This window comes from Sarcophilus harrisii, chromosome X, assembly GCF_902635505.1.
Source record: "Sarcophilus harrisii chromosome X, mSarHar1.11, whole genome shotgun sequence".
NCBI classification, from domain to species: domain Eukaryota; kingdom Metazoa; phylum Chordata; class Mammalia; order Dasyuromorphia; family Dasyuridae; genus Sarcophilus; species Sarcophilus harrisii.
In genome coordinates, this window is record NC_045432.1 from 18,172,239 (window position 1) to 18,316,417 (window position 144,179).

Below are 144,179 nucleotides of genomic sequence, written 5' to 3' on the forward strand. Positions count from 1 at the left end.
GTTTTCTTATTTACAAGATGATGTTTTTGTTTATTAATTGACTCAGTGACGCAATTAGGATAATTTTTCCTATTTAAAACTGGCACACGAGCATAAAAGATTTCTGTGACAAACCTTTTTTGGGGACTTCTGTGTTTTAGATACTAGCTCTCATATAGATTTTGACTATGAAAAATATCACTCTGGGAAGGAGGGGAAGGGAAAAGACTTCTATAGTTAAGTCTTCATAAGAACGTCAACCCTGAAGGCAGAATTCAGGGCAAAATGTAAATACCTGAATCTGATATGCATTGTTCCCTAGCCAAACAAATTCAATTACATAAGTATATGTCTGTGTGTATGTGTATATATGTGTGTGTGTGTGTGTGTGTGTGTGGGTCTGTGTGTATATATACACACAGACCCACACACACACATACCCACACACACATACACATACATACACACGTGTATATGTGTGTCTGTGTATATATATATATGTGTATATATATAAATGTAAAAGAATCACAAAAATTTAAATGCTTCCTTCCATCCACAGTAGAAAACAAAAACAAGCTTTGATACAATAAAGAAGAATTTGATATGATATAGAAAAAGAAAAAAAGATTATATATGCTGCAAAAAAAAGTCCATAACTAAAAGAATAAAAATATTTCATGGGATGAACTTTAGAAATGTATTTTTCCCACCCGTTACCATAATGAGTTTGACCAATTAAGGAAGTCTCACTATGGCAACGGAAACTATCATCATAAAATGGTACAGTAATAGAGATAGCTAGACCAAGAAGGGGGAGGGTCTCCTGGAAAGAGGTCTGCAGAGAGGTCCAGGGACTGGTCATGTGGCTCAGTGTCAGGAGTAATGGTTGTAAGGTGGCAGAGGGTGCCCGATGCCATTCTGGAAATGATGATGCTGACGGTGGGCAATATACTCCGAGTAGCTCATGGTCATCTTCTCGCTGCGGTACCTGGAAGAAAAAGAGTGAAAAGATTTACCCAAAGAAGCCCTGACACAGAAGCAGAAGAGATATTGGGGACTGCTTAATTGGACTCAATGTTACACCTTATTTGGGAAATGTGACTTGTCTGCTGAAGATCACAGCGCCAGTTGCTAACACGAACCTACACTACTTATCAACCAAGTGTTTTTCCTACTCTCCCACTCCTTTACAGGAAGAGCAATCAATCAATCAACATTTATTAAGCACCTACTAAGTGCCAGGTACTGGGCTAAACTCTGGGAATAAAAAAGGAAGTAAAGAACAGAACCTGCCCTCAAGGAACTCCTAATTAAATAAGCTAGAAAAGGTGAATTCTCTTCCCCAAAATTTTCATGTTTATTTTTTTCCCCTCCAGAGGATAGGTGTTGGTGTGGGTGTCTTGATGTAGAAACTCCCTCTAATGAAGGAAACAGGCAATTCATATTTTCAGGGCAGTTGAGAAATTTAGTGACTTTCTCACAATCATAGGATTTGTTTTTTTGTTTTTTGAAGTGGCTCTTCCAGATTGAGGCTGGCTCTCCATTCACTAAACCATGTTGGCTTTTAAAAGAAACATCTTATCTGATTTTTCTTGTGCAGCATGATGAATATGGAAATATGTTTAGAAGAATTGCACATGTTTAACCTTGGATTGCGGGTGGAGGGGAAGGAAAGAGAAAAATTTGGAACACAAGGTTTTGCAAAGGTGAATGTTGAAAACTACCTTTGTGTGTATTTGGAAAAATAAAAAGGTATTAAGTTCAAAAAAAAAGAAAAAGAAAAAATAATAAAATTCATTCTGGAGCTTTAAAAAAAAGAAGCACCTTAAAAAAAACTAACATGTGTGTGTTCATTTGAAGACACTACTTTCTACCAGCTATCAGTTAGCCCTCCAGTAGCAGATGCCACAATATGGTGGTCACAGCTGGAGTTGAAGTCCTTTCTTCTAACATTCAAACCTGGTCCGAAAACACTCCTTGTGTCTCAGGTCGGGATTCAGTAGGAGCAGCTATTAGGGTCAGGACAGGACGGAGTGAATCTATCCTCTTAAAAGAACCTAGATCTCTTATGAAGACACCGCCCCCTCTCTCAACAAGAAAGCTTCCCTGGACAACAAAGAGGCTCTTATCCGCACAGCCAAGAAATCTCATAGAATGGGAGGAGACTCACTGGACACAAGAAAGAAGGTGTGTGTGTGTGTGTGTGTGTGTGTGTGTGTGTGTGTGTGTATATTAAAAAATAAAATCACTGCCCTTGAGGAATTTATAAACTGCAATTGACTTTCAAGGAAGTCCTTAGAGAAGCTTCATTCTCATAAGAAATTTATAGAAGTAAGGAGCAGCTGTGGGTTCAGTCCCTGTTAATATGAGAGTAAACACCAGTTGGAGCTTGTATCTTCATGCTGTATAAATGTAATTTATTTAATACCAGGTCTTGGTCCTTCTCTTCCATACTCAAGTTTTTGAATTTAGTTTTTAAGTCATGGTAGTATTCCTTCAAAGATCAGTTTTAACACTATTCTAAGTTATTCCTTTTAAGTTGGGTTAAATTCAGCCAAGACTCGGAATTTTGAACTAAAGTCCATTCTGGTCTGGGGATACAGTACAATTAAAAAAGCTTGGATCCAGAATCCTAATTTTACAAAAAAAAAATGTTAAAAATAATCAATTTGAATATCAACTACTAGATACTTCCTTAAGATCTTGTAATTCATTCCCTCTCTCACTGGGAACAAAAAAGCAGAGAGCATTAAAGAACAAATTACGGACTAATACTTCAGACACAAAAACAATCAAACCTCATCTCTCTAGTACCAAGCCACAGGGCTCTTATTTCTTATGCAGGTACCTGGTCAGTTTGATGCTTTTCCTGAATTCGTTTGTAATTGTAGCTTTGTAGCCCCCTTTTCTCAGTAAGGAATCTATGGTCTGAATGTGGTCCCATCCTGTTGAAAATGAATCAGATAATAAATCAAACAAACACATTTGTACATATAAATACACCTAAAAAATGACCAAGGACTATAGGGGATGTCATCCTGAGGAAACAAAAATGTCCCTGTATTCCTCAACCTCTACTCAGTTATGGACCAAGCATAACTGTCACGAGAGATGCCAGTGTCATGGGAATAGGCAGAAACTGGGCATATAAAAGTCTAGGCAACTCAGAGTACTTTCCTCTCCTCCCTCTATATTTAGAAATGGGGAAGGGGAGAATCTCATATTCCAGAAAGTTAACTTAATGACAACTAGATCCACGGAAGGTCAAACACAGATTATGCAAAAGGGGGGAGGCATTTTTATTGATATTTGAGTGCTATACTGGTCTGAATATAGGCTGCATTCTAAAAAAGGATCTCTCTGAAAGGGAGAACGTATGTATACCTAGCATGCTCTCTCTCTGTCTCTGTCTGTCTCCCCCTACCACTGAAAAATAATGAACACTATATTTAAAAGTTGATGAAATCTGGGAAAAATCAATGCTTTTCCTAAACGATATGAGCTCATGCCATATTTGAATCTAGGCACAAAGGCCAGTTAAAGAGAGCTGGGCCCGGATAGCAGAGTAGTCTGAACAGCAAATCCAAGAAGTCAGACTTCTGGCATGGGAGGATGACAGACAACTGGAAAAGGTGGCTTGTTCTCTCTCAGCTGCCCAATCTCCCCAATGCTTGGGCGGCCCCACACTCAAACGTGAGACTATTTACCCCTCATACAATCTAGGGTATGGGTTGGTTCTCCCTGAACTTCTTCACTCCTGACACTGAACACAGTTTCATCGCTCTATGGGGAGGAAACAGCATCCAAGCAATGGCAGCTCACAAGAGTTCCTTTTCTTCCCTGTTACTGAGGCATAAGAAGGCTTGGGGTCTTCGTATAGTGGGATCCACTTCCCTAAGCACTCTGGGGCAGGGGTGCCCACAGGCCATAGCAGTGGGCTGGGTGGAGTGAGGAACATGCAAGTAAAAAGGAGCCAGCCTCTCAGACATTGTGACAGCAACCACAAGGACATCTGGCTCAGCATCTAGCAGGGCCCCTGGTAAAGCTACAGCTAGTGAGACTTACATTATGTCTCTATACTTGGGCTTTGTGCAAGATAAAGGGGGGGGGGGGGGGGGGAGATATAGCCTATACTCAAACCAAAGACGCAAGGGTTTTTTCATGACTTTTCAACTAGTTTTTATATTAAACTTGCAAAGTTGGAGGCTCAAATGAACTTTCTCTCTTAACCCTCCAGTGCATATTGAGGACTGCTCTCTAGTAACAAAAACTGGGCATACTGGGAAGTCATCTTATGCTAGCTGGGTTAAAGATTTTACAATTTAAAGCTCTAAAATTGGCAGTTCTTGCCTCGACTTTGTCTTTACAAAACAAAGAAGGAAAAAACAATTTATCTGGGGATCGTAAAAAGCCTCAATAACTTTGGTAAACGTTTCCTAACTTGCTAAACTCCAAAGTAAACTTATAGTAAACATGGCCAGTACATAACCGTTATTTGGGAAAGAGAAACATTAGCATGCTAGCAAGCTAGGGTAGTTGCTTTGCAGAAGCTAGAATTATATGGTGCAAAGCTCGTTCACATGGGCCTTTTTGTCGATTAAGAATTACAAAACCCTCATCCTCTCGCTGTCTATATATTTGCAGTGGCTTGACATAATAGAAAGTCAATATTCTTAACAGAGCTAGAATCACAGAGGCAATATTTTGATATTATGGTTTGCTGCAAGTAAACTAATTTGGATGTTTCAGGAACCATCTGGTGGAATGGGATATATTTGTACATACATAGATGCAAAAATATACACCCAATGCTTTTTCTGTGAACTAAAATTTTTGCATATCAAAAAATACCCCCAAACCAAAAGAAAATGGCATTTCTATGAGCAGCAAGTTATAATTGGTTTTATGATGTAAAATTAATTTTTTTGCATTGTCTATTAAGAGTTTTTTAGTTTACTGATACAACTTCTGTGCCATTCAGCACAATTCACTCATCTGATATCAAAAAATCAAGTGGCATCAAGAGATAAGAGCCATTCCTTACAATTTCATATTGATTCATCATCAGACATCAGTGCAAGGTCAAATACTGCATTTTATAGGGATATATTTCTCTATATTCTTCACTAGATCATATGAAATAAAGTACAACAATGACCTTGCTCCTTTGCGACCTCTGGTAGGTAGGTAGCCGTGCGTTTTGATCCTTTTTCATTGATGAACTCTATTCTAATGCCATGTACACCCACCTGAAAGAAATGGGCAGTTTCATTAATACATTCTTTTTCAAATAGACAAAACAGCAAAGTTGAACAGTTAAGCAGCAAGAGTTTGCATTGCTCACTCTCGCCTCCTTCAAGAAGTCACTTTTCCTTTTTTCCTGTCTTCATGGCTTGGCATTTGTTTCTGGGAGAGCCAGAATGATGGTTTTGGAAATGAAAATGTTGTTCAGCTAAGATCCAAAGTGTGGTGCTTCCAGTGCATCATCTTCTCAGCTGCATTTACCCTGAACCATTAATGGACCACATAAGACCAACTATCCTACGAAACCTCTTAAACTCAACAAAGGGAAATGAGCAAACTTTTGTCACTGGTGTGAATAATGTCTCATCAATTAACATGAAAGTATTTAGTAAGGGCTGACTGTGAGCCAGGCACTGTCTTACACAAATATAACCTGTGGCCCAGAACCCCATGCTTATAGGACTAAGATTTATTTGATCAGGGAAAGGGGAGCCTCAAAAAATATCACTCTTTTGTACTCGGTTTTATCCTATGAACCTAAGACATTTTCTTGTGCTCAGGTCTCCACAGATATTGGAAAAGAGGATCCTTCGGTTCTTTTTGAAGATCTGTCAAATGGGTATTTCAGACATAGAAAAACATTTCACCTTTTGGGAGGAATCCCAATAATCCATTAATCAAGACAGTTCTTCCCTTCTTCATTCCCAAAGTAAAGTTCTCTAGACTCAATCCCTCTGAAAAGAAGCAGACTTGGGACTGCTGTAGAGTCAATCCCTCACTCTTAGTAAATTTACCAACTCCTCCAGGAAGTTCAACAGAATGCCACTCTAATAGTGCCACGCAAAGGGTCTCCCCTGAAAGGAATCCGATATTTGAAGGCAACATCCTTTCCAGAAGAATCTGTGGTCTGACTGAACCTGTGCCTTTACCCTTTTGTTCTGGCTACACATGCTGCTATCTTTTCTCTCTGGAAGGAGGGGGTTCCCCAACTCTTGACATTTCTCTAGAAACCCAGGGGTCAGGAAATCTTGCCATTGTACTTCTGCCCCGACTACTTGCACCTCTCAGCCTCCCCACATGTATTCTGCTCTCCACGCCTGCTTCTCCATTACATTGTTGACCTTGGTTGTGTGTGTGTGTGGGGGGGGGGGGGTGAGGGGGGTGGTACACTGTACTCTCAGGGAAGAAAGTCGGCTCTGTTGTTTCTGGTTTTACCTGACTATTAATAGGCCTCCTCACCTGTCCCTTTTAATAGGCTTATACAGCTCATACATACAAATCACCTCTACCTCCCTAGACAGGACATTCAAATCCCAACTTTTATCTTTTAACCTCATTAAGTTGCACAGGAATAATCCCAGTTACCCACATGTAAAGTAAATGATTTGTGGATTTGTCCCCAGTTCAAATCTTCCATAAAACACTTCATTCCAGAATACTCACCGTTCTGTTCCGTGCTTTTGATTTACTTAGCAGAAATTTTAAAATCTTATTTGGGTATGGACAAAATCTTCCCCAGACTTGCAGATTATCTAAGCCAGCTGAGGGCCTTGTCTGAGGTGTCTCCTCGACTCTCAGGCCAGGTCTCTATCATGTCTCTATCATGTGGCCCAGGGGCAAATGTGGGGAGGAGTCTGTCCAGACTTGGCCATCCCGCCAGCAGTCTATCATTGGGCCTATATTCAGAGTTTATGTCCCAAGAGCCTACATTCTGCTGACAAAGCTTTCAAGAACTCGGTTGTTTCCATCACAAAATGAGGTATCAGTGGATATTGATGAAAAAAAACGGGCCAATTTCACAGACCATTAATACCGACATAAGTGATTGAACATTTTGTCTTTATAAACAATTAGGAAGTTTTGAAGATCTACTAGGAGAAATGTTTTGTAGTATTGTAAAAGACAAATAAACAACCAACAGTTGCCCTCCTCCAAAAACCCAACCATTTCACCCTCCCCCCCCCCCCCCCCCCCCCCCCCCCCCCCGGGCACCTTGGGATTTTCCAGTTGCCTAAAGGGTCACACAGGGAGTGCATCAGAATGAACATTAACAATTAGACGTCTTTTCAAAATATGGTAACAGTTCCACAGATTTTTTCTTTTTGTATCAAGAAAGGCATGGAGGCTGGGGGAGAAGTGGAGACAGAGATGAGAGGATGAAAAAAATTTCCCATGGAAATTCTGGTTTTTAGAAGCAAAAACAAAGAAGGCCTCAGAAAACCCATTTATTTTCCCCAGGGTCTTCAGATACAGTCCCTTCCAACTTGATAATTCAATAAAATGATCTCTTTTAAGTTTAAATTATTTATTTTTTTACTCTAGGACTGCTTATTCTGAGCCTCAGCATTCCTGACACGATTCCTCTGGGATTGTCCTGCTTTTTATTCATCTTCTTTCACCTTCCCTCACATTTATCTTATTGCGCACAAACTTTGTAAAACTTAAATTGGTTGAATAGGTGGCAGACGGCCAGCTAGGTGGCACAGTGGACAGAACATTGGGCTTGAAGTCAGGAAGACTCAATCCCCCAAGTTCAAATGTGGCCTCAGGCACTTACTAACTGGATAGCCCCGGGCAAGTCACTTCAGTCTGTTTGCCTCAGTTTCCTCATCTGTAAAAATGAGCTGGAGAAGGAAATGGCAAGCCACTCCAATGTTTTTGCCAAGGAAACTCCAAGTGGGGTCATAAAGAGTCAGACATTACTAAAAAATGACTAAACAAAAGAGGGTGGCAGAGTAGATAGAAGTTTAAGGCCTGGAGTTAGAATGGCTTGAAATCCAATCCAGGCTCAGACACTTCCTTGCTGTATGACCCTGGACAAGCCACTCCTCCTGCCCAGACCTTAATTTCAGCTGGGGTAAGCAGACATTCTGACAGCATAGCTCTTTGGTTTGCCTTCTTTACTGATTTTGAAAAAGGCAATTTCTTTTGTATGAAGCTACCAGAAAGAGTTTGCCAGTTGCACTTTGATAAATCACAGCCCTAGGTCCCTGTCCTCTCCCGGAGACATTTTTGCTCCGATTCCAAAGCCTATGAACACATCTGGAGAAAGTCGTGCAGCTGTGTCGACTGGGTTCGCCACAAAGGTATGCTGCCCGATCTCAAGCAGGCCCTCACTGCTGCACAACGGGCCTTTTATTTTTTCCTCACTGACTCTCTTGACTTCAACTCTCCACAGTGACTATTTCAAACCTCCGATTCCCCTCCTTCCCCTCCTACCGCCCCACCAGCAGAAGACTGAGCCTCCTTCTTCACCGAGCAAACAGAGGTCATTCATAAAGTGCTGTCTCTTCTTCACATGTCCAAAGTGCTCCTCGTTCCCCACCCCCATATTCTCTTTTGCTCCTGTCTCTGAGGAAAAGGTGGTCTCTCTCCCCGACAAGCTCAACCTCTCCACTTATGTTCTTTCTTCCATTCCTCTCCTTTTCTCCGGATGACCTTCTTTCCCTCACCCTTAATCTTCCCTTCTCCCATGACCTGAATCACGTCCAGGCCACCCCCTCCTCCTGCTGCTGTCTTCTCTCTTAGCTAGGAAGGATCACCTAGATGTGGCGAGTCGCCAGCCCCTTGCATTCAGGCCTTCACTGCCATCATATCACTGATACTGCTCTTTCCCATGTCAACAGCACTGCCTCATCTGCCGTCTCTAAAGGGCATTTCTTGGCACTCATTCCAACTCAGACCCATTGGGGGGAGGGAGTGGCACAGGCTCTATAGTCAAAGGAGCTGGGTTCAATCCTACCTCTGATGTTAACTTATTAGCTGTGTGACCTTTGAAAAATTGCTTCCTTTTGCCTCAGTTTCCTTCTCTGTCAAATGCCATGTAGAATTTCTTTCAAAGTACAATTCAGGTGTCACTTCCCATAAGGAATTTCCCTGACCTGGTGCACCAGCCCTGAAGTCAGGAGGACCCGAGTTCAAATCTGGCCTCCATCACTTAACACTTCCTGGCTGTGTGACCCTGAGCAAGTCACTTCACCCCCATTACCTCAGGAAAAAAACAAAAACCAAAAAAAAAAAAAAAAATACATTTTTTATTTACTTATTTTAAAAAAATGTTGAGTTCCAAATTCTCTCCCCCTTCCTATTCTTCCCCTGCTCATTATGAAGGCAAAGCAATATGATGTCAATTAAACATGCGAAATAAAAAACTGCATTCATTTTCAAGATTCTCTTTCAAAAGTTACTTGACTGACCTCCAAGGCTTCTCTTACACTAACCAGTTCCCTCCACATCTATTATTTCCAGGCCACCTGGAAGCAGGATGCCTTCCTTTCTCCCCCCTTCCCCTCCCCGAGTTTCAGAGTGCTCACACGCAAGTATTTTAAGTAGAGTGTCAAGACAAATACTTTATTCTGGAGTCAAGAGCAAACAAAGCCTTTGTTACAAATCTCCAGCTCCACAAAAAATGCCACAAAAAACTAGACTTCTCTAGCAAAGCTCCTAGACTCTGTACCAACAACACAAAACAAAAGGAATTTGTGTTTAGAAGAAAGAGGAAGTTTGGATCCACATTACAATTGGGGAAAAAGAGTGTGTGTGTGTGTGTGTGTGTGTGTGTGTGTGGACCCTGAGCCAAGTACTACAGAGCCAAGGTAACCATGTGTACATGAAAAGGAACCTTTTTAGTGAGGTTGCTTAAGAATCAGAAAAAGATCTTTCAACTTCAAAGGAGAGTATGAAAATATTAATATATGGGAAATAATGCCAGCCAAATTATTCATCTTATTGGTTTATTTTTGTCACTGAAGGAGGAAGGGACCTATTGGGAGCTCTTTTCCAGGGCAATGCTGCTCCTCTGACACCTACGGGTCCCTGGAGGCTACGAGTTCTAGCATTTGGATGCTTCAATTTGTATCTTAGTTAATACCAGGCCTGGGGCTTAGGCTCTCGAATCCAGGGATAGGTTTGTTAGCAGCCCATATCTATCATATGTTAAACAGGCTGAGAATTGATTGCATTCAGGTGCTTCCTGGCAAAGAGCACCATTGTCTTGGGGGCGGCAGAGCATACTGCAGGGGCCAGATACCGGTAACACATTGGGAGAGATATACCCCAAACCTTGGGTTTTGTCATATATTATTCACAAATTGAACATGGATCCATTATTCTTGCAGTAGTATTTTTAAATGACCTTATCCCTCAATTACAGAAATAAAAGCTTTTTGTATTTCTGATACTTCTGCCAGGATATTTCTGTATTTGGTGACATGTTGATTACACAAATTCATCTATGAAGAGGACAGCTCTTTATCCCTAGCCTTAGAATGGCCTGTCACGTCATGTCCCACCCATCTTCTTTCCAGTCTTGTATAATTCCAGGCTCCTCAAAAGAAAAATGGATGGCAAACAATTTTCATGGTCAAGGTTATAGTCAAGATCTTATTTTCTAGGGTTCCAATGTACTTCTTTTCCAAAACAGCAAATTTGGTCAATATTTGTTTAAAAAATAGAAAAAGGAAATATTTTCCAGATGTTCTTCTTTACATCACTGTCGTACCACCGACATTCCACCGGCTCTCCTTTCTAACAAACAAATCTCCCCATCAGCCATATCTGCAAGCAAATGTCTCGTTCTGTACCTCACGTACCACTTCTTTGCCAAGAGGTGGGAGACGTACTTCCCCATCCATCTTTTGATGTGTTTGTCTGTCTGCTAGCCATCTATAACTGCAACAATGCTGCCAACTGCAAAATGTGGAGCTGTGGTTCAACCACAAAGAAAATGATTAAACCCCAGTCTCCAGTCTTTTGCATGTGGAAGAGACCTTCAATATCATCTAGTTCAGCGTTTCCCAAATGTATTTGGCCAGAGAACACTCTTGGGTTTGAATGGAACCAATACACATGAATCTGGGAGGAAAATATAGAATATTCCTGGGATTAAAAGGGAAGACGGGTGTTTATGAGAAAAATTTGGAGCTAAGTAGAGAAAATTAAGTATAGTTTCATATTTAAAAATCCTACATGTATTCCACATGTCAATTTCCACCACTGGTTCCACTAACCATCCCTGTAACTTTCCAAACCAAAATGCCCCTCCCTAGCCACGATTCCCCTATAATGTTGCCTTTCTCTATAAGAATGTAAGATCCTTAGAATCAGGGACTATTTTCACATTTGTATTTGGATCTCCAGCACTTAGTATGATGTTTAACACATAGTAAGTATAAGACTTATTAAACGAATAAAGGCTTATTCGTTCATTCTTTCATTCATTCAGACATAGTTTTGACAATTATTTCATATTATGAGCACAGGTATATGATCAATGGTATGGGTTTTCTCATAGAATGTCCAGTTGTAACATGTGAAGGAAGATGACCAATGACAGAATTTGAACCTGTGTCCTCTGACTGGAGGACACTATTTTTGGCTTCCAAGTAACTTAAAGTTTAATTATTTTATTAAGTTCTTATTTTAAAATTTAAATTATTTTTAAATTTAAATTTATTAAATTTAAATTTAAAATTATTTAAAATTATTTTATCAGTTCTTAGAACTATTTCATTTCAGGGTATGTTTAAACTCTTACTTGAGCAAGATGTTTTTTCCTTATAAAAAAATAATTCCTATAGGACACAATTATATACACAAGCGTTTTAAATAATTTAGACAATCTTTCATATAGAAACTACTGAAAATACACTTTTAGAATTTTTAATCCCATTTATGTAAATCAGCCCTTTGTATGAAAGGGATTTCCAAATATTACTGGGACTTCAATAGTAGAGAAAGAGCCAGTTTGACAGTCTTACTTCGACACAGATGGGCTGTGTGACCTTGGGCACTCACTTGGATAGTCATCAACATTTATAGAGGGAGGTTTTATTTTTTGTTTTTTAAACAGGAGCTCCCTACACAGATGAAATCACAGGTCCAGACCAAAACAAAACTGCTTACTTTACAGAATGTATTCCAGTAAAGCCTGGAAATTAATCCTATTCTCTCAATGGACTTCCATTATAGAGATTTGTTCCCATGGAAAAGTTTCCAACATAGACCAAATCAAAAAATTTGGAAAAGAAATTGCCGTCTGAAGCCCACTGTGTGGGATGCTGTGCAGCCCAGCCCAGCACCTGCACGAGGGCCTTCCAGGAGGACCCAGTCCCACTGTGCAAAAGTGTGTGGGCCAATCTGGCAGGATGCTGCCGACTCTAGGATCATCCCCAGCTCTCCCCACATTAGGGCCCGACTCGTTCCATCTTCAAAGCTGCCAGAAGTTGATTCTCTTGGTTTTCTGATCTAGGAACTTCCCAAATCTCATTCTATAAGGTTACAATAACATACACCGCCAGTAGGTGTCACCTACTGGTGTCATAATGTCCCGCAGTTGACAAAGTCCTCCAGGTTTATGCCCCAAAGTCATCAGAAGAATGAGTTTAGACGCCACTAACCGTTTGCTACTTTTTCATCTTGTCTGCTGCCTTTTGTTTTCGTTGGCATCTGTGACTTCAGCAGTGTCAGAGAATTCTCTGCTATAAAAGAACTCTCTCCATGCGTACACAGGCAATTCAATGACCATTGGGGTCTCAGGGAAAAGATCCTTGAGAGCACTGAATAAGAATGGGCCAGAATTACCCAGGATTCATACCAAATAATGCCAAAGCTGGCTCCATCTGCTAAAACTCACCATTTCGCTTTTTAATGGGCCTGCAATTTCACTGGTGTAGACAGAGAACTCCCTCTGTCAGTGCGGATCTGTATCTGCTCTAGCTTAGGCAAGTGTCTGGGGTGTAGAGAGTGACTATCCCCGAGGCCCTGACTCCAAGGTTAGCCCTCTCTCCACAATGTTCTAGCAAGAGCTCAGGTGGAGGTAGCACGTTATGGCTGTACACTGCTTTATGCATACTGCAAAGTGGGCAGCTGTCGCTAGATGTATTGGAAGAAAAAAGCCCACTAAAATACCCCCAGTGGGGACAGCTGGATGGCAGAGTAGATAGAGCACCGGCCCTGAAGTCAACAGAACCGAAGTTCAAATCTGGCCTTGAATACTTACTAGCTGTGTGACCCTGAATTAATCACTTATTCTCATTGCCTTTCCCCTCTCCCTCTCCCCCAAAACAATAACAAAACACCTAGTGGCAGTTCCACGTCTTCTTGAAGTCCTTTAATGAGATAAGCACCCCACCCCATCACATTTCCCCTTGGGCCCTTTATCCATATGATACTTACCATGACTCCGAATCTTTTCTTCTCCAGACTCAGCAACCTTAGTTTCTTTGTCAAGCCAATAAGCATTTATTAAGCACCTACTATAGACCAGGCACCGGGCTAAGTTCTGCCCGATCCCTGTGTGTTCATTTCCGTCTTCATTTCCACTTCATACTACTGACTCCGAGTTTTCAGGCCACTAAGACCCCAGGATTGTTTTTAGATTAGCTATTTCTGACGAGCCCTCTCCTCTAGCCTACTCTTGTGTTTGAGACTTTCAGTATCCCTCTGTACTCTGTGTCTATGCCACAGGTCATTGTGAGTGCTCATGGGGGACCCCCCAAAGTGACACTAACTCACTCCTGGACCTGTGAGTTGAAGCCATGATTCCCATTTGAGCTGATTGGGGCCTCACCACACCTCGCTCACAGCACAGGGAGGGACAAACATTTCCACCTGTCTTTTCCAAGACAAGTGCTCAATTCCATGTGCCCTAAAAACAGTTGACTTTCAGTTGCTGCGTGTGCTACCTACCTGTGTTCATCCTCACGTGTTCAGTTGAGGCCCTGAAGTTCTAGTATTTAACCAATGGGATTGGTACAATTACTCTGGGTAACATCCATCTCACAGTATGTGCTTTTTACAATAAGCTTGGGATAAAGGAAGGCTATTTCCTCCCCCATAGCCATTCTAAACCTCCATTCAATTCAATTCAAAGTGTGCATATGAAATTCCTTCAAATATGGCATGTTTTTTGCACAAGTGGGTAAGGATTATGGGAGGAATATTAATAGAGGCTCTGAAATAACATTTACATGGCACTGTGCCAGGCACTGCACGAAGCATTTTAAAATTATTACAGTATCTGAACCTTATGTATATTATTATACATTTTAGAGTTGAGGAACCTGAAGTAAACAGAGGTTAAGTGACTCACTCAGGGTCACACAGCTACTAAGTGTCCAAGGGTAGATTCAAACTTGGGTCTTCCTGACTTCAAGCCTGATACTCTATCCATTGCAACACCCAGCTGCCCCAGATTCAAAGTTCCAATAATGCACAACCATACCAACTTAAGGGGCCCAATGCAATAGGATAGTAGTGCTCAAGGCAAGAAACTAACAGCTGAGATCCAGAGAAGCCCCCCTTCATGACTGTCAAACATTTGAAGAGCCGCCGCCCCTGAAGGCTCCCTCTACCACCAAGAACCAAGTCTAGGTTCAAATCTCTAAAAATTCAATAGCCAAAAGGAGATGGATTAAAGAAAGTGACAGGGTGACAGGGTGATTTGGGGCTTACCAACATCCCTTTCTCCCTGGTGCTGTTCTCCCCTGGCCCTCCCCAGTCTGGCCACAACTGCAGTTCAAGCTCAGAGACAAGTGAAGGAGGGAGAAATGTTTATTGTCAGTGTTGTCCACCAGCCCCGAGTCACCCCCTTCCACCAGGAAAATGAAATGTGACTCGGGAAGCTTGGTCCCAGAACTGCTGAAAGCCCATTCCAGGGAGCCGAGACAGCCACTACTGCTGCTTGGTGGAAGATCTAGGGCCACTCAAAATACAATTACTGAGATGGCCTCTTTCATTCCACCTTGTTTCAAGAAGCTTCTTAGGGTACACTAATGATCTAGTCCAACTATTTGGTTTTATTTTCCCTTATGAAAAGCCTCCAGAAGCTGCTCTGCTAATACTCTCCCCTCCTAAAAGCCCACAAAAGCCTGTATTTCATCCTATACTGTCTAGGTTGTCTTTTCACAAAGAAAAAGATGTTATTTGTGCTCTTTCCTGGCAGATCCCAAAATTATGGAATGTTAGAAGGTTCCAAAATTGCTTGGGCTTAACAATTTTTTATCACAGACATTTTCAAATCAAGACTAGGAACTTTATAAATGCCTTTTTCTGTATGTGGAAAAAACATGAAATACAGCAGAGTGAACTGCCCAAGCCAATCAGTAGCTGAGCCAAAATAAAACCCCAGGCCGGTCTGCTGCCAAGGCAGTGCTCTGCCCACAAGGCTCCGACAGTCAGTGGTCTCCCTAAGATGAACCTATTCTCTTACTACTTTTTTCAAGAGAACTACTGAAATCTTAAAGACATGATCACTATCCAAATGATGCGAGAGGACAGCTGGGATGCCAAACCAGCCACCTGAGCACCACTGCAACTCACAGAGACTATACAAGCCCACAAGCTACCAAGAAAGAGAAGGAAAAACCCCACAACTCTAACCACAGCCTTACTTGCTAGCTGTATACATTATATAAGTTAACATCGCCAAGAAGGAGAAGCAGATTTGTTCTATTCAGCCATCACTCCATCCCCAGGGGCAAAATTACCTGCCTGACCTATTATTCTTCTAGCTCTTTCTTCCCAAATCTTCCTTTTTTGATCACATCATCACTCCCTGGCAACTACAAACTGTCTGAGAAGGGAAAAAAGAGAAAGAAACCTCTATATGAAAAGTTCTGGTAAGAAGTTCTAACTGGGGATAAAGTTCAAACAAATTAGGTTTTTCGGTTTTAATTATACATGTTACATTCAATCCCATTAGTATGAGAGAGAGACACACAGAGAAAGAGCCAGAGACAGAGAGAGAGAGAGAGAGAGTGCTTGCAGGGGACTTTAGAATCATGATGACTTATTTTTCTCTAAGTGATTTTCATAATCTTACCTCCCAGTCCAAATAATCACAGACATCTTCAAAGTTAGTGAGCAGAGACACTGAGCAGGTTAGCCGAGGCAATTCCTCCCTTGTCATTGGGGGGAAACGGCTATCTTTAAGGGCACTGTTGAAAAAAAAAAACACATTTTAAAAGAAAAATGGAGTAGATCATTTTAAAAACTACCTATACAGCAATGAGACAATAAAAACTTTAAGATGCTGAAGCTGACACCAATCATCCTCAAATGTATTCTGAGGCCCTAAAAAAATAAAAAGATTATGTAAGTCACTATTTCCCATACTTAATATTGCTTGTACACAGATATCTTAGATAGCCAACTCTGTAGCCGCTGCAATGACCAAAAAATCGATCCATTACATTTCCTATGCAGTCACTTCCTGAGGGGTTTCCTTAACACTGTAATAAATTGATAATGCAAGATTTCACATTAAATAATTCATTTTAAGGGGATGGGGGAAGACTATTGGAAGCTTGGGGGAAGATTTTTGGGCTAAGTACTAGAAAATATCATGTTGGGAGAAAAAGAAGACTAAAGTTTTAGTTTTCTCTTAACTATGATTGCGTTTGCTTAAAGGAAATCAATCTTGTCAAGTATAGATCATTCAATGTGTGACTCAGAAAGCGTGAAGCTCCAGGAAATGGGCCACTGTCAGTGATTTGGGAAGAATTGCAGACACTCTGAATCCCAGACATCGGAAGGCACCTCAGAGACTAGTCATCTGGTCCAACCCACGCCTGACCAAGAATGCAGTCCACATCATCTTCAACAAGCGATTATCCAGCCTTTGTTTGAAGACCTTAAATGAGGAGGGGCCTACTCCCTTCCCACATAGCCCAGTCCACTTTTGAAGAGTTTCAATTCTTAAGAAGTTTTTCCTTCCACAAACTTTTAGAAAGCACGTCTAAGTCCTGCTTTTTGGAAATAAACAGGAAAAACCCAAGTCCTCTTCAATTTGGCAGTCTTTTGAATACTTGAAAAGAGTTATCATTTTTCCCATTAAGTCTTTTAAAAAAATGTATGTGTATATATATATATATATATATATATATATATATATATATATATATATATATATATATAATCTTTCCCATTAAGTCTTTTCTTTTTCCAGGATAAACATTTTAAATTCTTTTAAGCAATCCATGTATAGGTCTTCTTCAATCTTGTTGTTCAATTCCTCAATATCCTTTCTAAACTGGTACCCAAACTTCTAGATGGCATGTGAGCTAGGGAGAGGAGAGTGAATTTATTAAGGGCAACAAATTTTTCTTTCCTGACTTCTTTACTTTTATTTCTGTTATGGACACCGTGACCTTCTTAATAAAAGCTAAGATCACGTGAGCGTTTTTGAGGGCCATATCACACTCTTGTCTCCCTCATATGGTCTTAGTTAAACCCCAGATCTAACTGCTAACACTACATTTTCCCTATCTTATATTGGTGATGTGAATATATACATTTTAAAGGATCATGCATAAAAGGATGAGAGAGAGAAAAATCTCTTTCCTCAAGGAGCTTACATTCTAATTGGGAGAGACAACCCTGGCTAGGGAGGAGGATTTTAGTTTGAAAGGTTCCGGGAATAGTGATTGGAGGAAGTGGGCAGTTGATTACCAAGTCCTTTCCCGTAGCAATGGCAGTATTGATTTGATTATTGTGCCCAGAACATAGGGTGGGAGGCAGGCTTTGTAGATGGATGAATGAGATATGAAGGTCAACAGTCTAGGACCAATGAATAGATAAAGAAAGCCAAGTGTATTAACTTGTTCTCATTCAATCACCAATCAAAAGGGCTGAGCCTCATGGTGGGAGCTCCAAAGGTGAGTAAATTAATTTCCCCAGGGATTGGAGGCACAGGTTCCACTAGTTTAGGTGAAGAGAAGTTGGGCAGCAGTGACAGGTGAAATAATTATAATACTTACAAAGCTCATAATACTTAACTTTCAAAAAATTTCAATAATTTTTCATCTTAGTAGATTTTAGCTCAATGTCTGTCTCAGCCTGGACAAATTTTGCTGGATTCTGATTCTGTCACCCACCATCTTAGCTGAAAATCTGATAAGCATGCCATCGGTGACTTCATGTAAGTTGTAGATAAAGATAGTGCAAAATAAAGTAAGAAGAACTAGCGGAACAATACTACAACAATACTAAGGGAGAAGAGGACAAAAAAAAAAATCAATTGAAACTGAAGGATGTGAAATCGTAATGGCCAAGCCCGTCTCCAAAGAGGAAATAGGAGAAAGCACTGCCTGCCTCTCCTCCACCCCTTTGCAGAGGTAGGGGCTTAGGCAAGGCACATAATATCCAATTTATGCTGTGAGTTGATTAATTTTGCTGAAAGTTACCTAGGAGGGGAAGGAATGATGAATCTATTAGGAAACAGGTGGGGTAAAAACAAAAGTTATGTATTAATCATTTAAAATGACACACAGCACAGGTTGAAAGATGGATGGGTTCTTGGCGCCCCGTTGTAGAAACCAGACTTCCCTTTGCCTCTAGTCATCCCTGAAATTCACAATGGATTTCACTGCGCTGCCTTGTATTTTGCATTGCTCTATAAAATGAGACCATATCTATAAAATGCTTAGCAGAGCGCCAGTGCAAAGAGGGCTTTGTTCGCTTCCCCGATTTCCCTATCAGGTCCCCGAGAAAAAACAAGGAGATTGGTAAATGCTTGGCTCAAGTCTAAAGAGCGTTTGACTGATCTCTTTTACTATGATATCTATCACTAGCCATTTAGCATTAATATGTTCTGGGACCATACCAGAAATAAAGCCTCCACTCTCTTGGTTTTTTAAAAAACTGCAAGTCTCAGATAGAAGGTGTGATTTTTGTTTGTATCACACGCCCGGTTAAGGACATTCCCAAATAGACAACCTGCAGGCAACTCAAATGCAACAGGTCCCAAGCTGAACTCATGGCCTTCCCATTTCCATCCCTTTTCTGAGTTAGCTACAGGTGCCAATCTCTTCTCAGTCACCCAGGTAAACAACTCTGGTGTCAGCGTAACTAATTAGTTGACAAGTCTTATTATTTCTACATCTACACCGCCTTTCACATCACAGTAAGATCTCATTGGTCTCCACTCACAAGCTGGCACCCTGACCTCACAGCTGCCAAAGTGATTTTCCTAAAGCATGATCATGTGATCACATCCCACATGCCTGCTCAACAGCCTCCAATGATTTAGAACCATACGATGACTCCTCTGTTTGACATTTTAAATTTTTTATGACCTGGTTTCCATCTAGTTCTGTTCTAGATTACTCTGCTCCTTTCTGTGGCCCAGCCATACCAGTCACAGCTCTGCATCTCCCTTCTCTATGCTTGTGTACTAGGTGTCCCTCATACCTGGACTGAGCTTCCTTCTCACCTCCACCTCTTCAAGACAGCTCAGATACCACCTTCAATATGAAGACTTTCCTTATCTCCCCAGTGCTAGTGCTCTCCTGTCCTTTTATTTTTATGTACATATTTATAGATATACATATTGTTCCCTTCATTCATAAGAGTCTAAGGCTTTTAAGAGGAAGGCAGGGGGGGCAGTTAATTGGTGTAGTGGATATAGCACCAGCCCTGAAGTCAGGAGCACCTGAGTTCAAATCTGGACTCAGACACTTAACACTTCCTGGCTGTGTGACCCTGGGCAAGTCACTTAACCCCAAGTGCCTTGGCGGCAAAAAAAAAAAAAAAAAAAGGGACTATTTTACTTTTGTCTTTTTAATGCACATTAAGCGTGCATGAAATAGTTAATGGAACCTGATAATTTATGGGGATGCAGATACAGGGATAGCAAACACAGTTGTCCCTTCAACATTGAATAAGAAATTAAAAAGGGATTTTGGGGGGGAGTTTTGCAGAAGCTATAGATGATATGCAAAGGCCAGCAGACAACACAAAAAAGTTTAGGAACTTAAAAATGTATAAAATATATGTATATATTTAACACATTTAACATGGACTGCTTGCCATGTGGGGGAGGGGGTGGAAGGAGAGAGGGGAAAAATCAGAATAGAAGTGAGTGCAAGGGATAACGTTGTAAAAAATTGCCCTGCATGGGTTCTGTCAATAATTGTTTTTTAAAAAAATAGAAAAAATAAAATATATATAGTATCATATAATATCAACATATTCTCTCTCTTAATATCATAATAATTCAGATTTCTTCTCTTGTATGAAGAGAGGGCCAAAAAATTTTATGCCAATTTTCCAGATGGCAGGGGTGCCATACCCCTCTTGTGATGTTGAAGAAATAACTACTTTGTGGGCTAGTTGTAAAGTACTGGGTGGTAAATCCAGTAGATGTGAAGAGATCCACTAAATCACTGTCCTACTTAAAGTACAAATAATTCACATCATGTTGGATTTTCACCATACCTTGACAAAGATAGTAATGTCAAAAGAAAATGTTCGGACAAATATAGAAATGTCAAGGCCAAAGCTAAACAAACTCAATTAACAACTCTTGCCATTCTCTGGACCTGTGTTACCACTCTTCTACAAGTGTGTTCAAAGAGAATGGACGGTAGTATGGTCATTTCATCCACCAGCTCTTTCAGTACACAAAGGTTAGGTTGGGATATGACCTTTGACTTCATTAAGGATAACTAATTGTTCTCCCTTATTTTGTCTGGGTTTTGGTTTCTTATCGGGCATTCTTTTATCCTTTCCAGCCCAGAAATCATTTTCCCTTGGAAGAAAAAACTGAAGCCAAAGAGTGGAATAGTGATGTTTTCATTCCCTTACCTCCTTTTAGCAGTCATTCTCTCCTTTCATGGTTCCTCTCCTTTCCCTCAAATTGGCTTTAAAAGCCTCCTCCTTAGCCATTATCTGCATCCTACGCTTTAGCATTCCTGACCGTATTCAAACTGGGCCAGCTGCAAGATTGCAGCTTTTATTATCTTCTTCCATTACTTATCAGTGTTTCTATACTATATCTTTTAAAATTCTAAACTGGTTTCTATAGATCCACATCTGTCTTTAAACAATTCTCTTTTCTCCTGGCCAGAAATGTTTCTATCTTTTCAGAACTTCATGTTTGAGAACTGCACACCCTATCCTGAACCAACTTCCTTTGCAGAATTTTAAAACATGGAATGTTATCAATGTTGGGTTTTTTTTTTTTGAACTTTGAATTTTATATTTTTCAAATGTAAGATACATGTCAGATTGTGTTTGGCTTTAATTGTTTTCTCTATCGTGAATTGTATGATGGAGAGATCATTTTTCATTCTCCCCACCCTCTAAGCTACCATTTTTTTTTCCTTTGACAAACCAGTCTTTTTTGCTGATCAGAATCAGTTCCACAACGCTACTTCCTATATTCTTCAATTCTGACAGGATCATAGAATTTTAGTCAGAAAGGCCCTTAGTAGTCATCTAGTCCATTCAGGTTTCACAAATGGAGAAATTGAGGATCAGAGAAGTTTTGAGTCCTGACAAAGATCACATAGATTTTCACTAGCAGACCTGGGACCTGAACACAGCTTTCTTCTTTTAAAAAAAATTATTATTATATTTTTTTTTGTTTACAGAGCATATACATGGGTAATTTTTCCAACAATGACCCTTGCAATACCTTTTGTTCCAAATTTTCCCCTCCTTCCCTCACCCCCTCCCTCCCCTAGCTGGCAGGTAAAATATGTTGAAATACATGTTAAATCCATTATATGTATACATATTTATAGTTATCTTCCTGCACAAAAAAATAAGATCAAGAAGGAAGGAAAAGAAAAACTGAGAAAGAAAACAAACTGCAAGCAAATAATAACAGAGAGAGTGAGAATCTATGTTGTGATCCATACTCTGTTCCCACAGTCCTCTCTGGGTGTAGATGGCTCTTTTCATCACTGCACAAATGGAACTGGTTTGAATCCTCTCACTGTGGAAGAGAGCCATGTCCATCAGAATTGTTCATCATATAATCTTGTTGGTGCCATGTATAATGATCTCCTGGTTCTGCTCGTTTCACTCAGTCTCAGTTTATGTAAGTCTCTCCAAGCCTCTCTGAAATCATCCTGCTGGTCATTTCTTACAGAACAATAATATTCCATAACATTCATATACTACAATTTATTCAGCCATTCTCCAATTGATGGGCATCCATTCATTTTCCAGTTTCTAGCCACTATCAAAAGGGCTGCCACAAACATTGTTTCCCTCTTTAAGATCTCTTTGGGATACACTGCTGGATCAAAGGGTATGCACAGTTTGATAACTTTTTGAGCATAGTTCCAAATTGCTCTCCAGAATGGTTGAATCCATTCACAATTCCACCAACAATGCAGTAGTGTCCCAGTTTTCCCGCATCCCCTCCAACATTCATCATTATTTTTTCTTGTCATCTTAGCCAATCTGACAGGTGTGTACTGGTATCTCAGAGTTGTCTTAATTTGCATTTCTCTGATCAATAGTGACTTGGAGCACCTTCTCCTGTGGCTACAAATAGTTTCAATTTCTTTATCTGAAAATTGTTTGACTGGTAGAGGACTAAATTATGAACACAGGCTTTTGACAGCAGAGCCTGTCAAGCACTCTACTTCTAATTTAGCATTAAGGAAGGCAAACTAATTGTGCACTAGTTGTTCTGCTTTTGGTAAAGAGAAAGAACACTAACAATTGTCTAAGTGAAGCCCCCATCCCCAATTTCTAATGTACTAGGCTTTCATGCCAAGCTCATCCCGTGTTTCCTCAGATCTTCAATTCTTTCTTCTTCTTGCCTCAATGATCTGTAATCCAGTCCAATGACAATATTATTACTACTCATTCCATAATTGTCCAACTGCTCTCCACTGAACTTTCCCCCTCAGGGACCTAGATTTCCTTACTTTAATATATTCTATTAATATGTAATATCACTTTGTAGGCCCTTTGAATTCTAGTGTCTTTCTCAAGCATATTCTAACTCAACCTACTGGTTCTCCTTTCACAGGGGGCTCCCTAGGCCACTCCATTTTGTGCATTTGTACAAAGATAGCAGAGGCCATGTATTTTACTGCTAGCTTCTTTCTCACACTCCATGTCCTATGAATTTTTGGGTATCCATACAGTTCTTCTTTCTATACTATATTCTCTATGATGTACAGATTAGCAGAGATTGACAGATTTACATAGGCAATCTTCTCCTTCCCTTTTCCTCTCTTTTTAGCTTAAGATTTGCAGGACTCAATCAACAGAGCTGGGTCTCAGGACTGTATAAATATGGAAACAATACCTACTCTCAAGGAGGATACCTGCTAATGGGGAAGACCAGTACAGCTCTAAGTATATACAGATGAAATGGAAAATGAATAAATGTGGACACACAAAATACTTAGATCCTCGGTCATTTGGGAGGGAGAGTACTAGCAATCAGGAGTGAAAAGGGCTCCATATAGTCATGCCTCCTTTGGATCAGACCCCATGAGGCCTATATTGAAGCCATGGCCAAAACTCCCATTTTCAGACACCATCATCATCTTTTTTAATTAAAACTTTTTATTTCAAAACATATGCAAAGACAATTTCAACATTCAGCCTTTCAAAACCTTGTTTCGAATTTTATTCCCTCCTTTCCCTCCTCCCCATTCCTAGATGGCAAGCAATCTAATATATGTTAAACATGTGCGATTCCTCTCTATATATTTCTACAATTATCATGCTACACAAGAAAAATCAGCTCAAAATGGAAAAAAATAAGAAAGAAAACAAAAAGCAAGCAAACAACAACAAAAATGTGAAAATATCATTCTTTGATCCACACTCACTCCCTACAGTTCTCTCTCTGGGTGCAGATGGCTCTCTCCATCACAACATCATTGGAACTGGCCTGAATCACCTCGCCATGTCCATCCCAACTGATCATTATATAATCTTGCTGTTGCTCTCAGACATAATCTCTTAACCAACTGCCCATGTCCCAGATTTTCTTTTCTTTTTCAAAATCCCTTGATGAAAATGCCACTGGGGCTTCCAAGATCCTCAGGTTCTGGTTGGATGACTTCTAGCATCACCACAGGAATCACTAGAAGTTGGTCGTGGTCTTCGGGTTGGATGGGGCTTTGCAGGATTTGGCCTGGATGATTTGAGAAGCAGGGCCTTGACCAGGCCATTCTGTATTTGTGTGACATTTCCCTCATGCCTCAGGAAAATAGCAGTCCTTTATTATTAATGTCAGGTCAATAAATAAATGTCCTGTCCCTTTGGCAAGGAGTTACTGACCGTTACTACTCATTTCTTCTTCCTCTAGACACTTAGTGGATGTCCTTTCCTCTTGGTGACACCTGTGGCTTCACATCATCATCCCTGGCACATACTCAGATGCTCGTCCTCAGAGGGTCCAGCCCCTCCCTTTACGGGAAGAGTCTATAGTTATATTTAGAGTCATATCTATAATTAGATAGTCTTTTGTGATTTGCACCAAAGTGAAGTTGTAGTCAGAAAGCTTTTGGAAGTTGCAGAACCTTTCTTCATTGGCTTCTATGCCATGAAATCCCAATATCTGATTTGGGACTGGGATTAAGGATGAAGGTAAAGACTCATCCTATCCATTTTCAAATATAAATTTTAAAATGCCCTCAACAGTCAGATACATTATTTATGATAATCTACTCTTTGGGATTTTTCAAGTACAACAATTCTCAAAGACAATAAAAAGTTAAGATTAATTTCTTTGACATAATGTTTCCTAAAATTTTTCTGTTTGAATGTAATCACAAAAGCTGAAGGTTTTTAAAAATTCATCAAAGATTTTAGTTCTGGAAGGGACTCTAGAGATCATCTAATGCAACCTCTTTATTTGATGGAGAGGGAAACTGAAGCTTAGGAAGGGGAAATGACTTTCTCAACTTCATAGTCAGTAATAAAAACCTAGGTCTCCTAATTCTCAGTCCAGCACAATGTCTCCTCCATCAAATTTTTACTTAAGTGTTATTTTAGAATTCAACTATAGTCTACATACTGATCATATGCTGAAATGAATCAAAAAGCATCTTGCTGCCTGCAAAAGAAAGCACCAATGAGACTGATTTTATGTGAATTTGCTTTTGATTTTAGAGATCATTAAAAACAGTTAAGTCCCCAGAATTTAGTTACATGTCTTCTTCAGAGTTTTAAGGGTATCACTGAGGGGTCAGGGGATGATTAAGGCCATTGATTTGTGCTATGTTTTCCCTGCAAGAATCAATTTACTCAACCTCCCCTTAAATAATCTTTTAGAATGAGTGCTTACTATATGATACGTTAAGCACAGTTGGGACAAAATATGCACCCAAAAGCCTGGATTGCACATGTAGTTCATGGTTGCTGCAAGTGCTCTTTCTTTTTCAAGGTGCTCAAGAAGTTCTCCTTAAACGTCATGATCTGTAACCATCTGTCTTAAAAACCACTACTTTTAGTTAGACATGCCATTAGGACACCCATGGCAAAATGGAAGGTACAGCATTTTTTGGCCAAAAAGGATGAAGGAAAGGAGATCTGGTCAAGCCCAAAGCAAAGCCTCTCCATTCCCTTCCCCAAGATGATCCTTTTTAAGAGTTACTAGAAGGTCACCCATCCTCTAATGTGTCAATCTTCTCGACTCACTGGATACTTTATGGGCTTTCTTGGCCTGTATGAACACAATTCAAAGTTACCACAGTTTCAAGGACTTAGGGCTTACTGATCGCCTAAGTGGGCATTTTATCACTTACTTTAAGTGGAATGTGGTTGAGCAAATCACCTTCCGCATACTTTACTTTCCAAATTGTACAATCAGCATATTTTATTTTGCTTTAGAAATGCTCGTCATCCAATATTACCTAAACTAATCTATTTATTTAGCGCTATACCAATCAGACTCCCAAAAAACTATTTTAATGACCTAGAAAAAATAACAACAAAGTTCATATGGAAAAACAAAAGGTCAAGAATTTCAAGGGAATTAATGAAAAAAAAATCAAATGAAGGTGGCTTAGCTGTACCAGATCTAAAATTATATTATAGAGCAGCAGTTACCAAAACTATTTGGTATTGGCTAAGGAATAGATTAGTTGATCAGTGGAATAGATTAGGTTCAAGGGATAAAACAGTCAACAAATATAGCAACCTAGTCTTTGACAAACCCAAAGATCCCAGCTTTTGGGATAAGAACTTACTGTTTGATAAAAATTGCTGGGAAAATTGGAAACTAATATGGCAGAAACTAGGCATTGATCCATACTTAACGCCGTACACCAAGATAAGGTCAAAATGGGTTCATGACCTAGGCATAAAGAATGAAATCATTAATAAATTAGAGGAACATAGGATAGTTTACATCTCAGACCTGTGGAAGGGGAAGGTCTTTATGACCAAAGCAGAACTAGAGATCATTACTGATCACAAAATAGAAAATTTCGATTATACCAAACTGAAAAGTTTTTGTACAAACAAAACTAATGCAGACAAGATTAGAAGGGAAGCAATAAACTGGGAAAATATTTTTACAGTCAAAGGTTCTGATAAAGGCCTCATTTCCAAAATATATAGAGAATTAACTCTAATTTATAAAAAATCAAGCCATTCTCCAATTGAAAAATGGTCAAAGGATATGAACAGACAATTCTCAGATGAAGAAATTGAAACTATTTCTAGTCATATGAAAAGATGCTCCAAGTCATTATTAATCAGAGAAATGCAAATTAAGACAACTCTAAGATACCACTACACACCTGTCAGATTGGCTAAGATGACAGGAAAAAATAATGATGATTGTTGGAGGGGATGTGGGAAAACTGGGACATTGATTCATTGTTGGTGGAGTTGTGAACGAATCCAACCATTTTGGAGAGTAGTTTGGAACTATGCTCAAAAAGTTATCAAACTGTGCATACCCTTTGATCCAGCAGTGTTACTACTGGGATTATATCCCAAAGAGATTATAAAGAAGGGAAAGGGACCTGTATGTGCACGAATGTTTGTGGCAGCCCTTTTTGTAGTGGCTAGAAACTGGAAACTGAATGGATGTCCATCAGTTGGAGAATGGCTGAATAAATTGTGGTATATGAAAATTATGGAATATTACTGTTCTGTAAGAAATGACCAACAGGATGATTTCAGAAAGGCCTGGAGAGACTTACACGAACTGATGCTGAGTGAAATGAGCAGGACCAGGAGATCATTATATACTTCAACAACAATACTAGATGATGACCAGTTCTGATGGATCAGGCCATCCTCAGCAACAAGATCAACCAAATCATTTCTAATGGAGCAGTAATGAACTGAACCAGCTATACCCAGAAAAAGAACTCTGGGAGATGACTAAAACCATTACATTGAATTCCCAATCCCTATATTTATGCACACCTGCATTTTTGATTTCCTTCACAAGCTAATTGTACAATAATTCAGAGTCTGATTCTTTTTGTACAGCAAAATAATGTTTTGGTCATGTATACTTATTATGTATCTAAGTTATATTTTAATATATTTAACATCTACTGGTAAAAAAAAAAAAAAAAAGAAATGCTCGTCATCATCCTTTTCCATTTGTTAACTAAGTCTATCTATGCACTGAAAACAGAGCAGAGCAGGGAGTTCAAATCTCAGTTTTGCTAATTACTTTGTTACTTCATTTTTCTCTTCTGTAAAATGATGTAGTTTTGACTGCTGACCTCAAAAAGCCCTTCCTGCTCTAAATACATAACCTCTACCATCTCCAATTTCATCGAATGCTATGCAAATATATTATTGGCTTTGATAGGTTCAGAAACTTCAGTAGAGCCTTGGAACACCAAGAATTCATCAAAGCTATGACTGTTGGTGAGATATTGTGAAGTCTGGTTAATAAATCTAGTATCAAAAAATGCAATTAAGAAATGAACCTTAACACTTAAACATTATTCAAAGGATAAGGGACCTCTCTGGAAATAACTTACATCAAAGTATCTGATATAGTTGCTATCCACTGATCCCTATCCCTTATTACGATTCATGGTAGCCTCTAAGATTTCACTGAGGTAGTTGGTAAAATGGCCACTTTCACCAATTTTCCCCCTTACTTAAGCTTTTCTTGGGAAGGGAGGGAGGCGTGTATGTGTGGACAGTTGGGGTTAAGTGACTTGCCCAGGGCCTCATCACCCCACTTGTTTGTCTTTACCACAGCTCCATGATTATTCTTGCTTTCCCCCCACTGTTTTACAGATACACGTGAAGATAGAGAGCAGTCTTGTCTGCTCTGGAGATCATTTTCATCAGTGGGGCCTACCCTACAGAAGTATACAGACAAATGAACCAAGGTTATTGCTCTTCCATGAAATATAAGTGGCAAATACTGTTTCTCAAACACAGAACCCAGTAGAAGCAGATGCCAAAGAAATATCATTAACTCAAACGAACAGGAAGATAAACTTGACAATAGTGTCAACTCAGAAAGATGAGAGTATTCATTAGAGAAAGGTGGTTAATAGGGTCAAAGTTTTCAGAGAGGTCAAAAAGAACACAAAAAGAAGGCAATGGTAACTTTGGAAAGAGCAGTTTCAATTGAATGATGAGGTTGGAAGCACATATCTGGTATAGAGGAAATGCTTAATAAATGCTTCTAGATTGAAATTACAATGCTTTGAGAAGTGAATAAGAAAAGAAGAGGCTTCGAGTATCGACAACATTTTCTAGGAGTTTGGCTAAGAAGGATAAAAGACAGCATGATAACTTGAGAGAGAGAGAGAAAGAGAGAGAGTGTATGTGTGTGGCGGGGGAGTCAAGTGAGGGTCTGATTAGACTGGGGTGGAGTTAGGTAAAGTGTCTTTAGGGAAAGTGCTCTTTGGAACAAATAGTCAGCAATAGAAGGTATATGATTTTAATAAGCTCAGATCTGACTCGATGACAGCTAAATTACAGCATTTCAATTTAAGCTCAATTTTCTAGAAACCCCCCTGTAGTATAAAGTGAGGGACCACAACCATTGTGGTAAGACATTCCCAGAAAGAACTATATGATATGCAGGGAGCAGCCATTTTCATTATCCCAAAAATAAGGGATGCTTATCAACAAGCTGGAGGAGAATAATGGTTTTCGTTGCTGTTGCTGTTCATCTGTGTCCAACTCTGTGACCCGTGGACCATAGTGGGCCAAGACTGTCCATGCAGTTTTCTTGGCAGAGATACTGGAGGGCTCGCCATTTCCTTCTCCAGTAGATTAAGCCAAACAGAGGTGAAGTGACTTGGTCAGAGTCACACAGCTAATATCTGATGTGAGATTTGAATTCGGGTCTTACTGACCCCCAGGCCTAGTGCTCTAATCACTGAAGTGCCACTTAGCTACCTAACTGCTTTAATTAATTAATGGTCTTAATTACTTTTTAATATCCTTGAAAATTATACCATGAATTTCCTTAAATTAGAGTAGGCTAAGTGAACCTAAAGTCAGAAAGATCCAGATCCAGATTCCACCTCTGACAGCAATTACCACCTGTATGACTGAACAAGTCACTTCATGTCTCTCAGTGAAGGCTCCAAGCCATATCACAGGCTGCAATCTGCGTCAGAGAAGGGAATTCTTCCAACTCTACAGGTCCATGACAATGTTTTTACATATTAAGGAAAACAGATACACACTTATCAGCTTGAAGCTGCTTTGTTAGGAGTCAATGCTTCAATGCTTAGCTAAATGTTTTAAGCACGGCTATAAGTCGATTATAAGAAAAAAGCCCCTCCAACTTTGCAGAGATGAGACTGTGAATATGGAACACTGCCTTTAATATCAGACTTTTATGGTACATTGGCTCATTCTGCTGCCTGCCTCATCCCCTCCCCCCAATTCTTTCTTATGGATTACCCTTTTGGATGGGGTAGGTAGAGGGATACATAAAAACAAAATCTATGAATAAAATTGATTTTTTTCTTACAGAAAGGTAAAGAGCATATTTTGCTGATTTTTGCTCTCTCCTATTTCCCTGGTTTGATATTGGTGATCCAGAGTTGTTGTAATTTAAAAACATCTGTCTCATCTTAATTTAATAACTCTTATTAGATGGTTATTGTTTTCTTTTATTCTCAAGTCTTTTCACAATATGAAACTTAATATGTGGGACTTATGATATCATATGCAAAAAGACCACCCTGAAGATCATAAGATGTAACAAAATCTGGTGCAGAGGATGAGGAGGTAGATAACATCATCCATTTTAATACTTCATGACTGATGAAGATTGGGAAGGATGGTGAAAAATATTAGAAAACATGACTCAGGATCAAGAAAGAAGAGGCCAAATGTTCAAAGGCTACACATAAGTCTCCTGTCTATGTCTCATAAATCTTAAAAAGTAAAAAGGCGCTCAAATGTTAACTAATACTACAAAAGGAGGTACAGACAGTATCTCAAGAAACAGAGAGCAGTCAGCTTTGAATCAGCTGTTGGTATATAGTCAGGCCACTGACCTATTAGATCAAAGAAAAATTAATATCATATTAAAAGAAAGGATAAAGATTGATTATTAAAGCAGTGCCAATGTGATTTATTTATAACAAAATACTGACATTCCAAAAATTGGAAATGGATAAAGGAACAATGCCACATTTCTAAGAGGTAATGTTACACATTGGAAAGTGTGGTATATTCACTTCACAGAGTTAGAGAACCTGATTTCAAATCCTAGCCTGCCAAGCATTATCTGTATGATCTTGGGCAAGTCACTTCACCTCCCTGGACCTCAATTTCTTTATCTGTAAAATGGGGGAAGAGGAATGGGAAGGAGTTGGAATAGATTACTTTTAAGACTGCTTCCACCTCTAAAATGATGCTATTATGATACTATGAAAGTTTACTTGGTATGAAGAAATGGTCACAAGGAAGTGCAAAGAGCCAAGAAAACTGTCCTGCTTAGCAATGTAATCTTGACAAGAAGAAAGATGGCATCATCAGTTTGGAATATGAATTTGTTTATAAAATCTTACCATGGAGAATGATTGTGTGAGATTATGAACAATATTCATAAAACAACAAGATGAAAAATAAGTGTGCCTCATCCTGAGAGCAATGCATGACAAAACTGAAAGAAAAATAGGCAGAAAATAGAAAAGATATGTCACCATCTCTACACCGAAGCATTTTATTCAACAATGACAATGGCGCTACCAAATTCGAACTCTCCCACAATGGTCTGTCCAAGGAACTAAAAATGAAAGTCAAGACAACAAATGTCAGAAGTAACTGGACCAGACCAAATAGTCATAGTTAAAGAAGTCTATGCCTGGAGTAAAACTGTTAGAGCTTTGAAGGATCAAGGGTCAAGATATTTATAAATTGGTAAGTAATTGAATGATTAGAAAAAAAATCATGGATGAGGTTTTGCCCATGTGGGCAACTCCTAATGCAGAAATTTCTTCCATCAATACAGGATGGCAACCTTTTTACAACTTTCAGTCTAGGAGCATTAAGAATTTAAGTGAGCTGCCCTTGGTCACCAAGCTAGAATACAGCGAAATTCCTGAATGAAGGCAAGTCCTCATGACTCTAAAGATAATCCTTTCTTTATGAACAAACACTTGAAAAGACATCGGTAATCCTCAGCTCCACAAAATCTATATAAGAATAATACTAAATATATTCTTGATGAAAATATGAGGAAGGAACATATAAGCTTTCACAAATTATATTTTATAACAGATTTTATCTTATGGTCACACTGTTCACTGAAAGAACACAACATTCCATAGTATTTATAATAGAAAAAGCATTTTATGTCATAACAAACTAGAATCCTAATGGTTCTTCTCCTTAGAGTATCTTCACTGCATATGTTCATTTCATGCAAGATTTCTCAAAAGACACAAAAGAGATAACTTTGTCCAGCAATCAGGGTAAAAAAGGGCAGGATTTTTGAATTTCAAGGGTGTTTGCCAATATCAGGAAAGATGAACAGTACAGAGTCTCCCACTTCTGGGAGGAAAAGAAGGGAAAGTACCTTGAGAAGTCCCTGTCTATTTTCCAAGTTACCAGGGAGAAGGAAGTTTTATTTATTTATTTATTTTATAAAAAGGGAAGATGGGTTTCAATGAGAAAATGAAGAAAAAGGATATGAAGGATCAGAGGAAAATTCTATCCTATGACAAGGAGTTGGAGAAAAGCAAAAGAAAAATTCTGAATACTTGGAGTAAGAAATAAAAAGAAACTCTTCCTGAAGAGGAGGACGAGTGTCTGAAGAAATCATTCCAAGGAATAATGATATAGAACTTCAGGTGCTGTCATGCAAGAACCATCCAGTAGGGGGATTAGAGAAAGAGCCAAACAGTAATGGTTGGTGATTCCCTGATGACAGGTACTGAGGTAGCAGAGTAGGGTTGTCTTTGAGAAGAATGTATCCAAGACAAGATTCTTCTAAGATTAATTCAAACTGGATAACAACTCTCTATTTTTCCGCCTGCATGACTTCCTCAGGTCTCTATGAATCTCACAGAGAGGAATAAACCTAATAGGAAGCTTTCCCTAGTTCTTTTGACATAGAATAATTACCAATAAAACATATGGGTTGTTCACCAGTTATCCCCCATTCTCATCACATGACTAACCTACTATTTTTCCCTACACATAGGATCATCGACATCAGCTGAAAGGGACCTTAGAGCAAGTCTAACCCTCTCATTTCACAAGTGAGACAACTGAGGCCTATAGATATGAAGTAGTTTGCCCAGGGTCACAACGCTAATAGAACTTGAATCCAGGTCTTCCTGGCTCCAAGTTGAGTATCTTATTCATTATACCATTATGTCTTTCTAATGACATCCTTTATGTTGACATTTGTTTTGCATAAATACTTAATTGGCAACATGTTGTTACAGTTTACTAGATTCCTTTTAATTCTTCATAAACAGTGGTATTCTATTGTTCATGGCTGTACAATATCACCAGAAAAACACTGTTGTTAAAAACTGGGATATTTGTTTCAAGAAGAAGCATGGAATCATAAAAAACCATTGCTTAATATCCCAAAGGCAATCCAGTCTGCTCTCCTCCATTTTCCAGTCAGTTCATTGTCTAAACACCATGTCTATTCCAAATATATGTAATGATGGGTGAATTAATGATGGGTGAAACTATATGGGTCATCCAACCAACTGCAAAGCATAGTCTGGACAGATGCATTCTTCATCCCCTTGTTATGAGTGTTATTTAGGAGACTCTGCCGTGTTTCTGGCCTTAATGTCATCGGCACAGTTTCAACGACAACAAAGAACAATGGAAGGATCCCGCCATTTGACATCCCTGGCTTCCCTGGAAGGAGACTGGGAGGAAGAGGAAAAGAGAAAACTTGAGCTGAATAAGAAGGAAATTGTGGAGGTGATTTGGAGACCTTTGGACTTGTGAAGAAGTTTAGAGAATGAGTCTGGAGAAAGAAAATGTGAGAGAAATTAAGGGAAATGGGAAGGAGGATGGATTTTGAAGACGGGATCAAATTAAAGGAAGAAAAGGCTCCAGGGAGATGGCTTAAAATGAAGTACTCATGGAGAAGAAAAAGGTAGTTGGTAAGGCAAGGAAAGAATACTTCAATCACTTTGCTAAGGACTATAAGTACAGAGGGAAAAAAATCTATTCCCCGAGTTTAAAAAAAAAAAAGGTAAGAACAGGAAATGGGTAAGTATAACAATATGTTAAGCAGAATGGTAAAAAGGAGTTAACTTCAGAGTCAGGTAGTTCTGCATTCCAGATGCCCCTCTTATACAGATTAGACTGCCTGTTTGACCTTGGGCCAGTCACATCTAACCAGTGCCCGTCCAATACAAAATTTCCCAATCTTGTCAAAATGGGTGACTGCCGCTGATCATTCACAGAAGCATAGATGATATTAACAGGAGCTTAGAGAACACCACCAAAGATTACGAAGTTTGTCCAAGGAGCTGAAGACAAGTAGGAGCACAAATGGTGCTTTCCTAATGGGGTAACCAAATTGTAGATCGGAGAATGCAATAGATAAAAAAACCTAGATTTTAGTAAGTGTGTTATCAAATATCTTATGCCATCGTTGTGGCAGAGATAGAAGGAGGTGGTTGTAAGATAGTATAATTAGGGATCTGGAACTTGCTATCACAAATAATAGCTGGATCCAAAAAATAGCTATTTGGTGTTAACTTAGGAAGTCTCTGGTGGTTGGCCCAATGTACTTATGTACTTAGATATGTACTTAGCCCTGAGCCTCTTAACATTTTTATCAGACTTGGATAAAGGCAAAGACAGAATACTTATCAAATTTGCAGCTGGTTATAAAGCTGAAAGGGACAACTAACACAATGGATGACAGAGTGAGGACCACAAAAGATTTCAACACATTAAAACATGAAATTTAATAAATTTAATAAAAGATGAAAGAAACTTAATAGGGCACACTGAGTTAAAAAAAAAAAACAACAACTTCACAACTACAAGGTTAGGGAGGTTTGGTTAGACAGCAGTGGATCTGGTACAATTAAGTTTCATTATTTTAGGAAACATTTTACTGATGCTTTTTGTTTATTGTTTATCCTACAGGGGTGAGGGTTGAGTTCCCTAAAGAGGAGAGCTATTCCTAACTTTTGCCCCAGTCTACTCTTTCATTTATTTTACACAATGGATAGAGACTGGTTTTGACATCAGATGTTCTAACACATACCAGCTTCGTGATCCTGGACAAGTCATTTAATCTTAGTGTCTTGGAGCAACTGCCTAAAAACTATAAATTACAGATCTGCATTGGTAGATATAGGTTCTCACTGGTAGTTCACCATACTAATGAAATTAGAGGTCTGGATTCCATTGCCTTTTCCCTTATTCTCCCCCACCCCAACAACAACAACAACAACAACAACAACAACAACAACAAACCCCAAAAACTACCACCATATTCTTTTACTTAAAATTATTTTTAAAAATATCTTTCCAGAACTCTGGGAGATGACTATGAAGCACTACACAGAATTCCCAATCCCTCTATTTTTGTCTGCCTGCATTTTTGATTTCCTTCACAGGCTAATTGGACACTATTTCAAAGTCTGATTCTTTTTATACAGCAAAATAACTGTTTGGACATGTATACATATTGGTCAACCTGCCATCTGGGGGAGAGGGTAGGGGGAAGGAGGGAAAAGTTAGAACAAAAGGATTTGCAAGGGTCAATGCTGAAAAATTACCCATGCATATATCTTGTAAATAAAAAGCTATAATAATAATAAAAAAAACCATCAAAAAATCTTTCCAGATTAAAGACAGGTTTGTGATATTTTCACCACCACTCTCTCCCCCCATCTAAGTAACTTGTATCAAGAAAGACCATCATGATTTCAGTCAAGGAATCAATAAAAATATATTCATTAGAGACATACAGGAAAACTACACTGTGCTTAAGATAATACAAAATTAAATAAATAAAGTTTTTCTCTAGCCACCAAATGCTATGAATGGTAAATTAATTGCAAAAAATATTTAGAGACTTCCTGTTGAACATAAAAACCAATATTACTACCACACCATGAAAGTTCATGAATGTAGCCATATACAATTTTATTGTTTTTCAGGAAACGTTGGGTAAAAACAATATGTACCAATAATTTTTTTAAGATTATAGAAAGATTTTGCAAAGAAAATTGATAGGATAAGAAAAAGTATGGATTGAGGAAACAAATTTTGCATTAATCTCTGATATCTAGATAATAAAGGTAGAATGACTCTCATTCTGGAAGGGCTGTAGGAAGACAGTGGTACTAAATAATTTGTGATGAACTGTTAGCTGGATCAGCACTTCCAGAAAATAATTAGAAGGTATACAAAAAAAAAAGTTACTAAGATACTCATAATCTTTTACTCAAATATTCATAGTAGAATTATTTGTGATAGCAAAAAGCTAGAAATAAAATACTATGTAATAATTGGGAAAGGGATAAACCAACATTAGTATATGAGTGTAATGGAATATTCCTTTGCTGTAAAAAATGATGAATACAAAGAAGACAGAAATATGGAAAGATCTGCATGAAGTAACACAGAAAGTAGAACCAAAAGAAAAAAAAATACACAGCCACAGCAATGTAAAAAAAGGTTAATGGTGAGAGTCAGAAAAACTCTGCTTAAATATAATGACCAATATGAGTGATACTATCAAAATACTATCAAAGTGAAAGGTCATTTCTTTCCAATTTGTTAAGAACTGATCGTTTCTTTTCCTGGAATTAACCTGGTGGTGGTGGTGGTGGTGGTGGTGGTAGTAGGGGCACTGCTGGGATGTTTATTAGGAAGTGCTTATTTCATTAAGCAAATGTATCAATAACATTTTAAAAATAAATAAAATGTACCAACAGATGTAAGAACAAAAGAGAAGATTATATCCTGAGAGAAGGAAGTAACAATGGGCCAGCCTATGTGCAACACTGGGAGCTGCTGCCACAGAACGTCAAAAGACCCAGAATAAGGCTCTCAATGGGATGGTTGGGCTTCCTTGGGGACCATGAATGGGTTGTGGTTTGTGCCTTGTCACTTAGTACTACCTAAGGGTCTATATAAGATGTATCTCTGAGGAAATCATAGAGCCAATGGACTAGAGAAGGCCTGTTACTGGTTGTGAACTTCTGTCTTTCCAGCCCAAATAAATTTTCACAATTACTATTTTTCTGAATTTTTGATAATTCCATCCACAACTGAATTCTGTAAACTACATGTCTAATTTATGAGTTATGTTAGAGTTATCAGTCTTTCTCACCAATCATAAAAGTTGTCATTGAAGTTAAGAGAATGGGTAAGATTACTGAGAGAAAGGGGCCAAGAAGACAAGAACTTTGGGGGAATACTCATTTATGAAAAAAATTGAAAAGCAGGCAAGAGACAAAGAAGTGATCAGAGCAAAAGAAAGGAAAACCATGAGAATGAAGTATCTCAGAAGTCAAGGAGAAAATTGAGAAGTAAGTGGTAATCCAAAGTGTCATGTGTTACATAAGCCATCAAAAAGGATAAAGACAGAAAAGAGGTCATGGGATTTAGTGATAAGGAGGCTGGCAATGACCTTGGAGAGAGCCATTTCAATAGGGTGTGTGTGCATGTGTGTGTGTAAAAACTAGATATTTAGAGCCTGAAAAATGAACTAGTGATAACGAAGTAGAGAAAGCTAAGAGCAAATTGTTTTTTCCAGAGATCTAGCAGGGAAGGGATAGGAAGATAATCTGAAGGGGTGGCAGGTAAAGGGAAGAGTTATTTTTAAGAATTGAGGAGCCCTAAATACGTTTGTGAAATGATGGGGAAAGAGACACTCAAGGAGAGATTGAAGATGCAGAGAAAAGAGAAAGAAGAGATTATCTAGAAATACATGGAGGAGAGGAAAGGGGAGGAGATTGAAGGAAGAAGAAAAGGATACCACCTTTGGTAAGGGTGAGGTGATCTCATCCTGTGAAAATGAAGTTTAGAAACGGAGAATGGGTAAAGGCAAAGAGGTTAAAAGGAATAAAGCAGAATTTTCCTGCATCTTCTTACAAATCTTCCATAGAAGATCCATCATTATTCTTTTAACAGTGTGCAATAAAATGCCCTAATTCTCTCCTACTGCCATTAGAGGTAGGTATAAGCTCCCTTTCCATCAGGGATTAGCTTTTTCCTAAAAAAAGAAAAAGTTGTTGATGAGACCTGAATTAATGTAAATCAAATGATAACATCAGTTAGAGCAAAATAATCTAAAAATCTTATTGACCAAGCAAGAGATGATAACCAAGAATAATGCCTGTTTTGAGTATAAACTCATTTGTAAAACCTGTAGAAACATAGTAAAATATTATGATTAGTGCTGGCTTTTAAGACAGCAAGAATCAGTGAAGGAAAAAGTAGTTTAAAGAAAGTTTGGCAAGAAACTCAACTAAAAGTCATCCCTAAGGTTTTAAGAAACTAGAACAACAACAGACTACAGATGGAAAATTCTGCGACAATTTTTCTAACAAACCCTCTTTACTCTCAAAGACAATGGAGTCACCACAGTCCCAGATGTGCTTCTAGAAAAGGTGGAAACAGCACTGAAGAAAACAAAGCTGGAAAAAGCAGCTAGGATAGACCAACTATACAAAGAAGAGGAGCATTTTAGAGGCAACACAATTCTGAGGTTGTTAAGGAATTGATTCTGAAGGCATCTAAAGATGGGTAAAATACTAAGGGTAAGGAAACATATCAGATATTCTTACCAAGAATGAAGATCAAGAGAACATTTACAACTACCAATTTGTAGTTCTACATTCTTATTTACATAAAAATTATATGAAAATAATCCATACATGGACTGAGGACATCGCTGGTGAGGGTATTAGAAGAACAAGTAGGTCTTCATAAGTGATATTCTTTAGTAGAAGACATCTTTATCATCACATAATTCAGAGATGTAGAGAGAATACAAGATGCCTGTTAACTATAAAAAGGTGTGACTGAGGAAAGTAAAACATTGTCTTAAAGGCTTTCCAAGAAGGAAGAAAAGCCATGTTTCTCACATGTAGGTCAAAATCATACAAGATTCCTAGAAAGACAAAATAAAAGAGATAACCTTGTTTGATGACCCTCTGATCATTACTATCAAGATATAAATAGGGAGACATGCTCACCAAAAGTGCTCACTACTGTCATCAATCAACAAATACATATAAGCAACTATGTTCTGGGGAAGTGTTGGGAATATAAAGGCAAAAATGAAACATTCCCGGCCACTGAAGGACTTATATAATCCTGAGGGAGATCTAATGCAGAGTACAAGTTGAAGAGGATTTCCTACCAACATAAGATGTTCCAGATGCTCCTATTTGTAAATAACATTATGCTGATTACATCCAACCTCAGATCATTGTAGAGACTCTTCCTAATGAAACATTAGAAGCAATCCACAGAGTTTGGCTTGACTTTCTATTCAGGAAAAACTAAGAGGATGAAAACTGCCTACTGTTCAAATAATGATACATGGTTGGTAGGCAACCCTATAGAGCTCATCTAGCAATATTATCTGTCAGTATATGTACCTTGGGCAGACAGAGGGAGGATTGGGAGGAAGAGAGCTAGTTGAACTGATTTTAGGATACTGTAGTTAGTTCTTTTAACAAACTCAAGCTTCTTCTTGAAAACAAAATTAAAAATACTAGCACTCTCTTTCAGTGTTGTATTGTTCAAAGTCATGGAACACTGACTTGGAAGAATTGAAACTAAGGATCACTGAAAGGGAAAGGCACATGGTGGGCATGAACAAGCTACAAAACAGCACAAATAATGGAATGATGAAGAAAAAACAGGAAACCATAAAAATGCAGGCCTTCTTGGTCAACTATTATTATTATCATTATTTTTGTGAACTTTTCCAATTTTTTGACATCTGACTTTAGAGTGCTTATAAAACTGTACAAGAAGAGAGCTTGGGTTTGAATTCCAGCGAAATGGCTAGTCTTAGGGACTGTGGGGCATCTTCACTGGAGATCCTCAAACAGAGGCAAAATGACTATTTGGAGAAGAGATTGTGGCTGAGCTTTTTTTTTTTAACTTTAATTTTGTCTATTTTAAGTTCAATTTTTAATGTTATTTTTAATAATAACATTTTTGAAAATACATGCAAAGATAGTTTTCAATATTTACCATTGCAAAATCTTGCGTTTCAAATTTTTCTCCCTCCCTCACATAGACAGCAAGCAGTAGGTTAAAAATGTGCAATTCTTCTAAATGTATTTCTATATTCATCATGACGCACAAGAAAAATCAGATCAAAAGGGAATAAAACATGAGGGGAAAAAAAACAACCAAACAAACAACAAATGATTGTTACTATGAATCGATTCACATTCAGTCTCCCTAGTTCTCTCTCTGGATGGGAATGGCTCTTTCCATCACAAGTCTATTAGAATTGCCTTGAATCACCTCTTTGTTGAAAAGAGCCAAGTCCAACACAGTTGATCATCACATAATCTTCTTATTGAAGTGTACAATGTTCTCTTGGTTCTATACACTTCATTTAGAATCAGTTCATGTAAGCATCTTCAGGCCTCTCTGAAATCATTCTGCTGATCCTTTCTTATAGAATAATAATATTCCATAATATGAGTGTTATGGAATATTATTCTATAAGAACACTCATATACCATAACTTACTCAGCCATTCTCCAATTGATGGGCATCCATCAGTTTTCTAGTTCCTTGTCACTACAAAAAGAGCTGCTACAAACATTTTTGCACATGTGGCTCCTTTTTTCTTTTTTGGGATCGCTTTGGGATACAGGCCCATTAGAGACACTGCTGGGTCAAAGGGTATGCACAGTTTGATAGCCCTTTGGGCATAGTTCCAAATTGTTCTCCAGAATGGTTGGATCAATTCATAACTCCACTAACAATGTATCAGTGTTCCAGTTTTCCCAAGTCCCCTCCAATATTTATCATTATCTTTTTCTGTCATCTTAGCCAATCTGAGAAGCATGAAGTGATACCTCAGAGTTGTCTTAATTTGCATTTCTTTAATCAATAGAGATTTAGAGCAGTTTTTTCATATGACTAGAAATGGCTTTAATTTTGTCTAAAAATTCTACATGCCATCTAGGGGAGGGGGTGTGTGTGGGAGAATGGATTTTCTTATTATTTTTTCTAGTTCTATAAAGTAATTTCTTGGCAGTTTGATATGGCATTGAATGAATTTAATATACACTGTTTTATGAATCATGTTGGGAGACAAAAATCAGAGCAAAAAGGAAAAATCATGGGAGAGATAAAAAACAAAACCCAGAAAAAAAGAAATGAACATAGCATTTATTTATATTTAGTCTCCTTATTTCTTTTTCTAGATGCAGATGGAATTTTCTGCCCAAAGTCTAGTGGGCCTGGAGTTCCAATAACTCTACTTGTGCTCCTATTTCCAATGATACTTCTCTTTTTTGTCATGGGATTAAGGTCTGTTTCTTACTTTTGACAGGAAGCATTGCTACATGAGCTGTAGTGAGCACAAACACAGTCTGATTTTCAATTTCAGTATACAATTCCAATTAAGTAACATTGTAAAAATCTAATGTTTCTTTGGTAACAGTTACAGTCTCCCACTGTAACAATTACAGTCTATGAACGCATATTTCCTTCCCCGACAGGTTTTAGTGTAGAACTGGTATTCAAGTCTTGTGCCATTTGTCCAAAGAACCAGGGCCCAATTCTTGAGTAACAAGTATATGTCCATGGAGGCTTGTGAGGGGCCAACCTAATGATCCATTATGTAGACACACCGCTGCAACCCTCCTGCGAATGAGGGTGGCACTACGACAGGGGGTCGCCTGCATGCCCAGCATGTGTCACATGATACCCCCCACCGTGAGACAAACCTTGGCCATGGTGGGTCCAGCCCACCTTTTGGTCTCTGTTGCCAATCCTGATTGTGTGCAACACAAACTCATATATACAGAAAGCATTTTGTTGTTGGTCTTGGGGGAACATCTCCTCCTGTTGAATGGTCATCTCTTTTTCCTTCTTTACTTCGTCAGCTCTACGGACAACTTTGAGATGTCTGGTGGGAATCCACTGCCGAAGGTTTTTTCTCTTGGAGATACAAGCATATCCTGGCCCACTTATTAGAACCCTATAGGGTCCCTCCCATCCTTCAGGACCCTTTTTCATTATCATGGTCTCATTCTTAGGGGGCTTTCTTAATGAAGATGGGGTGTTATCTTTGAGTGATTCTCTGTCATATGAAATTGTACTCAATTTCTCAATACTCAATACTCAACAAAGAGTATTTCATAGCTGGACTTAAAACATTTGAATCAAATTTTAATTAATTTATTGTGTACACTGCTTTATATCTTTCTGAGTGATCCTATCTCCATCTCCCTGTTTTTTTGTTTTTGATAAATCTCTTGAGGGTTTGATTAGTCCTTTCTACAATAGCCTGTCCTGTAGGGTTATAAGGAATCCCAAAAATATGATGTATGGAGAATTCCTGCAAGAATTGTTTTAATATTTTTGAGGTATATGAGATGAGGGTCCATTATCAATCTTAATGGTGTGTGGGATACCCATAGAGGCAAAACAGTGAAATAAGAGATTACATGTGAAGCAGCTTCCCCTTGTTGAGAGGATGCAGATACAAAGCCTGAATAAGTGTCAACTGTAACATGAATGCATGTTTTTCCCATGTATAACATCCATTTGCCATATATCATTTGGCCTGTCACCTCTGGGGTTAGTCCCCAGCCCTACAGGTCTTTGGGAATTATATGCTGGTACTGAGAAAGCAAATTTATCCTTATCCTCGGGGTGAAGAGGGATAGAGTAAAAGCAACCTTTAATATCTATTATCCATAAGGGCCATTCCCTGAGGATCATGTTTGGAGATGGCAAAACTGCCTAAGCCTAACCCATGTCTTTCAAGATTGAATTTACTTATCTCAAATCTGTTAACATTCTCCATTTACCAGATTTTTTTCTTTACAACAAATACAGGGAAGTTCCATGGGCTATTTGTTTCCCCAATATGTCCTAATTCCAATTGTTCTTGTATTAATTGATGTAAAGCAGCCATTTTCTTTTTGGACAGGGTCCATTGCTCCACCCATACTGGTATGTTGGTGCAAGCCTTAACAGCAATGACCCCTCCTAAAAATCTGTGGTAATATTTCATCCCTAAATTAATATATTCCTACCCCATAAATTAATATGCAAACCATCTATTATTAAAGGAAAAATGGTTCCTGTCTTTCCATCTTTTTTGCCAATTTACCGGCTCAGCAGACATCAAAGCCTCCTTACTGCCTCCTACCTCTGCCAAGGGAGCCATTGAAAAGCAGCCACCATAGTTCTGTCAGCTCCAAACTGTTGGTTATTCAAAGTAAGGGTTAGTATTGGCTGAGTGAGTGTGAGAGCCTTTATAAAATATATGTATACAATGGCATCTGAATTTTGATCCATCTATGGGGCTAATTCACAATTATTCTTATCAGTGATGAAGAGAGCCATCTACACCCAGAGAGAGGACTGTGGGAACTGAGTGTGGACCACAACATAGCATTTTCACACTTTCTGTTGATGTTTGTTTGCATTTTGTTTTCCTTCTCAGGTTTTTTTCTTTCTAGATACAATTATTCTTGTGCAGCAAGATAACTGTATAAATCTGTATGCATATATTGGATTTCACATATACTTTTATATATTTAATATATATTAGACTACCTAGCATCTAGGAGAGGAGGTGGAAGAAGGAGGGGAAAATTTGGAACAAAAGGTTTTATAAGGGTCAATGTTGAAAAATTACCCATGTATAAATTTTGTAAATAAAAAGCTTTAATAATATATATGAAATATAAAAAATTCATCATCTATAGTTATTTTAAATGGGATTTATCTTTCTATCTCTTGCATCTGGACTTTGTTGGTAATATAAAGAAAAGCTGATGTAGGTTTATTTTATATCCTGGAACTATACTAAAGTTAATTGTAGTAGATTTTAATCGATTTTCTAGAATTTTCTTAGTATGCCATCATATCAGTGATAATTTTGTTTCCCCAATGCATACTCCAATTCCTTTCCTTTCTTTTCTTATTGTTAAAAGTAATATTTCAAATACAATATTGAACAGTAGTGATGATAATGGGGAATTTTATTTCACCCCTGGTCTTACTGGGAATGCTTCTTGTTTATCCCCATTACATATAATGCTTGCTGGTAGTTTTAAATAGATGCTACTTATTATTTTAAGGAAAATTCTATTTATTCATATGCTATTTTTAATAGGAATGTTTTTAATAGGAAATAGTTTATTTATTTAGTGAAATACTTTTTTTGCACCTACTGATATGATTTGTTAGTTTGGTTATTGATATGGTCAATTATGATGATAGTTTTCCTGATGTTGAACCAGCCCTGCATTCCTGGTATAAATCCCATTTGGTCATAGTGTGTTATCCTGCTGATAAGTTGCTGTAATTTCTTTGCTAATATTTTATTTAAGATTTTTGCATCAATATTCATTAGGGAAATTGGTCTTTAATGGATGAGATTCTTTTTTTTTTTTTTTTAATTTAATAGCCTTTTATTTACAGGATATATAAATGGGTAACTTTACAGCATTAACAATTGCCAAACCTCTTGTTCCAATTTTTCACCTCTTACCCCCCCACCCCCTCCCCTAAATGGCAGGATGACCAGTAGATGTTAAATATATTAAAATATAACTTAGATACACAATAAGTATACATGACCAAAACATTATTTTGCTGTACAAAAAGAATCAGACTCTGAATTATTGTACAATTAGCTTGTGAAGGAAATCAAAAATGCAGGTGTGCATAAATATAGGGATTGGGAATTCAATGTAATGGTTTTTAGTCATCTCCCAGAGTTCTTTTTCTGGGTATAGCTAGTTCAGTTCATTACTGCTCCATTAGAAATGATTTGGTTGATCTCGTTGCTGAGGATGGCCTGATCCATCAGAACTGGTCATCATCTAGTATTGTTGTTGAAGTATATAATGATCTCCTGGTCCTGCTCATTTCACTCAGCATCAGTTCGTGTAAGTCTCTCCAGGCCTTTCTGAAATCATCCTGTTGGTCATTTCTTACAGAACAGTAATATTCCATAATTTTCATATACCACAATTTATTCAGCCATTCTCCAACTGATGGACATCCATTCAGTTTCCAGTTTCTAGCCACTACAAAAAGGGCTGCCACAAACATTCGTGCACATACAGGTCCCTTTCCCTTCTTTATAATCTCTTTGGGATATAATCCCAGTAGTAACACTGCTGGATCAAAGGGTATGCACAGTTTGATAACTTTTTGAGCATAGTTCCAAACTACTCTCCAAAATGGTTGGATTCGTTCACAACTCCACCAACAATGCATCAATGTCCCAGTTTTCCCGCATCCCCTCCAACAATCATCATTATTTTTTCCTGTCATCTTAGCCAATCTGACAGGTGTGTAGTGGTATCTTAGAGTTGTCTTAATTTGCATTTCTCTGATTAATAATGACTTGGAGCATCTTTTCATATGACTAGAAATAGTTTCAATTTCTTCATCTGAGAATTGTCTGTTCATATCCTTTGACCATTTTTCAATTGGAGAATGGCTTGATTTTTTATAAATTAGAGTTAATTCTCTATATATTTTGGAAATGAGGCCTTTATCAGAACCTTTGACTGTAAAAATATTTTCCCAGTTTATTGCTTCCCTTCTAATCTTGTCTGCATTAGTTTTGTTTGTACAAAAACTTTTCAGTTTGGTATAATCAAAATTTTCTATTTTGTGATCGGTAATGATCTCTAGTTAGTGGATGAGATTCTTAAGGATGTGAATGACTAGATGGATTCTGAAGTCTCTTTTAACTTTAAATTCAATGATTCAGTAAAAATTTGATTAATCACAATAAAGTATCTGCAGTATACTGCAAAAGGGAGAAATGACAAAAAGTTTTTCTTAAAGGACACTATTCTATTCTATTTTTTTATTTTTATTTTTACTGAGGCAACTGGGGTTAAGTGACTTGCCCAGGATCATACACAGCTAGGAAGTGTTAAGTGTCTGAGACCAGATTTGAACTCAGGTCCTCCTGAGTGCAGGACTGGTGCTCTATCCACTGTACCAACAGCTGCCCTGACACTATTTTGCAAATATATTAAATCCCTTAAAAATTCTGCCAGGGTTTTAATGTCCCATAGGATCATAGCTCTAAGGTGAGAAAGCCCCTTAGAAGGAATCTGGTCAAATCTCTTCATTTTAGAAATGAAGAAACTGAGGGTCAGTTTGCCCACAGTTATATAGTCCCGCAGATGGGACTAAAACCCAATTCTCTGACTCCCAAATCATCACTCTGGTCATTCAGTTAATAAACATTTATTAAACACCCACTATGTTTCAGGCACTGTGCTAAGCACTGGGGATTACAAAGAAGATAAGAGACAGTCCTGCATATAACACCTTCTTGTAGATGGGATTTTAGCTACGACTTAAAGGAAACTAGGGAAGCCATGAGACAGAGATGAGGAGAGAGTCTTCCAGGCAAGGGACACAATCAGTGAAAATGCACCATCTCAAGAGACAGAATGTCTTGTATAAGGAACAGAGAAGAGGCTGGTGATGCTGGTTTATGGGGTATACAAAGGGGAATAAGTGTAAGAAGACTAGAAAGAGTCATATGAAAAGATGCTCCAAGTCATTATTAATCAGAGAAATGCAAATTAAGACAACTCTAAGATACCACTACACACCTGTCAGATTGGCTAAGATGACAGGAAAAAATAATGTTGATTGTTGGAGGGGATGTGGGAAAACTGGGACATTGATTCATTGTTGGTGGAGTTGTGAACGAATCCAACCATTTTGGAGAGTAGTTTGGAACTATGCTCAAAAAGTTATCAAACTGTGCATACCCTTTGATCCAGCAGTGTTACTACTGGGATTATATCCCAAAGAGATTATAAAGAAGGGAAAGGGACCTGTATGTGCACGAATGTTTGTGGCAGCCCTTTTTGTAGTGGCTAGAAACTGGAAACTGAATGGATGTCCATCAGTTGGAGAATGGCTGAATAAATTGTGGTATATGAATATTATGGAATATTACTGTTCTGTAAGAAATGACCAACAGGATGATTTCAGAAAGGCCTGGAGAGACTTACACGAACTGATGCTGAGTGAAATGAGCAGGACCAGGAGATCATTATATACTTCAACAACAATACTATATGATGACCAGTTCTGATGGACCAGGCCATCCTCAGCAACGAGATCAACCAAATCATTTCTAATGGAGCAGTAATGAACTGAACTAGCTATGCCCAGAAAAAGAACTCTGGGAGATGACTAAAAACCATTACATTGAATTCCCAATCCCTATATTTATGCACACCTGCATTTTTGATTTCCTTCACAAGCTAATTGTACAATAATTCAGAGTCTGATTCTTTTTGTACAGCAAAATAATGTTTTGGTCATGTATACTTATTGTGTATCTAAGTTATATTTTAATATATTTAACATCTACTGGTCATCCTGCCATTTAGGGGAGGGGGTGGGGGGGGGGTAAGAGGTGAAAAATTGGAACAAGAGGTTTGGCAATTGTTAATGCTGTAAAGTTACCCATGTATATATCCTGTAAATTAAAGGCTATTAAATAAAATAAAATAAAAAAAAAAAAAAAAAAAGAAGACTAGAAAGGTAAGAGGGGGGAATGAGAGGAAGCTAGGTTATGAAGGATTCTAAAAGTCCTCTTAAAGATGATATTTAGGTAATCATGGGGGGAGGGAGAGCAGGTGACAGTCAGAGTTGCGTTTTGTGAAGATTTGACAGCTGAGAGGAGAATGTACTGGAGTGGGGAGCAATCTGAGGCAGGCAGAACCACCAGCAGCTACTGCAACAGTCTAGGATTGAGGTGATGAGGACTGGGAGTGATAGCATCTCTCATATGAAACATGTCACGATGGTAAAATTGACAGGCCTCGGAAACTGTTTGGATATAAGAAGGGGTGAGAGAGAATGACTTCCAGATTGTGAGACTGGATGATTAACAATAATAGCAAAGTTTGAAAGAGGGAGGATTTGGGGTGAAAGATAACGGGTTTAATTTGAACATTTTAAATTTAAGATGTCTTCAGGCAATCCAGCTGGAGGTGTTTTTTTTTCACTGTTCCAAACTGCTTTCTAATGAATGCACTAAAGTACTTCCCAATTGTACTAAAGCACTTAAATTAAGAAAATAGTCCCCAACCTCAAAGAATTTATATAATCTGTCATAGCCTGAAATTTTGCCTAATTCAGTCCGAATATCTAAAAGGTCTCAAGTAATAAAGTAGATGCATAAATCGTTCAACAACAGTCAGTCAATGGTTTCCAGATGTTTATTTATTTCTATTACACACACACACACACACACACACACACACACACACACACACACACACTTATTGGGAGAAGGTAATTCAAAGAAGAGATCTGCTAAAAACAAATACTTCAAAATTAAAATTTCTTTAAGCAAAGGCCTTCCTCTCAAAATTAGGAAAAAATACTTTATTTCCTTACTTTTTGCTTCATACAATGGAACAAAGAAAAAAGACCTAAAAGGTATCTTTTGTTCACTGAATCCTTCACTACATTTTTAAACAAACAATATATTCCATTCCCATTATCATCTTTTCAATGTACTTAAAAAAAATCCCCATTCTTCTTAAATTTGGAAAGCTGACTAAGACAAAATTACTTTGACATTAAAAGTGGCTCAATTAATTTACATAAAGGCTTTTTAATGATTCCATGTAACTATTAAGTTTATTTAACCAAATTTTAACTTGATGCAATTTATAAGTTGAGAGGGTCGGGATAATAAACTAGGATTGTGTTATTATAACTGCTGAATATTTAGGGGAAATACTGAATATATCTTTCAATCAGTCTTTAAAACCACAGTAACTGTTCAAAGTTTGAATTACCTTATAAAGGAAATTAATAGAACAGCAAGAACATTGAAATCTGTCGAAATGGAATGCCTATTATAAAAAATCAAGTTTAATAGCAGGTTCAGCTTAAGAACCTCAACCAACAAATCACAAAGGCAGTCTTTTTTTGCACAAAATATAAAAGACAAACACTCAGCATAATAAGCATGAAAATTAGAAGGCATTGTCGAAGCTTTAGTACTCAATCAAGACTCCCCGGTTACAGTAGGAATTTCTCCCACTGACATCCTGAGTAGTTTTGACCCTTCTTAGTTTCCAAGTCTGACAAAATCACATCTTGGAAGTGGTCAGACTACTGGCAACTGGTGAGTACAGTAAATCCCTTCTCATTCTGTAACTCCAGTAAATGTCCTATTTGCATTTTTTCCCACCAGATGTTTTTACCAAGTGCATACAAAAGGACTACTGTGAACAAGATGAATGTACAGATCAATGTGTATCATAAATCCCACTCCTCTCACTGCTCCCAACATCTAGCTTTAGGAAAAAAGGATCCAGGCACCATTTTATGTACTATTTTATTATTTGTCAAATTCATTTTTGCCATGAGTATATGCAAGTAAACAATAAAGAGAACATCTGAAGACAATGCTTACTTAGTACATGTTCTGGCACATAGGTACTCAATTAAAACTCTTATTGAATAATTCAACACAAGGGGCAAGGTCAACTAAAAATGCTGAGTTCTAATCATTATCGTCATTTAACTGAATTTAATACACATTTAGCTTCAGTAGTATGGGACCTGGCAACCGACTGTGAAAGGTAAGGGAATAAATGAACATGAATTGGGCTGGGAAATTTGGTGACTGAGAGGATGGCAGAGCAGATTCATCAACAGAAATAAGGAGCTTGGCAGGAGGCTAAATATTAAGGAAGATGAGAGCCCATACCAGGGTGGTGGTTGTATCAAAGGAGGGGGTGATAGCATCTCTCATGTTAAAGATGTTATTATGGTAAAAACTGGCGAGCCTCGGAAACTACTTGGATGTGGGGGGCGGGGGTGGTGAGAGAGCTCAATTTTGGATTATGGAATTTTGAGGTACTGGAAGAATAATCAGGTACAAATGTCATGGGGCAATGGTAAATACAGGAGTGGCACTCGGATTGAGTGCTACTTTCCTGAGAATCATCCCCATAGAGGTGCTAATCAAAGTCACTAAAGTAAATGAGATCATCAAAGGAGAAAATATTGAAACAAAATGAAGCCCTGAGAAGCTCCCATACTTAAAGCACTGAAAGATTAACAGGAAAAAACGAGTCAGACTTCAGAAAGGGTGAGACCCAGGAAAGAACAGTTCTACCAAAGGTGAGGGGGAAAGTATACTGCAGTGTTGAATGCTACAGAAGAATCAATGAGGCTAAAGGCTGACTTGGGAGTAAAGTGTTTTGTAGAGTACAGGGCTAAACTCGGCTTGCTGTGGGTAAAAAGTGGGTACAGTGGGGAATGGTGAACGATATTAGCATTAGAATAACATGGAATGATTGATATGGCAAGATCTCAGAGAAGCCAAAAGGGAACAATGAGTCTTGGCAAATCTTGACAAGCAGACAAAGGTTTTGAAGTAAAGGAGGGAAGAAGACCTCAAGTCAGATGTCCTTAATCTTCTCTGTGAAGCAAAAGGTGAGGCCATCATTTCAGGGCAAAGCATTTGACAAAGTCTCAATGTTATTCTCATGGACAAGATGATGAGATGCAGACTATAGGATAGTAAGTTATATGATTCAGAATGGCTAAAATTGAAGATTTTGACATCTGTCTGCCTCACAGACAAATTAGTTGTGACTACCCTCAAAGAAGAAGTTGATAATGGGCTCCGTTTTAGACATGATGGTCTTTGAAATGCTGGAGCAACTTTATAAAGGACCAAAGGTAAGATTACCAAAGATGACATGGCAGGGAGGTGGGAGGGAGGGAAAGGGACAGAGAAAGGGAGGGAAGGAAGAAGAGAGAGACAGAGACACACACATACACTCAGAGAGAGAGAGAGAGAGAGAGAGTGAGTGCTGTTAAATTGTTAAATAATTTGCTTGGATCACAAAGTGTGGAAGGATTCCAATCTTCAAGTCCTATACTCTGTCTACATCATGCATCCCAGGAGAAAAAAACCAGTGGAATATCAATAACAATACACAGTGTCAAATGGATACAAAAGGATGCAAAGTGACAAAATTTTATTGCTGGAAGAGATAGTGTGGCATATTTATCAAGAGCTCATGATATCACTGGTCATTCTGAGAGGATCCCTACAGAAAAGTGCCAGGGGAAACAAGAGGGAGACAATAAAGTGCCATTAGGGAATATAAACTACTACTAGTTACAGTGGTATTCAGGTACTCAGACGATTCTATTTGAATAAAAAGAGAAGCAAATTGTATGTATGTATGTATGTGTGTGTGTGTGTGTGTATATATATATATATATATATATATATATATATATATAGTTTAACATATAACATATAAATCTTCAAATTTATAAAACAGGTAAACTGAGAAAAGTGATCACAGAATTACGGAATTTGACCGTTGTTAGGAACCATATAGTCTAAACCATATTTGAAAGGAAAGTATACTCTAACATACCTGAGAAGTGGTCATTCTACCTCTGCTTCAAGACTTCCAGTGAAGGGAAACCTACTAGTTATAACAGCCATTTATTCCCCTCTAATTGTTAAGGACTTTTTCCTAAAACAAGCCTGGGTTTGCTTCCATGCACTTTCCCCCCCATGGTAGTCCTTCTACTTATTGATAAACATCTCACCCTTAGGTTGGATCAATTTTAGTTGTGTTCTGGCCTTGTCATGAATTTAGACTATGACAGTGACCCTTTATAGATCAGTCAAGCCTGATGATTATTATTCAAATCTGAATTTTCATATTGGTGCAAAGGATAGTGCCAGAAGGAAGCTAGAAAGCACTGCTGGAGATCACAAGTCCTTGTCACAAAACTGACGGCCTCTGATTTTAAGAAAACCAGGGGTAGTAAAACTATATTCTATTTATGGGCCTAATCCTTGACTCCTCATCTCTCCCCATCACATCTAATCTATTGCCAAATCTTGTCAACTTTTACCTTTCTAATATCTTATATGTCCACTTCTCTCCTCGAACATTGCCCCTACCCTCATTACTTTATCACTTTATCATCCAGTGACACTGGCCTTTTTGCTCTTCCTTGCATAAAACACATCAATTTCTCCCTCCCAACTTTTACTGGTTGTTATCTATGCCTGGAATTTTCTGTCCCCCCTCATCTCCACTTCCAGGTTTCCTTTAAATCTCAGCTAAAAATCTCACCTTCCAGAAGAAGCCCTTCTCTATCTATCTTGATGCTGATGCTTTCCTTTGGTTGATTATCTTCAATTTATCTTGAATGTATCTTATTTGCATACAGCTGCCTTGGCTCACCCATTAGACTGTGAACTCTTTGAAGGCAGGGACTGTATTTTGTCTTTCTATCATCAGTGCAGCACAGTGCCTAGGACATGGTAGGCACTTGATGTTTGTTGACTTCTTAATGTAATGAAAAATTGTAAGGCATGGATTTCAATAAAATTAAACATGCATTTTATTAAATGCCTGCTATGTGCTAGGCACTGTGCTAGCTGGCAAGAATATAAAGAAAAACAGGAAATTTCTGCCCTTGAGTTTACACTGCATTAAAGGGAAACAATAGATAAGAACAAAATGAATGCAAAATCATTTCAAATTCATCTGAGAAATCTTCAACACTTTCCAAGTCTGTTTCTGACACAAAAATTCACCTGACACATGAATATTCTTCCAGTGATAATGCACAGAATATCATGAAGCAATCCTTGAATATACAAAACTGTAGATTACCCAAGGGCAATGGAGAATGGTGGATGTGAGCAGGCTGTAGTTATCTTATCAATGATGATTTATGTGTCAGAATTGGCATAAAAGGCTTTGTACAGGAAATGTATGAACAAAGAATGAAGTGGGGCCACTGATCTCATGAGAGTGAAGGATAAATATGGGCAGCCTGACTATCCACAGAATAGTACAAAATAGTCGTAACTTGGGGTCTGTAAATGTTAAAAAAAAAATTTCATAACTATATTTCACTATAATTGACTTATCCTGTAATTTTTACATGCTTATAAAAATTTCTGAGAAGGGGATCACATGGTTCACCACATTCATTTCCAGGAGTACAGGATACACAAAAAGGTTCAGAACCCCTGAAATTAGAGCAAGAGTTGTCAAACTCCTGCCCACTGGATTTTAAAATGTAAAAAAAAAAAAAAAAAAATTCTTAGGTCTCAAGAGATATAAAAACAGACTGCTGGCCAGATTTAGTTTGCCAGCTCCTGAATTAGAGGAAGGTTCTAGTATATTGGGGAAATTGTGCACAAAATGAGATTTGTGCCATTGGTGGTAGTACCTGAGGAACAAGATCATAGGGTAAAGAAATTTCTAAAGCTCTTCAAAATTAGATCCTTCCACGCTACTTTCTTTACAAATTAGAGACCATCTAGCACACCCCACTCCACCCTTCCCCATACACATATAAATCAATCTGCAAAAAAATCCAGTGAATAGAAAATGGTGGGAGAAGTATGATAAAAAATAGAATACCAGTGTATTGTGAAAGCCTCATAAGTACAATACCATATAAGGAGCTATGGGAAGATCTCTACAGAGGATCAAGTATAATTAGCAGAAAACAATCTAGTCTCAACCCCAAATTCCAGAAACTTACTCCTAGTTCAGTCTTAGACTCCTCTCTCAAGCATGACTATAGTTTTTGGTTGTTTTGATACAGAAGCTATAAATATTTTAGTGATAAAAAGATGGAGAAACAAATCACTATTGATCTCTGAGCTACCCCTTCATACTTCTCACATTGGCTAAGATGACAGGAAAAGATAATGATTAATGTTGGAGGGAATGTGAGAAAACTGGGACACTGATGCCTTGTTGGTAGAGGTGGAGTTGTGAACTTATCCAACCATTCTGGAGAGCAATTTGGAGCTATGCTCAAAAAGTTATCAAACTGTGTATACCCTTTGATCAAGCAGTGTTTCCCAAAGAGATACAAGACGATTCCAGTAGACTTGGGATGGAAAGTGCCATGCAAAGAAAGGACTGTGGAAATTGAATATTGATCAAAGCATAGTATTTTTATCTTTTGTTGTTGTGTGCTTAATTTTTTTCCCTTTTGATCTGATTTTTCTAGTACTGCATGATGAAAATGTAAATGTTTAGAACTGCACATGTTCTATATTGGATTGCTTGCTGTTATGAAGAGGGGAAAGGGAGAAAGAGGGAGAAAAATTTGGAACAAGCTTTTGCAAAGGTGACTCTTGAAAACTATTCAAAAAAATAAAATACTATAAAAAAGGAATGGTATGCTAAAGATTGGTGATTCCAATACATCTTACTAAATTTCATTTGATTAAACAAAAAAGAAGCATTTTAGTAACTACAAACTAATAGAATAGTTATTTATTGGATCCCCCAGCTGCTCCCCTCTCCATTCCCTGATACTGATTTCTTATATATGTATACATGTTGGTTCCTCTGATAAAATATTATTTCTTTGAGAGCATGGAATGTTTCCTTTTCATTTAGCACATAAGTTAATCAATAATTTTTTGTTGACTAATAGTTGGATCTATTTAAATTCTGTGTGTATCTTGGTAAATTAACTCCAGGATATTTTATGTATTTCGAACTAATTTTGAAGAGACCTCTATAATTTCTGATTTTTGTTGTTGTTGTTAGCACTGCCCAGCTGACGAATTTTGTTGATTTCTTTTGTCTCCTGATATTTTACTGAAGCCATTGATTATTGATTAATTAGCCTCCACTAATTCTCTGGGGCAGAGGTTTTTAATCTGAGATCTATGAACTTAAAAAATAACTTTGTTAATAACTGCATTTCACTATAATTGGTTTTGTAATCTTATATATTTAAAAACATTGGGGCGAATAGATTTTCTGATTGGCTGCCAGAGAGAGGGTTCATGACACAGACAAACCCCTTGCTTAAGACCCCTTGCTCTGAGGTTTTCTAAGTAAACCATTATGTAATCAACAATATGAATATTTTGGCTGCATATATTTGTGTATATATGTATATATATACATATATATATATATATATATATATAATATATATATTTGCATACATCTCTTATATTACTGCTATATTTTCGCCCAGCCTGGACTCAGGAAGACTCATATTCTTGAGTTTAAATCTGGTCTCAGACACTTAGTAATTGTATAACCCTAGACAAGTCACTTCATCTTCTTTGCCTTGGTTTCCTTATCTGTAAAATGAGCTGGAGAAGAAAATAGTAAATCAATCCAGCATCTTTGCTAAGAAAATCCCAAATAGAGTCACAAAGGCTCAGACAAGACTGAAAGGAATGAATACACACACACACACACACAAATATGTCAAATAACAGTGGGAAAAAGGAAGTTATATGTTCAAAGATTTTCATAGCTACATTTGTTAAAATTTCAAGAAAAAAAAAGGAAGCATTTTAGAAAGCCAACAATAGTGGAATGGTTAAATAAATTCTGGTAATTCATGCAAAAGAAAATTACAATGCAATTAAAATGGGCATGAATGACAAATACAAAGAAATCTGCCAAGTCTTTAATTTAATAATGCAAAACAAAAAACAAAACCCCACCATATCCAAAAGAATAATACAGAATATGACCACAGGAAGTCAATGAGTATGAACTATGGAGCCTTGGAAGAAGTTATGGAAAATTTTTTTAAACTTTTATGTATTGAAATAAATGTAAATTCAAATAATTATACATGTAGTTGGTTGCATTGACGTTCAATGCTAAGTTTTTAACAAAACATTTAGCTGAAAAATAATAATGGGAAAATTGGGCATTCTAGTTTTACCCCTATATTTAATGGAAAACTCCCTAGTATTTTTCCATTGCAGAATGCAAACTTGGTTTTAAAAATATTGTTTGATCATATTAAACAAAGGCCCTTTTCTGCTGATGTCTTCTCTTTAGATTTTTTTTTAAACATAAATGAGCATTGTATTTCCCAAAAAACTTTTTTTTCTGCAACTTTTAATGTGGTTTTTCTTGTTTACATGATTCATTATGTTCATTGTTTTCTTAACACTGAACCATCCTTGCATCCTTGGTATAACTCCAACTAGACCATAGTGAATAATTGGATATGTTACTGTAGGCTCTTTGCTAAAGTTTTGTATTAAAATTGTACATCAATATTCATTAGTGAAATTGGTTAATAGTTCACAGAATAACAGAATTTCAGAATTGGAAGAAAACTAGTCCAACCCATATGCAAAAAATAATCCCTTCAAAAACAGCTTCTACCACTACTATCCAGTCTTTGTTTGAAAGGCACTATTTCTTGAAAAAATCTATTTCATTTCTGGGTAGCTCCATTTTTAGGAAATTTCTTTATAGCAAGCCTATATTTGCCACTCTGAAATTCCACCTAGTCTTCTGAGGTCTGTCCCTGGTGTCAAAGAGATTAAGTCTATTCACTACATGATATTCAAAAATACCTGAAGATGGATATTCTTGAATCTTCTATTCTTTAGGCTAAACATCCTCAGTTTCTTCAACCAAGCCTCAAATCAAGGCCTACAACTTTCAAGGCAAGAACCTATAGACTTCATCATCTTGGTTGCCCTTCATCTTATCTTTTTCTTTTGTGGGATGATGTCCAGGGCTGAACACAGCATGTGGTCTCACTGGAGCATATTACAGCTAGATGGCCACCTGTACTATTCTTGTAATCTAGGCCTCCTTAAAAATGTTTTTTACTAGGGCCTATATCCCAAAGATATCTTAAAGGAGGGAAAGGGACCCACTTGTGCAAAAATGTTTGTGGCAGCCCTTTTTGTAGTGGCAAGGAACTGGAAACTGAATGGATGCCCATCAGTTGGGGAATGGTTGGGTAAATTGTGGTATATGAATATTCTGGACTATTATTGTTCTATAAGAAATGATGAGCAGGATGATTTCATAGAGGCCTGGAGAGACTTGCATGAACTGATGCTAAGTGAAATGAGCAGAACCGGAAGATCATTGTATATGGCAACAACAATACTTAATGACAATCAATTCTGATGGACATGGCTCTCTTCAAACTAGTTCTACTTATGCAGTGATGAAGAGAGCCATCTACACCCAGAGAGAGGACTATGTGAACTGGCTGTGGACCCCACATAGTATTTTCACTCTGTTATTGTTTGTATTTTGTTTTCTTTCCAGTTTTTTCCCCCTTATTGCTCCTATTTTTCTTGTGCAGCAAGATAACTGTATAAATATGTATAGATATATCGAATTTAACATATATTTGAACACATTTAACATGTATCGGATTACCTGCCATGTAGGGGATGGGGTAGAGTGGAGGAGGGGAAAATCTGGAACAGAAGGCTTTGCAAGGATCAATGTTGAAAAATTACCCAGGCATATGTTTTGTAAATAAAAAGCTTTAATTAAAAAAACAAAACCAACTCTGAGGTACCACTACACACCTCTCAGGGTGGCTAAGAAGACAGGAAAAGATAATGTGATGAATGTTGGAGGGGATGTGGGAAAACTGGGACACTAATACATTGCTGGTGAAGATGTGAACTGATTCAACTGTTCTGGAGAGCCATCTAGAACTACACCTAAAAGACTATGAAACTGTGTACACCCTCTCTGATACAACAGTGTTTCTACTGGGTTTGTATTCCAAACAGATCATAAAGGAGGAAAAGTGACCTATAATTGCAAAATTGTTTGTGGCAGCCCTTTGTGTAGTGACACGAACCTGGAAACTGAGCAGATACCCATCATTTGGAGAATGGCTGAAAAAGTTCTGATATATGAACGTTATGGAATATTATTATTGTTCTATAAGAAAGTATAAGAAATGATCAGCAGGATGATTTCAGAGAGGCTGGAGAAACTTACATGAACTGATGCTAAGTGAAATGAGCAGGAGATCACTGTACATGGCAACAACAAGACTGATAAATTCTGATGGACATGGTTTTTTTCAATAATGATTCAGACCATTTGCCTGAATCTTGCCTGGTCTTGTGAGGAAGAGAGACATCTATACCCAGAGAGAGGACTGTGGGAACTGAATGTGGATCACAACATAGTATTTTCATCTTTTTGTTGTTGTTTGTTTACATGTTGTTTGATTTCTCATTTTTTTTCCCTTTTTGAACCGATTTTTCTCTTGCAGCATGATAGTAGTGGAAATATACATAGAAGAATTGCACATATTGCACATATTTTGAATTACTTGTCATCTAGGGGAATGGGTGGGCTGAAGCCAGGGAACACAAAGTTTTGCAAAGGTGAATATTGGAAATTATCCATGAATATGTTTTGAAAATAAAAAGCTAATTTAAAAAATGTTTTTGCTAGAACTTGGATATTAAATACCAATACAAACAGCTAAACTTACCTTCTAATTCACTACTTTTAAATTAATTGATTTTAATCCAAACTTTCATAATAGTCCTTCCTTCTAAGACTCCATAAGGAAACTCTGTCCATTAATTCACATGTATTTTTCATCCTAGAATGCCTTCATACAACTCATTTGGTTCTAATTTTTTCCTCTTATCTCTTATTTCATAAAGATTTCACTTTATACCTCATACATATCCACCTCAATTGTATCATAATATCCAATTACAATTGTCAGTCAAAAATTTATTTAGGTGTTAGTATGGGTCAGGTTTGACTATCAATGTTATAAGGAAAGGCTTGAAGGCATAAGGAAAAAGGGAAAGTGAATGGGTACGGATATGGATGCTTCTCCTTCTACAAAAAAGAATTAGCAAACATTAAAAAGTATAGAGAAGGCATTTCCTTCTGTGATTTCCTTCACAGGTTAATTGTACACTATTTCAAAGTCCGATTCTTTTTGTACAGCAAAATAACTGTATGGACATGTACACCTATACTGTATTCAACTTACTTTAACATATTTAATGTGTATTGGTCAACCTGCCATCTGGGGGAGGGGGTGGGGGGAAGGAGGGGAAAAATTGGAACAAATGGTTTTGCAGTTGTCAATGCTGAAAAATTACCCATGCATATAATTTGTAAATAAAAAGCTATAATAAAAAAAAAAAAGAAAGGAAAAAATCCCCAGGGGGGGGAGAGGGGGGGGGGGAGAGTAGTATAGAGAAGAAAACTAAAAAGTTCTGGAGGGAACAGACACAAATAGGGCAATTTTAACATATACTTTTAAGAAACTGCACAAGGCAGGAGTTCATGGCTTCATATACACAATCATTTTGGGTTTTGTATAAGGAAATGTTTTTTCCTAATAAGAACAATAAAGATGATATTGCTGAAACTTAGTGTTTTCTCACCAGATTGTTATAGACATGTTATTTTCACACCTGATTCCTCCATAAGAACTAGCACATAGTGTACTGTCCGGTTCTCTGGGGAGACAGGTAGACTCTTGTTAATGGTCTAAGACAAAGAAAAATGTAAAAGCAAGTCCTAAGTAATAAATGAAGCATAGTCAACTGAGTTAACTAGCCTCAGCTCTACTACAAAGCAAAGTTCCACATGTTTCAAAGGTCAATAAACATTTATTAAATGCCTACTACGTGCCAAGTACTGAATTAAGCACTGAGAGGCTCAGAATACCGTTCAAAATCTAAGAGAAATTTGGAAGACTTCTAGTCCCATGTGTAGCAACAATAGTCTCTTCCAGAACATCCCTAACAAGGAGTTATCCTGCCTTCATTTGAAGGCTTGTACTGAGGGTAATATACTATCCATTCAAGTTTGGGGATAACTTAGATAGTTGGGAAGTTTATTTCTTATATGGAGTCTAAATCTACTTCTTCTGTTCCCCCTCTAACTGGGAGCCCTCAAATGAAAAACTGGGATTAAAACAATAATTTGGATTTTCCACCTAATGTTGCTAGTTTTCTTTTCAGGTACCAAAAACTACAATTAAAGTCCTTGTCCATATGACAGTCCTTCACATCCTTGAAGATAACTATTATATTGCCCCTTAAGTCTTTACATCTCTAGGCAAAAGTTTCTCAGTACCTTCAGTCAATCCCTATATGACACTAAAATACAAGTACAAAAAAATTTTTATAGAAATAGAAGACCAAAACAATTTAGAAAGATAGCCTATGTTTCAGATTGGAGACTACTCCCATAGTATAAATAATATGCTAATCAAATTACTCAAAAGATTTTATGCTACACCAACATTCTCGAGAATGAGACAAAAATCCAATTCAATCCAACAAGTATTTGCCGATTGTCCTCTGTGCAAGAGAGGTAGGGCAGTACCGTAGATAGGGAGCTTGAGTTGTGAAAGCTTGGATGCGGCCACTGATAATTATTTAGCTAGAGCATCAGAGCCAAGGCCATTTCAGCTCTCCAGGCCTCAGTTTGTTGATGTCCTTTCTGATTCTGCCAACCAACACATTAGCTATACCCCCAGCTTTGTGCCATCTGTAGACAATGAGGGTTGGCCAGAAGAAATCCTGTCTCATTTGAATGTTCTCTCAATCAACTTGATGTTCACAAACATTTCCTAGAAGGAAGGTGACTCCCAAAGAGCTGGACAAGTGCCTTAGTCCCTCGCTAAGAGAACACAGAGAACCCCTGACTGCTCCAGTGACTGACACAGCTTCCTGATAATAGAAAAGCAGAAAATGACAACTTGAAGGAGAAGTACATTGCCAAGTAGTCTACACATGCCCAATTGGGCCTGAGAAAGGAGTTCATGGACCTCAGAGTTGTGGCTCTTCTGCTTTTTTGTTGACTTTTTGGAACACAACTCAAACTAGGGATCCTGAAAATGAGTACCTGCAATGGGTAGGTAATCTCATGGGTAATCCTGAATCTGAGAGTGGACCACCAGCCTTCAATAGGGAGAAGAGTTCCTTAACAGCACATGTAACAGAGAAGAAGAATCTGCAACTTCAGGACTGAATCTATGCCATGGCTGGTACAAGTTCTGGGCCTTGTCCACCCTCCATGGAATTGCTGAGTTTCTCTGATGATACAGGTGCAAGGTAAATGAGGAATTTCTATTTAGCAGTTACACAAAGTACCTTTACCTTCTGAGGCAATCTCATGAGTATAATGGATTGAGTGTTTGTATTTATTACTGGGTTCCTTTGTGTCGTTTGTAGTTTATATATTTTCTGTTGTGGCCTGTTCTATACCCAAGATCCATATGGTATACTTAGTGCCTAAGTGGGAGATGGTGGGCTTGATACCAACTTTGGAAGAAATGCTAGGTATGAGCAATATTTAAGTGTTGTTTTAGAAATCTTTCAGGACAAATTCTGATGAAGTTGTGAGCCAAGAGACCCTAACCCCTTTGGACTAGGTCTTCAAAATTATTTGAGTCTAGGCTAGTGGAAGAGGGAGAGAGAAGAGCTCCTACCCAGAGAAGTTCCCACAGAAGTATAGTTTTCTGGGCTCCTATTCACGGTCTTTTTTTTTTTTTCCCAACAGATACCAGGAATTGGCCCATTTGCTTCCCAATTTCTACTACCACTCATCACTGTTTATGACCAGTGTTCTTCTTCTCTGGCTTACTGTAGAATTGAATTTGGACACTGTCCTAAAGTTTTCCAAGTTTTTTTGTTGTTTTGTTTTTAATTAACATTGGTTTAAAAAAAGAAATAGGCAGGAAATAAAAATGTTGCCTATTTATCTACCTTTTCCTTTTTCACTTATAAATGATAGGGCATTCTATACATAGAATTCAACTCATGTTTACTTACATCTTTTGAGGAAAAATAAACTCAGATCATCCTGGGCATTTCATCTCAAGAGTGAGGGTGGAGTGGAGAAGATTGGTGTCGGGTATCCATATGGGATGGGAAGGGGTGGTGAAAAGGTAGGATGCTGCTAGTGAAAGGAACAGCCGGCAGGAGAAGCAATGTGAAACTTGTGAAGAAACCAAACTATCTTTTATCACTTCTGATAGTCCTGTTACCCAGGGGAGACACAATGAGTCCTACCTGACCAAGGGCAGAAAGCAAGGATAAGAAGGGATGGAACCCGATCTCAGGCACAACTACCTAATGGGAGAAGGTTTTGTCAAGAAAATTCTATGTTGTTTGGATACTGTGGCCAGTGATATGCCACTAGAATAAAACAATCTAGCTATATTGCTGGAGGAATTACCTGTGTGAACACACACATTTCATATGTACATGAATGAAATCATACCTACACAGGGACAAAACAGGTCTTCAAAAAATCTTAACTTTTAGTTTGATTTTATCTCCCAAAATTAAGCTCAGAATGGGCCTCTACAGAGTCTTTTTTCAAAGCCACTCAGAGACAGCTATATACATACCAGAGACTGGAAGCCTTCAGCAGACTTTGGTCCCTAGGGGTGTTAACTGGACACACAGTTCCTCCCTCTCCTACCCTACCACCCATCTTAACCCAAAGGATAGCAATTATTAAGAGCCAATGGCCCTCCCGTGACCCACTGACATCTCATTGTGGATGACTGACTAAGTTGTTACATTTGAGTGAGGGAGAAGGGGAACAGGGAAGAGTTATTGACTCATGGCTATTGTGGATCTGAGCCTCACCCTTGGACTCAGGCCTATGAAAGGGAGCAGTCAGATCTAGGAGAGAGGTCAGCAATCCAGAGAGAACTATGAGGCCAGATAGAGACCAGAGAGCTGGCTTTGGTCCTTGGGGGGTAGTGGGGAGAAGAAGAGAATTTTTTATGAACAAGCCTGCCCTGAAGGGACCCATTCAATCCAGAGACAGGGGCAGCCAGAAACAAAAGTGAGGCACTGATAGCCAAAATGCCTAGCCATATCTTCCTAGAATAAAAGAGGGAAATTTGCCTCAGATGCTACAGAGTTTCCAGATTCTATTTTTTAAATAAAAAGGCAATTTGTTCTGGACATTTAAGTATGAAGGCAGCTATGTGGTGCTGAAGTAGATAGAGTGCTGGGCCTGGAATTAGGAAGACTTAAGTTCAAATCTGACCTCAGACATTTGCTAGCTATATGACTCTAGGCAGGTCATTTTACCTGTTTTCCTGAATCCACTGGAGAAGGAAAACAGTGAATCACTCCAGTATCTTTGTCAAGAAAAACCCCATGTACAGTATTGGTCTGCTATGGTCCACTAGGTCACAAAGGGTTGGGCATAATTGAACAATAGCACTGAGTTCCCAGACTCAGCTTTCTAAAGATAAATAATGGTTCCACTTGAATTCCTAAATCCATCATTCTGGAGAAAAGAGTAATCATGTGGTTCTGAAGCAGAAAGAACAGTCATGGACAGTATGGAAGACCACTATATTCACTGTATATCTGCCCTTTACCATTGCTACCAAATTTGTGTAGGCCTGAGGGCAAGGAGAGCTCTTTAACAATGTGAAGTACAATATTGCTTTTTTGGGGGTCTCCAAAGCTTTATCACTAAATCTGGAAGACTAGAAATCTCCAGAAGAAGGTAAAGGATCAATCTCAATTGTGTTTCCCTTCTGAAGGAGTTGCAAGCATGGAGTAGCAGGAGAACTATATAGGTACTTGAAAGAAAAGCTGGACTCACTATAGAGGAAAGGAAAGCTACACTGTTTATGGGATTCTATGATCTTTTGTGTGGTTTTGTTCAGTATCTGCTACATAATGTTAGCTTGAGCTAGCATGGGGGCTGAAGGGCATTTTTACTCATATATGTAGAAGACCCACAGAAATAATCTCAAAGCTTATATATGACCCCGCCAAAGTCACTCAGCCTCTTAATGCCCCAGGGGTCTCTTTGGGACTAAATTTCAGAACAGTTGCAGACCTGTATTGACAGAGGGAGTTTTCTCACCTGGGAATTACTGACACCACTGCAATCACAGATCCAGTCCTTATCTCTATCCCTTATTCTAATTGTAGAAACTTACACATCAACTATATTCTGATATTCCCAGGATATCCTGGGTAGGGGCACATAAGCCTAAGGCAGATTAGTAGTAAATCTCCCAAGTTGTTTATGGCCCTAAACATTCCTTAAGCACATAAAATATTCTTTCACTGAAGTTTCACTATTTTTGAACATTGACTTAATTCTGTTTTTGAATTCACTGTGCCACTGGATTTCATTATCTGGGAGAACTTGGTCCACATAAAACCAGAATTGGAGTTCAAGGTCACAACTTTTACAACAAAACAAAGGGGGTATTGAGATGTAGTGCTGATTTTTTTTTAACTAATACAACAGAATTTGATGGCAACACAAATATAACAATTATAACCTTGAAAGCTAATGGATCAGGGCAGTTAGGTGGCACAGTAGATAGAGCACCAACCCTAAAGTCAGGAGGATCTGAATTCAAATCTGGCCTCAGACACTTAACACTTCCTAGTTGTGTGACCCTAGGCAAGTTACTTAACCCCAATTGCCTCGGCCAAAAAAAAAAAAAGTTAATGGATCAAGTGAGTGACAGAATAGACTAGAAAACAAAAGATGAAGCCACTGAGAATCTAAGTAACAAATAATTTTAAAATGTGCTTTTGGTCAGAGATAACTAAGTTTGGGGTTATCATGCTGGAGTGAACTACTACATTTGCCAGTCTGAAGTCACTATTCTGTGGGGCCTTCCTCCAAAAAGCTCTAAGGGAATTTTTCATATAGAATTTCACAGGCTTATAAAATCAGATTTAGAATCCAACCTTTTCAATTTAAAGATGAGAAAACTGGGACTCCAAGAGGTTAAGTATTTTGCCCATGATCATTCAGGAAGTAAGTAGGAATGATGGAATTCAAACCTATATCCTCCGACTCCAAATCCAGTGCACTAGTCCACTGACTCACACTACTTTTCACTTCATTTATCTTCTGATTAAATGTCTGGGTCCGATGGAAAATCTGAGGTGGAGCTACACTAAGTGATTCCTGCTAAGTGCTATAATCAGTAGTATCATGACTGGAGAGCCAGCCTTGGAGTCAGGAAGGCTACGCTTGACACATACTGACTGTGTGACCTTGAGTGGTCACTTCCATTCTAAGACTAAACTACAGAGCAGGTGCTGATTTACACTGGTAGAGCATGTCCTCACTACAAGCTTACTATAAACTGAGGGGGTCACCAGTCTTTCCAGAAAAAGAAAAAGAAAGCCATGTGCATATTAATTGCTGTAGAATATGAAAAACAACAGGAAATTCTTTTACTTCTTGCTTATTTAAGGAATTTTCTTCTTTTGAAATAATTTTGGAACATGATTGGGTAGAAATCAAAACAGAACAAAAAAATCAGATGCTAAAGCAGATAGCTTTTCAGAGACTAGAAATTAAAACTAGAGCCTTTTCACAACTTTGAGGCACTCAGGACGTTGTTATTGTGTTAGATGAAACAAAAGATATTACGCTGCGATTAACTCTGGGTGCTGGGTGTGAGGGATCCTGCTGCCAGCCTTTGGTACCATTTCCTTCCCTATTCCAGAGGTTTATCCTACAATCTCAAAAGTATCTGAAAAGTGCAGAACCCAGTCTTAGGAGATGAAATTTACAGTAACCAAACTGAAAAGTCTAATAGGGAAGAGGTGAGAATGTTTGTTATTGAAGGCAACAAATTTTGAAAACTCAGGAACATTCAGTCCTCAGCTCTCAAGTTAAATATTGAATATAAGTTGTTCATGAAAATAAAACTAACAAAAAAGACCCATTAAGAAGCACTCTTTACCAGAACAAATGGGATTACAGAATCACAACACTTTAGAGAATGTGAACCAATAGCTGTCTATCCCTCTAAAAGATAAGGCAGTTGGTTAAAGGGTTAGACCACATTTGACTTTGGCACTCACCTTTGCTGGAAATGATCTCCCCCATTTCTGGCCTCCTTCCCACCATGTTCTGTTTGTACAACATTTACTACACTTTCTCATTCTACCCTGTATCATAGCCATTTAAATATACCCTTATCTCCATGTACAGAAGCACCAAGTTTCACGCGATACCTTTTGCACACAGAAGCCACTGAATTTTTGAAGAACACTGATTTAAGAACTTCGACCTTTTAGAAAATATCAGATTCACTTTTTTAAAATATAGAAGTAATGAATGAATCTTACCTGGTAAGGGTGTACTCCCTGAGTCCTGAATGCAGGTTCATGGCAGAAAAAGTACCTATGCATCCACGTAATCGTTTATCTCGACCAATCTTCCATGTAACAAACAGTGGGCTGTGATGAGAAACAGAAAATACAGCTTACAGACATATCCAATTTGACTTTGCAAATATGGCATACATCCACATTTTTTTTTTTTGGGGGGGGGGGGGGGGGGATTGTGTTAAATGACTTGCCCAGAATCACATAGACAAGTGTCAAATGTCTGATGTCAGATTTGATTCTTTTGACTCTAGGATAGGTGGTCTAACCACTATACCACCTAGATGCCCCTGCATCCAACTTCTGTTTACTACTGTCATCTAAATTTCATATCAGTCTCAGAAAAATTATATTGTCGTGTCCTCAGTAACCTTAATGAAATGATGTACTGAAACCAGAAGATCAGACTCCGAGTTGGAAGAGACGTCAGAGGGCAGCTGCTTTCACCGGTAGCTCAGCAGCAATCACCTCCATAATGAGTGATTATCTAGCCTCAGTCCAAAGGCCACCAGTGCTGAGGAACTTGACACTATTACTGCAGGCAACTCAATGTGCTTACAGACTATTCTAATGGTTCACCTGAGATTAGTGGCCAAGAACTTAGAGGAGTGCTTGCTTTCCATCTCTAGTGGCCTGCTAAAACTTTCTTAGCTAAAATCCAATATCCTTTTCTTTTTAGGTTTAAAAACTCAGATCTCTTTTATCTAGAAAGCTCAATGTTCTGGCAGCTATAAACAAGCTCTTCTGTCTCCCATCTGACTAGAAATCAACAATTAATAAGCATTTATTGAAGAACCACAATCAAACTATGTAAGGCATGAAGGACATTAATATAATCCCTAACTCAAGCAAAACCCAGATAATAGCAGGTGGTCTTAAGTCCAAATTGGGACCTGTGGTCCTGGGACCAGACAACTTAGGTCTCCCAGAGTTCCAATGTCAGAGACAAGACTTACCTCATCATTCTGGGCCCTACATGATTTTTCTTCCTAGACTCTTATTCTTCTCTTCTGCCTTTGATAGACAGACCTTATGTGCACTTTCATAGGCTGGGCTATGGTATTATACTTTAGGATCAAGGGTTCACTGGCCATCTTCCCTTGATCTGAAATACTGACATCCACTCATTTCTTTATCTCAAGATCATTATTTGGGCCCTAGTCCCCAGCTTGATCCAATTCGTTTAAATGTATATAATAATTCATGAACAAAAAATGTAAGGCACTTAAAAATACCAATCAATGAATTCTCATTTTTACCTGCCACTCCTGTCCAGGAATCAGGCAGGTTATAATGGTTTTGTTGTAGAGCTACATACATGGGCGGATTAAGGAGAGGTGTATGTAAAATCCCATATCTATCTCTCTCTCTATCTGTTTCTATAAACAGGCCATCTATATACTGATGATTATATCCAATCACAGAAGAATAAATTGTGGCTCAGGAATTAAAAGTATCAGCAAAAATAAAACATATTTAAAAAGTTCAAAATTGTATTTTTTTAAAAAAAACCTAAGTTTTAAATTATAGTACCAAATGAATATGACTTTATATACACGAAAGATTTTTTTATATTCTAGTTTCTTTTAAGAGTTGCTTTGCGAACAATTTATTAGGAAGTAAAGAAAAATAGACATTCATGAATATAATTTCTTCCACTAATATATATACTTGCTTGATCTGGTAATTTGTTGTTATGTATTTTGAATCCTCCCTGATGTTCTGCTGGCTACATGATAAAGTTATCTTTTGTTTTGCTTTGTTTTGCTTTGTATTTTTTCAGTTTTTCTTTTTTTCTACTGTTTTTCAAATAAAATTAATTAAAAAAAAAAAAGAGTTGCTTTGCATTTGAACAGGCACTATCTACTTTCTGCTCTGCAGAGTGATGGATCCATTTGAAAATTTCCTTCCTGAATATGGGCGTGTCTGTGTACATATGTGCTTTGAAATTGCTGGAATAAGGGAAATGACTAAAACGAAATGGGTAAATCTTGGAAAGTTTCACGGAAAAAGTTAAGTCTATAAAAGAACTTGGAAAGAAGGCAGGGGTATGATTTGGCAAAATCTTGCACCCATGGAAATTATCCTGGACATTTCACCCCTGTGGACCTCAGTTTCCTTATCTGTAATACAAAAGAGAAGGGACAATTGATCTCAATCTCTCTTCTAGTTCTAAAATCTTATCTTAATCTTTTCTATCCCACGGAATTTATGGCATACAGAGTTAGGAATTATAATCCTCTGCTTCCCCTATCCCCCACCCCCCTTAGACTACATTCAGTACATCACATTATAGACTATGAATAAAACCTTGTAAGTTCAGTAAATAAGGTTAGTCTAAATGAATGGAAATGTAGAATTAAGGAAGTCTTTTTAAAATGCCATCTTGTTATTTACAAGCACATGTTCTATGCAACAGCATGTTAATAAATTATCTCCAAATACAAGTCCTTCTAGAAATCTATTTTCATAACCACATCATAGATATATACATGATTAGCAGGTTAACTTACATGAAAGCAATGCTACAGTCTTTGAAAAACTTTTCTAAATAGATGAAGCATGTTCCCTAAGAATTCATTTACTTCATTACTATATTTGAACTTGAAACCAATTAGTGACTAGGAATACGATATTTCTCAATCAACTTCACACATGACTAAGGGTATAATGCATGAATATATGCATTTTTACAAACATAAAATGCATTAGGTACTTATTTTCAATTGTTAATATATAAAGAACAGTTCTGTTCCATTCAAAAGCAACTTTGTCATTTTAATCTTCAAAACTTTTAGGAAATTTTAAAAGAAAGTATATTGAAATGGGTCTGCTTTTTATATTTGCACATCTGTAATGTTCTTAAGGTTGTATGAAATATAAAGCACACTTTTTGCCCTCTAGAAATGTCCATTTTATGGTGACCTGCCATACCTCATAGTACTGCTAATACTAGGATCTGTCAAGAAATATATTTTTCGAAACATTCAGCCAACATTCCCACTCAGCCAACATTTCAATCACTCCATACATATAAGTTATATCGAGGTCTAAAAAGTAAAGTTACAATAGCAGGATAGCATATATATATATATATATATATTTTTTTTTAATTCCAAGCAGAAGACAATGAGCATCTGAAAAATGATCAAGAAAAATATAAGATGGAAGAAGGCAGGATTTGAATGAAGGGGTAATAAGCAAATTCATTCAACTGCCTGGAAGAAGGAATATGGAAAAAGGTATATAGAGACTGGACAAGTTGAACAGAGGGTGGATTGTAGAGCGTTCCATATGTATGAATGGTTCAATTCAGTCCAACATATTTATGACAGGACTCTCATGTGCCAGACATGGTTCTTGACACTACCAGTACAAAAACACAAGTGAGTCAGTTCCTTTTCTTAAGTCAATTAGCAAGTATTTATTAAGCACCGAATGCATGCCAAGCCCTGTGTCAGATGCTGAAGATAACAGGTCAAAAAAGACATGGCCCATGCCCACAAGGAGTTCAAGCTCTAGCTGGGACAACAACATATACAAAGTTAATAGAAGGTAAGAGGAATGGGGTTGATTGTAGCACCAAGACTAGTGAGCTAAGAATGGTGGTGAGAAAAGAATTCAGGTAGGAGGTGGCTTCTAAACTGAGTCCAAAGGACACCAGGGATTTTAAGAAACAGGTAAGGAGGGACAGCCTCTGCAAAGGCAAGGAGACATAATGTAGAATTCCACGTGTGAGAAATAGTAAGGAGTAAAGAAATGGGAATAAAGTGTAAATCAGCTTAGAAAGGAAAAACAGAGCCAGGCTATGAAGATCTTTAAATGCCAAACAAAAGAATTTGTATTTGATACCAGGGCAACAAATAAATAAAGATTTGTGCCTTTAGAATATTACTTAGATAGCTGTATGGAAAATGGTTTGGAAGCGGCGGGGTAGAGGGGCTTCAGACAGAAACAACTAGAAGATAAAAGAGAAAATGGGGAATCTAAGATGACGCTAAGGCTACAAACCTGGTGAGGCCCTTGACAGAAAAAATTAAGTTAGGAGGGAGGATGTTATTTTTATTTGGTTGGCTGGTTTTTACAAGCCATACAAGAAAATGGTATGGAGGGAGAAAAAAATATAACATTTGGGACCTCTTGAGTTTGAGATGCCTTAGGGAACATTCAGTTTGAAATTACCATTGTGGAAGGTATTTCTTAGCAAGCAAGAGAGAATCATTGGTGATTTCTGACAGTGGCATGAAGGGTGTGACTAAAATCAGGGAAACCAATTAGCAAGTTATCACAACAGTACAGGCAAAATGTAATGAGAATCTGAAATACAGTGATGGAAGTATGAGTAGAGAGATGAGAGGTAGATTCAATTAGCATTTGTCAACTTGACTATATGGAGAAGGTGAGCAAGAGGTAAGAATCTAGCATCAGTCCAAGGTTATGAAATTGGGTAAATGATGGTATTGTGACTAGGAATAAGGAAGGGTGAAAGAACAGTCAGTTTAGAGAGAAAGATTATGAATTCAGTAATGGTGTTAACTGTAAGATGAAGACAGGATAGCCAAATGAAGCTATCCAGTAGCTAGTTCAAAATACACCAGTAGAGATCTAGGGAATGGGCAGAGATATAGACCTTTACTTGGGCCTGTCATTTCAACAAATAATCACCTTGTCTTTTTTCTTACCTTCACTAAATTTCCGGTAACTTAGTCCATACTTACTGAGTACTTCCTCACCCCAAACAATCCCTTGCAATCTACTCTCTGATACATATTTAGTGACACTATTTTTTTTTTCAAATGACTTATTTAGACTTTAAGGACTTCTTAATTCCCAAACCTTTATTCAACACTGATGATCATCTCCTTTTGGACACTGCTCTCTTTGGTGCTCCTACTTGTCAGGCTGCAATGGATCAGCACAATTCACCCTCTTTTCTCTTTCCTTGCCCCCCTATTCCTTACTGCTAATCTCTCTTCTTTTTTTATACCTCTGCTCAGATGATCTCATCAGAAACTATGCTACATCTGTGCACTCATAGATATCTATATCCCTTTTCAATCTCCTCCCTGAATTTGAATCCCCTATCTATAAATACTTTTCTGCAAATGTTCACATGGATGTCTTACCAGCACCTCAAACATACCAAAATTGAATGAATATTGCCTTCTAAAAATTTATCCTCCTTTAAAAGTCCCTATTTCTTTTTGAGAGACTTCTAACTGGTCTTCCTATTCCCCAACCATCCTCTACAGAGCTATCAAAATAATATTCCTGAGGCCCAATTCTGATTAGAGAATTTTCTCCAAATTCTTCAGTGGCTTTCCATTACTCAGAAGATAAGAAACAAATATTTTCCTTTCAAAATCTGGGTCCTCTTCCCTTTTTGGCCTCAGTTCATACTACTCCCTTTCACAAACTCACAGGGCTAATAAACAAGACTACTGTTTTTTAAGCTCACCACTCCATTTCTCACATGCCTGCATTCTCAAAGACCAATCGTTACAGCCTGCTTATCTTCCTCCCCTCCTCCTCTCAGAATCTTTCCTCCCTTCAAAGCTCAGCTCAGGGACCAGCCAATCCACCAAACCTTCACTCAAGTCCTGCTCCATTTTCAATGGACTAAACTTAGTTCCTAGTGACTAGATATTATATAAGAAACGAATCCTTACCCTGGCACTGTAGGAGTGGAAGCACATTGTAACAATGTCTCTTTTCAAGCGTTTTTCCTACTGCTTTACTCCATATTGCTCAGCTTTCTATTCTAGATGAACCAGATCTTAGGTATTCCCCAGTCTCATCCCCTTGCTTCTTTTTATGTATTTGCTCAAGCCTGAGATGAACTCCTACATTTCAATCGGTTAAAATATTTTTTATTCTTGTCTGCACAAGTGACATTTCCCCCAAACATCCAAACAAAGCCCCTTATGGAGGGAATTTCCTGAAAAAAAAAAAAAGTAGCTTAGTGAGAGGTAACAGAAAGGAAGGCTGTACCGTATCCTTTAACTGCAGTTCTGCCATCTTTCAGGGTACTACTTGTTATGGCTCTGTGTTGATTATGTACACTGCTCTGGCTTTTTTCACTTGGCATGATTTCACATCTCCTTTTTTCTAAATTTTTCATAGTAATATTCTATAAGTTACCTCTGCATCTCCCCCCCTCCCCCAATCGGTGGATACATTTTATTTCTATATTTTTGTCACAAATGATGCTACTAGAAATAATTGTGAGCATATCATTCTTTTCTTGCTATCACTAACCTCCTTAGGGTATATTCCAAGCAATAATAGACTCTCTAGGGCAAATGGAATACACAATTTCAAAACTTTGTTTGCATAATTCCAAATTTGTTTCCAGAACTGAACTAATTCAAGTTATGAATTATCATACTTGTCTTCCCACTGACCCTCCAAAATGAGTTCTCCCTTTCCTAACTTGAAGAGCCTAAGTGAAAACCAACATTTGAAATGTGCAGTGGATCAAATAAGGATGTATGCATAGTATGTTTTGCAAACCTTAGCCTGTTGTATAAATGTGAGTGATCCTCTATTGATGATATTAAATATTTTTCATGAAGTAAAGTTTGTATTTCTTTTGAAAACTGTTCATTATTTGATGAGTTAATAAATAAGGGATTGAAAAGCATTTCATCTTACAAATTTGTGTAAATTTCCAAAGTTTTTTAGCTGTAAGAGTTTTATCAGATATATATCAGATTTTTTTTTCCCAACAAGTGTCTGCCCTATAGTTACATTTTCCCTATGCACAGCTATAGAAATTACAATCTTCCCTTCTATTATAATTTTTAAGATGTTATATTTACATTTGAAATTTGAAATATATTCTACCATATGGTGTAATACAGGGTTTTTAACCTAAGGCTTATGAATTTGTTTTTTAAAAATATAAATTATAAATGCATTTCACATAATTAGTTTCCTTTGTAATTCTATGTATTATATGCATTTAAAATACATTATTTTGAGAAGAGGTCCATAGGCTTCAACAGACTAAACCTCCAAAGGTCTGTGATACCAAAAACAAACAAACAAAAAACAAATAAATAATGAAAAGGGTTGTAGAACTCTTGCTATAAAATGATAATCTAAACCTATTATTTGCCAGACTATTTTCTAGTTTTCCAAACAGTTGCTAAATGAAAGTATCACAGAATTTCAAAATCAGAAAGGACTTCAACTGCCATTTATTTCTGTTCACATACAAACAAAAATATCTTCTATAACACACCCAATAAGTGAGACCTAACCATTCCATGAAAATCTCCAATGAGGGGAAAACCCTTTGCACCCCCTCCCCCAAGACATCTATTTCACTCTTGGTTAGCATTAACTAGTCTGAAGTTTCTTCTTACACAAATTTGGCTCTTTGCAAATTTCAATTTTTTAGTTTTTGTAATTTTAAAAAAAAATTTCCCCCTTGCCCTCTAGGGAACAAAGAGACTTAGTCTAATCCTTTTATCACTGATAGCTATTCCAATCCGGGTATATGATTAGCATTGCACATGTCATTATCTGCGCCCCCCCCCTCCACCCCCAAATATAATTTGAGCTTAAGGCTTTTCTTGCTGTTCTCTTCTTAACAGATAATATCCTTCCTGAATTATGGCCCACTGAATACTCCAAGTGAGGTCCAACCCAGGCACAGTACAGAGGAACGAGCCTCTCTTGACTACTGGAAGTTCTGTCTCTCAATGCAGCATCAAGATGGCCTTTGCTGTCTTAGGGTCTTTCCCCTTTAGGACAGGTACAGAATTTAAATAAACATTAGACTGGTGTGTATCTATTTTTGGTCTTGCTTATTTAGTTCATGCCATTGATCAACTTTATAACTTTTCTTTTATTTACACAGTTTTAGTTGCTGTTATTCATTCTCACGACAACCATGACATCAGGGAAGCAGGTGATGCCATGAGATGCAAGTGAGTTGGATTTTAGTGAGGGAGAGCTATGCAAAGTCACCAGCCTCACTTTCTCCTCTGGAACCATCTGGATACAACAGTAAGAACAGGACTACTGGAGATGGCCCTGGATGCCTTTTTAAGCTAAGGAAATGAGGCAGCGAATGGCTTCTTTTATCTAGTGGAAAAAAAAAATCAACAAAGGAAGGGAAGACCCTCAGTTTTCTGATCAAAACAGAAACATTTGCTATTTATTTTCGCTCTGAGACAAACAAGGCCCAAACCATGACCATCTAGGGCTTGGCTTGAGACCTATTGTTGGCCAATCAATAAGAGCCATGTAAACACCAAGATATTTATCCCTCTGCCCCTTTCTTTTTTCCCCCACAGAGGGTATCTATCATATCATGACCCACAGGTGCTCTGCCCAAAAGGAATATAAATTATTTTGATCTCTGAAACCTCACAAGATATCTTGGGACCTCTTGAAGACCTTAATTTAAAAAGGCCAAGGTCTCCCACTGCATAGAGGGCCATCTCCAGTCACCCTGGTGGCTATCTGACCACTAGACTCAGATAACTGGAGGAGTAAGTGAGGTGGGTGACCTTTTCTGGTTCTCCCTTATTTCAATCCAATCCACTTGCATGTCATGGCATCCCCTCCCTGATGTCATGGTCCTCTTCAAGAATGAATGAATAATTTGGTAATTGTTCCTTTGTAATATATTTTCTGAGGCAACTAGGTGGCTCTGGATAGAGCACCTTTTCTGGAACCAGAAAGACTTATCTTTCCGAATTCAAATCTAGCCTCAGCCACTAGGTGTATAATACAGAGCAAATCACTTTATCGTTTGCTTCAGTTTTTTCATTTATTAATTAGAGTTAGAGAAGGAAATGGCAAACAGCAAAACAAAACAAAAAAAAGGAAAAAAAAACCCAATAAAACAAAAATTACATTAACAATTTTCTAACCTGGTCAAACCAAATCCACATTTCCTACGCTCCCCCACCTCCACCAATTATTTTAACTTTAATTTTGTTGTTGTTGCTACATATAGGATTTTGCTGGTTTAAGAAACTTCCAGTATGTAAATTCCCTCTCCTGATGCAAGACTGGATATTTGTTACTTAGAAAGATGACTGGGTTCAAGAGGTTGCCCACAGCCCCATAGTCTGTACAAATCAGATGCAGGTTCTTCTGGACCAGCATTCTACTATGCCATACAACATTTTTCTACATCTCTTCATATTCTTATCATATTATTCATCTGAATAAAATTTTAAATTATTTTTTTAAATTATTTTTGTTTAATGCTAGAAAGTATTTCTTTGGTAACTTGGTTGGCATAGCATTAAATCTGTAAAGCAGTAGCATTATAACTTTTATTATACTGATACAAACATTAAACATTGAACATTAAATATCTCTCCAATTTTCATTTTCACAGAAATGAACTTATTTCTGATAATAGTTTTAAAAACTTGGATTACAAACTGATTTTGTTCAAAACCACAGATATAAGATATATATGACATAATTCACTATGACATTCATGTTTAAAACCCTTCACTGTTAGAATACACGGGAGAGCTGTTGGAATACACGGGAGTCACCTGACAGTGGCTGTCCACACTGTCCACAATGGATCTCCTCTTGTGAGAGGATGATACAAGGAGACTGAGAGACAGTTGCTGTTGTCTGACCTCTCTCTTCTTCCTCTGCCTCCAATTTATCTCATTCCCAGTCCGCAACACCTGTGTCAGCAAAGGCTGCCTTGCAATTCCTTAAGATGTTATGATCTACAGCTGTGGAGGCTCTCGGAGAATTGACATGTCCCTTAACACTTCACAAACATATAATTTATTTTATATTTCCCCCCTGTGTAACACAGACAACATTCATATTTTAGGAAGATGTAGAAAACAAAAAGTTCAAACGCGCCTTCTAAGATATGGTTGAAACTATGTTGTATTTGGAATAAGTGGAGCAAAAATTCCAATCCAAGCTTACTACAATACAATAAAATTAATCTGTCAGTTGTATCATCTCTTAAATGATTAGAATAGATGACCCCTAATAAGAGTTATAAATCTATGTAACTTTTGAATTTGGAAAAAAAAATTTTTTCTAGCTGTTTACAGAAGTATTCCAAGGTGACAGATTTATTCTAAGATATTTAATGCAGTAATCTAATGGGAATTTCTTTATTCTTTCCTCCAAGTGATGGGATATAATTTTTTTCCTCTTCCTTTAAAAAAAATCCTCTGAGATGACTCTCTGAGAGGAATAAGGGAAGGTCGGTGGGAAAATCTACATATAAAAACAAATTCAATAAAAACTTTTTAATAAAAGAAGTTAAATAAGCAAGCAACCTAATGTTTGACAAACCCAAATATCTCAATGGGACAAGAACTCACTATTCAACAAAAACCATTGGGAAAACTGGGAAGCAATCAGGCAGATATTAGATCTAAAATAACATTTTACACTATCTATCAAGATAAGCTCCAAACAAATACTTGACATAATGAACAAATTAGAGGAGCAAGGAAGAAATTACCTGTCAGATTTATAGACAGAGAAGTTTGTGACCAAATAAGGGAGAGGGTGACAGAAGGCAAAAATGGACAATTTTGACTACATAGTATTAAAAAGGTTTTGCACAAACAAAATCAATGTGCCAAAAATTAGAAGAGAAGCAGGGAACAAGGGGGGAATATCCTTTGCAACAAGTTTTTTCATAAAAGTCTCAATCTAAGATATATAAGGAACTGAATCAAATTACACGAAGAACTATTCCCCAAAAAATCCAGCACTCAAAAGTCATGAAAAAAATACTCTAAATCACTAATTAGAGAAACAACTCTGAGGTTTTACCTCACACCTATTCAGAGGAGAAAATACAGAAGGGGCTGTCCAATGATGGATTCAGAGTGCAGAATAAGACATATTTGTTTCAGATATGGCCAATGTAGGAATTTTGCTCGACTATTACATGTTTGTAACATGTTTTTCTTTCTTTCTCAATGGAGGCAGAGAAGTGGAAGAGAAAGCAGATTTTTCAACGACTGAAAAAAATTAAAAATTAAAAAACCATAAAATAGGTAAAGAAAAAATGTGACATTTTAATTATTTGTGATTCTTTTATATATTACTACTTTACTGAGGACAAAAACTTTTTGTTCATTTTCTAAAGTTCTTCAAAAAAAACTATCATCATTTGTAACGAGATCATTTACTTCCTCTTTATATGTAATCATTTATTTTTTTTCTGACTGCTATAATCACCATATTTAGAATGAGATCAAATAATGAGATAATATGCATCTAGATTTACCTTTGATTATAATGTCAAAGCTTCTAGTATTTGTTTCACCATTATAAATAACATTAGTTTAAAGTATCTACTATCTACTTACACATTAATTTAAAGTATCTACCTTTAGGAAAAAGTACTATTTTCCTGCTTTTTGGCATTAAAATGTGTCAGTATAATTTTCTTGAAGGTTCTTTCAAGAATCTATTGACATAATAACTTTTAAAATTATTTTTGTAGAGGGCAGCTAGGTGGCACAGTGGATAGAGCACCAGCCCTGAAACCAGGAGGACCTGAATTCAAATTTGACCTCAGACACTTAACATTTTCTAGCTGCGTGACCCTGGGCAAGTCACTTAACCCCAATTGCCTCAGCAAAAAACAAACAAAAATATTTTTGTAAAGGCTGAGATGATGTTTATAATTATCCTAATGTTGAATCACCACTAATATATTCCTAGTACAAATCCAACCTGATCAAAGTGAATACTTACAAATAATAAATTGCTGGATTTTCCCCCACTACTATTTCATTTAATAATTTTGTATCAGTCTTTCAGTAGGGAAATCTGTCTGCAGTTTTCTCTGTTTGATCTTTTCCCTTATTTCTTTATCAGGATCATATTCGTCTCATAGAATGAGTGGAGTAAATTGTCATCTTTCTTTGCTTTTGTGAATATCTTATAGGAAATAGGAGTCTATCTAGACAAATATTCTTTGAGGGGGATGGGGACACGGGGGGGGGGGATTCAGTGGCATATATCCAGTGGCAAAAGTTATTTTTTTTTTTTGATTTTCAAGTACTTTGCACAAACTAAGCACATCTTACACAGGATTTTTTTTTTTCTTTAATCTTTCCAGATGTCAGTGATTCTCTTATATTTATTGGAATAAATGTTATTCCTCTCATTAAAATGTAAACTCTGTAAAGGGATGCTTCATTTTTAAACTACACCATTGTACCTCTGGCATCCAACACAATGCCCACCACATAATACCTATAAATCTCATTGAACTGAAAATCATGCCAGAATGTCCTTCCTTCACCTGCAAACTTAGAAATTTAAGGAACTCTTTGGAACTTGGCCAACTGAGGTCTGTTTAAATCATTATAAGTGAAAACTGCATCCAAAAGGACCAGAATTCTGATAACCCATAGCATCTTAAGACTTGGCTCCTTATAAAACTGAGGCATCTCCCTCCCAAGCAGGGAACTACAGGTGCAGACTGCTAGAGATGCTGCTGCTATGTAGGTTTGTTTTCTCAAATAATTTTTCTCTGTTCTAAGTGGGAGTTCTATGGTTATTGGGAAATGAGAGTAGTGTGAAAAAAAAAAAGCATCATTAAAAAAAAATCTTATGACTTAATAGAAGCTAACCATGCAGTCAACAACATTCAGGATACAGTACCAGGAATTGTGAGGAGGCACATAAGAAATGGCAAAGTAATTGTCCCTGAATAATTTATAATTTAGAGGCAAAGAAAGCACAAATACACATGTAAGACATTAATAGAGGCAGCAAGTGGCTACACCAAAAACAGTTCTATCGTTATTCAAAAAATGTTTTCCTTCAAAATCATAGGTAAAAACAAATTCTATTTCCATAGCCCCAAAAAATTCAAGCAGAAGTGATGTTGGCAATTCAATCCAACTTGTATAAGTAGAATAAAAATCCCCCTGTATGAAGAACTTACTCTCTCCCACAGCAGTCCATTCCACTTTTGGATAGGTCTGTCTCATTGATAGAAAAAACTTTACTTAACCTCAAGCCTAAATTTTTCTTTTTGAAACCTCCTGTTGATGCTCCTAGTTTTGTCCCCTGGGCTCAAACAGAACAAATCTATGCCTTTTTCTGGGTGAAAATCCTTTGAATTTTCGATTTGGCTATCATGACTATCTACCCTAGAGTTGAGTTTATAGTCCATTAGACTCTCCAGATTTTCTTCAGCTGAATTGCTGCCTACCCAAGCTTTTCCCATGTTGGATAGATTACTTTTTAAAAAATCACTGAAGCCTTTTTCCTTTTATACACTTGTCATTTCCTGACACACATACATACCTGAGTACTCTCTTATAACAAAGAAAAACATCTAAACAAAACCAGTTGATAAAAGGACCATACCTGAGAGCATTTGAAAATTCTGCCCACATATCCCCCCCTAAGTACAGCTGTCTTTCAGTATTTTCATTTATATTATTGTAGTAATTCTATATACCATTCGCCTGGCTTTGCATACTAATGCAGAATGCTGCATTAGTTCATATAATACATCCCACATTAACATCGATTTTTAAAAATTTACATGTATTTTAATTGCATTTGATCTTATTAGATTCATCTCAATCTTATCTGTCAAGATATTTTTGGATCTTTACTGTACTCTACTATGCTGGCTACCACTCCAACTTTCTTAACATCTTTCAATTTGACAAGGATTTAATATCTAGTTCATAATTCTGAGGCTCCAATCTCTTCCTTTTTTTGAAAATTCAGGCATTTTCCCTTATCCAGTCCTGCAGTACTCTTCCATTTCTCCATCTTCTCGGACATCTTTGGAGATTACTGACTGGATCACCAATCACATCACCTAGTTCTTTCAGTAATCGGGAATGTAGTCTATACCCAGGTCTGATGACTTGAATATGTTAAGAGCAGCTATCCAGAGCCAGAAATCTCCAGACTTATCTTACCCTCCTAAGACCATTTTGTTCTATTATTCCAAAGCTAAAGATAACTCTCCTTAAAAGAGAAGAGAATCAAAATAAGAACTCATTATCTTGGACTCCTTAACTCTACCTAAGATGCTATGATGCTCATCCCAAATACCCTCAGCTTTCTTTGATCTTCCTCAAAACTAAAAAAAAGCCCCTTTGTGGTCATTTGCATTCACTGTCAGCATTATAGCCTATTGTAGGTTGTAATGGGACTGGGGTATTCTTTTGTAGCCACTATTTTCACTATCTTTGCTTTTAAAATCTAATCACATCTTACTTCAAATCTGAATTCCTCAAAATAAAGAAAACAAAGCCAAAAGTAGTAGAATTTGACATAGAACTGGAAGGGGACACAGAAACAAAAGCATTTTGCTGATTCATTTGTTTTCTACTCTCCTAAATGCTAAACATTCTATTTAAGATTATTAGCATGAGCATCTGGCAGGACCCCCAAAGTAAGAGACTGCATCTAATTCCAGCTCTCCTCACATTATGCCAAAAAATGAAAAGGATGGGGGAAAAGATCCATAAAGTGGTTGCCCCAAAACAAAGACAACCCCTCCTGTTGGATTCCAAAATCATTCTTAGTTCTCATGAGTTGGTTGCAATCCTGGTCTCTCCCCAATTTGGAATCTGCATATAGGCAAGTAGAGCAAGAACTTTTTGGAACTATCCTAAGCTATAGGGGTCCCTGCCAAAGGCCATCACCAACCACTCCGATGCCAGTCACTGCCTCTCAAAGACTCCCCTGAGCAGAGATGCACCTGGACCAAGATGAATTAATAAATTCACACAGTCCTGGTGACATGGACAAGAGAGAATAGCCAGCCTTGAAGGAAAGAAAGGCTGTGAAAGGAGGCCTGGTCCAGAAGGAATGAAGAAGAAGGGGCTTTTGACAAGAAAGCTCATTCAGAGACTGTGAATAAGCCAAGTTTCCCCTTGGGAAATAAAGAGAACTAGAAATGCACACAATAAGCTAAAAACTAAAACAAGGAAAAGGAAGGAAAGGAAAGCCTCATAAGAGGAAAAATAGAGACACTGAGGAAATATATTCACAAAAAAGCAAAGTCAATAGAAAGCAAAAATTGCAAAAACAAACAAAAACCTTGTGAAATCATAGTATCACAAACTTAGAATTAAAATGGATCTCTAGATATCAGCCATTTAAAAAAAATTTACCAAGAAAACAGAGCTCAGAGAAATAATCTGAGAATCGCAGCTAAATATGATAAAATAAAAAACATGAATACCACATTTCAAGATATCACAAAATTTCTGTAAGTATTAGAACCAGGGGGCAAAGTACAGATTAATAGAATCCACAGGACATTACCAGAGAGGACAAACAGAAATGTGACTGTTAAGTTCCAAAGCTTCCAGGTCAAAGAGAAAATGTTGCAAGCAGATAAGGAAGAGCAGATATTATACTAGAGAATTCCAGTCAGACTATGTACCAAGAAAACAAAGACAATTATTCACTAAAAAGCAAAGGAAAAAGGCTTATATCCAAAGAAGAATTTTTTCTACAAAGTTGAACATATTCTACAGGGGGGAAAGGGGACTTTTAACATAATTGATAAATTCTAAGCATTTCTATTTAATAAAAGAGAGGTACAGTCTTTGAAATGAAAATGTAGTAGCCAAATAAATTTCTAAAAGGAATACACATATGAATAGTGTTGAAAGAACTAAGTGATGATTAAATGTTTCCATTATGAAAAGGGGAGAAAGCTCTAGAGTTCTTTCAGCTTTCCACCCTGTATAAGGATAGATGGAGCAGTAGATAGTGTCAAGCCTTAGGTCAGAAAGATCCCTTTAGATAGTAGATGTGTGACCCTGGATAAGTCACTATTTGCCTCTGTTTCTTTATCTGTAAAAATGAGATAGAGAAGGAAATGGCAACCCAATTCAGTATGCTTTCCAACACAACCCCAAATGGAGTCACAAAGAGTGGGACAACTGAACAAAGTGACTAGCTCTGGGTTGGGTACTCAAAAAACAAACACAAAAAATTGTCTTAAGGAAGAGATAGTGATAAATTTGCTATTTCTTCTAACTGGGATAAATCTTTAGAAAAGCAGTGGGAAGGAATTATTTCTGATGCATTTTATTCTTATCTAAGCCAGGGAAGGAGAAAGAAAAGGAGAAAAACAGAAACCCAGAGAGAAGGAAAGAGTGGTGAAATAGGCAAGGGCAGAGCCCTGGAAACAGGTGGGAGGGGCACCCAGGTAGGGAGCTGGCTTTGGGAAGAAAGACACATCAAAAAGAAAAGAATTAAAAAGAATTAGTTGTTGTTTTCCAATCAAAGGTAATCGGATATTAATCAGTATAACTGTTATATTGCATCCAATAAAAAATATTATCTGTAGGATTGGTGAGGGTCTTTTCTATATAATCAAAGAATCCCAGAAATTTTAAGAGTTTGAAGGACCTGAGTGGTCATCTAGTCCAATATGTACCTGCAAACAATTCCCTGTACATACAATATAATGAAGAAAAGAGTATTCATTCAGCTTTTACCTGAAGATACTTAGTGAAGGGGCATCCCCTATAATTTCTTCAGTTACCCCATTCTACTCTATCAGCAAATTTTTTTCTATATCAAACCTAAATTTGTTTCTTTGTGACTTCCACCTGCTGTTCCTAATTCTATATATTCTTCCACATGAGAGTACTGGAAATACATGAAGATAATTATCATGCCTTATGTCATCATATGATCAAGAACTTTTTAAAATACTGATTCTGTCATCTGGTATGCTTGCGATCTTTCCCAACTCTTTCAACTGTAAATTTGAAAGAAGCACACCAAGACTTTAATCTAAATCATGGAGGGGGAGAAGGGATTGAAAATCACCAGGAAGCACAGACCTTGTTCTCCTAACGTGAGGATATCAGTGCTGTTCATGAGAATGAGCAGAAAGTCTCCAACATAATGGCTAGACCCCTTGTCCTAGCTTTATAGGAAGACATGGACAAAAGTCAGAAAAAAATTAGTGTCTGGCACATAACAAGAGCTTAATAAATGTTTGTTGACTGACTCTTTGCCACCAAGATCTCTGGGCCTTTCTATCCACAAAATTATATTTGTCATCTCCACCAATTAGCACATAAGCTCCTTATATACAGATGAATTGTTATTATCTGCATCTCCATTGCTTAAAAGGAGAAGCAAGCAATCTACAATACCAGTGGGAGTGCCATGGTGTGAGTTCACAGATTCACTGTGTTGTATCATGGACCCATTTGGCAATATGGTAAAGCTCACAGACCTGCTCTCAGACTCATGTTTTTTCAATGCATAAAACAAAACTCAAAGGAATACAAAGGAAATAAATCATATTTAAACAGTCATCAAAAAAATTTTAAACAAAGTTCTTAGCCTCCAGGTTAATAACCCTGTACAAGAGTTAGAATGATAGTTTACACTTGCATTCTAGAGTATGAATCATCAAATTAATTATGAATTATGAATTCATACATTCAATAAAGTAGTAGGATTTCTACATGTTAATTTTATGCATGGATTTCCTCTCCTTCCCTCTTTAAGATAGTGGCTACTTGTCCACAAGATTCTTGTCATTTCTACTTCAGAGAAGTTGGTCAAAATGAGGTCCAGTATAGAATTTCCCCTTATTTTTTCCTCTACTTTTTGAAATACCAAAATCAGTAAGGCCAATCAAAATTTATCACCTCCTCTACTTTTGAAAAAGAGTACCTCATCACATTCCTGGAAAACTAAAGTCCACCATCTCTATATTATTCTTTTGTGACAGATTTCTGATCTGCTTTGCAATCTCAGTTAATTCCTTCTCCTGTCGAAGTGGTCTATAGAATACTTACAAAAATATTACTTTTTTTTTCTCTATCTACTTAGCTTCCCCCTAAATATCATATTTTTCCTTTCAAATTTCTAAATTTCCCCACAGAAGTATACATCCTTAACATAAAATATTACTCAAATTCCAATTTTATCTATTCTATTCTTTGAAGAGCTGTGCCAAATTCTGTCAAGTCCCATTTCGCCAATTTTCCACAGTGCATATAAAGACAGTTCTAGTTCTGTGCAGGAAAAATTTCTAGTTCTTCCTGTTTACTATTCAAGGCAACAGAGTTATAACGATGGCTCCCTTCTTAGATCAGTGGCTACTGAAATCCTATTATAAACTGATATTTAGGAAAGCCTTTAGAGTCCATCTATGTCTAATAGTATCATTTTAAAAAAAAAAAAATTAAGGCCTGAAGACATCAACTCATCTGTCCAGGTAAAACTGATGGCAACACTATAGCATTTCTGCCTACAAAACTTCTGACCTAAGTGTGATGACTACATACATCACATATCGATTTGTAAAGTCTCAATCTTCTCCATGATCACTAAGAATGATCTAGAAACCAGAACTTCAGGACTTCAAATAGCTTGTCTCCTCTATTTCAAATAAATTCAATTCACTAAGCATGTATTACATAGCTACTCTGTGCCAGGTACTGGGGAGATACACAAAAACAAAAGGGAAGCCCATCATCAAAAAGCCAATGTTCTACAGAGGGAAACCGGTCAGCACACACAAAGTAAATGTAACAATTATTTGGGATTAGGAGAGGGGATCAGGAAAGATCTTACTTAGGATGTGGCACTTAAGCTGAGTCTTGAGAGGGAGCAAGTAATTGTGAGAGGCACAGGTGAAAGAGAGACAGCATTCCGAGCATAGAGGAAAAGTCTTTGCAAAAGCACAGAAAGTGAAGCTGGAACATCTATTTGTATATAGAACAACAAGTGGGCTGGTTTGGCTGAAATATAGAGTGCATGAAAATCATCCCTTCTATAGGCTAAATTACCTATCTTTTAGCAGAAACTGTACTATACAGGAACGCTGTAGAGAAAAGCTTAGCAAGTACTACCCTCCCTCTCATTTTTACGGGTTAGACTTGTGATTTCATTGATGAAGAGAACACACCAACAACCTGCAATTGATGGTTCAAAAGAGTTGCCCAGGGCATCAAGAGGTTAAGTGAGTGGTTTAGGGTCCCACAGTTGGTATATATCAGAAATGACCCTAGGCCTTCCTGACTTCTGGGCAGGCTCTCCACCCAATACTCCACACCATCTATGGTTACCATGTACTCTGAGTATAAATAATCAAGGATCCCTTAAGAGGGGCATAGCAAAGACCAAATAATCATCCAGGCTCTACCCACCTGCCCTGGGGATGAGGATGGGGGCTACAATATTCAAGTTTAGTGTTTTCCTAAAAGGAAATGCATGAATGAGCCCAACAACAAGTTACCTGTACCTATCCTTACATGAATTTATTCAAACACCTCCAAAATGACCATCATGGGGCAGTGGCAGAGGAAGGAATACAGGCACAATTTCATCAGTTTAGAGCATCTGTAATATGTAAATGCCTTCACTGATACAGATAATATCTAAGCAGTCTTAGAGAATTGATTGGGGACATTTAGAAATTCAGTGACTTTTTCATGGTGACACAGCTTATATATTTCAGAGGCAGAAATTGAATTTGGATCTTCTAACTTCCAGGGCTGGTCTATATTCATTATGCAATGGAATAAAAAAAAAGTTTTTTAAAGCAAGGAAACAACCAAAGGCCCTCAAAAGGCATGGTTTCTCAGTCAAGGAAAAAGAAAGGACAAGAAAGTGGGGGGGTGGGGGGGAGGAAATGCAAAACTAAATATAATAAACATTTAAAAATCTCAAATAAGATCAAAAGAAATTAAAAGGTAGTCAACAAATGTCAAAGTCCAAGAACCAAAGTTGAAGACTCCTCTAACAAGATAATAAAAACAGATCTAATTAGGCAGTGAAGAAAGGTTTCTACTTGGTACAGGAAGATCTGGGTCTATAAAGAATTTTTATCAGTACAAAGGGAACAGGACAAATTGATTTTTAATAGCATGAAGAGAACAGTGGAATAAAGAAATAACTAAATGGAATCAATCAAAAATCAAAGACTGATAGTAGAGGGCTAAGCAGCAGAACATGAAATTAAAAAAGCCCAAAGGCCAACTTGAGTGGGAAGAAGTTTGTCAAATTTCCATGTAGGTGAAAACCTTAAGACCACATTCACAAATTCAGAGCTAGAAGAGGCCCCAGATTTTACCTAGTTCAAGCTCACCATTCTGCAGCAGAGAAAACCGAGGACTACATGGGTAAAGTGATTTGCCTGAGGTACACAAAAAGTACACAGCAGAGCCAGAACTCAATCTCAGCTCTTCTGACTCCAAATCAAATACCCCAATGACCTCAGAAGTACCCTGAGTACAGATACCAAGTCTTAAGAGTTTCTTTGGTTTGCTTCATGGGTCCCAGCACCATGTCAAGCACATACAAAATAATTAAATATTTCTTGAATTGAACTGATTGGAATTAAAAGTAATGAGCATATGGTGCTTTGCAAGTCATCCAAGAGTTTAAGATGGAATAGACATGCAGACAAATGTACAAACACTGAATTAAATATATAAATGATTTAATTATAGCAAAGGGCCAAATACATTTAATGAAGCAGTAAGATATTGGAACCTGAGAATTTTCTAAGTCAGAATTACACTACCATTTCAAAAAATAACTAAATGGAATCTTCTGCAAAATTAAAAATAAAATAATTAAATATCAAGAAACTTGTATCTGCTAATGTACAAAAAATAAATCATTTTGATTCAGATCAGTTCCAATTGTTTTGTGATGAAGAGAACCATGTACACCCAGAGGATTGTGGGAAATGTGTGTGGTTCACAACATAGCATTTTCACTCTTTTTGTTGTTGCTTGCATACATTTTATTTTGCTTCTTTTTTCTGGTTTGATTTGATTTTTCTCGTGCAGCAAGACAATTGTATAAAATATGTATGCATATATTGGATATATTTCCACCATGTTTAACATATTTTGGACTACTTGCCATCTAGGAAAGGAGGGAAAAATTGGAACGCAAGGTTTTGTAAGGGCTAATGTTGAAGAAAGAAAAAATAAACAAATATTGCTTGGCTAGTAGCCACTAAAAACCAAGAAACAGTCTAAGGTACAAACTAAGGCAAATCTGTTTTTCTATCATTACCATTTTCATATTTCATATTTAAGTGTAATACTTTTAAAAATTATAAACCTAAATATAAGACCAGTTCAATAAGTGCCTGACTCAGGCAGTTTGTAAAGATTTATAGACCTCTGAGCTTCATTTTACATATCAGGTGTTTTCCTATCTTCCATTTCTCTAGAAAACACATTTTCTCCCAAGATTCATATATGGTTGTCAGACTCAATAGTCATTAAATCCAAAATGTTCTGCTTTAACCTCTGATCCTTCTACTTTTAATGGAAGTGAAAAGTGTAACAAAGCTTCTACCTATCGAAGAATTTTAGTTATTTTATTAGAAAATCCTTCAGAAGAGTAGGGGGAAAAAGTGACCTTCCAGTAAAGACAGAAAGCCAAGTGTGCCTTGTCAAACAAATTCAGATGTTTGGTACAAGTCTGTTAATAAGGCAAGTGGTAAGTGTTAGGTCAGACTCCCATCTGGAATGCTATTTGTCTGAAACATTTAAAAAGGCTTATATGTGATATGTTAATGATTTTAAGCTAGTTCATTTACAAATTTCAATGAGTTTGGGAAAACAGAATATTCTAGAATGCTTTTAAAACAGAAACTGGTTTCATGTATAAATATATCTGGTTTTGGACATCTCTGATGAATCCCATACCACGGAGGCAATTTTACTAAATCTGCTCACATTAAGATGACCCACATATGTGTGTGTGTATTTTAAAGAATTCCCAAAACCCTTGAAAATTAGGTCTTCTAAAAATCCAACCTAATCATTATTAGTTATATTAGAAGGTAAGCCAGAATTAGCATACATTTGCAGTCACAGTATCTCCGAACCTCAAAGTTAGGAAGGACCTCAGAAGCCAACTAGGCCAAACCCTATCTGAACAAGAATCTCTTCTACAATTATTACGAAGTAGTCATTCAGCCTCTACTTGAAACTTTCCAGGAAAGGGGAACTCACTACTTCCCAATGTCACCAATTCCACTTTTAGACAGTTCTTGTTGTTAGTTTTTTATTACATGAAGCTAAAACTTCTAAGTTCCACTCATTGCTCCCCGTGGTTCACTAAGGCTAAAAAGAACAAGTTCAATTGTTGTTTCACAAGACACCCCTCAAAAGATTAAAGATATATTTATAGATAATAAATTGATGGGCCAAATTTGGGCGATTTTCTATTATTTGTGGATAGATTATATACTTTGTAGACTCTTAATTCTACTTCTCTGCTCTTCCCAAAGAGCTCAGAGACTGACCATAATGGAGCCAGGCAAAGTGACAGTATCTGAGTTGTATATGTAACAGACTGTCTCATATTCCAAAGCCAAAAGGAAATGACTATTTTCTACTATTATGTTTTTCATTATATGCATTTCATACCCTTTGTTGGAGAGATTGGAGAATTGACAGTATAAGACTTAAAGCTCCTGAAAAGGGAACACTGAGCCAAACTCTGCAGCAGAAGGAGCACAACATCTATCCCACTGATGCAAGCCAAAGGAGACAGTGTATCCAGGCAATTTTTCCACACAGTCTTTCAGACTGCCATCTCAGGGTATGGAGGTGGCACTGGATTCTTGAAGGCAGTCCTAACAGAGGGCCAACTCAGACATTCTATGTCATGCTGGAGAAGCTTCATGCATGGTCCTGGCAAAGCACTGCATCAGGCATCAGCTTTCCAAGGACTGGTCTAGCCATGTAAGAAGAGGCTCATTAACTGTAAGCTGGGAACTTGGTGATGAATTCTTTGGCCACAAAGTAAAGAAAATTAGGAAATAGCCCTTGCTCAGTCTTACATGGTTCCTTTTTGCTTATGTGGTGACAGCAGCAAAGAGGCAGAGAATGAGATGGAAAGTGTTATGTATTTAGAGTTTCTATAAACAATAACTTGATTATTGGTACTCCAAATGTGAGATGGGTGTCTGATAATTAAACATATCTGCTAGAAGAACTGAATCATATTTCTAATATTTTTTCCTATAAAGAAAACCAGAACACACACATAAAAGTTGCAACTAATAACTGTTACAGAGAATGAAAGCTTCTCTGAAGAATGCAATAAGGTCCTCTCAATTAAATCAATTTATACTTTGATATTCAATGGCTTGAATGCAAAGGTGAGCTAATCAGACAGTGAACTATATAGCAGTAAATGTGGTTCACAAGCAAGAAATGAGAAAGGCCAAACATTTGTAGAAGCACAGACACTTTACAAGCACCTATAATAAATACTTTCTTCAAGGAGAGAAGAGACAGGTGCAGGACAGAGTGAACACCAAATGGCACCATAAAAAGTAAAACAGATGGGAACATCTTGCTGCTGTTATGGGAATCATTCTGAATCAGTTACCTTTGTACAGTTAGAACTCCTGGATTAGAGGAAAGATAAAAATTAATGAAAACTATTAGAAAGAAAAACTTTAAAAGTTATGGCACACAATTAAAACAATGTCAACTTGACCTACTGAAAAACCATTACTGACATAAAAAAGGACCTCGATGTAAAAAAAACCCATGATATTAATTTTAATAATTTCATATGAATGTTGAATCACTATAAAAATTAAATGTAAATAAAATTGTCACAAGACCAAATCCACCTTAACAAGTGCCTGACTTTAGTCAAGTCAAGCTAAACTTACTTGTCAAAAAGAGATGGCAGCCTAGGGCAACACAGGCTTAGATTATTAATTAATTTGCAAAATCTTGCTTGTTTCCAGCATAACTCTACTGCACTAATAATTTCCAAATGAGAATATGCCAACTGAAATGAAACAAAAAGGATACAACAACTATATAGCAATAAAGGTTTCATCAAACAATAGAGCAGACAGAAATACCTCTACTCAAGGTAAAACTGTGACTAAGGATTGTGGTAGCCTTTACAGCAATGACTCCATGCCAACCCACCCATCCCCATCCCCATAAAAAGTAGAAGACAGAACCTGTCCAACCACTAGACAGAAACAGGAGTACAACAGTGAAAGGAAGAGAAGATCCAGCTGGTTAGAGCAGAAGGGCTCTGTGCCCAAATAAAAAGGGACTAAAAATGGAGCTGTAATCGGTCATCTCCCAATAAAGCTTATAGGGAATGGGCCTGTACCTTCAGGTCCCCATGTTCCCTCAAGGTGGGGTAGCTAACATGCTCCAGCCTTTGAGGCATGTCATGGCAAAGGAAGGGTAAAGCATTAGGAATAAAGCCTGAGGCAAACTGAAAGACAAAAAGGGCCAAGAGAGAATGACTGGACAGAAGTAGAGATGGGGAGGTGGTTAGAAGATACACTGTGGTACAAAGTGCCAGGCCTGGAGTCATGATGATCCCCTTAATCCTGATTTTACAGTTGAGAAAACTGAGGCAAACAGAGGTTACATGACTTGGGTTATTGTAAGGTTCAAATAACATGTAAAGTGACTTGTGAACCTTAAATCAGTATATAAATACTAGTTATCATCAACATTACTACTGTGTGTGTGTGTGTTTGTGTTTATTCCTTTCATTAATGCTAATCTCAACTTCTGCTATACCTTAATATATGGGTTCTTCTATTACTGTGGCCAGATATCTGGTAGCCCAACTTCTGGTAATGAGTAAATCTAAATTTAGCTAGGATAGTCCTCAGGTTACAATTTGTCACCATACTCAAAATGTTTCCAGCCTGAGAGGACCAATCAGATTTTGCATTCTGTTGGCATAGCTTTCAAGAATCCAGTGCCATCTCCTTGCTATGATAGACAGTGGATACTCTGGACAGTAACCGGAGAGAAACCATGATGGCTGAAGGGCTTTGAGATCATGCCATATGAAGAGCAGCTGAATGAATTGGGCATGCAAAGCCTGAAGGAGAGAGAACTTAAGGGGCAGATAAAGACCGTCTTTAAGTATATGAAAGAAGAAAGTTATATAGAAAAGATATTCGACTTATTCTGACTAAATAACCAGATAGGCTGAACTTGGAACAATAGGCAGAAAAGTTACCAAACTTTTGGTTCGATATAAATGAAAACTTCCTAAGATTTAGTTGTCCAAGAGTGGAAGGGAAGCCCATCAGGGAGGGGTACCAATTGAAACACATGCGATCTGAAGGACTACAGATTTTCAACTCAAGTTTGTTCAAGCTTAGGTTAACTAAGACCGAGATAGTTTGAAAGTGTGATCCATTAAAAGCTGTAGAAAATATACTTTTAGTTGAATGAACAACAAATGATGTTCTACCCAGCAACACTCTGACTAAACATTTCTTCTTTTAGGTTCTTTACTAAACATAACATTAATTTGTTAGTCATCTTTGTCCTTCATAATCCTGTAATGCATAAAGGTTTGAAATTAAATAAGCTACTAAGAGAGGGAGTATTCTCTTCCTGATTCTATAATCACTGACTTCTCTCACTTCCCAGGATCCTTTGACACTAATTGCCCAATCACTGAAGGTGGAAATGCAACTCGTGCATTAAGGTTCACTTTTGGCAGCCCAGTCCCCCTCTTGTCATTTACTACTTGGTTTGTCAATCTAATTCAGAACAGTAAGAAAAGTAATACTATAACACACTTAAGGAAAAGATACTTTTGAAGGAAGATTGTAAATGTAAAAGCCCTCATAATTATATTACTTTAAAACATGCAAATGTATGATGCCAAAAAAGCAAACTAAGCCCTTAAAAATGTAGAAAACTTCCTAATTCTAAATCTGTGGTACAAATTGCAGTGTTAAGAGCACAGCTCATAATGGCATAATTATGTATAAATGAGAGGCGCAATTGAGAAACTTAATAATGTGATATAAGTAACAAAAGTTCAGAAGTAAAGTTTGACAACCTTATTATAATAGTAATTATTTCATCAGTCCAGTTTTAGTCACCTTCTCATATGCTAGCTCAAAATAGATATTAGCTTTGAAAATACAGCCAAATAAATGCTATCTTGCTGCTGAGTAATGTACATACACACATGGTTACACACACACACAGGAGCTAAAGTAGTATTTCTCACTGAAAGATTCCACCATTGCTATTCCCTCTACCACTCAGTCACTGGAGAGTTTGAAGGACCCTCTAGGGTTCATGCAAATGTTGAAGCACAAATTCTCTTAAGAATAATATGTACTAGTACTTAAAGCACTGGACCTACAGTCAGAACAATGAGATTCAAATCCTGCCTCAGTTACATTCTAAGTTACTTGACCTTTCTAGGCTTTACTCATCTGTAAAATGAACCCTCTAAGGATCTTTTCAATTCTAAATCTATGAACCTACTAGGTATCTATCCAATTTAGCCTTTAAGCACCCAATTCAATTTGAATACCTCTGCTAAGGATAAAGAACTCACCACTTATCCCAGACATCTCGTTCCAGTTTTGGGGTGATCTAACTGTTACAATTTTTAGAAATAATGACAACAGAAATCTATATAACAGGCCTGTCAGGCTTTTAAAGCACTTCCCTTCCAACCTGAGAAAGACAATGTAAGTATTATGATCCTCATTTTTCAGGTGAGAAAGCTTGACTCCAAGAAACTAAGTGACTTGCCTATGTTGATCAAGCACAGGATTAAGAAATGTCTTAGAAAGAATGTGTATCTATATCTTCTGTCTACTGTAATCACTTAGTTATTAGGCATCAATGGTGACTCAAATTTACTTCTGTCACTTCTGCACAGGATTCCAAGTTCTGCTTTCCAAGGGCAACTAGAAATACATCTCTCAATCTTCCTATATGACAATTCTTCAAAACATCTGACAATGATCATTTCCCAACACAAATCTTCCCTTCTACGGCTAGATATCAACAGTTCTTTCAGCTGACTCTTCTATGGAATAGTGTCTTTCACTATCTTGATCACTCTTATTGGTACACACTCCAACCTTTCAATGGCCTTCTTCAAATTGCAAACAAAGAACTGGACACAGTACAGATATGTTATAATCACTGCAGGATACCATTCAGAACTAAGGAAAGGATGCAGTATTTATTTCCTCTGTGTACATTAACAAAAAGATATTCTTGACCTTTTATTCCTTCACATAAGCTTTATTATTATCTAATTCTCCAAAGTATCTCTTTGGGAATTTAATTCCTAGAGCATTAAAAACTATAGTGAAACCTTGATAGGATGGCCATTTTTACTTGATTGCTACATCCCAGTCATGCCCATTTACCACTTACTATTGCTTGAATTATTTAGGCCAGTTTTATTTCTGTAAAAATTGTTCTGTAATTGTTTTGAAATTGCATTTGTATAAATCCTGTATGTGTCTTTGGGAGTTTAATTTCCAGATATTTGCTGTATTCTTTTAAATGGAATTTCTCTTCCTACCCTTTTCCTGGATTTTGTTAGTAATATAAATAACACTAATGATTCTTAAGGATTTCTTTTTGTATCTTGGTTCTGACGCTGCTTCAAATCCTCTTGTTTCTAATTAGTAACACTAGGGAATAATTAAGAATAAGTGCTACTCCATTATAACTAGCCAGTTGCTGCTGTACCTTGTTTCTCCATGCATAAGTTGAGTCACCAATCAACCCTGACTCTTAGGCCATTCATGTCAGGGCCATTTCAGTCATATCAGAGATCAAAATCTGGAAAGGACCTTCAATATCATCTAATCCAACACCTTCATTTTAAAGATAAGGAAAACTGAGGCCCAGAGAGGGGACATGACTTCCCAAGGTAAACTGGGAAGTAACGTGGGGCACTTCAACCTTTCAGCTAAGATCTAAATTTAGTTAACTATTATTAAGTAAGCAGTAGAATCAAGCTATAAATCCAAATCTTCTCACCTCAAATGCAGTGCTCTTTCCACTATTGTCCTGACAAGGAAAAAAAGTTTTCTATCTGTTTCACCTTGGTGCCAATAATTGGACTTCTCCTTCAATCATGTCTAGGCTTCCCTTCCTTTAATTCCCACTATAGTGAGCCTTTCCCCTTGGTGCCTACTTAACTGAACAGCTGCCTACTGTTCTCACCTCTTCTTTGCCCCGGCCCCAAACTTTTTGGGGTTTTTTGCTTTGGAAATGTAGTCTCCATACCCAAACTGAAAAAGAAGGATATAGGGAAATCAAGTGAACATATCAAAGATTTGATTAAAAAATATGGACTAGGGTTCTAAGAAAAGTTGCCATGGTCACAGAGGAATCTCAGTTTACAAATGAATCTAAATACAACAATGAGAAAATCCAACTAGTATGTGCAGAGAGATGGCTTGATGAATTGATGCTAAGTTAAATAAGCAGAACCAGGAGATCAATGTACAAGGCAACAAGATTATAGCATGATTGATTCTGATGGACATGGCTCTTTTCTTTCTTTCTTTTCTTTTTTTTTTTTTTTTTAATAAAACATATGAATGGGTAATTTTCCCAACATTGACCCTTGCAAAACGTTTTGTTCCAAATTTTCCCCTCCTTTCCCCCACCCCCTCTTCTAACTGGCAGGTAGTCCAATACATGTTAAATATGTTGAAATACATGTTAAATATAATATGTATACATATTTATATAGTTATGTTGTTGCACAAGAAAAGTCAGATCAAGAAGAAAAAGGAAAACGTGAGAAAGAAAACAAAATGCAACAAATAATAACAGAGAGAGTGAGAATGCTTTGTTGTGTTCCACACTCTCTTCTTACAGTTCTCTCTGGCTGTCTTTATCACTGAACAAGTGCAACTGGTTTGTATCATTTCATTGTTGAAGAGAGCCACGTCCATCAGAATTGATCATCATATTATCTTATTGTTGCCGTATACAATAATCTGCTAGTTCTGCTCATTTCACTTAGCATCAGTTCATGTAGGTCTCTCCAGGCCTCTCTGAAATCATCCTGGTGGTCATTTCTTACAGAACAATAGTATTCCATAACTTTCAGATACCATAACTTATTCAGCCATTCTCCAATTGATGGGCAACCATTCAGTTTCCAGTTTCTTGTCACCACAAAGAGGGCTGCCACAAACATTCTTGCACATACAGGTCCCTTTCCCTTCTTTAATATCTCTTTGGGATATAGTCCTAGTAGTAACACTGCTGGGTCAAAGGGTATTCACAGTTTGATAACTTTTTGAGCATAGTTCCAAACTGCTCTCCAGAATGGTTGGATCCGTTCACAGTTCCATCAATAATGTATCGGTGTTCCAGTGTTCCCACATCCCCTCTTACATTTGTCATTATCTTTTCTTGTCATCTTAGCCAATCTGACAGGTGTGTAGTGGTAACCCAGAGTTGTCTTCATTTGCATTTCTCTAATCAATAGTGATTTGGAGCAACTTTTCATGTGACTACAAATAGTTTCAATTTCTTCATCTGAGAATTGTCTGTTCATATCCTTTGACCATTTACCAATTGCAGAATGGCTTGAACTATTATAAATTTGAGTCAATTCTCTATATATTTTAGAAATGAGGCCTTTGTCAGATCCTTTGGATGTAAAAATGTTTTCCCAGTTTATTGCTTCCCTTCTAATCTTGTCTGCATTAGTTTGGTTTGTACAAAAACTTTTTAACTTAATGTAATCAAAATTAACTATCACAAATTCCTTCCTCCTCCACTAATCTGAGAGGTAAACTATCCTATGTTCTTCTAATTTGTTTATAGTATCATTCTTTGTGTCTAAATCATGAACCCATTTTGACCTTATCTTGGTATACAGTGTTAGATGTGGATTTATGCCTACTTTCTGCCATACTTTTTCCCAGTAGTTTTTGTCAAACAGTGAATTCTTATCCCCAAATCTGGGGTTTTGAGGTTTGTCAAATACTAGATTGCTATAGTTGTTGACTATTTTGTTCTGTGAACCTAACCTATTCCACTGATCAACTTCTCTATTTCTTAGCCAGTACCAAATGGTTTTGATGACTGCTGCTTTATAATATAGTTTTAGCTCTGGTACAGTTAGGCCACCTTCAATTGCTTTTCTCTTCATTAAGTCCTTTGAAAGTCTTGATCTTTTGTTCTTACAGATGAATTTTGTTATTTTTTTCTAGGTCAGTAAAATAGTTTCTTGGGAGTTTGATTGGTATAACACTAAATAAATAGATTAGTTTAGGGAGTATTGTCATCTCTATTATATTCGCTCGACCTGTCCAAGAGCCCGTGATGTTTTTGGAATTGCTTAGATCTGTTGATAATTTATGTGGATTTATTTTGTATCTTGCAACTTTGCTAAAGTTGTAGATTATTTCTAAAAGTTTTTTAGTTGATTCTCTAGGGGAACATGGCTTTTTTCAACAATGAGATGATTCAGGCCAGTGTCAACAATCTTGTGATGATGAGAGCCCTCTACACCCAGAGAGAGGACTGTGGGAACTGAGTGTGAATCACAACATAGCATTTTTACTTCTTTTTTTGTTGTTTGCTTGAATTTTATTTTCTTTGTCATTTTTCTTCCTTTTTGATCTGATGCAGCAATATAATTACATAAATATGTATGCATGTATTCGATTTACATATATATTTTACCATGTCTAACATATATTGGATTACTTGTCATCTAGGGGAAAGGGTGGGGGAAGGGGAGGGGGGATTGGAACACAAGGTTTTACAAACGTCAATGTTGAAAAATTATCCTTGCATGTGTTTTGAAAATAAAAAACTTCAATAAAGATATACAAATGTCAATTGAGGATATCATAAGAGATAAAAGAATTATAACTAAATAAAATTTAAAATATTTTGCATGATTAACATCAATGTAGATAGAAAAACAACTATATATAATATAAAAAGATTATCAGCATCTTGTGTTTAATAAAGGTCTGAAATCCCCCCAAAACATCAAATCAAATGGCCTAGATTTATTTCATTTGAAATTTCATGCCCAAGAAGATCAGGGTCAAAGTGTTCAATTTTATAATACTTATATTATATTAGATCTAGGTATTAGAATGTTGGCCCCGATACTCCAATGAGCAATGAAAAGATGACCAAAGTTTATCACACTAAAGGTCAGGAGAAATTTATTATGCAAAGAAAACAGATTTTCATGAACTAATGAGGATCAACACAAGAAAGGCTATTCAGTAGTACTATTTTGAAAAAGAAGTGACAAGAAGTGACATTTGATAACACCTTGTTGAAAGGTAAAAAAGGCATACTTATGTTGCTCTTTGTCTAGGGCGTGTATCTGGGACCTGAAAGTTTCAAAAAAAAAACCCAAAATCATTACCTATTTTCTAGTGATTTCATATGGGGTCAAAGAATCTCGTGAAGAAAAGAGAAAGCACATATTGGGATTATATCTCTCCACCCCACCCTACCCTCAAATCCCATGACTCTCTTCTACCTTTCTTATTACTGTAAAGAGTATCATTATCCTCCTAGACCCCAAGGCTTAGATCCTAGGAGTTATTCTGGACTCTCACCATCTCTCCTACTATTGCCAAGGCCTGTCGATTTTACCTCTGCAATATCTCTCATGTATTCCCCTTTTCTCTTCCAATACTGCGGTCACTCAAGGCAGGCCCTCAACACCTCCCATCTTGATTATTCCAATAGCTGCTGGGCGTTGGGGGCTGGGGAGGGAGAGGGCTACCTTCCTCAAGTCTGTCTCACCCTCCAATCCATTCTCTATTCAGCTACCACAGTGATTTTTCTAAAGCATAGGTCTGACCATATCACTGCCCTAACTCAATAAACTCCAGCATCTCCCTATTGCTTCAAGGATCAAAATCAAAATCAAAGCCCTTTAAAGCATGGCCTCTTCCTACCTTTTCAGTGTCCTAACTCTGTCTTATCCTTCACCTTGTAATCTAAGACCCAGTGACAACGGACTCTATTGTTTCTCAAAAAAAAAAAAAAAAAAAAAAAAAAGACATGCCCATCTCCCAACTCTGGACATTGGCCAGGGCTGGAACAGATCTAATGAGAGTCAATAAAAATAAATATTGATTAGAATAGAAAAGAATATACAATGACAATAACTACATAAATGGAGACAACTTTAAATGGTAACAAAACTTGGGTCAAAACCAATGGACGGCAGTATTAATTTGAAAAGTAGGAGAACATACCCTCACTTTCTTTTAATAAATGATAAATCATTCATTTGTAAGAATACATATACTATTCATTCCAATCATTTTTATGCTGTTTTCCTTAATGCTCTTCAGAAGCAGCACCTTGTGGAGGTAAATGTGAATTAGGTGTATACATCATATTTATATAACATATACCTGGAGATCTGTGAATCTGATGGAGAACCTTAAATTGCCAAACCCAATACCATAGAAAATAGCAGGCATAAAAAAAATCAATGAAAAGACCAGAAACTCTCAGAAGACAATACCTAAGACAGAAACAGTACTAAAAGCTATGACCTTAGGTTGATTTAAGCAAATGTGCAAAGTAGACGTATTAAGCAAGTAAGCAACAGACTTTAATAAAAGGAGTAAATTCAAAATGTATTCAATTCAACACTTCTTAAGAATCATCGCGACTTGATGGAATTTGACTCATGATTGAAGTCTGGGTCTAGAAACACATACTTTATTCAAAAGGAATAAATCAAAAGGATAATTATACAAGACAAGGGAAGAAAAATATTTTGTAAATTATGAAGTGCTGCATAAATGGCAGTTAATATGATGATGGTAACGATCTAATGTTTTCACTTTACAAGCTAGAAAAAAGTTAAAACTAACTTGTTTATGTCCACACGGTCCACAACTCTGTCCAACACATTGTTTAGATATGTAGCCAAGCTACCTAAGACTCTCTCTCACTAGGTCTTCTTGTCTTCTCTCTTGTGGTCTTCCACTTTTTTTGCAAACAAATTTGGACTCATTCAAATGGAAGCCTTTACCATGGAGGGGAAAGTATCACAAATGAAGCAAAAACAGCATTTGGGGGTAGGGGGGACCAACGCAAGCTCAACCGAGGGCCAGTAGAATATCCAACTACTCTATTATGAATCCCTTTGCCCTCAACAGCCTAAGCATGAGATCTCAGCAAGAGATGATAGAAAAGGGGGAAGTGAAAGCAGGAATCACTTTTTCAAAATTTATACAAATTGTGTGAGGACTTGTTAGGTAGTAAAGGATTTGCAAAGTGATTAAAGAAAAAAAAAATTTGACACAGATTGGTAAACACTAGTCTACAGAATATAAATAATAATCACATCATTTAGTTACAATACAGCCTCTCATCTAGCTTTGACAAAGAATAAGCTTTTCTACATAAGTGAATTTTCCAGATAAATATTCTAATCATTTTCAAAGGCAATTCTTCTAAAATATATCATGTTCTTCCCTGTCCTCTTAATCAAAAGATACAAATATAGTTTAAGTATTTTGTAAAATAGGGCAATTAAAAAAAAAAAAAACCTCCATAACTATTGTATGGTAAGAGTTCTCCATCATTTCTAGGTTTTGTTGACTCCAGGATGTTACTTCCCTTGCTTCTCACTATGCCCCCCTCATGGTTTTCTCAATTATAGTTTTTACTCTCTTGTGGGCTAAGACCAAATAACTAAGCTTAGAAATGGTAAGTTCTAAAATAACAAAAAACCTAGTTTAATTAGGAGTAAACAAAGTCTTCCATTTCTCTTTCTCCATCTAATCTATTTTGTACAGCACAGCTAGAATGGGTTTCCTAGACTCAGCCATGGCTCCCTAGCATTACACTCCTCATTACCCTTTTATAACTCACCACAACTTAATAAAGCCCAAAAACCTTAGTCTGGCATTTAAGGCCCATCCACAATCTTCCCCCAAGCAATTTTCCAATCTTTCTCACTACTCTCCAATACTCTAGCCAAAATGTCTCCTGACCATCCAAAAGGTAACCCTGCGGTTTCTTTGGCCTCATACTGTTCTCCCATTCCTATATATCAATAGTTAATCTAACCTAAATTGCCAGCTCCCCCAGAAAATCTTCTCTGATCAGTCCAATTAAACGTGGCCTTTCTCCAGACACACTAATGCACAATTGGCAAAGGCAGCCTAGGTAGTACAATAGATAAAGTACTGAACCCAAAGTAAGGAAGATCTGAGTTCAAATCTAGGCTTGAGACATATGACAAGTTTGCCTCAGTTTCCTCAACTGGAAAAGTGAAGATAATAGCACTTACCTCCCAGAGTTCTTGTGAGGATGAAATGAGCTATTTGCAAATTACTTACAAACTATAAAGTGTAACATAGATTCTAGCTATTATCTTGCAGGATTATATAAATTCTGGTTATTGTGAATCAATACAAGCATGCTGAAAAGCAATTTGGAATTGCATAATAAATTGACTGAAATGTCCCTACCCTTTGACCCAGAGCATATACCCCATTTCATTAAAAAGAACAATGTCCCTGTAGATACCAAAGTATTTATAGCAGCACACTTTTTGTAATAGTAAAGAACTGGAAATAAAATGGATGCTCATCAACTGGGGAATAGCTAAACAAATTGCAGTCCATGAATGTAATATTACTAAACTAAAAAACAATGACTACGAATACAGAGAAACATGGAAAGAGCTATATGAACTGACACAGAGTGAAATAGAGTTGGAGGGGGCCCAGCAGTCATCTTGTCCAACATCCTCATTTTATAGAAGAAAACTGAGAGCTACAGAAGAAAGTGAGAGCTAGAGAAGAAAGGGGAAAGGTGATTCAATCAAAGTCCTATACAGAATCCTAGAGTTAGTCTACATTTTAAAGAACTTAAAGAGGCCGAGTTACCCAAGGTCACACAGGTAGCAAGTCAAAGGGCAGGAATTTGCATTCAGACTAAATATTTGAGTTCCAGTTCTTTTTTAAAGCATCATGCTGCCTCCGATAATCTGCCAGCTTTCATTATAGCTATTACAAATGCATCTCCTCTTCTCTACCATATAAGTTAGCTTTATAAGGATAGAGTTCAAGCCTTGATTTTTGTATCCAGGTTGTCCCCACACCCCCACCGATGCCCACCTCCTCTAAACCCAGTGCTATATGCGACGTAGGTGCTCAGTAACATAGTGGTTTAATGAGGAAGAGCTTCACTGCTTTCTTACAGCCAGTTAAGGCTATATTTATAGATTTATATTTATTTCGAGCTTTATTTTAGAGATAAGAGGCTAATTTCCAGAAAAATGGAATCCTACTACAGCTACATTTTTTAACGTAAAAAGTAAGCATACTGTGTATTAATCTACTGGTCATAAAACCTTAATATGCCTTTGCAATTGCCTTCTTATTATTATAAGCAGATCAAGTGTGTTTGAAGATGAGACACTGGGAACCATAGGTAATTGTTACATTCTGTCAGTATACATTTGAAGTATTATCACCTGTTCTGCCGTTTGACAACTGGTATTGGTATCCCAGTAATTGGTATTACTGCTTACAAGACAAATCAGAGGTGACTTGTGTTTTACAGGTTGTCCAAAATTTTGAGTGATGTCAGAAAAAAAAATCAGGAGCCACAAAACAAAGATAATTTTAGAAACAGCAAGTATTAACTACAAACTACTTACTACAAACATTAAGGAATCAGAAAATATATATAATACTAATTAAAAGAATGTGAATTGTTGAACATCAGAGAAGAAAAAAAACTTTAGAATGTCACTTCTACACAGAAAGCATTTCAAGGGCCTAAATGGGGTCACCATCACAAGGTTGATGAGTGTGTATTTTCTTTTGTAAAACAAAGACCAAATGGAATGCCAATCAGCCAGAAAGCCATTCAATTGAAGGCTGGTGAAATTGAATACCGGTTAAAATTGTCTCAGAAAGCATTTAACTCAAGTATTGAATAGCCCTGGAGATTTATGTAAAGAAGTTGTTTCTTGCTTAGACACAGGCCATCATTAGCTCAGCAGTTGTTATATGATTTAAATGAGAATTTGGTAGAATATCAACAGTATGGCCTTGGTCTGTTTGGGGGGAGGGGAGAAAATATTATTTTCATCTTAGCCAAATCAGGAAGTAAAATTAAATAGCCAGTAGTTAGAGAGCTTTCAGGCTTGCAAAGCACTTTACAGATGATGTCTAAAGTGATCCTCACAATAACCCAGGGAAGGAGGTGCTGTTATGATCATCTGTTTTACAGTTAAGGACATGAAGCAGCAGAGAGGTTAAGTGACAGGTCAACGATCACACAATTAGTCTCTGAGGAAGAATATGAACTGGAGTCTTCTCAATATGTTGAGCAGCATAAGCACTGAAGAGAAAAAACTCACAGCATTTAGAAATGAAAAAAAAGATCTAGCGCAAATGTCACTTTACAGCAAAATCCTTCTTCGAAGGGGAAAAAAGGAGCACTGAAGCAATCAGGAACTTCCCTCTAGATCACTTGGTGGAAAAACCATTTCCAAACCAACCATTCTCCCCACTGTAAGACTAAATCCAGGCAGGTCAGGGCTGAGAAATACAAAATCAATGTCCTATAAGCATGGCAGATGGGTGGAGTCCCAAAGTTCAGAAGGCAAGCTAAGGACAACCAGAAGAATCTTAAGCTGTAACAGGGAAGAAAGGAGGATCCAAGATGAGATCAGCCTGTTGCTGGGGGTGGATGGGCTAAGGAATAAAACAAAGAAGATTGAGCTGCTCAACATTTCCTGTGTTTCTGGCTTTTTTCCCCCTAAGGAGAATAATCTTTGGACTGGAAGGGACAAAACAATAATAGCTAATAGTGGTTGATATTCAAGAAAAGTAGAAAGACAATGAGAGGGCACCTCACTGTCCTGGATTTGGTCAAGCCACCAGGCAAAGTTGGTAGCTGAAGGACTACCTGTACAAAATCACAGAAAGGGAGAAAAATACTGCAGAATTAAAGGTCAAGTGTTATACCAAGTTTCAAAAAATAAGAAAGAAAGCAGAGAATAGAATCTTCAACTGTAAGCTAGTGAACTTGACTTGATTCCCAGTAAAATTCAGTTAAGACAGTGAATATCTGGAAATGGAAGCAGTGATCACAGGAAGCCAGCATGGCTTTGTCAAAAACAAGTCACAAAAGCCTAACTTGATTCCATTTTTTGACAGGGTTTTTAAACTAGTCTATGGCATGAATGTTACAGGTACATTTTATTTTACCAAGATTTTAACAAGACATTGGACAGTCTCATGCTATTCTCATGAGCAAGGGGGATAGAATGCGGGCTAGAAGATGTAGATTCAAAACTAACTGAATGGCTAGTCAATGATGGTTTGATGACATCTCTGAAAAAAGTCTCAAGTGAAACATCCCAGGGATCTGTGCTTAGCCCTGTATTGTCATTTCTAAACCGACTTGGATGAAAGGATAGGCAGGATGCTTATCAAACCTGCAGCTGACAGAGCTGCAAGGATGTGTGACAAGCTGGATAACAGTCGGGATCCCAAAATCTCTAGAACACTGAGCCAAATCTAATCAAATTAAAGGATGAATGCAAACCTAACACTCGGGTTAAAAAAAAAATAACTTCACAAAGCCAGCATGGGGGTAGGAGATAGGAATGGCTAGATAACAGTTCACTTAAAAAAGATCTGAGGGTTTTATTGGACTACAAGCTCCATAAAATTCACTCATTATGATATGCCAGCCAAAACTAATGAGTGCATTAATAGCGTATGCTGTCCAGTATGCTGTCCAGGACTAGGAAGGTAATATTGCTGTTGTATTCTCTGAGAAGATCACATCTGCTCACTGTGTACCATTGTAGGAACCACATTTTGGAAAGGGCACTGATAAACTAGATGGTGTATGAGAAAGAAAAAAAAAAAATGAAGCCAGTTAAGGGTATCAAAATCAGATGATATAAAGATGGGTTGAAGAAACTGGACATGTTTATGTAGCCTGGAGAGGAGAAGACTCAGAGGGGATATGATGAGAGCTCTCTTCCAGTGTTTGAAAAGCTCAAAAGGAAGATAGATTACATTACATTTATTCTTCATGGCCCCAGTGGTCAGAATTAGAATCGTTGGGTCAATTTAGGTGTGATCTAAGGAATAACTTCCAAAGGAGAGGAATTATTTAAAGGTAGAAAGAGCTATCTTCAGAGGCAATTCAGCAAGCATTTATTAAATACTCAAGAATGTGCTAGGCATTGTGGCTGCACAGAAACAGTAATCATCCTCAAGGAACTGGCATCAGGGAAGACACAACATATATATAAATTGATACAAAGCACATATAAATTGGGAGTAAGTTCAAGAGGGAGAGAGTGCCTCTAGACCGGGGGAAGGAGTCAGGAAAGGCCTCGTGGGGGAGGCAGCACCTAAGCTAGAAATTTAAGACAGAAGGGAGGAAAGAGTGCGGTCCAGATGTGGAGGGAGGAATTGTACAGGGAACAGTTTAGCAGGCCTGTTTTATTGAAAGTGTGTTAAAGGGGAGTAAGGAAATAAGATAGAAAAGACAGGTGGGAGGCAGACTGGGGAGGGCTTCAAAGACTAGGCTGAGAATTTTGTATTTTATCCTAGAAGCAATGGGAATCCATTATGGATCTCTGAGCAGGGGCTGACAGTCAGCTCCATGTTTTAGGAAAATCAATTTGGCATCTGTGTTGAGGACAGATTGGAAAGGGAAAAGATGAGAGGCAGGGAAACCAATTAAGAGGCTATTGCAGTAGTCCAAGAAAGAAGTGATGAGATGGTAAAGACTGTGTGAGTGGATAGATGGAAACATACTAGGGATGTTGCGGAAGCAGAATTAGCAGGAGCTGGCAGTGGGTTCTGCATGCTGGAAGTCTTCAAGCAAAGACTGGATAACTACTTGTTGGTTTGGGGGTAGAAGAGATTCTTGTTTATGCATGAGACGAGTACATGGATTTTGAGATCCCTTCCAACTTGGATTCTCTTATCTATGAGGTGTCAAGAAAGAGAAGAGATGATTAAATTAATGACTAGGTATTGACTGTGTTCAAAAAGGAAGTAAATTTATGTGAGAAAATGAGAAACCGGATTCAGGAAGCATGCTGGCAAATGTTTCATTGGGAATCAATGGCATAGGAAACAAAAGCAAGACCAAAAGGAAGAAAGATCACAAACTTGGCAACAACACCTAACATAGGAGTATTGGGCAATGTAAGCTTTCCAGAGATCAAACAGATCTCTGCCAAAAGCTGAGAAGCCAATAAACTCTTGTCCTGCATTCACGAGAAATTCATTCTTCAAAAGATAGAGTAAGAAATGGGGGTATCTCTAGTCTGGACCCAATTTCAACCAAAAAGGAACCATTAAGTTTGGAGTTGGTGAAACAAAGGGAAAGTTAGATATAGTATAACATGCAATTCGATTGCATTTCATTCAATAAGTAATTCTTATCCTAGACTGGTGAAGAGCAGACTTCAAAGAATTTAGAGAAAGGGTCAGCAGGATCCCATGTCATACAATTCTGTTAAGGACATTAGTCTAAGAAGAAAATAAAGATCTACAGGACGAATTCCAGAAAGTTAGAAAAAGTGAACCGCAAGGAGCTGGGCTGAGAGCTGAACAGGAGAAAGAGAAAGGACTACACTGCCTTTGAGAAATTACACAGTATTTTTAATGATTCCAAACTTCTCCTTGAAACACAGGCTCATTTTTTTAAAACAACAATATTTCTCCCTTGAGATGTCATATGGCTGCAAATCATGGAACAGCCCGATCTCCAAAGGATTCAAGTTGAGGGTCGCCCAAAAGAACAACGGACAATTACACGGTGGGTATAAACATGCTATAACACATTGCATGTTATAACACAACAAAGAAATGCAAAATTCAAGAATATCATCAGAGTTCCTAAACCAGGGGGGGAAAAATGAGCTGATTGCATGACAAAAGCAATGGATAACTTATGTGCTCCACTGGTATTTATGAAATTTCTAAAGACCTACAGGACCGAACTGGTCAAGTGGTCATCACCCCTCCCCACTCCAGAGGATTTATTCGAGGACCTGGACAAGAACACAGGACAAGACACAGGTAGGTATGGAAGTACCAAACATTGAAACAGTCATGCTTTCTCTTAGCTTTGTTGGAAAATTGATTTGATGAGAAGTTGTATAGGCTCCTAGTTTTTAATGATCTGACTGCCCATAGTTTATTCTGAAATGACTTGAAACTCAGTAACTAGGCTTTTCCTGGCTAACATATTCCAAGCTCCATTTTCTGTAAATATTGAATACTTTCAAGGTCCAGGGTATTGCAATTTTTTTATTGGAAAAAGAAAATATGCTGAATTTAGAGGATATGAATTCAAATACCAGCCTTGAAACTTTTTCCCTATGTGACAAATTCACAGAACCTCTCTGACCCTCAGTTTCATCACCTGTAAAATGAGGTCAAATTAAAATGACTTCTATGATCCATCTAGTTCTAAATCTAGGAATTTATGGTACAAAGGTATAGCTTCTGGCCTCTTTCATTTCTTCATCTCAAATCATATGTTACATTTTCTTCAACCTATCACTGCAATTAAGTCCCGGAGTCTGAAGTATGTATATGTGGACATTGGAGAAAGTCACTTTCCAACTACTCTGCATATTTCTTGTGTAAAATGACTTCCATAAATGCTTCCCCCCCATTAAAATATCAGCCCCTTAAAGGCAAGAATTCCTTTTGCTCTTTCTATTTGTATCCACATCATTTATAGTACAGTGCCCAGAATACAGTAAGCACTTAAAATGTGAATGCTGATCAATCAAATTGATGCTAATTAGAGTAGCAAGAAGTAAGGGAGTCTAAAAGATTTCATCCTTTGACTATTTTTCTGATAAGATCACTGAAGAAGAGGAAAAGATCTCACTTAGCTGAGGGTAATGTTTAATTCTGAAATGTTTCCTGGGTCACAATTGTCAATGGATTCACCATCTAGTAGCCAAAAAAAAATCAACAACCATTTATGAAGTCTTCCTAAGAGCTTGGGATATTAAGAAAGGCAATGAGAGCCCTGTCCCCCAGGAGCTCCTATACTAGACAGAAAGACAACATGTGGATAAAGAAGTACATATGAGAGTAGAAGTAAGGTAACCTTGGAGGGGAAGGCACTAGCGACTCAAGCCATCCAGCTGAGGAACAGACTTCAGGCAAGGTCCTACTTGGAGCATTTCTGGTTTAGAAGACCTTGCTGGAGCTCATGCTCCCCTATATCACCTTGAAAATTACAGTGTCACACTTTGTGCTTTCTTGGCAGCATCTTTTAAAATCCCAGGTTAGCCTAGGATAGGCTGGATATCCCACACCACAAAAGGCACTAAAGTAGGATTTTTGGAGAGGTACTCTCCTTTTTTCCTACATGGGAAATATATACTGAATGTAACCATTCACGGCTTCCAAAATATTTGCCTTCCAAGTACAGTGGATGATGGGGAAGATGGCATCTTGTGGGAAGACTAGCAAGTGACAAAAAATGAGGACAGTGGTGAGGAAAATCAGTAAAAAACATCTTGCTTTTAAAGCATATTAAAAAAAAAAAAAACCTTTCACAGCCTATTTTTAAGAATGACAATTTTATGTACTTACTTTTAATTGTATACCATCATACCTTTTTTCTTTTCAAAAATCTTCCTTTAGGGGAGCAGTCACTATTCTCATTAAAATGGCAGATTAAGCCACAAACCAATGTGAAGGGTAAGGGAGAAAAGAAAACCCATTGGGTAGTGGACTCAAGCCTCACAGTCCAATGAAAAACAGTAAGAGATTTAGAGCCAGAACTAAGTGAGTCCCAGCTCTGCCATTTACCTAAGTGACTTTTGACAGGTCACCTAATTTTTTCTGGCATCAGTTTCTTCACCTCTAAAATGAAGGCCTAGATGATCTTTAAAATCCCTTCAAGTTCTAAACCTTCGAAACTCCAAGAACCCAGGTCCTCGTCCCATCTCTAGCACTTCTTAGGTAGATGACCTCGACTAAGTCTCTTCCCCCTCTCTGAGTTTTGTTTCATCATCAGTAAAACAAAATGAATGGACAAAATTACAGAATTGGAGTCAGAAGGCCCCTCAGAGGCCACTTGATCCAGCCCATTAAGAGAACAAGCAGACAAATCGTGGTCCAATTTTTGCTCATAGATTTCTAATGAGGAGGAGAATCCACTACTCCCCAGGCCCTCAAGCAAAGGCTCCTTACAGCTTTAACACTCCATGATCTGACTCTTCTAATTACATTGGTTACTAAACACCACACAATGCTCCACTGCTCACCCACTTCCCTAAAAGATTCCCAGATTGTACCAAGTGTAAATTTGGTGATGTATTTTGCCCTTTTGGCTTACCATGTCCACTTAAACATACTTGCAGCCATCTTAGAGACATACATGCAAGTTGCAAGTCACCACAAACAGTTTTCTGACTGGGGTTTCCAAGGGGCAAAGGACCTCAAACGATTACTAGGAACTAAAAATCAAAGAAATGCTGGGGAATGAACTTAAAGGCAATGTGAGACATGAAGGTATGATTCATACAAGAGGGTAGCCTCTCTCGGAACCAACACAGAAAGGTCAGAGAAAGCCTTCTCACTATACAAAACAGTAAGCCCAGAAATTGAAGAAAAGAAATAGCTATGAATGATAAGGAAAGCTACAAAGTCAAAGGAGCTGGAAGTGATGCTATTTAGATCAAGTGCCTCATTTCCCCCATCTCATATTTGACAAGCAATCACCCTGATGAATTACTGGTCCCAAGGAGCTGGGTACCACCCTCCCCAAAGCAGTCCATTTCATCTTCAGAAAGCTCTGCTGAGAAGGAAATCCTTCCATATACTAAGCTCAAATCTGTCTCTCATTAACTTCTATTTGGTCTACCCACTTGAGTTTCACAAAGTAAGGTTAATCCCAATTTCATATGTCAGAACATATGTCAGACATATTTCATGTGTCAGAACTCTAAAATCTATGAAGCAGAAAACTATGGTCCGAAGTCTAATCTGCTGCAGGTTAAACAACTCCCTTAAACCGCTATCTATGACTTGGTTTGGGTTTGGTGTCCCTATCACCATCCTCTGGCCACCTGTCAAGTCGCTATTAAAATTCAATACCCAGAACGCAATATGATGTTCTAGGTCTGGTCAGTGCAAATCACAACACTATTGACTCCTTCAAGTCAAACACTAGATCTCAATCCAGTCAACAAACTATTTGCTAGGAAGGCTATAGGGTTTCCTAGCAAAACAATGGTTCCGATAAGTCAACTATGATGCTGACACCCAACACAATGTCTGGCACACAGTAGGTGGTTAAAAATGTTCATTGGTTGGAAAGGACACTGAACTTCAAGAATGAGGAAGAAATAAGGAATGGACCTGGGATTTCATTGGTGTAAGCAACTCCCAGGTGAAGAAATTTCCTCTACCAATGCAGGGTGGCAGTTTCTCTGCAATTTATAATCTTGGAGAGTTCTCTGGAGCACCAAGAGGTGAAGTGATTTGCCATGGGACACACAGTCAAAGAGGGTCAGAGACAGACCTTGACTTCAGGGCTTCCTGGCCAGTCCCTCTAATCCACTATACCTGTGGACCAGGTTGTAACCCCAGATACACACTAGTTATGCTATTCTAGACAAGTCTCTTCACCTCTAAGCCAGTTTTCTCATCTGTGAAATGAGAATAATCAGCATTTATAGATAGTCTTTCATTTTAACCTCTTAATAACCCTGAGAGATTAATACAACTTTTGTCCCCACTTTTAGATAAGGAAATTAGGTTTCCAGAGATCAGTGAGTTACTTATGGTAAAACAACTACTGAGCATCAGAGCTGAAATTTGAACAAAGGTCTTTCTGACCAAATCCAGCACTCAATCCACTATTCCACCTAGCTACCTTAGAGTTGTGAGGAAAGGGAAGGAGAAGGGAACAGGCATTCATGTAAGACCTATGTACCGGGGATCATGCTTTTACAAATACTATCTCACTTGATTCATACAACAACGCTAGGAGGTAGGTGTTCTTATTATCCTCACTTAACAACTGAGGAAACAGACCTAAACACAAATTAAGTGACTTGCCCCAGAATCACATAGCTCGTGTCTGTGGCTAGATTTAAACTCAGTTCTTCCTCACTTCAGGCCTGGAGCTCTATCCACTATACCACAGCTGCCTTTTGAAAGCATTTTGAAAACTATAAAGTGCTATAAAAATAGACATGATGCAGAGCTTATACTTAACCCTACCCCACTCACCTAACCCCATCTGTAATTTTGGTTTTGCCTTACTGAACTGATAACCATTTATCATTATCAAACTCAGTGTGGAGAAAAAAGGTTATCTGTTTGGTTCCTGATACCATTATCCAATGAATTAGCTATCCCTTTCTGGTTCATGTCATTTGCAAATGTGATCAGCACACCATCCCTCTTTTCAGCCTAAGTTGTTAAAAAAAAAAAAAAAATCTGAACAGGCCAGGACTGAAGACAAAGCTCTGTGATTCTACTCCACCACCCAAGACTTCCAGACTAACATTAATCTGAGTTATGATGGCTCACCCAGTTAGGAATCTTCCCTAATGGTACTGCTATCCAGCTGACATTTTCCCATCTTGCTCACCAAGTTCAACGTCTCAATGAAATCAGTGGTCAGTCTATCTATGTAGTCACATTCTGAGTCTTTTCCAGGGCCTCCCACATAAATATTCCAGAAGAGGCTGTCCACCTAATGCAGTAGGGGCCTTCCTCTAACTTCCTCCTTAGAAGAATATGAAGGTGGCTATCCTTTCAGCTCACACTCTCACTACACTCCTGCTCACACCCATCATGCATGTCCCCATTGCCCTTTGCCCTCGACCACAATGGTATTAAATAAAAAATTCAACAACTGGAAATTCAACAAATCCTTCTGAAGAATCTGCTATATACAAGAAGCTGTCATGTGCTTAATGACACAAGTGAGAAGATGCGATTGCTATCTTCGAGGAGCTTGTGGAGGAAATAAGGCAGAACACAGAAAGTTATAAAGTGCTACTATACACCAAGCCACAGCAAGATAACATCTGCATGGAGACTAATAAGGCAAGGCTTTGTGAAAGACATGATATTTGAGCTGGGTCTTAGATGTATGAGAAAAGTTGTGCTTTCGAAAGGTGAAACTGGCAATGATGTGGAAAACTGATTTGTCATGAATCCATACTGGCGTCCTTTCTAAAGTATTACACCTGCCTGTTTATGAAAAATCCCTAGAATCTTTCCAGGGATCAACTTCAAATCCACTAATCTACAGTTTATAGAATCCAAACTTTCTTGCCCCTTTAAGAAAAGAGTCACCTCCAGCTCTCTCATTCTCTACAATCCTCCAAAGATTTATCAACAGCACCCCACATCTGCATGTACAAATTCTGCTGTTATCCTTTAAAGTATGTAATCTGGGCTAGAGCCTTGAACTCATTTGAAGGAGCTAGCTGTTTTCTTACTCTATCATAATCTACACTGGCTTTTGACTCCCTCTTAATAGTTCTGGTCTACCTTTTCTGGGCTAAAGATCATTCTCAACAAAAAAAGATAGAATTTTTATTCAATTTCCCATTTTTCTTCTATCAGTTAACTGTACACTACCAAGCTCAAACAATACTTCTCTTTTTTGTCCCTTGTACATAGATTAAAAAAGTCTTCTGCCTGTCTCGGGCTTGAGCCTTCCCTTCACTATTCTTACAAGTCTGTGCTATTTTCCTATAGTCTTCCTTAAGAATTTAATGATTTATATTGTATCTAGGATATACTGCGACATATTCAACATATATAGGACTGCTTGCCATCTAGGGGAGGGGGTGGAGGGAGAGAGGGGAAAAATCGGAAAAGTGAGTGCAAGGGATAATGTTGTAAAAAAAATTACCCTGGCATGGGTTCTGTCAAATAAAAAGTTATTATAATAAAAAAAATCTAATGATTTTTGTTTTAGTAAACTGATATAAAGAAGTATCTTTAAATTAACTGCTAGGTTGGTAGATTTAATATACTAAGCTTTTATTTAGAAATTTATAGTTCCAGAGTTGGAATCTCGGCAAAGAAAGTTGCCTTCATTATTTTGAAATTCAAAAACAGCAACCCCCAATTCATCTACAAACATGATTTTCTATCATTGGCAAGCACTAGATACTGTCATCATCCCAAACTTGCAGCAAAAGCACCTTTCAGAATAACTAAGTCCCAAAGTGCTGAAACTACAAGACAAACACTAAGAAATGACACCTTTATTGAAGATCCACCAAGGGCTGAATCTGTGTAGAAACTCGAGTTCTTCTAAGGTGAAGACTACTGGAATGTGCTAAAGTGGAAGTACAAGTTCCATTTCATTACATTAGTATAGTTTGCTAACTTTAAGTCCTACTGGTCAGCAGTAGCTATGGGGTCAAAGACTAGTCATGACAGTGCCACTGCAACCTGGTCTTTACAATGGTACAATGTCCGTTGGGTCACAGGCTTTCTGAACATCCTGAAGAGGAAAACAGACCTCTCCTCTTGGATACTTCCCTGAAAGTATCAGCTGAACAAGAAAAAACAGAGTACCAGGAAATGTTCATACACCCCCGAATAGTCAGCTAGGTTGTAGAGTGGATGGAGCACTGAACTAGGAGTCAAGAAGACCCAAGTTCAAATCTAGCCCATATGACTCTGGGCAAATCACTTAATCTCTTTCAACTTCAGTTTCCCCAACTGTAAAGTGGGGATAATTATAGTACAATGAGTATAAAATGGGATAACATTTGTAAAGCATTTTGCAAACCTTAAAGTGAGATCACCTAAGTGATTATATATATATTGAGTCTATTATTGAGTCTAACCCCACCTCACCTTACAGAACTGGAAGTCCAGGATTGTTAAGTGACTTGCCCAGAGTCATATAATCAATACAAATCAGGGGCAAAATTTGAACTTCCCGACTTTGAGACCAGCTCTCTAGCCATTTTCAGCAGCCTAGATGGTGCAGTGAATAGAGTGCTGGGCCTGGGATAGACAAGACTCGAGTTCAAATCCAAACCTACTTACTAGATGGGTGATCCTGGCCAAGTCACTTGATTTCTGTCTCCATTTTGTGAACTATAAAATGGAGGGAAATAGCAGCTTCCTCAGGGCTGTTTCAAGGATCGAATGAGATAATATGCATGACGCATTTAGCAGTGTCAGCCTGGCACATAAGTAGATGATGAATAAATGTTTATTCCTCCTTGTTCCTCCTTCCTAATATGTTTCAGAATATGATAGCTAAAGGAGGCCTTCATGTAGAAGAAAATACCTGTTTTTTTCCTTCCTCCAAAATCCTCTGCTTTTCCTACTGTGTTAACACTAGTCTGAAGATTTTAATACTTCACGAGCATTACAGATGTGGACCATTTATTTGGGAAGTTTTAAAAACATGGAGAACTTCCTTGCCAGTGCCAGAGTTGAATAGAGTTAAAATATTAATCGCGTGCAAGTCCAATGCTCCTAACTCAAAAACTGCACGTTTTGATCATTCACTGTATGGGCAGAGTTCCTTTTGGTCCAGTTAAAGACTTTCCACTGCTGTTCACTTGAGTTCTGCATTATTGCCTGGTGTTACCATCTGCCTGGTGAAGTCTAATGATTAAATTAGACACTGTAGGAATATTTGCACATTTCCCAAGCGAGATCATGACATTCGAAAAGATGGCAAGAGTGCCAAAGCTGATCAAGGAATACAGATTCGTAAATAACATATGCTTCACCAACTCTGCTGTAATGGAGAAAGCGCTGGAGATGGAGTCAGGGGACCCGAGTTTGAATTCTGACCAGCCTAAGGTCACGAGGCTAATCACAGCTCTTCTGGTCCCCTGCTGCCTCTTCTGTAAAATAATGGGATTGGACTAGATCTCTAAGATCCTTTTCCAGTTTATAATCCAATGATCTCCCTGACAATCAGTTCAAATATATGTTTAGCTTTGCAAACATTAAAGTACTACGTAAACATTAGTTGTTATGATTATTACATATGGAGTACCTACAAAGTCTTAATGTAGTTTTAAGCTAGGAGTGTCATTGTAGAAGTAGGAAGAAAGAGACTAGGAGACTAGTTGCTAAGTCCAGATCTGCCACAAACACCTTAAATAAGCTTCTCTCCCTCTTAGAGGCTCAGTTTCTTCAGCTGTAAAGCAAATAGGACAAACTAGATGACCTTGGTTTAAAAAAAATAATGATAATGTTCCCTTCTACACACTTCCACGAGTCTGCAATCACAGCAAGCCTCCCACTCCAACTCTACAGTTTCCTTGAACTCTATACACATACTTTGTGGGATGCCTAGTGGGACATTAAGGCTTCAGTCTTCTTAAACCATGAGGTTCGCTATTAGGTCAAATTGTTTCTCCATCACTATACCCAATCTGCCACAATGCCAATCTATTAAAGACTATGACTTGCTTTTGGGATATGGAAGCATTTTATGAGTGTTGTTTTAATTATTCAAATACATCCACTGACTAAAGGGAGTATTTCCAACTGTGTAAGCAGTTGAAAATCATAATGGGTTACAAAATCTTGAAAAACAATCCTGAAAGTTCAACTTTGTTTAAAAAAACAAAACAAAAACAAAGTCCTTATCGTAGGATATATTGCTCTAGAGTTACCAGGTATTTTGCCATCCTAGACAAATAGAGGTGGATTGGTATGTCCTTTCATTTCTATGTTGATTCGAACCACCCCGGTGAACGAAAAATTTATCTGCCGGACCGAGTGAGGTAATGCGAACCAACCATTTGCATGTTAAAAAATAAAATTCCCAAGTCTCCCATACAAACACCTATTCTGCATATTAAGAGAGTAGCACACGTTGACTGACATCCCTTGGACAAGTTTTGCCTGCTGCGGAGGTGCTTAGCCACTGTCATCATACTTGGTAATGACAATGGCGCTACCTCACTTGTACAGACAAGCAGTAATCGACATCAGCACCAAAGGTTCTTGTCTATTACTACTAGACAGAAATAACCACCAAGACCTGAAATGAGTGGTTCCTTTGAAACTAACAACCCCACCCTAAACTGGAGGCACAGCCTGAACCTGATTAATTCAGCACCTCCAACTCAAAAGGGGGTGGGGTGGGGTGGAGGGGGCCTTATCAATTTCTCACATCCACTTACATACATCCTTGGGAGGGAAAGAGTGGGGGGAGGGATTGGCCACCAGCCACAATACATAAGCTCCTAGAGAACGAGGCTTAAGTTTTTTTATAGCACCCAACATACTGTCACGTACCTAAGTACACAAGACTATTGATGACTAGAAGCACATACAACATTGTACAAAGTGGGCTCTGGATTACTGAGAAACCTTTGAGGTTGATTTTCCACAATTCAATACTTCTTTCCTTTTTCCTGAAACCTCCACTGAACATTTCAAAATTTAGTTAAGTAAACTGAATTTCTATTGTAGTCTCCTTCCTGCTTAAGTGAATTTCATTCTCCCTTTCTTAAGACTGAACTTTTTATTCAATGTACAGAGTAGATGAAATCACACCACATTGTTGCACTTAACGATTATTAAATGAGCACGACCGCTCTTCCAGAATCATAAGAACGCATCCACAATGGGCAAAAGCGGGGCTCATTCTAATTCATCGCTCAATTCCACTTACATCCGTATTGAAATCCCAGAAAAAGAAGAGGTAGCAGGAAAGAGGCAGAATCTGGGAAGTGTGACCTTAGTAGCCTCTGTCAAATAACATTTGTAAAGGCATTTCTTGAAAGGATGAAGCAGTCCTACTGCACTCTTCCTTTTGAAATTCAAGTTGGACTCTGTTTTGCAACTTCACTAAGTGTATGTTGGAAAGTGTAACCTCTGCTTTGGAATAATGGAACCAAAATGATAAAACGATGTGCCAAAATTCATTTGGTAGCTCAAGAACTAGAGCTAATTTTTGCAGCCTCATAACTGGCTCCAATGTCTCACAGACATCAAAGACCACAGAAAAATTACAAATAACTAACTCGGTTCAGCTACATTTACTGAATTAATTTTCCTTAAAGTGGTCTTCTAAAAGACGCATTTTAAAAAAATGAAATTGGTTCAATAAAGGCTTTGTAGTTGGGATGTAAATTTCTAGAATTAAATACATTAAAATTTATAAAGAAATGATATTTAATCTGTTTATTCAAGTGTCAGCTTGGATGCTGTTGCATGTGAACTGATGCCCAAAGATGACTAAAAGTCTGAAAGCAAATGGAAACAGACCACAGAAAAGTCATGCAAAATGAAACACACATTTTAAATATCAAAGCCAAATAAAACAAACAATAAGTTTGTAATTTCCATGACCTTTATTGGGATTTCTACTTTACATATGAATTTAACATTTGTTCATATTTATGTAGAAATTTTTCCATCATTGACTTAAGCCCTCCGATGCCCTGAATTGAAAAAGGGCAGTATTAAAAGGACACCAATTCACATAGTTTTCATGGAGGGAAGGAGAGGGCGAAGGGGGGAAAGGGGGCGCTACCTGGCTTAGCCAGAGAAAGGTATGACTTCAACTGAATGGTGTTCTATAGCCTCTTCTTGGCAGCTGACTGCTAAATATAAAAACCAACTATCCCCTTTCTTGCCTGCCCTTCTGCTCTTGACATTTGTTGAACACTGTCAGAAACAAAAAGTCTTTTGAAATTTAAACAGAGTCCCACATCTCCCATCAACCGTCTCCCCCACAAAAGTGGGAATATTCCGGCCCCCCTCAATCCTCTGCTTCCTCCCAACGAAACAGCACTAGTCTCATGCCTGCCTTCAAAAGTAAAATTGACTTATTCATTGGTCGCAGACGCCGATAACAAGAAGCTATCACAGGAGTGTAAAATAAGCGAGTATGAGGGGGGAAAGCAAAAGAAAAACCAAAAAACCCAGCCACACACAAAAGTTTTCAGAAGCCCTATACATTTACTGCAGGCGATCCGCCACAGAACGTTGAGATAATTTTCAAATCACCGAGTCTACGTTCTTTTTTTTTTTTTTTTTTTTAAACGCTTACTTTGGAAATGAAGGCTCGAACGGGGCAGGGAAATGAGGAGAAACGTGGATTCCTTCATTCTCTGGACGGGAAAGACAAGAGGGGAGCAGAGTCCGGGGACATTAAGGAGGAAAAATAACGACACACGCGCAGGAGCCGTGGGGAGCGCGGGTCAGTCCCCCGGCAGCCCAGGGGAGCGCGGGGGGGGGGGGGACGAGGTGGGAAGCTTTCGGCCAAGTCGGCAGCCCGGGGGGCCCAAAAGTCACCGGCGGCGGAGCCGAAGTGGCACGAGGAGCGATGGTTACCCGGACACATACAATGAATGGGTGACCAGTTGGCCATGTGCGGAGGGCAGGGGCGCCCGGTGGGGCTCAGAGGGGTGGCAGGTGGCAAAAGTACGGAGGGGGCAGGTGGGGAAGTCGGGGCGCCGCCTGAGGAGGGGGCTCGGAGAAAAGGGAGATGCGCGCTGGGGGGTCGAAGGGAGTAGCTCCCGACCAACGGTCTGGAACCCGGAGGGCGGTACTCACTAGGGTTCGTTGGTGAAGCGGGGGGCCCGGGGCTGCTGGTAGCCGTTCAGGTGACAGTAGAGCACGTCGAAGCAGAAGCAGCACATCTCCGGAGACACGACCATCTTCCGGGCGCCGCCGCCGCCGCCGGGCGCGGGGGCCGCCAGCGGTTGAGGCTGCGGCGGTGGCGGCTGCGGCGGGGCAGCCGCGGGGGGGGCGGCGGCGGCCGGGAGCAGGCTCCCCCCGCCGCAGCCCGAGGGCGCCGACAAGGGAATCCCCCCCACGCTGCTGCCGCCGCCGCCGCCGCCGCCGCCGCCGCTTGTGAACCCGTTGAGCCGGGCGCCTGCGCCCCCCAGCCCGAGCTCCCTGGCCCGGCCCTGGCCCTCGCTGTTGCCGCCACCGCCACCGCCGCACGGGGGGTGCGGGCCGGCCGTACAAGACGAAGAAGAAGACGAGGAGGCGGCCGCCGAGCCGGACGGGGGCGAACTGGACAGTTTCTGCTTCTTCACCCCGCAGCAGCCCGCCGCCATCTTGGAACAGCCTCCCCCCGCGCACCGCTTCTTACCCATCGTGCGCAACCCCGAAGCTAGGGAACGCGCACGCTAGATCTTGCGCGCGCACGCGCGCTCCCGCCCGCGAGCCGGCCGCTCGGATTCGAATGGGTGGAGCGCGCCGCCGCTGCTTCCCAAGCCCAGCCTCCCGCTCCCACTCGGACTTGGGCCCCGACTAGCTTTGACTCCCACTCCCTTTCTGGGACTCACTCAGTGCTCACACCTTCCTTTTCCCCAGGGCCCCTTCGCCTTCCGAACCCATTTCATCACCTCTTCTTAGAAGTCCCAGAAGCATGACGATCCTCGCTCTAGAGCTGGCGGGGGGCCTCAGAGGTCAACTCCTCTAAAGCCCTCATTTTACAGATGGGGAAACTGAGGCCCATCGAGGGGAAGGTGACATAGGATTTGAACCCAGGCCCTCTCCAAATCTGATGTTCTTGCCACTGCACCACATTACTTGCAAAATAATCCCGAAAGTAAAGCAATGGATGGAGCAAGGATTAAAGTGGTTGGGGATTGGAGCAATTTTTTTTGCCGACTTCCCTGATCCCATCTCCAATTTCTGATCCTGGGTCGGTAAATGTCAGTTTCCGACAAACCAATTCCTCGATTTTTTTTTTCTATCGAGTGCAATAAACTGAACGTGTGCATCCAATTTGTTCATTGTGGTAAAATGTATTGGGGACCTTTGGCTACTCTCTATTGGGATCATCTTGAAATTGCTCTGGGTCTCTGGAAAGAGAATTCTTCTAGAGATCCCAAGAAGCACGTTAACACCTCATCTGCACATTAGGACACTAACACTGATGCTCTGCCTTGCACTGCTTCAGACACTGACGGGACATGTGACTGATGCTGGGAATATCACTTTAGTTTTCCAAGCCTTCAACTTCTCTTGGACAAAATGGGTATAAAAGCACCTACTTCACCAGCTTGTCATAGGATCAAATGGGAAAATGTGAGCAAATGTGTTATAAACTTGAAGCAGCTATATACATGTGAACCACAATTTGCAATCAATCAATCAGTAATTCAAATCAACAAATATTAACTACTTATTGTACAAAGCGCCGTTGTGCAAGGGAGATACATTAAATGACAGCCTCTGTCTTCAATGAACTCACAATCTAGTGGGTGAGTGGGGATGAGATAGAAACAAAAAAAATATATTAAAACTGTGATTAGTGTGTCAAAGAACTCAAACCAGAAGGGATCAGAAATTGGAGGAGGGAGAACTCACTTCTACCTGGGGGGCGGGGAGGGGAATGGAAATAAAGGAAAGTTAGGTTTATGGAGAAAAGGTGGCCCCTTGGTCTTGAGGAGCTTTTTCTACCTTTCAAATGCTCAATCTCGAAGCATTTGTTAAAGTATGTATGTTCCAAGTTCTGGACTAGACATTGGGAATACAGACAAAAGTAAAACAAGTAGGTCTTTCAAATGAGGAAATAGTTAGATGCACAATGATGGCAGAAGGAATGATAAAATCAAGGAGCACCTAGTAGTCTAGTAGGCCGAAGCGTGAAATTGGCTGGATGGAAAGCTTGCTGCCAAATAGAACAAGGAGAGCACTGAATACTGGTTAAGAAGCGATGTCTCCTTGTAATTTACTCTTTCTGCTGTGTAGTCAAGAAGCTCTTCTTTTGGGGAAGGTTAAAACAAAGTTCCCCCAAGTTTAGTCTGTAAGTGACTTTAGTCCATGTGAAAGTGAAAATAAAATATGTTGACAAATCCCAGGAAGCCAGCCCTGGAGAGTCACTCCATCTAAGTAAAGATAAAAGGGCACAAGGCCATTGACTGCCTTTCGGGACATGTAGCAAAAGGGAGAGAAATGGTGCTCAAGAGAAGTTACAGGTGAGGAAGGGTTCGATAGTTGCTCCATTGGCTGTTTAAACTGAGCAGAAAATCATTAGAAACAAACACCTTCCCTACCACTGCAGGGTTGAATTTTGACTTTAACTTAGGAAAGCCAGTCAGAACTAAGGTTCAAGTTTACTCTCTGCCACATCCTGACTGTGTGAATACTCTCAGCACTGTAGGCAACCCTAGTCTCTCTAAGCTTTCTGGAGAATAAAAGTTGAAGAGAAGATGGAGATCTGCACTGATAGAGGAACTTTCCTCACCTGGGAGGAATGATGTCATAGGAGGTCCAGTCCTCATCTCTTTAAGCTGTCCTTGCAGCTCCCAGTTTGCATGAACTCATGCTCTGAGAAAAACTGAGCCCGGGATTCAAATGAGGTGTGAGAGCATTGCTTGCGTGTTGGGGGCTGGCGGGAGATTCCAGGCAGTTGACTCTTTCAGAAGAAATGCATACCTAGGAATGCAAGGACTACTGCCTCTTAAATCTTCACATTATTTCACAAGAGTAGGTAGGGGGTGTAAGTCTCTTGTCTGCTGACCAAGTTCTAAATCAAGGCATTTGCATTCTGCTCTGCTAACTGCCCCCTGCAGTGGCTGCCATCTGTGGTATCCGACCTAGGCAGATCTACAGAACTGATGAGTTGAAAGGGACCTGGGTGGGCACCAAGTCCAAAAAGAATCTCCCCACCCCTCCCAACATCCTCAAAGAGCACGAGGCCTTTGCTTGAACTCATCCACTCTAGCTCTGAGACTAGCCTCCACTTCGGGACAGTTCTAATCGTTGTTGTTTGAGTCTGTCCGTCCATGTTTTTGTGTTGTTCAGTCACATCCGACTCTGTTTTAAGGTTTTCTTGGCCAAGATACTGCAGTGGTTTGCCATTTCCTTCTGCACTTCGTTTTCACAAATGAGGAAAGTGAGACAAATAGAGTGAAGTGACTTGCCCAGGATCACACAGCTAATGACTGAGGCCACATTTGAATTCAGATCTTCCCGACTCCAGGACTGATACTCTATTCATTGAGTCACCTAGCTGCCCAGCAAACCTCAGTTAGCCTTTTTTGGATCTTCCATCCATTGTTCCTGGCTTTGTCCTCCGGGGCCATAGAAAACAATTCTAAATCTCTCTCCCCAATCCTACCTTCTCTCTCTGTCTCTCTCTGTCTCTGTCTCTGTCTCTCTCTCTCTCTCTCTCTCTCTCTCTCTCTCTTTCTCTCTCTGTCTCTGTCTCTCTCTCTCTCACACACACACACACACACACACACACACACACACACACACAAAGTAGTTAAAGTACACATCATCTTCCTCATGAGTCTTTTCTTTCCCAATCATTCTTATGCTTTCAAGTCATCCTCAAGTGACATGTACTTAAAGCCCATCACAATTTTGGATATGTTTAAGCCAGCCTTAAACTGGGATGTCCAAAAGTACTTGAACTATTCTGGATGTGATCAGACCACGAATGAGCACAAAGTAGAAGCTCTTAAGCTCTTTAGGTCACGGATCCCTTTTGCAGTCTGGGAAGGCTATGGAATCCTCCTCTGAATTATTTTTTAAATGTACTTTTGTAGGAATGTAAAAGAAAGCAATTATGTCGGAACTGTTCGCAACCTACTTTTGTTCCAAAATTCATAGACTCCAGATTAAGAACCCCTGTTACAGGGGGACTACCCCTAGTCTCTGTAAGCTATCTTAAGAAATGATCCTTCAATTACACTCAAAATTGTATCCCTGCCAGGATGGATTTCCTCTATGTATAATTGTTTGGGTTCAGTAGCTCTTCCTGTCTTTATCTGCTCTAATGTCGTTTCCTCTGCAAAATTCCTACCCTGATGCCTAATGGTGGCACTGAGGTAGACCTATTCAGGCTCTCAAAGGCCCTGCTAATGACTCAAACTCGGGTGGGCTTTGTGGATGGGCCCCATGGTGAGGAGGATCATCACCATTAGGATGTTGAATTCTTTGCTCATGGCAACTGATAAAACTATAAAAAATAAAACATGGCCACCCATCCCATGAAGCCCAATTCAGCTCCTGCAGTCACAGTGGTGGAGTGATAGAAAAGGGATAGGACAATGGTTTTTAGGCAATCTCTAAACATTGACTGAACTGTTGGTGGGTACTCTAAATATAGAATCTCTGTTGTCCAAGGATCAGCAAGTCAACATGGTGCTGGGAGAAATGAACTAAACCGGTGGTTCTCAAACTTTGGTTTCAGTATCGCTTTCTATTATTAAAAAAATTATTGAAGATCGGTCCAAAGAGTTTTTGTTTATGTGGATTAGAGTTATAGATATTTACTATATTAGAAATAAAAGCTAATTCTGGATTTGTAAACCTTCTGAAAGGGTTTCAGAGACCCTCAGGAGAACTTTGGGAACTATTGGATCTAAATTAATGATGACTTTTGCCCTCTTAAGGAAACTAGGTATTATAAGGAAGTTACAGCCAAAGAAAAGGGATGCTTCCCAGGGTGTTCTGGGAGAGGAACATCCAAAAGTTGGCAGAATCTGTCTCATCATGTGACTGAGGGCAACAAGACGCTTCATATCATGAGGCACTTGGTCATCTTGCTTTGCAGGTCTCATGATCAGCAGAAACCAAATGATTACCAGAAAGTTAATTGCAGGTTATGCTATACCACCTGCTGAGGATGAGCAGATATCACCAAATATCAACATATACCTTGATATTTAATAACTCCAAGAAAAGATACATAGGAGGAAATGTAGAAAAATAGGATTGCGGATTAAGAAACAAAAGAGGCCAGAAGCTTAATAGACTATCCAGAAACCTCAAGGCTCAAGATCATAACTATTTTTTTTTTCAAAAAGCAAGTTTGAGGGTCTTGGGGATGGGGAGCATAGGGCATCTGCACCAAAAGTGAAACTTGTCTTTTTCTTGACAAGAGTAAGAAAAATGCCTCCGGAGACAGAGACCCTGCATTTGAGTCCTGCCTCTTCCAGTCCCTGTGTGACTCTGGGCGATCACAACCTTTCTGGGCCGCAGGAAAGAAACAAGTCTTTATTTAGAGTCTACTGTGCGCTCTGTAGCACTTTACACTCTCATTTGATCCTCACAACAATCCTGGGAGGTAGGTGCTATTTACTTTATATTTTTCAATTGAGGAAACAGAAGCAGACAGCAGGGGAATGACTTGAATAGTCATCACATAGCTAGCATCATCCAGCGAGGAAGTGCCAGAGGTCAGATTTAAAATCAAGGCTTCCAGACTCGGGAATCCTCCGTGAAACCGGGGGGAACGGGAAGGTTATTCCAGGCAGAGCTAATACCGTAAACAAAAGCAGTAAAGCGACGGGAGTGTGTACGGGGAACAGGGAGTTATGCATTCTAGAACATATATTCCTTAGAAGAGGATGCTATAAGCCTGGAAAGAAGGCAGCTCTAAATTGAAGGGAGCTTTAAATGGCACACAAACAAACGTGAACTTTATCTTGTAGGCAAATGAAAGGATGGGAGCAGAGGCCTGGTACAATCAGATCCAAGTGTAGGAAAATGACTAGCAGTGGGAAGAGAGTGGGGATCACTGATCAAAGGAGGAGGCTGGCTAGTCTAATCTTACTTTACAGGTGAGGAAATTGAGGCTCTGAGAGAAGAACGCTGACAATGGGAGTAACAGGAGTGGGGTGATTTGAACCCAGGCTCTCTGACTTCACAGCAATCATTCTTTCCCCCAGAGCCCTCTGCCTCGATGGTCCAAGCAGCCAGATGGCAAGAAGAGCCTATATTGCATCCCTCTTGGGCCTTCCTCCCTCCTGCTTTTAAGCTATAGGAGTCACATGAACTTATTCAAGTCACTAAGTTACTACTGAATGAGTTTCCTCCTTCACAGCCAGATGTTGAACAGCCATGGAAACTGGGGTCGCTGACACAGATAATATAATTCTATGGTCTCTAGAAGCAGAGAAACGGGGTCCTTCAGGGCAAAGGTGGAACTATATGGCCAGGTCTTCCTCTCAGTCCCGCAACCAAGCAGATGGGGTGGTGGAAACGGAAGATCCTGCCACTGCCTAAAAACAGCTAGGTGGCTCAGTGGGCAGAGCACTGGGCCTGGACTCAGAATGACCTGGCATTAAATCCAGCCTCAGACACATTTACAGTGTCTGTGCAACCCTGAACGAGTCACTTCCCTGCTGTCTCACCTACTCTCAGGGTTGTAAATGAGATAGTTCCTGGCACTTATGTCCTTCCTTTGTCACCTGAGGGACTTTGGGGCCTCCGTTTCCTTCTCTGTAAAAAGAGGGATTGGACTCAATGGCCTCTAAGGTCCCTTCTAGTTCTAGGTCTGGAATCCTCTGGATGACCATGGATAAGTCCCTTGCCCTCCCTAGGGATGTTATAAGCTGGAAAGAGAGGGTGGCTCCAAATTGAAGTGAGCCTTGCATGGCACACAAATAAACACGAACCAGGGGCAGCTGGGTGCTGCAATGGATAGAGCACCGGCCCTGAAGTCAGGAGGACCTGAGTTCATATCTGATCTCAGACACTTAACACTTCCTAGCTGTGTGATCCTAGACAAGTCATTTAGCCCCAATTACCTCAACAAAAATAATAACAATAATAAACATGAACTTTATCTTGCAGTTTCCTATAAAAAACGAGATTGGACTTGACCTCTGAGATCCCCGACAGCTTTAGATTGACTGTCTGAAGGTCCTTATTGGCATTTCTGGCCGCAGGGGCAGCTGAACTCTGATTCCCCCACTACTCTGTGCCTGAAACTTAGTGGGTGCTGAATCAGTCGTCACTGACTGATAACAAAATTCTCCAGGCTGAGTGGGTGGTTTGTGGCCAACTCCCTATCCCTTACAGGAGACTGCCCCAAAAAGCTCCTCATTGCAGAGGCAACAAGGCCATCCATTCCGGGGTCTCTGAATCCCTGGAATCTGGGGAGGACGTTTTACAGGAGTCTCATTGTTCTCTAGGAAAGGGTGGCCCGTGACTTCAGAGAACATTTGGGTCATGCCAGAGCAGTGCTAGTTCTTTAAACTGAAAGCCGCGGATATCCAAAGCCCCCATAGCACAACCCCAAAGCTATTATTTATTAATTGGGCTAAAGCCGAGGGAAGATTATGTTTAACAACAGGACAGCCTGCACCGCCCAGCTCTTTATTGCTGATGATGGATTAAATATTCCCTCCCGTTGGACTGGATTTTGTCCTTGGGTTCATCCCATCATTTCTCTTCACTAGATTGCATAAGCCACACATCTGCATGCTCTTCTGCTGGGGACGGGAGGCTGGATTCAACTTTTTCCTCTGTTGACTCTAGGCCTTTCTTCCATGACCCTCATTTCTTCATGGAGACACCCCTTGTTGCAATCCCATACGCTCATGCTGGCCAATTTCTTTGGACTACAAGGTGCCGCTTCAGTGCCATTAATTATAAAGTATTCCAATCATAACCCAAGTTTTGGGGAGGAAGAAATCAAAAGGGCTTCTAGGAACAATCATAGGATCTTTGATTTTGAGCTGGAAGGGACCTCAGGGCCAACCACCTCATTATTCAGAGGAGGAAACTGAGGCCCAGGGAGAGGAAGGCCCTTGTCCAAGGTCCATAGGATCCTAGATCTACAGCTGTAAGGGACTTTAAAAACCAATGACTCCAACCTCCCTCCCCATTATACAGAGGAGGAGACTGAGGCCCAAGGAGGAGAAGGGCCTTTTTTAATTGTTTTGGCTTTTGCCCCAAGCATTTTCTTTTTTTATTAAAGCTTTTTAATTTTCAAAAGATATGCATGGATAATTTTTCAACATTCACCCTTGCAAAACCTTGTGTTCCAATTTTCCCCCTCCCTTCTCCCCACTTCCTCCCCTAGAAAGCAAGTAATCCAATATATGTTAAACATGGTAAAAAATATATGTTAAATCCAATCTAAGGATATATATCTGTACACTTATCTTTCTACAAGAGAAAAAAAATCAAATCAAAAAGGAAAAAATGAGAAAGAAAATAAAATACAAGCAAACAACAACAAAAAGAGTGGGAATGCTATGTTGTGAACCACATTGAGTGGCTCTCTTTATCAAAAGATCTTTGGAACTGATCTGAATCATCTCATTGTTGAAGAGGGCCACGGCCATCAGAATTGATCATCCTATAATCTTGTTGCCATGGACAATGATCTTGTGGTTCTGCTTATTTCACTCAGCATCAGTTCCTGTAAGTCTCTCCAGGCCTCTCTGACATCATCCTGCTCTTGTTTCTTACAGAATAATAATATTTCATAACACTTATATACCATAACTTATTCAGCCATTCTCCAATTGAGTTTCCAGTTTCTAGCCACTACAAAGAGGGCTGCCACAAACATTGTGGCAAATGTGGGTCCCTTTCCTTTCTTTAAGATCTCTTTGGGATACAGGCCCAGTAGAAACACTGGGGTCAAAGGGTATGCACAGTATGATAGCCCTTTGGGCATGATTCCAAATTGCTCTCCAGAATATTTGGATCATTTCACAACTTCACCAACAATGCATGTGTCCCAGTTTTCCCACATCCCCTCCAACATTCATCATTATTTTTTCCTGTCATCTTAACCAATCTGAGAGGTATATGGTGGTACCACAGGGTTGTCTTAATTTGCATTTCTCTAATCAATAGTGATCTAGAGCATCTTTTCATATGACTAGAAGTGGTTTTAATTTCTTCACTAAAAGTTGTCTCTTTATATCCTTTGACCATTTATCAATTGGAGAATGGCTTGAATTGCTATACATTTGAATCAATTCTCTCTCTATTTTGGAAATGAGGCCTTTATCAGAACCTTTAAATGTCAAAATGTTTTCCAAGTTTATTGCTTCCCTTCTAATCTTGTCTGCATTAGTTTTGTTTGTACAAAAGCTTTTTAACTTAATGTAACTAAAATTACCTATTTTTTTTTTGTTCAATAATGGTTTTCCAGTTTTTCTTTGGCCACAAGTTCAAGAAGGGACCTTCTTAATGTAGCAAGTGACGGAGTTAGGCTTTGCACCTAGGTCTTCTGATGCCAAAACCCAGCATGTGGTCCTTTGTTCTCACTGACTCCCTAGTAGTCTCTAATAGATTCCTAAGGTCTTGTTGCAAAAACAGAGGGGATAATAGGTTTAGAATAATCCTGGGAAGTTTTTGTTCAGGCGTTTCAGTTATGTCCTACTCTTTGTGACCCTATTTGGGGTTTTCTTGGTCAAGATACTGGAGTGGTTTGCCATTTCCTTCTCCATCTCATGTTACAGATGAGAAGACTGAGGCAAACAGGTTTAAGTCCAGGTCACACAGCTAGATTGGGACTCAGTTCTTCCCAACTGCTTGGCCTGCTAAATGAAAATCAAAAATAGAATAATGATTTATAATTTATAATGTTAATAAACCCATAATAAACAATAATAAACAAAACCAGTTATCGCTCTCAGTTGTGAGGTATATAGGCTTCATTCCCTCCTGACACAGATTTTTTTTTTGCCTGGTTACTTTTTTTTACTTGCCTGGTTAGTTTCTCCCATCCAGGTATTATTTCAGTGTCTGGTACCCCTCTAAGAGTACTAGCCATCAGCTCCCCTTACAAGCACTCAGGCTCACAAAGCTTAACACAGTAGATTTAGTTATAAATTAAGGGACACGAAACATATTCCTATCTAAACTCATAGAGAGTAAAGATCATCCCCCAGGGGACTACCCTGTACTAGACCCATGTACACACTCTCAGTGATTGCCAGAATTCTCCTCCATATTGTGTTCTCCTTTCATTGCCGGCAACTTTCATCTGGTTGCTCTTCCCAGTTAGTGCTACCCCCATTCCGAGACAGCTCTCTTCCGCTCCATTCAGGTTTCATGGTTACTCTCATCCTCGATGCCATCAGCCCTAATGGTCTCCTGTCCCGTGGCATTGCTTAATGCTCATTTAATCTATGCTCTAGAAGTTGTTACTCATTACCGACACCTTAGGGGACTAGCTCTCAAGCATCTGAGAAACTACCTAAGTTGACAAGGTGACAACTCTTTCCCAATTCCAGGCTTGAGGGCCTCCAGCCTTTTGAAACCTTTTAGTTTGTTTTTATACCTGGTTCACCACGCCACCCTCCCATCATCTTAAAGGGCCTCTTTAGGTAGCTGTAGAGGCTGCCGCTTTCTTGGACCACTTGAAGTAGTCGCGTCATGTTGCTCTTGATTCTGTTTCTCTTACTAGTAGCTGGCCTGAGTCATACAAATTTCTCTGGGTTTTTTCTCCAAAGATGTCCATTTTCACATTCTGATGCTTATCCTTTGGCCACTCCAGGCCATCCTTGGCCATTCGATTGGGGCCTCTGTGTGGTACAATGAATAGAGCACTAGGCCTGGAGTCAGAAAGACCTTCATTCAGTGACCCTGGGCAAATCACTTAATCTCTGCCTTAGTTTCTTCATCTGTAAAATGGGTATCCTAGAGGTTGTTATGAAGATCAAATGAGATAATATTTGCAAAAAGCACAGTGTCTAGCACTTATTCCCTTTTCCTTCCCAGCAGAACTCAAACTCCACCTTTGGACTCTGATAGGTGATCTTTCAACTTATTTTACCCAAAGCCAGACCACTGCCTGGCCCTTTAAGGACTATGCTGCTTTAAATACTGCTCCCTTCTCCCCCTTCTATGGATTATCTTTCCTCACTTAAAAGGGGAGCTCCTTTAGGGCTGAGACTAATTTGATTGCTTATATTTGTAACTCCAGTGCTTAGCGTAGTTCCTGGAACATCATAAGCACTTTAGAAATTAAACCTTTTTTCATTCAAAACAAAACAGAACTGAGCCAGTGGCTCCCAGCGACTGCTCCGAGGGCAAACATTTATGACTCTAAAGAAGGGCTCCTATTTAAAAAAAAAAAAAAAAAAAAAAAAAAAAGGGTTGGCCCTGAACTCCAAAGATCTGGGTCCAAATCCTGTTTCTAATGCTTACTATTCCTTTGACTTTGGGCAAGTCCCTTTCCCTTCCTGAGTCTCAGTTTCCTCCTCTGTAAAATGAGGGGGTTGGCTCTGATGATCTCTGAAGGCTCTGCCAGCTCTAGCTCTAGTAGCCCATCTGTGATCAGCTAAACTCCAAGGCAGCTCTTCTTGACATCTGGACCAGCTTTGACACTTGGGAAGTCCTAGGCAAAACGGTACAGGGGAGAAAGTTCTCAGCTCTTCAGTCACAGCCCTCTCCTCTATTACTTTGGTTCTCAGCCTGCTCCCCTCTGGGTACTTCAGTATTCTCTCTGACCCAACACCAATAAAAAGTGTTTGTAAACTTCAGAGCCCCATAGTGCAATGCCTTTTTCCCCGGCACCATTTTCTTTTTCTGTTTTTTTTCCCTGAGGCAATTGGGATTAAGTGACTTGCCCAGAGTCACACAGCCAGGAAGTGTTTAGTGTGTGAGACCAGATTCAAACTCCTCCTGACTTCAGGGGTGGTGCTCTTTCCACTGAGCCATCCAGCTGCCCCCTCCAGCATCATTTTCAACATCCTCATTTCCAATAACCTTTCCCCATTGAAGCATGGTCTGGGATAACTTTCCTAATCTTTTGGGTCACCTATCGCCCTGCGTTGCTATTGTTACTGGGCACAAGGCAACTTGGAGTGAGACCAGGAACCCCAAGCAATAATGTCTTCAGCATCACGTCCCCCTACCCCAACCAACATTCGATGCATCATGGGAAATTCCAAAGAGAGCGCAAGGGACCTCGGAAGCAGCTAGTCCAATCCCCTCCTATTACAGGTGAGCAAAGGAAGGCACAGAGAAATCAAGTGATGTGCCTGTAGGATCCTGAGTTGGAAGGGCCCTAAGAAGCCATGTGGTTCAACCCTATTGTTTTACAGATAAGGAAACTGAGGTCCAATTCCAATAGACTTGTGATAGAGAGAGCCATCTGCAGCCAGAAAGAGGACCATGGGGACTGAATGTGGATCACAACATAGCATTTTCACTCTTTTTATTTGCTTGCTTTTTTTTTTTCTTTCTCGGTTTTTTTTTTTCCTTTTTTGATCTGATTTTTCTTATGCACCATGATAACTGTGGAAATATGGATAGAAGAATTGCACGTGTTTAACATATATTGGATTACTTGGTGTTTAGGAGAAGGGGGAGGAGGGGAGAGAGGGAAAGAAATTTGCCACACAAGGTTTGGCCAGGATGAATCTTGAAAGTGATCTTTCCATGGATTTTGAAAATAGGAATATTATCAAAATTAAAAAAAAAGAAACTGAGGCCCAGAGAGTTTCAGTGACTTGTACAAGATCACATAGGCAATTCATGTGAGGTCTTTTGATTTCAAATCAAGTAGCCTTGTGAGGTAGACATAGAATGCTAATTATCATTAATCTCATTTTCTAGATGAGGTAACTGAGGCCCACTGAGAGGGAAGTGACTTGCCCACAATAACAGGGCAAGTCAATGACAGAGTTGAGATTCTCCCAAGGAAGAGTAATGACTGGCCTAAGGTCACGCAGCAACTAAGCAGCAGAGTGGGAGTTGGGGTCAGATTAGGGAAGGTTTTCCAGACCATGCCTCAGTGGGGAACAGTTATTGGAAATGAGCATGTTGATAAGGAGGTGGTTTTAAAGGGAAAGTGAACTGATATCTCTCTGCTTTGACTGGCAACAGCAGCAATAACAGAAAAAAAAAAAAGGAAACTCTCTGAATTTGGGTCATATCTCTGGTCTTCAGTCACTTTGGGTATGACCTGGGTCCTCATCTGTAACATGAACTCAGTGATTTTAAAGTTCCTTCCAGCTTTGAAATCCCATGATCCCAAACAATTCCACAGAATCAGAAAAAAAGACATTGTCTTGCTTCTCCTTTTCTTTCTCTTTTTGATGTTTTTATTGACATTTATTTTTATCCCCCGGATTTCTGAATATATCCCTCCCTTCACTCTACCCAAGCAGACATCCCTTATAATGTTATCAAAACTCAAAAAGAAAAGAGGGAAAAAAAATCAGATCAGAATTAACCCATAGAGCCACTGAGACCAGGCAATACTCTATACCCACGGACTCCTCACTGTGAAGAAGGGAAGGAGATGCATTTCTCATCTCTTCTCTGGCTGCCCCACTTTTCTTAAGTCAGCTTAGTTCTCATTGGTTTCCCAGGGTGCAACAAAATGAACTAATTGGGTGTTGTCTCCAAAGGGATTAATATAACTGAAACAAAGAACTTTGGGGGATATGCAAGCTTCTTGTTCCTTCTTTAAACTCTACTGAGCAGAGAGGTAGTTCCAAGCTCCAAAAATGCCCACCATCCTTTGCAAAATGAATAGCCTTTGTCAGACAATTTCTTGTGATTTTTGGTTTGAAGAATATGGAAAGTACAAGAATCAATCGTCAGTACTTATTAAGTGCCTACTATGTGCCAGACACTAGGGATACAAAGCGAAAAATGAAATGGACCCTGCTTCGAGGAGCTGTCATTCTATCAGGGGAGGCAACGTTCTACAGGGCAGGAATTCTTAACTTGTTTTGTGTCAAGGAGATTTGGGGCAGCTGGGCTGGTGACTCCCTTCTCAGAATCATGTTTTTTTTTTTTTTTTTAATGCAGAGAACAATGAAAAAGTTTGTATTATACTGAATTACACATATCAAATTAGACTGAAATACACTTGCCAAAAAGTTTTTAATCAGATTAAAAACCCTTGTTGGAAAAGAACTACATCAATCAATCAGCTACCAAGCATTTATTAAGCACCTACTATGTGCTGGGCATTGTGCTAGGTACTGAAGATACAAAGATAAAACTGAAATATTCTCTGCTTTCAAGAAATTTAGCTTCTTACCAGCCCTGAAGTCAGGAAGACCTGAGTTCAAATGTAACCTCAGACACTTAACACGTACTAGCTATATGACCCTGGACAAGTCACTTAACCCCAATTGCCTCACCAAAAACAAAAACAAAAAAAAGAAAGAAAAGAAACTTATCTTTTAATGGGGAAGATAATGCGTGTACGTGTTGATATAAAAATATATAAACATACATATTTATATAATATGTGTGTACATGTTGATAAAAATACATAAACAAACATATATGATTATATGTGTGTATGTGTTGATAAAAATACATAAACATACATATGTAAATGATAATATGTGTGTACGCATTGATAAAAAATATATAAACATACATATATATGATTATATGTGTGTATGTGTTGATAAAAATACATAAACATACATATGCATGTATATACAGTGTACATGCATATACACTGTATGTGTATACACATATGTGTATGCAGATGTACACTCACTTCTATACACATGTCTATATACATCTACATTGTACATATACAATATACATATATTCACACACATATATGAACATATATATAACACACATGCACATGTGTGTATATTCATCACTACATATCCATGTACAACATGCACACTGTGTACATTTATACACACCGCGAGCATGCACACAAACACGTGTACAACACATGTGCACTTGTATACCATAATCCGTTCATATATACACACGTGGATACATACACACTGTGCCTGGCTGTATACACACCGTACATATACATGTGTGTGTGTTCGTGGGTGTATATGTAAAATAAGAGATAGACCAATGAGAATCCAGTCCTTGAAGCATTTCCCAGACATTTTCTGCCTGCTCCCAATCTTACACCTGGAACTGCAGAAGCTGGTTCTGCCATTATGGCTCCAGGTCATGGCATGGAGTTGATGAAAAGCCTTTTAATTGACTTGGAGCTGCGAGGCCTGATGACTCGGGCAGTTCAGAGTTGGACCTGGCTACACACACAAAAGGATCGATCTTTCCTTCTTCAGCCCTTGTTGTTTTTCCTTCCTGGTAACCAATGAAGAAAGAATGGCTCTGCACTCCCAGGTGGAAGAGTTACATTGGCTCCTGTATTCCCCATTTAACCACCACGTGTCCAGGAACATATGGTGCTATTTCTCTTGTGTTTCTACTTTCCCGATCTTGGGTGAGTGAGTATTCCCAGAGGGGAGCACCTGGGCAACTGGTGAGTTTCAGAGATCCATCGGAACTACGGGAGAGGTATCACCAGAAACTTGAGTGGGGAGCAGTGGTAGCGATTGAGGCAAGTGAGGAGCCAGAACAGCAGCCAGGAGACCTGTTTAACCCAACCCAGCAATGGATCGACCCACTAGCTGAGTCACCCAGCCCAGAAAGCAGCCAGCCCTGCTAAGCAAGATTGTCATTCATCTCTTGCCAATTCAAAACCCCAAAGAAAATTTGGGAGGGACTCTGCAAAAGGAGAAGACTCCAAGACCCAGGAATTGGGAACTCTCACTCCTCAATTTCTTTTATGTGTCTTTTGAACTTGAAAGATGAGCCTATTCTCTGCAGGTCCCGATTGTGTACAGAAGGGAGAGTGCACCCTTGCTGTGGAACTTCTGTCCTTGTTATGTCATCTTAGTAAATATCTCTTTGGAAAAGCTAATCGACATCATCTGATTGATTGATGGGGGGGGGGGGTTGAGGGCAAAGTCTCTCTGACATTTTAATTCATTTTCCCTCTTATGACCTTAGTAGAAAAATAAAATAATTGGTCACCCTTGGTATGTTTTAAGATTGTAATTACATCACTCTCATCTCTTTTTTCCCCTCAAGGCTAAATTATCCCCATAATCCTAATTCCTTTAACCTTTTTTTCCCCTAGATCCTCTTTTCTAATCCTTTAATCACTGCCCTTGCTGTCTCATGAATCCTCCTCCATACCTTCACAGCCTTCTACAGGAAAGAGTTGGAAAGGACTGGTAATCTGCAACTTATTTTTATGGTAAAACTTTTACAACCTCTCCAGGTCCTCCAGTAGATTGTCATATAGAAGGGTACGTTGGTAAATGTTTAACAAGCAGTTTCCCGAGCATGGGAGATGAGGGGGAAATGTATATCTGACAAGCTTTTAAGTTTCATTTGCATCATTGAAGTATATAATTTTTCACTTTCTTTATTTTTCTTGCTTTTTTTTTCCCTACATGGCTAATGTGAAAATGTTTTTCATAATATTATATTTTTCACCTTCTAAAGGAGTAGGGAGGAGGGAAGGGAGAAAACTTGGAACTGAAAACTAAAAAAAATTTAAATTACTTCAATCAGCATTATTAATATTTTCTCCATCTCATTCATGAGTCTAAACAATTTAACAAACCCATAAATCAAGCCCTGATTTGTAGTGTTTACAATTTCTGAGGTATAAACATTCACAATGAGAGAGCTGATTCCAGCAGTCTCTGCCCATGTGACATTACTGTGAGGCTCTTCCCCTTCCTAGGTGCCTTCCTGTGAATAGTTCACAGGTTATCCATATCCTTCTTCAGACACGGTACTTAGAATTAAGCATAATACTCTTTTTTCCTTTGTTAATTGTTTTCTTTTTCTGGCTATACTTGTATATTAACTTTTTAAATATACATTTCTTTATGAATCATGGTGGGAGAGAAAAATCAGAGCAAAAGGGAAAAACCATGGGAGAGAGAGAAAAAAACCCCAGAAAAAAATGAACCTGGCATGTTATTTGATTTACACTCAGTCTCCTTATGTCTTTTTCCGGATGCAGATGGCATTTCTGTCCAAAGTCTATTGGGATTGCTTTGGTTCACTGAACCGCTGAGAAGCACCAAGTCTTTCATAGTTGATCATCACATATTCTTGTGTTATTGTGGACAATGTATTCCTGGTTCTGCTTATTTTGCTCAGCATCAGTTCGTGTAAATCTTTCCAGGCCTTTCTAAAATCAGCTTGTTGCTCATTTTTATAGAACAGTAATATTCCATGACCTTCATGTACCACAACTTATTCAGCCATTCCCCAATGGATGGGTATCTACTCATTTTCCAATTCTTTGCTACCACAGAAAGAGCTTGAGCATAATACTCTTAACTGAGAGGGAGCAGTAGGATCTGGCCACCAAAAAAGTGAACATAATGGTAGACTACCTCAAGAGAGGACTAGTGTAATGATAGCTACTCTCACTGTGCTCTGGTTAGACCTGGATGCATCAGGAGTGCATGGGTAGGAGCAGCAGGTTGAGTAAATAAGTTTTGGCCCAGCATGAGTGATGAGAGGACCAAGAGGGAAGGGATTCCAGGGAGCAGGTCAACATATAATTGAGCTAGTCCTCTCTTGGGTCAGGACTGTAAGGGAAAGAAAGATGGCGACTCCAAAGCAGAGGTAATGGACTAGAAGGCCAGGGAAAGAGGAAAGATCTGGAGTTTGGGATGATGATGTAGAGGCATGAAACAGTGGGAGAAATCAAAGTATGGAAGTTACTTTGAGGAGAGGAGAGGAGAGGAGAGAAAGGAGAATTTCAGAATACAAAATCACAGATATTGCATAGTCATAGGTCACAGCGAAATCTCAGTTGTAACCATGTTTGTTGGCAGTTGAGTGGAAATAGTAATAAAAGCAGCAATAATAACCATGGACCTTTCTATAGAACACATAGAGCTATAGAAACGTCCATAGTCCTTTGAGGCTGGCAAATCCTTTCCATATGTTCTCTCTTCTAATCTTCATCCAAGCCTTTCTGTACTAAAGGTATCTTTCTCGTTTTACACCTAAAGAAAACTGAGCTCCAAAGAGGTCACAGGTCACATGTATATCATCAAGAAGTCAAACTTAGACCTCTCCTAACTCCAAGTCCAGAATGCTTTTCCCTCCCCTAATTAGGTCTCTAGACTAAGCATCCAGGGTATTTGAAGGGATATCACTGAGTGTGTTACAATCCCCGACTGTTACAGCAAGGGTTGGAAAGGAAAAGAAGGTACAGAGATTTTTGAGAAAAGAGGGAGAGTGATTTGGGGACCAGCAGGTCACCCCAAGAAGGAGCTGATCTAGATAATTTATGTGGATGGAATGAATACACAAGGAGGAAAAATTGCTGCATGAGGGCAGCAGAAGGACAGCCTGGAAGTATTGTTGGAGACCTTGGCGTTGTATGCATCCTTATCACCTCCCTGCTTTCAAGAAACCCACTCTATTTACTGCTGCTAACAAGATGGTCGGCACATAAAGCCACATTGGGAGAAGTTAAAGAGAGTCTAGTTAATGAGCGGGGAGATCAAACAAAAGTTAGCATGTATTTTTGTTATTTCCTTTTTCTTTTTCCCAAAATGGGTGAGACCCATTGGTTGGAAAGCAGGGGGGAGGATGAACAAACAGAAACTGAAGACACTTGAGAAATGAAAAAAAAAGAATGGGATCCATGACCAATGGAAGAGTGTCTCTCTTGAACTCTGAAGGGGGCAGGGATACCTCTTCTGAGACCCAAGAAAAAGAGCAAATAGAACGGAAGAGGTACAATCAGGGCTTCTTAAACTTATCCTACTTGTGATCCCTTTTTGCCCAAGAAATTTTTACATGACCCCGGGTATATATGTATATATAAATCAGGTATAAAATCAAATTTTACTGATAATAAATCATAACTTAGTGACCCCTACATTCAGTTTATATGACCTCATGTGGGATCATTTAAGAAGCTGGGGTACAATTGAGGTAAAAATGAGGATCCAGCCTATGCCCAGAAGGCTATAAATTCACACATATCCTTTGACCTAACAACACCACTACTTGGCATGAATATCAAAAGAAATTCTAAAAAAAAAAAAGGAAAATTATATATATATATGTTCACACACAAAATAAATATTCACAGGAACTATCTTCTCAGGATAAAAAAAATGGAAACTGAGGGGATGCCCATCAATTGGGAATGGTTCAGTAAACTGTGGTGTGTGTTTATGATGGATTATTATCATTCTTTGAGAAATGATGAGCAGAATGCTCTCAGGAAAAAAAACAAACACCAAAAAAACCCCTGGAAAGTCCTCCATAAACTCAAGCAAAGTAAAATGTATTGTATACAAAATAATAGCAATGTTCCAGGATGACCAGCTGTGAATGACTTTGCTATTCTCAGTAGTACAATCATCCACGACTACTCAGAAGGTCTTATGATGAAAAAATACCCAGAGAAGGAACTGTTTGTGCCTGAATAGACTGAAGCATTTTCTCCATCTCTTTGTCTTTCTCTCTCTCTCTTTAAACTTAATTTTTTTTGAGGGTTTTTATTTTTATTAGGGTGGGAGAGCTATGGTTTTTTTCCCCAACTTGACTTTTATGGAAATGTTTTATGTAACTTCACAAGTGGTTTTTTAATTGTGGGTGGCAGTAAGGGAGAGAACCTAGAACTCAAAAATTTTAGAAACATGTAAAAAAAATTATTTTTGTTTTGAATGTAACTGGGGAACATAGTAAATAAATAAAAAAATAAATAAAAAATGAGGATCTGGGAAGCCGTTTGTGCCGCAGACTGGGTGTCTTACATCTCTTTAGCAAAGTAGACATAAAGGAGGTGGGATTGGAGGAGGGAGGAGAGAGGAAAAGCTTTAGCATCCCTTCCTTTCTCTCTGGATCTCAGTCTATTCACAGTTCCTAAGCCTTTACCATGACCAAAGCACTCCGGGTGGTCATCTCCAACCTCAAAGATAGATTCTACTGCCCTATTAAGTATTCAAAATCTCTAAGCAAATTAGTCTTTTTGTACATTTTTTTCAGTAGGAAAATGCTTTGTGACCTTTTATAATAATGCGCTGTCCCTCCTCTCTAATCCATCGATTCATTAAGAAGCATTTATTAAACATAATGCCAGGCTCTATGCTAACCATGGAAAAGCAAAAGCCGTTCAGTACCTTTAAGGGCTTCCATTTCTGGGGGAGACCATGTGTGTTATATATGAGATACATACAGAATATGTGAAAGGTAAAGGTAAAATGTAAGATTCCAGTTGTTGGGGGGGAGCAGAAAGTTTCTTGTGCTATGCGATGTGACATTTGCTCTGAGTACTGAAGGAAGGGAGAGCGTGGTAGGCATGAGAATAAGAGATGGAGAGTGCCTCACCAGGAAGGCCAATATAGCGAGAACCTCAAGGGTGTGGAGGTGAGTGATGTTAAAGGCAAGATAGGAAGAAGCCAGGTTGTAAAGAGCTTTAACTCACCAAAGATTAAATTGTCTCCTGGAGGTGACAGGGAGCCACTCCAGGGGCTATTGAGGAGGGCCATAACATGATCAAATATGTATTTAAGGAAAATCACTTTGGCAGCTGGGTGGAGAATGGGTGAGAGTGTTGGCTAACAACATCATTCTAAGGAGGGTTAACAGTAACAGAGGTTGGACAGCTTCCACCCTTGCTCAAGTGACATTTGGGGAGAATTAGAGGCAAGGGTGGGGTGGTAAATGTTTAATGACTGGCTTTCTAAAAATATGTGAACTACATTCTTATAAGTTTAATCTGCATTATAACATTTTCTCCATCATTTTCTTTAGTCTAGACCAGGGCTTCTTAAACTTTTTCCACTAGCAATCCCTTGGGTATATAAAACAGATATATGAATCAAAGGCTTACTGATAATGAATCATATTTTTGCTACCCCCCTCACATTCATTTATGAGGTCCCACATGGGATCGCAAACCACAGTTTAAGAAGCTGGGGTCTAGACAATCATCGAAGCCATAAATCAGGCCCTGATTTGTAGCATTTGCTGATTTCTAAAGTGTAAATGCTCACGTGGAAAATTGAACAATAGGCTCTCTGGAGTTGGTATGAAGAGGCTCCAGTACAAACCTGGAAGGCAAAAAATTGAGAATTATTCTTTGTACCGAGACTATGTTCCTCATCATAGTCACCAAGCCAAACTATGTGGGCCAGTAAAGCATTTAAAAAAATATAAGCTTCTTCTCCATCATTTCTCATTCTGTCTGGGACAGAGAGAGAACGATATAATCCTTTGAAAATTATTTTTAAAGAACTTTCTTTAAAACAATACCAGAAGGTAGACAATGTGAGTATTATTATCCCCATTTTATGGATTATGAAACTGAAGCTTCAAGATGTGTTCATTCAGTAACCACTGAAAAGTGTCAGAATGTGGATCCAGGTCACCAAAGTCAATTAAGTCCAATGATCTCTCCATTTTATTTTGCTTCCTATTATGATTCACACAAGATACAAACTACACTTACTTCTTTAAAAATCTCATTATCTTAAGTTGATAGGCTCATAGATGTAGAAGTGGAAGGAACGCCAGAGGCAAACTAGGTCAATTCCCCATTTTGAAGGAGGAAACTGAGGCCCAGAGAGATTGAGTGACTTCCCAAAGATCATACAGATAGGAAAAGAAAGAGCTTAGATTTATAAAAATTGCTATCTTTTGTTTTTACATCACCTTTATCTATGAACATATTCCTCTTCCTTCTCTACCCACCAAGTCATCCTTTCTAATTAAGATTAAGAAAAAGAGAGAGGGGGAAAAACAGGAAAAACCAATTATACATCAATCATATCTGGCAATATATATAATATTCCACACTAATAGTTCTTCTGCATCTGCAGTGAAGGGAGGGAGGTGTATTTGCTTGACTTTTCATCATTATTACATGATATTTAATCTGGTCTTTTTTTTAGTTGTTATTTTCATTTAGTTTGCTGTAGTCATTGTGTATATGTATTTGCTGGTTCTTCTGGTTTCACTTTGCAATAGTTCACATAAATCTTTCTATGCTTTTATGTATTCATCGTATTTGTCATTCATATAGCACAATAATATTCCATTGCATCCATATACAATACTTGGCTTACTGACTTCCTGATCAATGAACATCTATCGGCATATTTTCTTTAGTGACTTTTATTTATTATGGAACATATATAAAGAACAACATAAAGACATTTTTCTAAAGGATCACCTTAAGCGGGCTTCCCTGTAAGCAGCAGTCACATGGCTTCCTGAAAGCCAGAGGTTTCCCGTGATATCTACTACACAGTGACTGTGATCTTCAAAGGTTTAGACATTTTGCAAAAGAAGCCTTGTTAACTTTGCACACACATGCCCAGCCACCGGTCTTCTTGTAAAATATTCCAACTTCTTACAACAGGACTAGTAGCATAAACCTTCTACTCTAATTAAATTCATAAAAGAAAATGGTTGCTTCAAAACAGTTCGGTAATTAATTCTCTCTAAGTTCCTGTATTTCTTCACTGATGATACTGAAAGGAGGTGGAAGAAAGGGATGCTGGCTTTCATCAGTTTTAAAGAGAAACCACGATGTAAGAACTTGAACAATACCATCTTGGGCCATTAGCTCAGTCAGCAAGAGATATGGCAGAGTTGGAAGGGAGCTCAGAGATCTAGATAGACTTGCATGTAGACAAACATCCCCTCTAAAAATTAACCTATCAAATGGTCTCTCACTTGTGCCTGAAGACCTGTGGGGAAGAACTCTCTACATCCCAATGTAGCCTATTCCATATTGGGACAGCTCTGACTATTAAGGAAGGCCATAGCCGGCCTAAACTTTTATCCATTGCTCTGGCTCTGCCCTCTGGGACCAGGAAGCATGAGTCTATTTTCTCCTCCATATGGTGCTTTTTCAACTATTTGAAGACAGCTATCATGTCTCTCTTAGTCTTCACCATATCCTTAAAGCAAGAGGCCCTTCACCAAGGTTTACCCTTTTTTGGACACCATCCTGTTTAACGACATTATCCAGAAAACATAGTGCCTAGAACTGAACATAATATATCAGGTATAATCTGGCCAGGGCATGAGCAGCAGGAGGTATGAGCAATCTCCCTAATCTTGAACGCTAAGCCTTTGAATTTGCTTTAGATTCCTTGCCTGCTATATCACACTGATGACTCCTATTGAGCCTGCATCCTTGTAAAACCCGCAGATTTTCCAATTTGTAAGCCATATTCTTTTTGAATTGTAGCTCTAACTGTTTGTATAGCGATAGCTTTGCATATTATCCTGGAGTCTCACAAAGACACCTACTGCTTTGTTCAGAGAAATGAGTTGAAATATCACATCTAAGATTTCTGTAAACACTGAGATAAGAATGCTCTCAAGAGATAACGTTAAGAACTTGCTGTTTCTGCAAATAAAATGGACAAGACTAACAGTATAGATCTCAGATTGTCTTTCTCTTGATCGTACAGCTTCCAGGTTATGTTTTTTTAATCTTATTTTTATTGCTATCTTCGGCTTTTTATGACGTCTTTGTTTCTGAATATTTCCACTCCAGTGAAATGTCTCTTGGAATAAAGACTAAAATTTTAAAAAGGGAAAAGCAATTTAGCAAAACCAATTGTTGTATGAAATAAGCCTGATTTTATGTGCAATAATATACCTAGTTCAGTAAAGAGAACCTCTTTACTTGGGGGAGGAAGGAGCTTTTTCACAACTCTTGGTCTATCCTATAAGAGTCCTTTCAAAGGTGCATCTCACTTAAAGTGGTTCTCTAGGTGTCTCATGTTGACAGCTAATGAATGGTAATGATGTCAGACCTGTCAGAGAGCTCACCAGGATTCAAAATCCATCTGTCTAGAAAACTTTGTTAATCGACCTCTGCCACGGAAAGAAGCTATTGAAAGATCACTTGCCACAAAACAAGAGGACTTTTCGGTGGAACTGGGAGTCACGTCGTCGTTTCAATGTGTCCATCAGGGGCAAAGAATTAATTGTACTGTAACTATGGAACAAGAGAATCAGAAAGAATTCTCCAAAGATTCAATTAACACATGAATAGAAGTATTTAGGTTGTGGGATTAGACACAACACACACACACACACACACACACACACACAAAGGGAAGAAAAGAAATCTTTGGATTGTGGGGGTTACACCTCCCCCCCCACATACATTATATTACACATACACACACATGCATAAATATAATTCTATATGACTGGCACATGATAAAGCACTATATAAATGTTAGAAAAAAATGATTATTATTTCTGTGTGTGTGTGTGTGTGTGTGTGTGTGTGTGTGAGTTTATCTGAAGAAGTCTCTCCAACTTCTCAGTCCCCCAGGCAGCAATTCAAGACAGATTTTTAACCTTTTTTTTGTGATATGGAATTCTTTAGCATAATTTTTGGGATAAGGAATTCACCATAAGGCTGGTGAAGCCTTATGGCCTCCTCAGAATCATGCTTTTAAGCATATATAACACAAAATGCACAGGATTACAGAGGAAACCGATGGTGTTGAAATATGGTCATCAAAATGATTTTTTAAAAAATCAAATTTATGGCCCCTGGGTTAAGATCCTCTCTAAGTCAGTTACAGGAACTGAGCTGCATAGAGTAGCGTTTTTTTTTTTTTTTTACAAAGAACTGCTATAAAAAAAATCTAAAAACAGAATTGCTATCCCCATGCTACTTTGAATCTGATCATCCCACCCCCCACCTCATATACAATATACATATGTGTATATATATATATGTGTGTGTGTGTGTGTGTGTAAAGCTTAGCACAATGTCTGACACATGGTAAATGTTTAATAAGTAATTGTTGATTGTATGTGTATATATATTCATGTATATTAATATATATTACATATACATTTATATATATTCATATATACACACATATGAAAGAGAGCTTTGACTCCCATAAACACTTGCCAAGTGTTTGTTGACTTGACATATGATATCCATGGCGATATACATATATTCCATCTATGGGTGTGTATTAGATTCCAGTCTATACATCTATAGCTCTTGAAAGAGAGCTTTGACCCTCCTAGGCATTGAGGTGCTCCGAAAACAAAGAAATTCCACAGCACTACATCCATATGGAATTGCTCAAGTTTTTACATAGGAAAACACCAGTCATTTTCATACTCTGGCCCCAACCCAAAAAGGTTCAAAAATAAGCAATCTGTCAAGACATTTGCCTGGTCACCAATCTGTTCTTTCCTAGGTAATTTGAGAAAGTCCCGGGAGAAAGCAGCCGCTTGGGCACAGAGCACAGCACACCACACGCTACCAAAATAGCCTCCTGAGAACAAATGTTGAAACAGTTCGTGTAATGACACTCCTGCCCTATTTGTGGGCCACACATCTTTCAGTGACATTGTCCCAACTGATTACATTCCAGGTTGTTTTTAGATGAGTGGGTCCGATATTTTTAATTCTGAAAATAGGAAGCAGAAAGGCAGTGTGATGTAGTGGATAGAGAGCTGGCCTCAGTCAGTAAGACCGGAGTTCAAATCCATGTGACACATATCAGCCACGTGACACCGGGCAAGTTACTTCATGTGGGAAATGCCGCAGACAGTTCTCCCAAACTATTAGTTACAAATAGACTAAGACCTGAATTGGGAGAGGGAGTTCCCTTCTCTGGGAGTTCCCTATACCAATAAAATCACAAATCTGGTCAAAACATTATATTAGATTTTAATTTTAATTATATATTTTATATTATACATTATGATTCATGACATGGTTCGTTTAAATGAGAGGCATTATGGTAGAGTAGATAGAGAGCTGGGCTCCGAGTCACCTCCTAGGTTCATGACCTAGATTCACATCCTGCCTCTGACACAACCAGGCTGAGTGACTCTGGACAAGTTACCTCAGTTTCCCCAGGCAGCTCTTTCAGACTAGAAATAACAGAAGAGTTTGCAGGCCCACATTGGGGGGAGTTTCCTCCGCTGAGAATTCCCCATATTGGAGAATCGCGGGTCTGGGACCCGGACAAACTCTGATAAAGATGTTCCCACCCATCGTTTCCCCCTTGTGGAACCAGACCCGCGATCCCCTGTGCTGGATTCGGATTAGAACAAGCAGCCGCCAGCAGACAGCCTTTCACCTTATTGAAGTCAAGGCCAGACTGGTGGGAGCCGTGTCAATCAAACCATACATCTGTCGATTGCTCTTGGCCTAGACCTGTGATTTCACGGGGGGGAGTTTCTAGGGGGGAAACATGGGGTTCTGCAGTTTCAAATGCTGTCTGGGGCATGGAGAGATGAGTGACTTGCCCAGAGTCAAACCTCACGGATGTGTCAGAAGTGAGATTCAAGGTTTTCTTGTCATTGAGGTCAGCTCTTGATCCACCTTTCCACATCTGTCTCTCATCAATTTTTGAAATTTCTTGAAAACAACAAAATCACACTGAGTAGTGTTTAGCCATTGTCACATCAGGTTCTCCTTTTTCACCCTTCAGGCCTAAGTTTACCCAGAAAACCATGAGTTTGCTATGAGGGCTACCCATGAACTATAATGAAGACTAGAAGATTCATTGGTCTATAATGGAGTACTTTACTAGAGTCTCTTTAGCTTCCGTTGACATTCAAGCTATTTACAAGAGCAGCATGATGGTTTACTGTGTTGTAACTGGACAATTCGTACGTTAATGTGGGGTTCCAGCATATTATAATCACAAGGCAAGAAAGAACTACGTGCTTTTGCCTAGAGCATGATGGTTCGGCATCAGAAATTGATAGGATTTTATCAGTGGAAATAACTTCAAAATGATGTATAACCATCTGCTTTGCCACTGGCCCCTATGGATCATGGGGCTTTTCAACCACAGGGATGAAAACTTTGATGTAGGTTGTCTCCCCCAAGCACCTTGAAGCTCCTGCAGGTTATCTCCAGGGGTTCCCGCCAGGCAGAACAAGTAAATCTGATAAAACTTGCCATTGTGAGGGTTTATAAAAAGTAAGGAGTTAAAAGAAGTTTTGATTCCAGATCCGATCCGGAATTTTCCTCCGTTCAAAATCATCTTGCATTCCACCCGTCCATCCTTCACTTTTAGTCAGAGACTAATGCTTCCTCCCAAGTTCTGTCCTTTGTACCTCGCTGGGAAAGGAGACAAAGCTTCTGCCTCGGGAATATCCAGTTAAGTAGATATATAATAAGCTATATATTATAGAATATTTATAATTATATTATATAATAAGATATAATAACAATCTCTCCACCACCCACAAACACAAACAGATTAAACACTGAAAAAATAAAATGATTAAAATATTGATTTGCTTATTTTCCTCTGTTTAATCTCCCTCATGTTATTCTTGCTCCTAGCTTACGGCTAT

At 38.5% G+C, this 144,179-nt stretch overlaps 1 protein-coding gene across 1 annotated transcript; it reads right to left on the reverse strand.

Annotated features, from left to right (window-relative positions):
• Positions 1 to 451: 451 nt before the first annotated feature.
• On the reverse strand, positions 452 to 117,451 carry AMMECR1 (AMMECR nuclear protein 1). The gene is made up of 6 exons (XM_031944894.1): positions 116,904 to 117,451; positions 65,534 to 65,644; positions 16,046 to 16,160; positions 5,138 to 5,228; positions 2,828 to 2,924; positions 452 to 967 (listed from the first exon to the last, which is right to left on the reverse strand). The coding sequence occupies exons 1-6, from the start codon at positions 117,449 to 117,451 to the stop codon at positions 853 to 855; spliced, it is 1,077 nt and encodes a 358-aa protein (XP_031800754.1). The 3' UTR covers positions 452 to 852.
• Positions 117,452 to 144,179: the final 26,728 nt, after the last annotated feature.

Excerpts from the sequence above, each read along its gene's own strand:
- AMMECR1 (XM_031944894.1), bottom strand. The coding sequence starts at position 117,451 with ATGGGTAAGAAGCGGTGCGCGGGGGGAGGCTGTTCCAAGATGGCGGCG. Across the intron at positions 5,229-16,045 it reads GTGATTATTTGGACTGGGAG|GTGGGTGTACATGGCATTAG; the intron begins GTAAGATTATGA and ends CATTTCTTTCAG. Across the intron at positions 968-2,827 it reads AAAAGCATCAAACTGACCAG|GTACCGCAGCGAGAAGATGA; the intron begins GTACCTGCATAA and ends TTTTTCTTCCAG.